This window comes from Pleurodeles waltl, chromosome 4_1 (genome assembly GCF_031143425.1).
Source record: "Pleurodeles waltl isolate 20211129_DDA chromosome 4_1, aPleWal1.hap1.20221129, whole genome shotgun sequence".
Taxonomy (NCBI): Eukaryota; Metazoa; Chordata; class Amphibia; order Caudata; family Salamandridae; genus Pleurodeles; species Pleurodeles waltl.
Genome location: NC_090442.1, coordinates 510,246,591 through 510,390,769, shown reverse-complemented (window position 1 = coordinate 510,390,769; position 144,179 = coordinate 510,246,591).

Genomic DNA, 144,179 nt, shown 5'->3' with positions numbered 1-144,179 from the left:
GCATTGTTTCTGTTCTTTAAGTTGACAAGATTAAAATCTAAGACTAAATTATTCAGTAGGTCACCCTGCATTATATGTTTAAAATCTACCTGGTCACTAAAAGTGGAATCATTTTCTGACAAGTCATACAAATAGCAATCGAAGCCAGGGTGCAAATTAAAGTCTCCCATATCAATCAGAGCTGTATGAGGAGAGGGACCGGGCATGAAGCATTCATGTAAAAACATGTTAAAATCCTTGATCACCTTATCGGCCTCCCTTCCGAAAATACCATAATAAATGTTAATAATCAGAATCCTAAACTTATTTTTAAAGGACAGAAGAACACCAAGCTAAAAAGGGGAGTTGGTTACAATTATCTCCATATTACACTTTACATGCAATTTCACCAGAGTTACAAGACCCCCTCTAGCTCTCCCTCAAGAAGAGGAGTTAGCCTTAGAGCTAAAAGAGTCAAACCCATCCACATGTGTAATTCCTTCAGTGCCCCACATCTCCTGGAGACTAATAACATCAAAACAATTTAGCAGAGCAACCTAGCCACCATCACAAATTTTCCCCTTAATCCATTAGATATTCCAGCTTAGTACCTTCAAATTTCTAGCAGGGTGAATGGCTCCTGTGGGAAACTGGCACATTGTTGCAGTACCCACCCCACACACTTTATGCCTGGTTTCTAGATGCAACTTGGACTGGAGTGCACTGGGATCCTGCTAACCAGGTTCCCAGTGTCAGTGTTCTTTTCCTAAAATTGCAAAGGTAATTGGCAACCCGTTTAGCTGCCACTATAAGTCCCTACCAACTTAGGTACCCAGGGCATGGGGTATTAACTGTAGGCCCCTGAGGGCAGCAGCACTGATTATGCCACCCTCTAGGGCCATGTAGTTCGATGTACCCAGCACTGCCATAGCAGGCTGAGTGCTGTGGTGCAATTCTAAAATGCAAACTCGACATGGTTCACAGCCTGTGTGCCCTGTCCACTATACACTGGATACCATATAGGTAAGTCACTCCTCTGGCAAGCCTTTTAGCTTTAAGGCAGGGTGCACTCTATTGTGAGGGTATAGCTGCATGAGCTATATGCCCCATTGTGTCCTTGCCAAACCTGGGACACAGTAAGTGAACAGAGCAGCCATTCTATATGTATGTGCTAGACACTGGTCAGTAAGAGTTTCACAGCTACATGAGGGCTACTCTAAAACCTAGGTTGTTTGGTATCAAAAAACTCAGAATGATAAATCCAAACTGGTACCAGTACTGGATTTATTCTAAAATGTACCCAGGGGCCACCTTAGAGGTGCCTACTGCAAAAGCTAACTACTCTGGCATGGTTGGTGGCCGGTCCCAACCAGCCTTCCACCTCCAGACACAAGTCTGAACCCCTGTGGTGAATGCTCCTGACCTCGGATTCAGAACAACGCCCTTCCTGGGTGGAGGTGACAGCACGCCCTCCCTCTGGAATGTGCACTGCCCTGCTGGTGAGCTTCAAAGGGCTCACCACCCTTGAAACTCAACTCCCAGACCTGCTGCTAGCAGCATATGGCCTCCCCTTTGCAAAGCCCCACTTTGGGAGGCAGGAAACTCCACAAAGGGTAGGAGGAGTGGCCCCACCTTGCATGCACTACCCCTACGGTGCTGCCTGCGAGGTGGGCACTCAATTTCATTTTCCTCCATCTTAGATGGAAGGAAAATAGCCAATCAGGGATTGGGAAGTGACCCTTCCCACAGGAAGTGGTCACTATAGTGGGTGTAGTCACCCAAAGGTAGGTGCCTCATTGGACCTTACCAGGTTTCCCCTAAAACACACACTAAATTCAGTATTTAGTGGGCATCCCTAGATCAGGTAATCAGATTCAATGGAAAAGAAGACCCTCACTACGAACATCCAAGTCCCGAGGACAGTGGACATGCTGCAACAAAGGAAAGGCGCCAAACCCTGCCTGCTGAACCCAGGACCCAACAATCGCCGCTGAGGAGCTGCTGGACAACTGGAAAAACTTTAAAGAACCCCAGAGGACCTCCAAGCTCTGAAAATCGCACAAGAACCTCCAGAGTGGCGGTACCACTCTACAACAAGAAGAAACCTGCAAGCAGTGATGGTCACTTCACTAACCAGCTACTAACTCCCAAACCAGAAGTCACAGCTGGACCCAACAAAACACTAACAACTGCAAGAACAAACCCTGCAAGTATGGCAAGTTTGGTGGCACTGCACCCTCCAGTAATCAAACCGTGCTCATACCCTAGGTATTGGTCAGCTAACGTCAGACACCAGGAAAAGCAGCCCACCAGGGGCTGAAAAAGGACCAGGAAGAAGCCCCAGTCAAGGGACTTCAGGAACACCCTGGACCTCCCATCAGAGTGCCCCCGTTGTCCTGTAAACAACCCTTGAACTGACTTACCTCCATCTCCAAAGGGCATTTTTGCTCACAGCTTCTGGCTCACCGAATCACTCTGCACCCGGATGCTCTGTGTCCTGCAACAAAGAACCTGCTGTGCCTTAAGGGTCCCTCACCCCTTATGACCTCAAAACTCAAAGGGGACCCTATGGAGCTACCTCTAAACTTACCTGTGCAGCCCTTTTCCAAGTGGTCCCCAGCAGGAGCCCTGCACCAGCTTCAGAGAACTTTCATCGCTGCACCTGCCAGAACTGGGAGCCGCCCAAACTTCTCCAGCTGGCATAGTGTGCCCACAGACGACTTCAACCAACCTGCAAAAGAAGAACTTAGTAAACCAACTGTGCAATTTTATATGTATTTTTAAAGGTGACTTTCCATTGATTCCTATGGTGCGTGATTACACACAAAAGACTACTTCAAAAATTCATATCTCAAAAGGTACTTAACCAATTTTGATAATCTTGCTCTTACAAATTACATAAAAATCTGAAGTATTTTTTGTAAATTGGTCTTGAGTTATTCCTTTGAGTGTGTGAGTTGCATGATTGATACTGTGAGTGCAACAAACGCTTTGCACTTCTCCAAGATTGGCCTAACTGCTTAACCAAGCTACCTTAACAATTAGAGCATTAGGTGATCTATTTGATACCCCTTTGAACCAATGTGTGGTTGCCTGGACCCCCTGCACAGTATGCCTAGCTTTGCACACTACATAGAGGGCCAGCCTCCTATGCTCCTCTATGATCTAAGCAGACAGTATCTTGTCCCTGTTTATCTAAATCATTGAGCCCACTCAGGATTTAAAAACTATTGCTCATTGTGAGATTAGAAGACAGACCACAAGAGTTTTATCCCCCTCAGATTCCAATATCTGACCTATGCTCACCCCTTCCTTAAACTGATTTGTACAGCTCTTTGGATTGAGCAAAAGTTCTATTGTAGCTATCGTCCTAAATCATCTCGTATTGTAGAGAAAATGAATGGCACCATCAGAAACAAGCTGGTTAGAGTATGAGCCTCCACTCATTCAAAATAGCCTGATGCTTTTCCTCTTGTTCACATGAGCATTAGAAGTATGTCAGACAAAAAGACTGAAACTCTCACCCCATGAATTGTTAGTGGGTAGAGACATGGGAATTGCTTATATCCCTCCAGCAACACTTGTATCAGTAACTGATGATATTGCATTAGATTACTGCAAAGGTCTGGCTGATGTTGTGAAATCTGTCTGTCTTCATGTGAATTTGGAAACAACACCAACAGAAGAAACTCGGCGCACTCCACTGCAGCAAGGAGATTGGTTGGGTCCTGGTGAAGAAACATGTCCAAAAGTGGTGCTACATTGGAAAGGAACACATCAAGTTGTGCTTGTGACACTGCTGTAGTGTACCAGAAATGCACAGTGGATCCACGAAACTCACTGTCCACGTCCGTTACTTACATGGATTACCGGGACTCTGTAGAAGCAAAGATTCTCTGCATATACCTCCTGAAGCCAGCCAGACCCCAACCTAACATCAAACAGCAGCGAGGCTTAGGAATTGCCCCAAGGGGAAGGAGGATTGGGATGAAAGAGGGAATAGAAGTCTCCAAGATTCTATCCAGGTCTTGGATCTTAAACTCAGGCTTGTATAGGGTGTGGGGTCTGGGATGGGTCTGCATATCTCCTCAACTGAGGAGTGCTTTGGCAGAGTCTTCTAACGAGATGTCAACGAAGCACAAATATAAACAGTCACTCCAAGTGTGCCAAAGCTGGGACATCCACAACTACATCACCCAATTCATCTCTTCCCAGGACGGGTTTGCGTGTGTGTTAGAACCTGTTAGAACTGTTGTTTTTTGGTTGTCAGAGTATGTCTGTACAAACAGAAACCACCCCTTCTAGTCAGGGCAAGCTAGGTGCACACTTAGAGGTAGCCTGTGCTCACCCACTGGTATCTTGGCACAGAGCAGGCAGGCTTATCTAAAAAGACAATGTGTAAATGTTTGTGCAACATACACACACAGCAACACAATGAAAACACCACAAAAAGGCTCCATACATGTTTAGAAAAATAGAGAATATGTATCTGAGTAAAATCAGACCACAATGACAAAAATACAATCAGGAGAAGTCGAGATATGAATTTTTGAAAAATAAACCAAAAATAGTGCTTTGAAGTCAATAACATTAAAAGGTTACTTGAGGTCGCGCTAGAATGGGGAAAATCCACATTTCAGGCCGACCACAATGGAGTGCAAGGAGGCTACAGGTTTCACTCAGAACCCACTGAAAGAGTAACTTGGATGGAGCAAGCATCGATGTTAAGGAGCGATGTGGAGGGGATGCGTTGGTTCAGATCATGCAATTGGATCGATGAGCTGATGTTGAGCTGTGCAGTTGGGTGCCACGTCAGTGTCGAACTCTGTTGAGATGAATGCAATGCAGTGCCGCCACACCTCGCAGTCGGGTCCCGCAATGGTTTTAGTGGCACAAAGGCTCAGATATGTCAGTTCTTGCAGAAAAAGCAACTGCAAACCGACTTCCAATGCCCAGGACTGGACTGGCACCTCAGGTAAGGATAGGCCTCACAATTGGCAGAGTCCACCAGCAAACACAGAGTTGCAGACAGTCTTTGATGTCCCTGAGATTGCAGAAGGACAGGGGGCAAGTCAAAAAGACCCTGGACTCACTCGGTCATATGAGAGGGTCCAATCCTCAGCTAGGCAATGATCAGAAGGCAGCATGACAACTCTTTAAGACAGAGAGCAGTACTTCTTGGAAAGCAGTCCAGCAGTGTGGGATCCCTTGTAGCACAGCAGTCCTTACTCCAGACAAAGGGGGTCATTCTAACCCTGGCGGTCCGAGACCGCCAGGGCTAAAATGACAGAAGCACCGCCAACAGGCTGGCAGTGCTTCCTGGGCCATTCTGACCACGGCGGTAAAGCCGCGGTCAGAAAACCGGGTCCGGTGGTTTCCAGCTGGATTTCCCCCGGTTGCCCTGATCCGCCATGGCGGCACTATGGGGATTCTGACCCCCTTCCCGCCAGCCTGTTTCTGGCGGTTTTTACCGCTAGGAACAGGCTGGCGGGAATGGGTGTCCTGGGGCCCCTGGGGGCTCCTGCACTGCCCATGCCACTGGCATGGGAAGTGCAGGGGCCCCCTAACAGGGCCCCAGTATGCTTTTCACTGTCTGCCTAGCAGACAGTGAAAAGCGCGACGGGTGCAACTGCACCCGTCGCACACCTGCAACACCGCCGGCTCCATTCGGAGCCGGCTTCAGTGTTGCAGGCCCCTTTCCTGCTGGGCCGGCGGGCGCTATATTGGCTAGCGCCCGCCGGCTCAGCGGGAAAGTCAGAATGGCCCCAGCGGTCTTTCGACCGCGGAGCGGCCATATGGCGGTGCCCGCCAATGTTAGAATGAGGGCCAAAGTTCTTCCCAAGTCCAGTAGTGTACTAATTTGGTAGGGGTCAGCAACCCAGCGCTTATGCCCAAATGTGCCTTTGAAGTGGAGGTGACTTCAAAGAAGGGTCTTTGAAGTGTACAGAGGTCCTTTCTTCTTAGCCCTGGCTCCAGACTACCAGTAGGGGGTAATCAGCCCTTTGTGTGGGGACAGGCACTTCCCTATTCAAGTGTGTCAGCTCCCTTACACACTTCCTTCCCAGGAAGGCCCATCCGAATGCAGATGAGTGCTCAGATACACCTAACCTTCCTGTGTTTGTGGCTGTCTAGAGGGAATGCAAAGAGTGCAGCTGTCACCCAACCCAAAAGTGCATTGGAGAAATGAAATGAAAAATGGAGCTTGTAGAGCATGAGCTTGTCTCCCTGGGTGGGGAGGGGGGGGTGAGGTCTCCAGGTGCTGTAATGGAGCTGCATGTGTCATCTTGCTGGCATTGGTGGCCAAAGAGCCAGGTTGAAAGGCCCCAGAAATGCCCACATTCTAAAAGTGGCATTTCTAAAATAGTAATGTTAAATGTTACTTTACCAGTTAAGAGGATTTATCATTACCATTCCAATGATATGAAACATTATGTAGATACTCCTTTCTGATAAGGAATTACAGCATACCAGTATATTAAAGAATTCCCAATGCTGTCCTATGAGAGCTGTAGGCCTTACAGTGGTGAAAATTACTTTCGGAGTTTTTCACTTTAGGACATGTAAAACTTAAAGGTACATGTCCTGCCTTTTACTTACATAGCACTCTGCCTATGCGCTACCTAGGGCCTAGCTTAGTGGTGACATAAGGGATAAAAGGGAATTTTAGGGCTTTGCAGGACATCTTAAATGGCATGTTGAAGTGGCAGTGAAACTGCACACACAGGTCCTGCAATGGCAGGCCTGAGACAAGCTAGAAAGTCTACCAGTGTGGGTAGCATAATCAGTTCTGCAGGTCCATTAGTAGCATTTAATTTACAGGCCCTGGGTATATCACTTTACTAGGGACTTACAAGTACATTAAATATGCCAATTGTGCATACATCAATGTTACTATGTTTGAAAGCACATGCACTTTGCACTGGTCAGCAGTGATAAAGTGCTCATAGTCCTAAGGCCAACAAAAAGATACAGCGAAAATGAGAGGCAAAAAGTTTAGGGGAAGAACGCCATAAGGCTGACAAGTCTAACAGTACCTTTTTTGTATATGGGGAAGCATCTTGAAGTAATATTGACAATTCTTGCACCCAACCCACTTGATGTACTTTCCTCAATTGTCTTGCCACCTATTTGCTTGGTTAATCACCATCAGTCCTAAGTAAGCTCAGTAAAATATTGCTTGTACCCCAGATTCTGATTGTTGCCGCACAAATTGTCTTTTGGGAAAAAGCCACAGTCTTATTTAAGGTTTAGTACACTAACATTTTGATTTCGTAAAAAACGCTAATGCCTTGTGAGCACTGTTGTGTTTCTTTCAGGTGCGGATCGGGTACTGAACAGGATCAAGCATATTGCAGGATTGGAAGCAAAGAGGCACCATAGAAGCAACCGGAGCTGTTGCAAAGTCATGAGCAGCAACAAGAAATTGTCTCTGATCCAAATCATGAATCGTTCCAGCTGAAAATTCGAGTCTCAAGAACCCTGAGGGGAACAGAGTAGTTCACAGTGAGTAAGGTTGCCAATGCTGGTGAAAGCACAAGTTCAACTGTAAGTCAAGAAGACTCAGCAGTGTGGAAGCAAACATGGTACCCTGAAAACTTAGAACCCCAAAATCTACTGCAGTCAGATTTCCCACATTTCACTGTATGTTAAACCTCAATTACATGAAACAATGTGTCCCCACATTAAGGCTCCTCCCACAGCATCAAAAAATCAGAAATTCAATCAATTTAATAAATGATTTGACCCATTCAATAATGGAGTTGTAAAGCAGGAAAATGAAAAAGGTTTTATTACAGAATTCAAAATTAAGAGATACAGAGTCATTGCAATATGGATATTTTAAATCCAAAGTGGGCAGCAAAATTGGGGAAGAAACAGACAGCATCCTTCGTTGAACATTAAAACCTTCCCAAAACTTTTTGATTATCTCCAAAATGCAGGTTCATTTATACATGTGTTTTCACATAATAAATTAAGAAATCTGCATAGTCACTGTGGTGTGAGCAAATTTAGCATTTTATTAGCAACCTGCGCACACGAAAAATAAACATCACATTGCCCTAACACCAAAGAACTAATCCACTACATGAATGATTAGTAAACGGTGTCTATGCTAATATCATCCGGAGATGCTAGAACATAATTAGATACATTAACAATGATGTGTTATGTGAATGAATGAACTACAATGAATCAACCTAAAATCATAGGGATGTTTCAGGTTGTAACTGAAAGTTCATCAAAAGCAGGACAGCTATAACAGTGGTAATAAACCAATAAATTTCAGCTTGACTGCATGCTGCAGAGTTTGCAAGGGGAGAAGGTGGGTGGGGAAAAGAAAGTAAGTGGCACTGGTGAGTTCCATCTTGGACAAGATGGCATTTATGCCTCATCTGAGGCCTAGTAATACATGCTAGTAAAACACATTTCTACACATCATAGAAAATTCATTTCAACATCAACAGTGCATTATAAGAATGTATACATGGAATCAAGTGTGAAAATGCATTCTGCTCATTGTTAATGATGCAGGATAATATTAATTCTTAATAATATCTCCCAAATCCCCCTCTGATTATTGTATTATCACTAAAGCACACAATTATTAAAAACTTAACTAGTCAGTAATTAGAATATAGTCTGCATCACTTTTTATTTCTTTCTGGTTTACTCCCCCATCAGCTTCCGCTGGTTGTAAACATAATCCTTGATATTCTTCCTTTTATCTTTAATGATTTTCTTTTACCCTTACACCCAAAAAAATAGATACCTACAAAATTCAAACAAAAGAAACAGGAAGAGTGTACAAATAATTATAATTATTACAGGGGGTAGGGTGAGCCCTAATATTCCCCCTTCCAGATTATCAGTCTACGCACCAAACGTGCTAAAACTCTTCCCTGTCTCACTCACTGAGAAACCTTCCATTTCCCACAAACCATGTTTTTCTATAGCTTGAATTTCACAAGAAATGTAAGTAAGATTTTGAACATCGGCATTAATAACTCTACTGATATCAGGTAGGAAGGTGAAGCAGGTTTTTACACTCATTATCTTTCAAACACCACCTTACTTCACAAGAAGGATATCCAGTGCTTAGCAGTTTTGCATAATCAATGTCTGTATTGCAGTTTGCTCAGAATTAATTTGAGTGAGGGCTTCCGAGATGGTAGAGGCAAGTCAATCCAAAATCACAGACAAACATTTAATTTCCACATCATTCCTACCTAAACCTGTAAGTGGAATAATGGTTCCTAATGTAGCTAAAACTATCCCTCCAAACCCACTTTTCACTGACTTCAAACTAACTGCATAATTCACTCTACTCACATGAAATACTTTAGGAAACACTTAAGCAAGACAAAAAGATCAAATACAATTATGCAGGATATTGAAATAACCAGTTTTCCCACAAACACAATAGCTCTCTCACTGGATTGGTTCTTCGTCAGTAAATTCTCAAGTTGTTTTTCATCCACCTGTTTCGACACTGCGAATGTGAGCTTGACTCTGTGTATCAGTGCTTGTTTTTACCACTTCTTCATCCACGCCTTAACTTTTTTCATGTGAGTGGCATGGATCCACTGTGGGATTATGGTACACTCCACAGCAGTGTTAGTAACCAATAAGATTTGATAAGGTTGACAGCACCTTTCCTTGAGACAGCTTTCATGAATGTGTCTTTTAATAACAATCCAGTCATCTAAGTTCTATTTGTGTCATAGAGTTTCTTTGTTGTTCTTGTTGCCAAATTCACTTGGTGAGAAACAGATTTTACCATGTCAGCTAGACCTTTGCAGTAATCTAGAACAATGTTCAGTCTTTTTGTCTGGAGTACATCTCATAGTCATCAAAACAAGAGAAAAAGCATCTGGCCATTTCAATCCTGCGAAAGCATATACTTCGGCCAATGTGTCCCCTTTGGTTCCATTACTACTACTACTACTAGTACTCCAGAAGATTGAGGACAATAACTATAATGGAACTTCTGATCAATTTGGAGAGCTGTACAAATTAGTTTCAAAATTTCATTTTTAAATTGTGAGCCATGATCTTTCACAGTAGAGGTAGGCAGGCCAAATCTTGGTATTAATAACCTCAATAAATGTCTGCCAACTGTCAGTTGATTTTTGGGTGGGATCAGCATTGACCCATTTACAAAACAGGCAGACAATCACAAGAGTGCATTTAAGACCATTGTACTCTGGCATTTCAACAAAATCTACATGGAGTCTTGTTAATGGACCATTTGATTTGGCATTATGACTTATTAGAACACTAGCCTTATGTCCTTGATTATTCTTTTGACATTTTAAACCACAACTATCCAAATCTTCTGCAACATTTCTAAATTTTTTATTCACCCAATACGTTGTAAAAATCCACACATGATATCTCTTCCTTCACGTGACTTACTTTGCAAATACCTGCCCATGGGATGCAACATCTTGTTGGGCAATACATATTTTACAATCAAGTCCTGATAATTTCTCTTCCACCCAAACATTTCCCATATTCTTTTCTCATATTCAGGAGTTTCTTCCCAGAGATCTCTCAATGGACTGAAATAAATTAACATGTAGAAACTCCAACTCACAACTTCTATGTTTACCATAGAATTTCCTTTAGCTACACTTTGCTCCATTCCTTGAATGACAGTCTCATTCTCAAGTTCACAAACTCTGGACACCTGATCAGCATATTTATTTCCAAGAGTGATAGTGATTTCCAGGCTTATGACCAGCACACATGACTAATACAATCTCTTTTGGTTGTGGTATTGCCTCCAATAAATCAATTATATAAGGACTGTTCCTGATGGGAGCTCCAGAAGATGTCAAGAAGTTCCTCTGTGACCATAGTTGCCCAAAACCATGGACCACTCCAAAACTATACTGACTGTCAGTATAAAGTTTCACATAAACATTTTCTGACAGACAACAAGCTCTTCTCAAGAACCAACTCTGTCACTTGTGCTTAAGTTACTTTTGGCAGTTGTGATTGTTCAAGGACTGTGGAAAAGGAACATATTGCATAAACAGCCTTCATTGCTCCTTGATCATCCCTTAAATAGAATCCATCAACAAACAAAATCAGATCAGCCATTTCAAGATGAATTTCTTTAATATCTGGTCTTGGTTTGGTGCAGAGATCTTTAAGACTGGTGACGTTGTGCTATGGTTTATTGCCATCATTGTTGTTCTCATCACTTCTGTTTTTGTCTTCACAGCTTTTGTTTGTAACCGGTAGCAATGTTGCAGGGTTTAAGAAATTACGTCTTCTAACTGTTTTGAGCTGCCAATATAACTTTTGATAACTGGTCAGTCAACTGTAGAGTTTTTGTACGAGTCAGAAAAATGTCAATAGCATCTAGAATAAATACAATTTATGTATGTCCAATCACAATTCCTTGACTTTGCTCAATTGAAATGCAAACAACTGCAACCATTTTCACACAACCAGGAAGACTTACAGTTACTGGATCCAGTACAGCCGATAGACAGGCCACCGGTTTCATGATTCCTCCATGTTTTTGGGTTAGAATAGCAAAAGCACATTCGCTTCTCTCATGACAAAAAAGATAGAATTTGAAATTTTAGTGAGGAATTTCAAAAGAGAGTGTATTACATAGACCTTTTCCTAATACCTGGAAGGCCTCTAATCTTTCTTTGTCAAATGGCACCAGATCTTTGATATCACTGTGCATCAGCCTTGCTAAAGGCTTTGCAGTTAAGGAAGTGTTTGTCCAAGTGAGTGCCAGGACCCATTTTCAGAATTGCAGAAACATGTTTAGAATTTGCTTGTTTCTTTCTCAATGTGATGACCAACATCAGCAACCTCCTTTTTTACAATATAGCATTTTGTTAAAGGGATTCTTGTGACCGTTGTCAGCTTACAAGTCTTCTTTCATCTTAACTGTGACCAGTGGTCATCAATATATTGTACCATGACTGAGTAGCAACCTTAAATTTTCTACTTCTTTTTTGGCATTTGACTAAAAATTGAAGGACTTTCAGTATACTCTTATAAAATCCTAAACCAAAGAGAACACTATTTTGAAACTGGAACACAATTAAGTATTGACTGTCTTCATGGAGAGGTTTAGAGAAGAATGCTTGGCATAAGTCAATGACTGTATACAATTCTGCATCTGATGGAATCTATAATAATAGGACTACTGCTAGATTTGGTACCACTGGACAACATGGGATCACTTTTTTATTTATTTTTCTCAAATATTGCACTATTCCCCATTTTCCACTCAGTTTTTAAATGCCCATCACAGGAGATTTGCAAGGGCTACCAAGCACTTCCTGAAGAATTCCCAGCTCAACCAATTTTTCAATGACACGCTTCATCCTTCATCTGTCTCTCTCAAAGGTTTATATTGTTTGATTCTGGGGAAAAACAGCATTAGGCTTTATACTGATCTTAATAGGTTTCGCACTTTTTTGGTTGGGGGGGTAGTACCACTAAGACAACAACCATAATCTTTGTCAAGGTGAACCACAAACATTTTGAAATTCATATGTGCTTAACCTACTAGTAGTATGACACAAAAGCAGTCAGGTTTACCTTAAAGGCAATGTACAAAGCAGACGTCTCCAACAAGTAGCTGGTGAGCTACAGGTAGCTCTCCAGCTACCTGTAAATAGCTCTCTTGTTGCAGCCCATTGAACTAAGTTAGAATATTTTGTCGATTGAATTTATATATGTATAAGAAAACTGAAAAGTGTGTATTTGGAATGCAATTGTATGTATTTTCAGAACTCATAAACTGGTGTTTGGGGAAAAATGGTTGAGTTTCAAACATATATTTGAAGCTGATATTTGAGTGACAAAAATGAAATGCTGTTGGGGAGCACGTATACCTTATCTTTTTAAATGGGTGCTAGTGACATTGCAGCAATAGCTGTTATGTGTTACCCATGTACAGGCATTACACAATAACAAAGCATATTTTTTATATTACTGCTGGCAGCCATGCTGATGCACTGAGGTGATCCCTGCTGGTAATCTTACATATGGTGGCCTCTAAAGTAAACTTGTCTGATGTGCTTACTATTACATCTCTAATAATATTAATCACTTGTGAGAATTCATTGAACATAAGTTGAACATAAGTAGCTCTTGTTACAGAAAAGGTTAGAGACCCCTGGTGTAAAGCATTTATGCAGCACAAAACCAGCAATAAAGTAAAAAAACAACACAAGAACAATCCCAAAACTATTTAGAAAAATAGAGTACATTTTAATAATGAAAGAATACCATAACAACAGAAATCCAATTAGCAGAACTGAACACATTCAATGTAATGTTTATGGTGAAAACAGCGCCTAAAAACACAAAACAGCACTTTCAGTCATCTGGTCGAGTTAGACTGGTGGAGTCACAAGTTTAGGCTGACTGCGATGGACTGCAGGTCAGATTTAGAGACCAGTTTAGTCCAGCTGAACCTCCACCTTCTAAGTGTGAGTTCTCGTTGGAGGAGGTTGTGAAGATGAGGCTGAGCATCTCACATGGTTGCTGCTGTAGCTCATACAACCAATTGGGCATCACGAACAGTCTTTGCTGTAGCTTTGTTTTGGTGGTTGTCATAGGAGGCTGAGTCACAAGGAGCCCGAACTTCAGAATTTTCACCTTTTCTTTGGGAGGAGTACACTCTGATGTCAACCAAGTGTCCGGGACCTGGGGAGACACCTCTTAGGTATCTGGAACTCACCCCAGCAGAGGTCATCAGGGCTGTGGTAGGTCCAGTGGCAGCAGTTTATCTGGGCAGTTGCAGGGAGGTCTCTGTAGCTTGATATGTCCCTATAGCTCACACAGGAGGTCAGTCAACTGACCTTTGGAACCCCTCTGGATAGCCTGGGATGAAGGGAAGTAGGTAGAACTTCCCTCTCAAACAGCAAGGCAGTCCTTCAAGCAGCAAGACAGTCTGTTTCTGTAACATCTACAGGTCCAGGAGTGTTCTGATGAGATGCTCTGGAGATCCAATATGTATACCTGTTACCATCCTTTGTGTGGGGGACTCCCTGTCCTACCCCCATATCTGGTTCTGGAAAGTTCTTCCTATGTCAAAGTTCTAAGATGTCTGGGGTTGATAAAATGCAGGGCAGGCCTGGTGTTGGGTTCCTTTTTGGGTGCAGGAGGAAAATCCCTTTGAACATTACACAAAACATGTGTATTTGTATAGCCCACGTTCACCCAGAAGGGTAGCTTGCCGCTGAATAACACATTGTTACCCAGCTCAATGGTACTCATTTTATAAACCTTAGAAGGGTGAAAGGGTGAGTAGACCTGCCAGGATTGGAACCTGTGACCAGGCGGTTGAACACAGGCCCCTACAGTGAACACATTAGTACCAGACCCATTAAGCCACCAGCCCAGTAAGTAGGGCTGGGTACAGCTCCTCCTCAGGCACCCTGTCAGGAGGGCTCATCCTGTTCTCACATAAACCCCCGTTGTGCTACTAACTGGAAGCAACACACAGACCCCAGCAGCAGAGTCATTCACAGTCATGTGACCTAGTACACTGACGAAGGCACAAAGGGTGGGGGCAAGAAAATGGCAATACTATTTCCTGCTGCATGTTTATATGGTACTACAGCAGCAGCACCAGGTCCCTGTCTCTGCACTTCAACTGTATATAGAGGAGGTCTGGAATGCAAAAGATCATTTAAAAGGTTATCCTCCTCATCTGAATCTTGATTTTGTTTTTCTCTCTCCCTCTTCAGTTTTCTTTTTGTTTGTTGTCTCCTTGGTATCTCACTCACCCCATCATATCCTTTCTCCAGCATTTTTCCTGTTGATCCCACTTGCTTTCAAGTCATTCATGTCATTTCAAGTCATTGTCTAAATGAGCCTTTCACCTGCTTCATCATTTTCTTTCTCTCCTTCTCTGTAGCCATGCGATCCTAATTGTTTAATGTCTCAAACAGAGTAGGTACCGCTTCCTGTCATTCATGGTTTGTCTCAGGAAATCCAGATTTCTAATTTACCACTACACTCTAGTTTTATCGGAAGCTATATATTGATGCTGTTCAGAAATCCAGGTGCACGTGTAAAACCAATGCCTGTCATCACCTCATATGCAGGCGTTCCCTTGCCAGGGAATTTCTGGCCGTCAGTAGAAGGTACACTAGAGCCCTTTCACTTCTTCAATACAGCACCCATTTTTTTATTTTTGCTCAAAATAATCCCAGGAAATTACCCCTAAGTAAGCTAGCAGGCAACAACCAATCGCAATGTGGCTATACCAAAGGTTAACCAATCACAGCACAGCTCTGTCAGCAACCAGCCACTGACAAAACAACTTTGTGGTTATACCTCACCAATCCCAGCGAGGCACCCCAGCTGACTAACCAATCACAGCACAACTTCTCTGTGAATAAGAAAAACAATTGCAGAACCTTTCTCATTGAATTTACACTAAATAAAGATTGTCCGCTCAACCTAAAAAGAGGGAAAATCAGCAACTTAGATTAGGGCAAACCTCACAAACATTAGAAACAAGAGCAGCCCCTTTCCAGCACTGGTTAAAACCACTTCGTACTAAGTAGACCACATTCCAGCTGCAGTCTACCCCTGGCTAATGTGCTGAATGCAACATACTTAGGAGCTAAGAGAACCAGTGTAGATTAGACACACATACCCCTAGAAAAGAAATGTAATTAATGTAGAAATCCCCATTTATGTGAATGTAGCTCCTTGCAATTCTTTATGCAGATGAGTAAACCACAATAACTTGAGATCTTAGATTTCAAAGAACCAAACCAACCAATAATAGAATGAAACCCTTTTAAAACAAGATCACAAATAAGAACAGTATATCAAAACAACAGTGATCAACCCACCAATAGAACCCAACATCAACAGTACATAATCAACAACCTCACATGCAGCATCACAATTCATCTCAGAACACAGGGCTCAACACAGTATATGCATGCCAAATGCATTCGTAAGTCACCAGAATCATTCCATCCTATGCTTTCTTACAATCCAAATCATTCAGGAACAGCACTGCAAGCTGGATCCTTGGCAAAGTCCTTCAGGGTAATCTACCTTGGAAATCCACTCTCAATGAGGACTGGGCAAAAGGCAATTTTCTAAAGCAAAAAGGGTGTGTTCTTTAAAGTACAATCATTCTCTTCTACCAAAAGAACTGTGAAAGTAAAAATGGTACCCCAAACATTTGGCGACCCCATAATTTACCTCAGTCAGAGTTTCCACATTTCACTGGATTTGTGATTCAACCTCACTTTCATGAAACAAAATATCCCCCGTATTACGACACCTGCCAATGCATCAGAAAATCAGATATGCAATCAATTTAATTAATGATTTGGAACTCTCATTAACAGAGTTCTAGATCAGTAAAAAGTCAAAGGGTTTTATTACAGAATTAAAAATAAGCAGTACAGAGTCAATGCCATGAAGGCTCTCAATGTATTATAATACAGAGAATACAAAAATCAGAAATTATTTTAAGTCGTAAGCAGGGAGCAAAATTGTGAAAGAATTGGACAGCATTCATTGTAGAACAGGAAAGTCTTCCTAAAACTTCTGCCTCACCCCCCAAATCAAGGGGTTTTTATTCATTATTTTTGCATATTAAATTAAAAAATCTGGTGACTCACTGTAAATTTAGCATTTCATTAGCAAATCAGAGCACATGAAAAATAAAAATCATATTGCTCTAACACCTAAGTACCAATCCACCACATGTTTAATTACTTAACATCGTCTATAGTGATATTATCCAGAGATGCTTGAACATAACTAGATGCTTGAATAGTAATGTGTTATGTGAATAAATAGATTTTAGTGAACCATCAAAAAAACCTATGGATGTTTCAAGTTGTGACTGAAAGTTTATCGAAAGCAGAATGATATCAGTGAAAATAAACTAATACATTTCAGCTTGACTTCATGTGCAAAGTTTGTGAGGAGAGAACTGGGCTGGGGGAAGAAACATAAGTGACAGGGATGACTTCCATCTGGGCTAACATGCCACTTATGTCTAATCTGAGGCCTACTTAACACATGTTATTAAAACACATTCCTGCACATCATTGAAAATGTGTTTAAAAAGCAACAGCATTATATAAGGATGCACATATGAAATTGACTGTGAAAATGTATTCTGCTCATTGTTAATGATGCACAAAAATATGAATTCATAAAAGACTCTCACAAAAGTAGTCACAAGTGAAGATAAGGTTGTGAAGAGAACTTGCAAAAGAAGATACAGGGAAAATGAGAGAATGGAACATAAAATTATTGAAACAGATTCAGAGAACAGTGATAGTGAATTGCCTGCTGCTAAAAGACCACAAGAAAGAGAATCCCAAACTAAAAGTATTTTTCACTTGAATAAGAGTTTCTGTCATCTCTGTCTGAAGAAGAAGGAGAGACCGATGTGGAAGATTACAACTCAATAAACTGTTACCAATACATCTTCAATTCCAAATCTTGATGGTCATACCTTTTTTAATCTAAAGTTGTGAACTTCACAAGAAAGAATCCAGATGAAGGTAATTTCGTCTTGAGTTTAAGAACTGATCAAATGAACTCAATTTTTTAATAAAAATGTGACTTTGAGGTTTTAGCTTGATTTATGATTATTATCTAAAAAAGAATAAGGAAAGATTTATCATTGCTTTGAAAAAAGATCAATTTTTGAGTCCTGAATTCCTTTAATTTTTGTTTTTGGTCTCAATAAAAATGACATACCAGTGATGCTGTACAACATGATTTCACTAATAGTGATACTAATACTCCTAACTGGCCTATTTATGTGCCTTATTTCTCCAGCTGGATGTTTCCTCACAGGTTGAACTGGCCACAGTACCTAAATAAATTGAACATAACACCTTAATACATTGGGAAAGTTTCGTTAGAAGTTTTTGGGACAACATCTATGCAAATTTGTTCAACCAATATTTTGATATTATGGAGATCAAGGACTGCATGGTTTATACTTTTTCCTTTCTTCTGCAGGCAAGATGCCTATTTCATATATCCCTTTTTATAGTGTTTTTGTTAGTATATTTAATAATAAGCAAGAGTTGCCATACTTGTCAGATTTCATTGCTTTGCTAAAAGACCTTCCTGTTTCTGAAGATACTAGGAATTAGGTAACCTATAGTAAAAATTTGACTACAGTTGCACAAATTAACCCTGATACTAAACAAACTATAAAGGGGTTTGTGTGTAGTTTAAGTAAAGAAGAGTGTGACTTAGTTAAATAATATAATGAGAGGAGCGTAAAGATGTTGAGGGACTGGAAGAATGAAAGGGAAAGTAGATAACAGATTAAAGCTAAAGAGGAATTTAGGTCTTTGAATTTACAAACAAGGTAGAGAATAGAACGTGAGGGAAAGAACGAATTGTTAATGGTACTTCATGAATCTGCAGGAGTCAGATTAAATAGACTTTGTGGGAAAGAGTGAGTGTGAAAGGAGTTATGTTAATAGTGGTGATTTTTTGTTTGGCGATGGATAAATACTTCAATGAATTTATTAAGTTTGTGGTAAGACTGCCTATTTCAACCCACCTCATGATTGAGTGAGTTCTTGCTATCTGGCTTTGTATTTCCTACACTCTATCATAGGAATGAGATGAATTATGATGTTGAGAGCAAAACAATATTTTGGACAGATTGTGCTAGATGTACTGCAACCTATAATTCCAACATATTGTTATTGCCAGGAATATACTCAATTTTATAGTTATACTCCAACATCTTCCTTATCCAGAGCACTATTCTGGAAGTTGCACTTCCTGCTCCTTTACTAGAAATGACATCAACCAACAGGTGATGATCAGTACGAATTTCAAACTCAGTACACAACACATATTTCCCGAAGTTACTGACCATCAACTAGCACACCAATACCTGTCTTGCAATACACAGGCATTTTCCTGAGTCCTGGATGCATAGGCAATTGTGACATCCTTTCCATTCCTATTCTGCAACAATACTGACCTAACCCCATGGACCTGACATCAGTGTTGATAATGGTCTTATTGTTTGTGTCAAATGGTTTAAGTGTAGATGCTGACACAATGTGTTTCTTCAATTCGTTGAACTCCTTCTCACAGTCAACACACCATTCAACACTTTCATTCTTGTATGAGTTACCTCATGCATCTGGTCTTGTCAGCAAACATCAGAATAGACCTTGAATACTATTCTGCAAGTCCCAAAAAGTGACCTGAGCGGATCTTTTTTGCCAAGGAGAGAGCTTTCTCTATCACAGAAATCAGTTTAATTTTGGGATAAATTCCTTCTTCATCAGTCCAATGCCCCAAGTACTTCACTCCACTCATCCCAATCTTGCACGTCTCTTTCTTAATGGTTAAGCCACTTTTATGCAAAATTCCTAGCACCGTTCTCAATGCTTGGTCATGTCCCATCTGATTCCCACAAACATTAGCATATCATTCTAAAAGTAGCTGACTTGGGGTATGCCTACAAGCAAATGATGTATAGCTGTTTGGAGTACTGGGGATTCAGGTGCCAGTCCAAATGGCATCTGCTTGTATCTATAACCTCCTTCTGGCATCACACAAGACGCTAGTGGTAGAGAATACATATGTAACACTATCTGGTAGTATGACAAAGATAAATCTTGTGTGGAAAATGCCCTCCCCCTACAATGTATTTAGCATTTCACAATTTCACCTATGTCTACCCAGATAGCAGCATTCAGGTCATGCAAATCCATACAGAGGTTAACTTCACCATTACACTTCATTGTTCATACTACTGGGGCTAACCACTTCAATGCTTTTATTTCTTCCATTACACCCTCATTACACAATCTCTGCAATTCCTGATGCAATAGTTCTATCATAACAAAGGAGATACCATCCGGTTGAACAGCTTTGGGAACTGTCCCCTCCTTTGATACAACTCTGTACATGAATCCTTTTAGAACTTCCAACTCATTCTTGCAATTGAGCTTCAATAAACCCTAACAAGTCAATAAGTTTATTCCTATATGCCACCAATCGAACATAGGACAGTTTCAGGGTATAAGTGGGAAATGTACAGAAATATTACTCTCCAATAAATGTATACAGGGCACCTGAATTTGCCATCATTCTCACACTTTTCCCATCAATTGTAGTGGTGCAAAAAGGACTGCCCTCAATGTCCCATGTGCTGTATTTGCAAAAATCACTTCATGACTCTATCCTTCACCCTCACACTATTCCTCATAATTAACAGAACTCTTGGTTCTCCTCATTCCTCTCATCCTTCCCCAACACACTTTGGCAAATTGCCCCTTAAGTTTGCACTTCCTGCAAGATTGGCCTACAGCAGGACATGGATTGCCTTTTGCCACATGACCCTTCAACCCACACTTACAGCAAGTCAAATGACTTCTGCCCCTCATTTTAGTAAATCCACCGTCAGCCTCAACTCCTTTTAACTTTAGGATGTCTTATTGAACCGATCCCACCTTCTCACTTGATGATAACTCTTTCAAACCTTCATCAGTTATTTCCACCCTTTTCATCATGTTAATAGCCACTTGTAAGGTTAACCTTTCTGTGTTCAATAGTTTTTCTTGCACTGTCTTGTTATTCACCTTCAGAACCAACTGCTCTCTTAAAAGTTAATCTAAAACATTCTTGTAATTACAAGTGTCTGCAAGCGATCTCAGCACTGCAACATAGATCTCTACAGATTCTCTGGGAAGTGGGCGCCTTTTTAAAAATTTGAACCTTTCCACAACTTCATTTTTCTTTTTTACCAAAATTCTAATTTAGTTATCGCAATGCTGTCTCATACTCATCTGTGTCATCATCCGCTACCTCCTCATCTACAAGAGAGGAAAGATATTTCAATATACGTTGTACCTTGGCTCTGAAGTAATGCTAAGACATGGGCAGTCTCCTAGCTGCAGTGAAAATATCACCACCCATCGCTTGAACATATGCTTCAAATCCATCTCTCCAGTCCTCCCAGTGTACAATAGCCTCACCTGGGTCATGTAAAAAAAAAATTTAGGTGCCAAGAAACTTTCAAGGAACATCAAATAAATATCCACAACTGGTTGGTTTCCTCAACAAAGATTAAAATTACCACATTGTTGAAGTTTGAACTGCCAACAATAATCAAAATACATTTAAAGGTCAGGTATTTAAATGTCATTTTACAAGCAGTACGTGTTTAAGAATCAGGTACTTAAATATTGCCTTACAGAAGTGCGTGTTTAATACTACTCCTGTAATAATCTCTGCCATAACAATTCATTTCCAGGCAGGATGAAAGCAGCTCATGGTTTACCAGGCAACATAAACACCCGCGCCTTGAGGGTGTCACCTCCTGTAGGAGGCTGGACTGGCTTGTAGTGAGTACCAAGGGGTACTTGCACCTTGCACCTGGCCCAGTTATCCCTTATTAGTGTATAGGGTGTCTAGGCTGATAGATTATTGTAGCTTAGCAGAGCAGCTTAGGCTGAACTAGGAGACGTGTGAAGCTACTACAGTACCACTTAGTATCATATGCACAATATCATAAGAAAACACAATACACAGTTATACTAAAAATAAAGGTACTTTATTTTTATGACAATATGCCAAAGTATCTTAGAGTGTACCCTCAGTGAGAGGATAGGAAATATACACAAGATATATGTACACAATACCAAAAATATGCAGTATAGTCTTAGAAAACAGTGCAAACAATGTATAGTTACAATAGGATGCAATGGGGACACATAGGGATAGGGGCAACACAAACCATATACTCCAAAAGTGGAATGCGAACCACGAATGGACCCCAAACCTATGTGAACTTGTAGAGGGTCGCTGGGACTATTAGAAAATAGTGAGAGTTAGAAAATTAGCCCTCCCCAAGACCCTGAAAAGTGAGTGCAAAGTGCACTAAAGTTCCCCAAAAGACAAAGAAGTCATGATAGAGGAATAATGCAGGAAAGACACAAACCAACAATGCAACAACGGTGGATTATCAATCTGGGGTACCTGTGGAACAAGGGGACCAAGTCCAAAAGTCACAAGCAAGTCGGAGATGGGCAGATGCCCAGGAAATGCCAGCTGTGGGTGCAAAGAAGCTTCTACTGGACAGAAGAAGCTGAGGTTTCTGCAGGAACGAAAAGGGCTAGAGACTTCCCCTTTGGTGGACGGATCTCACTCGCCGTGGAAAGTTGTGCAGAAGTGTTTTCCCGCCAAAAGAACGCCAACAAGCCTTGCTAGCTGCAAATCGTGCGGTTAGCGTTTTTGGATACTGCTGTGGCCCAGGAGGGACCAGGAGGTCGCAAATTGGACCAGGAGGTAGAGGGGACGTCGAGCAAGACAAGGACTCCTCTTAGCAGCAGGTAGCACCTGGAGAAGTGCCAGAAACAGGCACTACAAGGATGCATGAAATGGTGCTCACCCGAAGTCGCACAAAGAAGTCCCACGTCGCCGGAGAACAATTTAGGAGGTCGTGCAATGCAGGTTAGAGGGCCGTGGACCCAGGCTGGACTGTGCACAAAGGATTTCCGCCGGAAGTCCACGGAGGCCGGAGTAGCTGCAAAAGTCGCGGTTCCCAGCAATGCAGTCTAGCGAGGTGAGGCAAGGACTTACCTCCACCAAACTTGGACTGAAGAGTCACTGGACTGTGGGAGTCACTTGGACAGAGTTGCTGGATTCAAGGGACCTCGCTCGTCGTGCTGAGAGGAGACCCAAGGGACCGGTAATGCAGCTTTTTGGTGCCTGCGGTTGCAGGGGGAAGATTCCGTCGACCCACGGGAGATTTCTTCGGAGCTTCTAGTGCAGAGAGGAGGCAGACTACCCCACAGCATGCACCACCAGGAAAACAGTTGAGAAGGCGGCAGGATCAGCGTTACAGAGTTGCAGTAGTCGTCTTTGCTACTATGTTGCAGTTTTGCAGGCTTCCAGCGCGGTCAGCAGTTGATTCCTTGGCAGAAGGTGAAGAGAGAGATGCAGAGGAACTCGGATGAGCTCTTGCACTCGTTATCTAAAGTTTCCCCAGAGGCAGAGATTCTAAATAGCCAGAAAAGAGGGTTTGGCTACCTAGGAGAGAGGATAGGCTAGCAACACCTGAAGGAGCCTATCAGAAGGAGTCTCTGACGTCACCTGGTGGCACTGGCCACTCAGAGCAGTCCAGTGTGCCAGCAGCACCTCTGTTTCCAAGATGGCAGAGGTCTGGAGCACACTGGAGGAGCTCTGGACACCTCCCAGGGGAGGTGCAGGTCAGGGGAGTGGTCACTCCCCTTTCCTTTGTCCAGAGCAGGGCTAAGGGGTCCCCTGAACCGGTGTAGACTGGCTTATGCAGAATTGGGCACATCTGTGCCCAAGAAAGCATTTCCAGAGGCTGGGGGAGGCTACTCCTCCCCTGCCTTCACACCATTTTCCAAAGGGAGAGGGTGTAACACCCTCTCTCAGAGGAAGTTCTTTGTTCTGCCATCCTGGGCCAGGCCTGGCTGGACCCCAGGAGGGCAGATGCCTGTCTGAGGGGTTGGCAGCAGCAGCAGCTGCAGTGAAACCCCAGGAAAGGCAGTTTGGCAGTACCAGGGTCTGTGCTACAGACCACTGGGATCATGGGATTGTGCCAACTATGCCAGGATGGTATAGAGGGGGCAATTCCATGATCATAGACATGTTACATGGCCATATTCGGAGTTACCACTGTGAAGCTACATATAGGTAGTGACCTATATGTAGTGCACGCGTGTAATGGTGTCCCCGCACTCACAAAGTCCGGGGAATTGGCCCTGAACAATGTGGGGGCACCTTGGCTAGTGCCAGGGTGCCCTCACACTAAGTAACTTTGCACCTAACCTTTACCAGGTAAAGGTTAGACATATAGGTGACTTATAAGTTACTTAAGTGCAGTGTAAAATGGCTGTGAAATAACGTGGACGTTATTTCACTCAGGCTGCAGTGGCAGGCCTGTGTAAGAATTGTCAGAGCTCCCTATGGGTGGCAAAAGAAATGCTGCAGCCCATAGGGATCTCCTGGAACCCCAATACCCTGGGTACCTCAGTACCATATACTAGGGAATTATAAGGGTGTTCCAGTAAGCCAATGTAAAATGGTAAAATTGGTCACTAGCCTGTTAGTGACAATTTGAAAGAAATGAGAGAGCATAACCACTGAGGTTCTGATTAGCAGAGCCTCAGTGAAACAGTTAGTCACTACACAGGTAACACATTCAGGCACACTTATGAGCACTGGGGTCCTGGGATACCAGGGTCCCAGTGACACATACAACTAAAACAACATATATACAGTGAAAAATGGGGGTAACATGCCAGGCAAGATGGTACTTTCCTACACCTCCTGTATCTAAGCAACCAGATAAAATGTCAGATCACGTGCCCAGAGTGTTATGCTCAGTGTAGGAAACACTCAAGTGATAGTTCTCAAGGTAGAGCGTTGGTGTAGGTGCTGATATATTTCGTGAATGCTGGTGCTTGAGGAGAGCTCACTCACAGAGATAACGCATGGGAGGACAGCACATAAACCACCTTCCCAAACCTCTCAATACCACCAAACTCCTCAATTTTTCCTCTGAGACACTGACTCTTAGTATCCACATAGCCTGGGATTATGTCAGCGGTGTTGGGAACTCTGAACTTCTGGTCCAAATCCACATGAACAAAGCACCTGGTACAGGACCTTTCAGCGCCTCTTTTTCTGGTCGCAGTTGGTTGAACATCCTCATTAACAGTGAAAAATATTCAGTACACTGTATGAGAGCTGAAGGTAAGAGCTTTAATAAGCTCTGATTGATTGATTGATTGAAAGCAGCGAGTGACTGGGAGGGAGTCTTCCTGCAACTGCCACACTAACGTTCCACTTCAGAGTCTTTACCCTCATCCTTCCACTGTGTGAGAATGACGACATGGGAGGAATGTTAGAATCCCTTTTAGTAGATGCACACCCATATTTTCACTCTATTGTGTGATAAGGAGAGAGCAGAAAATATCATATATACTATGATATGGCACAGCCCCTTCTTCCTCCCTACCGCTAGTGCAAAATCTTGCTGCTTAGCGCCACACACACATTTGCACACTAGTGCAAGAGTATCAGCGCCATGTCTAGCATAGGTTTTGTATTGGAAGGACAGGGTACCCTTCAAGTACGAAGTACTATGGCTAGACAAACATTAAAATGTTCCCATTTTGGATGTGTGTTGTGCTATACAATGCAGCACACGTGCAAAGTCATAAAACTTTGGAGAAATACAAACATTTCTCCTTTTTACGCCTGTCTCAAAGAGGTGTTTTTTTTTAAAAAGTAAACCCCTAACTACTATTGTGAGCAGGTAGGGCTATGTGTCAAACACCATGCAGGGCTGCATGGTGGGAAAGCCTGTTTCGCACTCATGGAATGCCCCCTAGATGCAAAGTAACAAAGTTATGCAAAGCAGCGCAAAACGCTACTTTGTGCTACTTTCAAGATTCCAGGTCAAAACATGCTTTGTGCTGGACAATAAACTCAAAATAAACATTTTGCATTGGTTTGTGTCACTTCTATGATGCAAACCCAGTGCAATACGTTAGTGAAGCTGTCCTTAGATTGTGGCATTTGGTGTTGGAGACGAGGTTTGGTTGGGCCTGTGTCCACAGTAGCAGGAAAGAGACAAATTTTTCAGGCCAAAATGAAGTGAAGCTGGTAGGCTTCACATGGCCAAGAAGAAGAATTTCATTTCATTGTCATTGAAAAAATTAGTTATTCTGCATCTAGTGATGGGCCCATTTGTGTACAGATTCATCATCAAGATGGAGGTTGATCTCTCTGCCGTACACATGCATTTAATATCCTATCTTGTAGCAGCCCAAGGTTCTAATATGATGGTTCCTATAAACATTGATGAAAACCTGTAAATGGCTCTTTCACTTTCTATGACTGAGCAGCCCATGCTAAGCTGCCTCTGACTAAAATTGAAAACTGTGGCATACAGTTTTCGCTCAACACCAAACCATCTTTTAATGATGACATCACATGCTTTTAGTACCTCTGTGTGGTGCTAGAATGATCCCTGGGTTAAGGTATACATGGAATTTAGAAGAACAGACTCCTGATTAACAGTTAGAACTCTCAATCAAATTAATACTCAGGGACTGATTTAGAACTCAGTGGATGGGTTACTCAATCACAACAATGACCAATATCCCAGCAGCTGAAATCCAAATTCCAATATCATATGTGATTTAGATTTCGGAGGACAGGATACCTGTCACCATTGGAAGAGAGTAACCCGTGAGCCGAATTCTAACTCAGTCCCTTGGTCTTAAAGCAAAAATAAAGTGCAGGCCAAAAGCAGCATATTTCCACTTCTGCTAAGCAGTTTTCAGTTTCAAAATACCTGACTTTCACTTGTTCAGAAAAGAGGAACCCCAATAACCCTAACTTGACCTGGGTTAAGTAACAAAGTAACAACAAGAGCAATGGTCTAAAGGTAGGGATAGATTACATCAATATTTTTGAAACACAGTGCTCAATACTGTCTTTATGGATTAATTATTTTCCAAAATGTATTGCAACTAATTATATGCAAAGCAGACAATAACTCATTGGTGGATATATACAGAATACAAAATATTTACAACACAAGACATTACACATATAAAATTAAATTAAACACAAAGAATGTAATACACATTTTCATCTTGATTCAACTATGGCCAACATCTAACTTCTCAAAGTCTTGTAGCTGACCATACTGTCAGTAGAGGGTTGTGCCCAACAACCTTTCTTTGTAAAATACTGGTGGTCACAATTTAAAAATTCCGATTGTAATCCACTCTGTTGCGATGATTGGAAGTTCACACACAAGCCACTGGCAAATACCTATAAAAATTTTTAAGGTATTTTGCAGTGCGTGTCAAGTGATTTTTTTGTAAAGCTGACTCCAATTAAAGAACACAATCTCGGCAATATGTATGTCAACGCATTTCGGCCTTTTCAATCAGGGCCTCATCAGGACTATCAAGGGGCAGCGTCACCTCTGTAAACAGCAGTGTCCTTGTTCTGCGTTAGGGAACACCGTGTACTATCAAATGCAGGTGTGTATCATTAGACGTTCAGGAATCACTCCGTGATTATTTACCTGGACCAGGCACGCATACACAGCACTTGTAGCCAGGGAGGGTTGATACGCATGGCGTATCCAGTTAACGGAAGGATTTTGAATGGGTACTTCACATCTGACACAGCGGCAGATATTCTGCCCTGGTAAACTGCTCGCCCGTATTTAGCCGCGTCTCAACCGCGACGGCATGCCTCTTCTAACTGCAGGCCCTGATTGAAAAGGCCGAAATGCGTTGACATACATATTGGCGAGATTGTGTTCTTTAATTGGAGTCAGCTTTACAAAAAAGTCACTTAATACGCACTGCAAAATACCTTAAAAAATGTTATAGGTATTTGCCAGTGGCTTGTGTGTGAACTTCCAATCATCGCAAGAGAGTGGATTACAATCGCAATTTTGAAATTGTGACCACCAGTATTTTACAAAGAAAGGTTGTTGGGCACAACCCTCTACTGACGTTATGGTCAGCTACAAGACTTTGAGAAGTTAGATGTTGGCCATAGTTGAATCAAGACGAAAATGTGAATTCAATTCTATGTGTTTAATTTAATTTTATGTGTGTAATGTCTTGTGTTGTAAATATTTTGTATTCTGTATATATTCACCAATGAGTTATTGTCTGCCTTGCATATAATTAGTTGCAATACATTTTGGAAAATAATTAATCCATAAAGACAGTATTGAGCACGGTGTTTTAAAAATATTGATGTAATCTATCCCTACCTTTAGACCATTGCTCTTGTTGTTACTTTGTTACTTAACCCAGGTCAGATTAGGGTTATTGGGGTTCCTCTTTTCTGAACAAGTGAAAGTCAGGTATTTTGAAACTGAAAACTGCTTAGCAGAAGTGGAAATATCCTGCTGTTGGCCTGCACATTATTTTTGCTTTAAGACTAAGGGACTGAGTTAGAATTCGGTGGACGGGTTACTCTGTCACAATGGTGACAGGTATCCTGTCCTCCGAAATCTAAATCGCATATGATATTGGAATTTGGATTTCAGCTGCTGGGATATTGGTCATTGTTGTGATTGAGTAACCCATCCACTGAGTTCTAAATCAGTCCCTAAGTATCTATTTGATTGAGAGTTCTAACTGTTAATCAGGAGTCTGTTCTTCTAAATTCCATGTATGCCTTAACCGAGGGATACACCACCAACACACATATCCGCACACATACCAACAAACATGCCTACAGACAAACACACAGTCATACACGCACACCCACATGCAGACATACACGCACACATCCATACAGACAGACATACAGGCAGACATGCACACATTTCCGAACACACTACACCCCCCTCATGCATTCACGCACTCACACCCCCCTTTACATACTCACACTCACACGTCCATGCAGGCACACAACGCCCCCCCACCCCCTCCCCTAACGGACGATCAACTTACCTGGTCCGTTGATCTTCCGGGAGGGGACGGGATCCATGGGGGCTGCTCCGCCAACAGCACCCCGTCACCAGAACACCGCCATGCCGAATCACGTTTCGGTGGGCGGTGTTCTGATGACATGGTGGTGGAGGTGGAGCAACCTCCACTTCCCCACCGACCGCCAGTATGGCTTCTGGCGGCTTTCCATCCGAAAAAGGACGGAGGGATGCCAGCAGTCATAATTCGCAGAGTGGAAAACCACCTGCACTGGCGCTCTTCAGCACGGCAGTCCCTCGGCGGTCTTTCAAAAAGACCGCCGAGATTGTAATGACCACCACAGTGTTTTCTGTTATCTACATGTCATAGGAACAATCTGATCAATGGTGATACAATGATATGTTATCTGATATAGTGGTCTCCTCTATCAACACAGAGGAGGGCAGACCTTTAGCTTGGCAGAAAGGGTACTCTGTCACTGTTGCAATGGAGTAACCTTTCTGCCATACTCTGAATTGGGCCAATAGTGGCACTTACAATGCACTGACGGGGAGCAGACAAATAAAGGCTACATTTCACTCACATGAGGTTGGGGCTGCTCAGAGATAACAAACCTGGATACCGTATTGTTAGACTTTTCATCCTTGGTGAGGTCTCCCTTAACTTTTTGCCTCTGTTTCCCAGGTTGTTGATGTGTGCTGGACTCTGATTTTGCTGTTTTAGTTACTCTGGGCACTTTACCACTGCTAACCAGTGCTAAAGTGCAAGTGCTCCTCTACAAAATGTGTATGTAATTGGCTTATCCATGATTGGAATATTTGATTTATTAGTAAGTCCCTAGTACAGTGCAGTAGAGGTGCCCAGGGCCTGTAAATCAAATGCTACTAGTGGGCCTGCAGTACTGGTTGTGCCACCCACATATGTAGCTCTGTAATCATGTCTCAGACCTGCCATTGCAGTGTCTGTGTGTGCAGTGCTTACCGTCAATTCGACTTGACAAGTGTACCCACTTGCCAGGCCTAAACCTTCCCTTTTCTTACATGTAAGACACCCCTACGGTGGGCCCTAGGTAGCCCCAAGGGCAGGGTGCAGTGTATGGTTAAGGTAGGACATATAGGCCCTCATTACAACCCTGGCAGTAGATCCCGCTTTCCGCCATGCAGAAGACCGCCAACATACCGTTGCGGCAGCGGAATTCTGCTACAGGTGTTACAACCCACGGCTCGGAATCCGCCACAATACAGACACCCACACAAGTCCGCCACACCAAAGGTCAGTGATAATCTGGCGATACCAAAACCTACACCATCACGCCAACAGGAATATGCCCACAGTATCATGACCCATGAATCTACGCAGCGGTCTTTCAACTGCGGTAAACCATTGGTGGTACACGCTGCAGCGCTCAAAATACACACACACTAACAAAACACAACCACATTGGACAATTAAAAATACACACACCTGATACACAGACACACACCACACCCACACACCCAATCGAATATAAAGCACACACCCACATCACCCACAAACCCTTACAACAAACATTTTGAAAGAAGGCCAAAGAGAGAGACTACCTAACACAACACCAGCATCCACAGACACACAACACCATCACTCAATCAACATCCACTCACCTCAAACAACACATACCAACACATCCCCTCACACATCACAACAGACAGCACCTCACACATCACCCACACCACATCATGGCACCTCAAAGACACCCCAAGTTCTCTGAGGAGGAGCTCAGGGTCATGGTGGAGGAAATTGTCCTTGTAGAGTCACAGCTATTCGGATCACAGGTGCAGCAGACATCCATTGCAAGGAAGATGGAGCTATGGCGCAGAATTGTCGACAGGGTTAACGCAGTAGGACAGCATCCAAGAACACGGGATGACATCAGGAAGAGGTGGAACGACCTACGGGGGAAGGTACGTTCCGTGGTATCCAGACACCAGATTGCTGTACAGAGGACTGGCGGTGGACCCCCACCTCCTCCCCCACAACTAACAACATGGGAGGAGCAAGTCTTGGCGATCATGCATCCTGAGGGCCTTGCAGGAGTAGCAGGAGGACTGGACTCTGGTATGGCAAATCTTTACTACTTTATCCCCCACCCCAACTGCATGCCATCACATACTCCCACCCTCACCCTCACACCCATCACCCCAACAACCCACAGATACCCCACTAACACAAACCACACATCTCAAAACCTAGCCCTGCATGTAACACCAATGCATGGACACCCATCACCAAAGCATGTCCAGTAGAGAGACTCACTCATGCCCCAAAATCACCAATCACACAAGGACCAAGCCAATAATGAAAGCACAGGAGTAGAGGGTAACTCACCCATTGCACAAGATGGCACACACAGATAAATTAACTATGCATTTACACCCCAACAGGACCCCTACCCAACGTCACCAGACAGGAGGTGCCAGACATATCCCGTCCCCCCACAGAAGAGGCCCACAGTGACGACAGCAGCTCTGCACACCTGGATCAAGATGACCAGATCTGCCCATCAGGGACCTCGGGACAGTCGGTTCCCTTGACACAGTCACAAACCACCACTGAGCCTCCCCTCTCGGGAAACACCACCACAGCACCCACCCAGCGGGCCCATCCCTCTGTCCCCAGGACATGTCAATCAACAGTGTGTCCATCACTACAGGGAACCCAGGCAACCCCACTAACCCAGGATGATCAGGGACCTGAGGGCAGTGGCAGTGGGCACACGGTTCAGGGGACAGAGGCACAGGATAACAGGGAAGCTGGGAGGACTGCTGTGCGTCAGAGGGAGGACAGGCCCAGGGAACCAACACTCCATGAGGCACTCTCCAACATCATGGGAGCTTACCACCATTCCCAGGACACCATGGGCACGGTACTGGCCAAGTTTCAGGAGACCCAGCGACTGCAGGAGGAACACTACCTGGGGATCAGGGAGGACTTTAAGTCCATCAACACCACCCTGGTCACCATTGCAGGGGTGCTGGCAGACCTTCTCAACACCAGGAGGGACACAGTGGCACACCAACAGGCCCCTGACACTAGCCTGGACGATGAACAGCCCTCCACCTCCGCCGGCGCTAGTGGACAGGAGGCACTGCCACAGGAACAACATGCCACCAGCACCCACCCCCTGCAGATGGAGAACCACCCCGCAAAACGGTCCCTGAGATTCAGGAAAAAGACAGAGAACATTGCCACCCCTCCTCCCCCAGGAAGTAAAATCCCCCTGAATGTCACCCTTCTGTCCAACTTTAACACCCTGTCCACCTTAAACTGCCATTGCTCCACTTCCTATGCCCCATTGGGCAATGCACCTGTGAAACAAATAGACTGGACTCTGCCGTGGACATTCCTCCTCCATCACCCCAGCCGTTTTTACATCCCCACCCAATTATTTGCGCAGAAAAAAACACACTTGAATCACAAAACAACCTGCAGTCAGTCTGTGCTTTCACAAATGTGTAATTGCAAAATCTCTGGAATCTCGCAATGTCAATGTACTTGTTCACATACCAATGTAACACAGCTGTAGGCCAGCAGTAAACATAGCAGAGGGCACAAAGTGGGACCCAGATCTGTGAAATGGAAAGCCAAAGTAACAAGTCAGGGACCATTCACTGAGTGAATATGACAGACTTATGCTAGATCCAACAATAGTATGAGATGTGGGAAGCAGTTACATCTTCTTACCTGTGTCTCACTGGAAGTATTGCATGATGATGTTGTTTCGGTTATCGACATCTTCTTCTTCTGCCTCCTCTTCTTCACTGTCCACAGGCTCCACAGCTGCCACAAGACCACCATCTGGCCCATCCTCCTGCAGAAAAGGCACCTGGCGTCGCAAACCCAGGTTGTGCAGCATACAGCAGGCCACGATTATCTGGCACACCTTCTTTGGTGAGTAGTATAGGGAGCCACCTGTCAGATGGAGGCACCGGAATCTGGCCTTCAGGAGGCCGAAGGTGCGTTCTATAATCCTCCTAGTTCGCCCATGTGCCTCATTGTAGCGTGCCTCTGCCCTTGTCCTGGGATTCCTCACTGGGGTCAGTAGCCAGGACAGGTTGGGGTAACCAGAGTCACCTGCAAATGTTGAGGGACAACTGTTACACAGACACTAACCCTTAGGGACAACCCCATACCCACACACCCATGTCAACTGTGTTGGGACCTTGGCCTCACCTATTAGCCACACACAGTGCCTCAGGAGTTGCCCCATCACATAAGGGATGCTGCTATTCCTCAAAATGTAAGTGTCATGCACTGAGCCGGGATACTTGGCATTCACATGGGAGATGCACTGGTATGCCAAACACACCATCTGCATATTCATCGAATGGTAGCTTTTCCGGTTTCTGTACACCTGTTCATTCCTATGGGGGGTACAAATGCCACATGTGTATCATCAATGGCACCAACGATGTTGGGGATATGTCCCAGGGCATAGAAGTCACCTTTCACTGTGGGCAAATCTCCCACCTGAGGGAAAACAATGTAGCTGCGAATGTGTTTCAGCAGGGCATATAACACTCTGGACAACACGTTAGAGAACCTTGGCTGGGACATCCCTGATGCCATGGCCACTGTTTGAAAAGACCCACTGGCCAGGAAATGGAGTACAGACAGAACCTGCACTTGAGGGGGGATTCCTGTGGGATGGTGGATAGCTGAAATCAGGTCTGGCTCAAACTGGGCACACAGTTCCAGGATTGTTGCACAATCAAGTCTGTATGTGATTATGATGTGTCTCTCTTCCATTGTCGACAGGTCCAACAGGGGTCTGTACACCAGAGAATGCAGCCATCTCATCACCTGCCCCAGCAGACGTGCCCTATAGAAGAGAACAGCGAGCAGAGGGTCATCCAACACTGAGGTATCACAATGCGTTATTTGCTGAAACGTTGGTAATTCTCAATGTGCCGGTATCTGTCTGTATTCCTGGCCTAGATAGGTGTGACGCAGTTTTTATCCATCCCATGTGGATGACTGACCTGTAAGGTGGGACAAGGGGAAATGAGGTAACTGCGCTGGTGTTGAACACCGTCGCGGTGGGCAGTCGAAGACCGCAGCACAATTCAGCATTGGTTAACATTGGGCCCTATGGGTCCCAGGAGTCAATGAGGTTGTACGCCAGCGGTGACGGTACGCACCGCCGCGGACGTGACTGCCATTTTCTATCTGTTCACTCACTTGATAGCTGACCTTCAACAGGAGAGGACCTACACTGCAAGTGCTGCTGTGACCTGTGTCTGGAAGCGACGATGGTTACAGTGTCTGGGGAAAGGGCCCCTGCCTTCACTATGGAGGGGTTGGAGAAACTAGTGGATGGGGTCCTCCCCCAGTATACGCAACTGTACGGTCCTCCAGACAAACAGGTGAGTACACTGTGACCATGCTGCGTGGGCAATGCCTGTTTTGAGTAGTGTGGATGGAAGATACATGGGGGGGCTGAGTCCTGCATGTGCGGACGGTGAGTGTATCTGCCTATGTTTCCCAGGTTGTTGATGAGTGCTGGACTCTGATTTTGCTGTTTTTGTTACTCTGGGCACTTTACCACTGCTAACCAGTGCTAAAGTGCAAGTGTTCCTCTACAAAATGTGTATGTAATTGGCTTATCCACGATTGGCATATTTGATTTATTAGTAAGTCCCTAGTACAGTGCAGTAGAGGTGGCCAGGGCCTGTAAATCAAATGCTACAAGTGAGCCTGCAGCACTGGTTGTGCCACCCTCATATATAGCTCTGTAATCATGTCTCAGACCTGCCATTGCAGTGTCTGTGTGTGCAGTTTTAACTGTAAATTCGACTTGGCAAGTGTACCCACTTGCCAGGCCTAAACCTCCCCTTTTCTTACATGTAAGACACCCCTAAGGTAGGCCCTAGGTAGCCCCAAGGGCAGGGTGCAGTGTATGGTTAAGGTAGGACATATAGGCCCTCATTACAACCCTGGCGGTCCATGATAAAGCGGCGGTAATACCGCCAACAGGCCGGCGGTAAAAAAAATGGAATCACGACCATGGCGGAAACCGCCAACACAGACAGCCACTTTAACATTCCGACCGACACGGCGGTAGCAACAAACACCGCGGCGGTAACCGACAACAGACAGGCGGAAGACAATGAACCGCCCACAGTATTACAAGGCACCAATCCGTCAGCTATTCTGGGGCGATACCAACGCCAACAAAGGCACGGCAGAAACAGGACTTGGAACGGAACCACTCACCTCTCGACACCCAACGAGGAACCAAGACGCCATGGAGCCCGAGTTACAGGTGTTACCAATGTTGGTTTACCTCCTCTTCTACCAGGAACATCAAAGACGGTGGTGGTGGTGGTGGTACTGCACCTAGCACACAGGGGAGGGGGTGGGAAAACGAGAGTTACACACACACGAAACACGCAACACCCCCACACCTCACCCACAACAACAGACACATAAACACATGCAGCAACATTACATTTACTCCCCGTAACCCCCGGGAAGAACGCAAGGACCAAATTAAATGATTGTAACAAGTGTAATAATCGAAAATCCAGATAGGTCAACATAAATTTAAAAGATCAGTATATACAAATATTTACAGCAAGTACACAAGTCCGGATACTGTTCCATTACATGTCCGTGGACCAGTAGTCCCAAAAAGCATGGCGAAGCCCACACATGACACCTGCCTCAAAACGGAGAGAACACTGCTGAGGCATCAGGTTGAAAAAAAACAGGCACCTGAGGGGCAAGGGAAGGGGGGGCACCTCAGCCGGATGATGGGACGATGCCACTGCTCCACGAGGGGGCTCCATGCCCACTGCTTGCTCCTGGGGTGTGCAAAGCCACAGTCTCTCAAGTCTCTCAAGTGGGTGCACTGCCCACTGCTTTATCCTGGGGAGTGCAAAGCCACAGTCTCTCAAGTCTCTCAAGTGGGTGGTTTGCCCACTGTTTGGTCCTGGGGAGTGCAAAGCCACAGTCTCTCAAGTGGGAGCACTGCACACTGCTTTATCCTGGGGAGTGCAAAGCCACAGTCTCTCAAGTCTCTCAAGTGGGTGGTTTGCCCACTGTTTGGTCATGGGGAGTGCAAAGCCACAGTCTCTCAAGTCTCTCAAGTGGGTGCAGTGCCAACTGCTTTATCCTGGGGAGTGCAAAGTTCTGTTTCCACTGGTTGCTGTTCTCCACTGGTTCTGGAGGGGGCCTGGTGCCCAGAGTGCTTCATCCTGCCAAGGACTGGGGTAGTGGATGTTGTTCTCCACTGGTTCTGGAGAGGGCCTGGTGCGCACCTGGGGTGTGGCAGTTCTCATTCCCTCACCTGGGTGTCTGACCCACGAGATTTTCTGGGAACAGGTTGCATGATACTCTATGGCGGCAGAGACACACTCCTCCCTGCGGCGACTTAGCCTGCCAACTGCTGGTACTGCCAGTGTTAGTTGTGGTGCCTCATGTAGTGTGTGCAGGGTCCAGGACATCTCCTGCAGCCTCGGACGGCTGCCCACTAGGGATGCTGCTGATGTCAGGTGTGGTGGCACTGGCTGGGCACGTCGTGGGGCAGGTGGCTGTGGCTGCGGCAGTGGCTGCGGCGGAGATGCTACCGGTGGTGCAGGTGTCAGCACCTGGGGAGGGAGACAGCCGGACGTCTCCTGCAGCCTCGGACGGCTGCCCACTGGGGATGATGCTGGGGACTGTAGCAGAGGCAGCAGACGTGAAGGTGGCGGTGCAGGTGGCAGGGGCCACCGCCGTACAGGTTGCTGTTCTGTCTTGCCGAATGGGTGACACCAGTCCCTTACTCGGATGCTCCAGGCCATGAGTTGACATTCCTTTGGCCTTGTGTCCCTTCCCCACCTTGGAAGTCGCTGCTGGGACCTTTGCACTGTCCTGTTTTGTCTTGGAGGAGGCCTTGCTGGGTGGTTGGTGCGGCTTTTCCCTATGACATGTGGGCCTCTTCTTCACCTTGGCAGGTGCGGAATAGGGTGATCCTTGGCCTCACTAGGTGGCACACTGGCAGCCCTGATGGGTGCCACCCATGATGTTACTGGACTTTCAGGGACCACAGTGCTCGAGGGTTTTGTAGCTGAGGTGCTGGGCCTGGGATCTGGACATCCTGGCCCTAGCGGAAGGACGGGGGGAGGTGTAGGGAAGAGGTCAATGTTAGCCAAGAAAAGTTTCTTTGACACACTGGGACGGGAAGATGGAAGGGGTTTGGGAGTGGAGGAAGAGGTAGTGGTTGTAGGAGGTGTACGTCTGCTGAGTTTAGGTGAGGGTGTATGGGCTGGAGGCGGTTGTGAGGTGGATGGCTGTAGAGTGGGTGTCTGCCTGCGTTTGTGTACTTTGGGAGGAGGGCTCACAGACACACTGGGAGAGGACACTTGGGACGTGTGCATGGAAGTGGGGTGGTGATTGCACGTGAACGGTGTGTGGTGATGGGCATATTGGTGATGGAGGTAGTGGCTGAGGATGTAGTGCATGAAGGTGTGAGTGGAGATGAGACTGGGAGGGAGGTGGAGGACGTGGAGGAGGGGGACACAGTGGAGGCAGTGGATGTTGCTGTATCTGCATGGGTATGGTGCTTGTGTGAGTGCCTGTGGGATGTGTGGTGCTTATGTTATGTTAATGAGTGTGCATGCTGATCTGATGGTGTGCTTGGGATAGGCTTAGGTAGAGGGGATTGGGTCTAGGTAGTCGAAGTTGGAGGGGGGAGTCTGCACACAGGGACAATGGCTGCCATCAGTGCTGAGGCCAAAGCCTGAAATGCTCTCTGTTGGGCTGCCACACCTGAATGAATGCCCTCCGGTATGCATTTGTTTGCTGCAAATGCCTCTCGACACCCTGGATGGCATTCAAATGGTTGACTGCCCAACAGTGAGGGATCTCAGGAGGTCAATAGCCTCCTCACTGAGGGCAGCAGGGCTGACTGGGGCAGGGTCTGAGGTGCCTGGGGCAAAGGAGATGCCCACCCTCCTTGGTGAGCGGGCACGGGAAACATGCTGAGGGGCTGCTGGGAGGGCGGTGCTGGTAGGGGGGTGGCGGCTGTACCTGTTGTTGCGGTGGGCACAGAGGTGCCTGCCACCGCAAGGGAGCTCCCATCAGAGGAGGAGTCGCTGTTGCTGGTGTCTCCTCCTGTCCCCGTTCTGGAGCTCTCCTCGCCCTCCGTCCCACTGGTGCCTTCAGACACCGTACATTCACCCTCCTAGGCCATGTGGGTTGCAGCTCCCTCCTGCTCCCGTTCCTCCGTCAGATGATGCTAATCCACACAAGGACAGGGTGACAAAACAAAAAGGGGGGGAAAAACAGAGGAGACACATGGTCAATGCCAGCAACACCACCACTGTTGGTGGACACAACACACACGGAGCAGCCCTATGCACTAGGCCAGGCACTAACTGCACTTGGGAAAAACACCTGCCCATGGGGGACTGTGCCTAAGCCCATTTGATGCACACCTGGAATCCACAGGAGCCTGATTGTTTGTAGATGGCCACTACCACTTTTGGGCGGGAGTGCCACAGAGCCTGCCTAACAATGGGCCTACCCTAGCAAGTTTGGCCTGGCCTAGGGGAACCCACAGCCCACTTCCCCCACCCAGACACCTCATACAGTGTGCAGAGTCAGATGAATGTGACTTTACTCACCCCCTTGTGGCTGCTGTGATGCCCTCAAGTGCCCATCCAACTCAGGATGTGCCACCGCCAGGATCCGGCACATTGGGGGGGTCATGGTGAGACGGGCACCCCTTCCACATTGGGAGGCCATCCCCAGCTGGGCCTCCGCTGTCTTCTTGCTCCAGCGGCGCAGGTCCTCCCATCTTTTCTGGCAGTGGGTGCTCCGTCTATTGTAGACCCACAGGGTCCGCACTTCCGTGGCGATGGCACACCAAATACCCTTCTTCTGGTGGGCGCTGACCTAGAGGAAAAGTGAAGTAAGAATGGATTTTACTCCCCTGTCTGGTTCTTCTTACGCATTGGCCACAACTTCCCACCCTGGCCCAGAAACACATACACTGACCATCCTCACATGCTGGCCTCAGCCCACCCCTCTTACCTTCCATCCACCCCACCCAATACATTCATGTCTCATCCATCATTTGTATGGAGGACCGGAGAGTAGCGTGTACTGGGGGAGGACCCCAGCCACCAAGTTGTCCAACTCCTCCGCGGTGAAGGCCGGGGCCGTTTCCCCAGACACTGTAGCCATTGTCGCTTCCAGACTCAGGTCACAGCAGCACTTGCAGTGTAGGTCCTCTCCTGTTGAAGGTCAGCTATCAAGTGAGTGAACAGATAGAAAATGGCGGTTACATCCGCGGCGGTCCGTACCGTCACCGCTGGCGTACATTGTCATTGGCTCCTGAAAACCATAGGGCCCAGTGATAACCAATGCTAAATTGCCCCGCAGTATTCGTCCACCTACCGCGAAGCTGCACATCGCCAGCACAGTTACCTCATTTCCCCTTCTCCCTCCTTATAGGTCAGGCAGGGGGTCACATGGCAGGGCAACTAACTGCGTCACAGCACTTTTGGGCAGGAATACGGACAGACAGCGCCACACACCAATTACATCACAATTGTTCAAAACACCCTTGTGCAAGCTATGTGGTGTATGACCCTCTGCTCACCCTTCTCCTCCATAGGGCACATCCGCTGGGGCAGATGATAAGATGGCGTCATCCTCCGGTATACAGACCCCTGGTGGACCTGTCGACAATGGAAGACAGACACATCATCTACAGACTTGATCGTGTCACAATCCATGAACTGTGTGCCCAATTAGAGCCAGACCTAATGTCAGCTATCCGCCATCCCACAGGAATCCCCCCTCTAGTGCAAGTCCTGTCAGTACTCCATTTCCTGGCCAGAGGTCCTTTCAAACAACAATGCCCACGGCACCAGGGATGTCACAGCCAATGTTCTTTAACGTGTTGTCCAGAGTGTTGTCTGCCCTGCTGAAACACATGCGCAGCTACATCGTTTTCCCTCAGGTGGAGGATCTGCCCACAGTGAAAGGTGACTTCTATGCCCTGGGACATATCCCCAACATCATTGGTGCCATTGATGGGACACATGTGGCATTTGTCCCACCCTGCAGGAATGAACAGGTGTGCAGAAATCGCAAAAGCTACCATTCCATGAATGTGCAGACTGTGTGTTTAGCAGACCAGTACATCTCCCATGTGAATGCCAAGTATCCTGGCTCAGTGCATGACGCTTACATTTTGGGGAATAGCAGCACCCCTTATGTGATGGGGCAACTCCAGAGGCACCGTGTGTGGCTAATAGGTGAGTCCAAGGTCCCAACACAGTTTGAATAGGTGTCTGGGTATGGGAGAGTCCCTAAGGGTTGGTGTGTGACTAACAGTTGTCCCTCGATATTTGCAGGTGACTCTGGTTACTCCAACCTGTCATGGCTACTGACCCCAGTGAGGAATCCCAGGACAAGGGCAGAGGAACGCTACAATGAAGCACATGGGCGAACTAGGGGGATAATAGAGCAGACTTTCGGCCTCCTGAAGCCAGGTTCCGGTGCCTCCATCTGACAGGTGGCTCCCTATACTACTCACCGAAGAAGTGTGCCAGATAATCGTGGCATGCTGTATGTTGCAAAACCTGGCTTTGTGATGCCAGGTGCCTTTTCTGCAGGAGGATGGGCCTGATGTTGAGCCTGTGGACAGTGAGGAAGAAGAGGCAGAAGAAGAAGATGTTGACAACCGAAACAACATCATCATGCAATACTTCCAGTGAGACACAGGTAAGAGACTGGCACTGCTCCTCTCATATCATACTACAGTAGGACATTGCATGATTCTGCCTTTTTACCTCTGTGTATGGACCCTGACAGTTCACTTTGGCTTTCCATTTCTCAGACCCGGGTAGCACTGTTTGCCTTCTGCTATGTTCACTGCTGCCCAACAACTGTTGAACATTGGTATGTGAAAATGAACATTGACATTGCTATTTGTCAGAGAGGTTGTAATAACGCACTTGTAAAAGTACAGACTGACTCCAGATCATTTTGTGATTCAAGGGTGTTTATTTAAGTGCTATTCAGTGGAGGGGTATGTGCAATGGGCTGGGGTGATGGTAGAGGAATGTCCATGGGGGAGTCCAGTCTATTGGTATCACAGGTGCATTGTCCAAGGGGGCATAGGAGGTGGAGTAATGGCAGTTCAAGGTTTTCAGGGTGACATAGTGGGACAGAAGGGTGACAATCAGGACAATTATTTCCTGGCAGGGGTCTTGGCAATTTTCTCTGTCTTGTGCCTGGATCTCAGGGACCATTTGGGGGTGGTTCTCCCTCTGCAGAGGGTGGGGTACTGGTGGCCTGTAGGTCCTGTGGCGTGATCTCCTGTCCACTAGCTCTGGCGGATGTGGAGGGCTGTTCATCGTTCAGGCTAGTGTCAGGGGCCCGTTGGTGTGCCACTGTCTCCCTCATGGTGTTGGCCATGTCTGCCAGAACCCCTGCAAAGGGGACCAGGGTGGTGTTAATGGACTTCAGGTCCTCCCAGATCCCCATGTACTGTTCCTCCTGCAGCCGCTGGGTCTCCTGAAACTTGGCCAGTACCGTGCCCCTGGTCTCCTGGGAATGATGGTATGCTTCCATGATGTTGGAGAGTGCCTCGTGGAGAGTGGGTTTCCTGGGCCTGTCCTCCCCCTGTTGCACAGCAGTCCTCCCATCTTCCCTGTTATCCTGTGCCTCTGTCCCCTGAACTGTGTGCCCACTGACCCCAGGTCCCTGATTGTCTTGGGTTAGTGGGGTTGCTTGGGGTCCCTGTAGTGGTGGACACACTGCTGATTGACATGTCCTGGAGACAGTGGCATGGGCCCGCTGGGTGGGTGCTGTGGTGGTGTTTCCTGAGAGGGGAAGTTCAGTGGTGGTTTGGGACTGTGGCAGGGGAACCGACTGTCCTGAGGTCCCTGAAAGGCCTGGCTGGTCATCTTGATCCAGGCATGCAGAGCTCCTGTCCGGTGACGTTGGGTAGGGGTCCTGTTGGGGTGTAAATGCATAGTTATTGTAACCTGTGTGTGCCATCTTGTGCAATGGGTGTGTTTCCCTCTACTCGATTGCTTGCTTTATTGCCTTGGCCCTTTTGTGACTGGTGAGTTTGTGGCCTGGGTGAGTCTCTATACTGGACATGCTTTGGTGATGGGTGTCCATTCATTGGTGTTACATACAGGGCTTGGTATTGGGATGTGTGGGTTGAGATAGTGGGGTATCTGTGGGGTGTTGGGGTTATGGGTGTGAGGGTAGGGGTAGGGGTAGGGGTTTTTGATAGCATGCAGGTAGGGTGGGGGGGATAAAGTAGTAAAGAAATGACTTACCAGAGTCCAGTCCTCCTGCTACTCCTGCGAGGCCCTCAGGATGCATGATCGCCATGATGCAGGATGCTCCTCCCATGTTGTTAGTTGTGAGGGAGGAGGTGGGGGTCCACCGCCAGTCCTCTGTACAGCTACCTGGTGTCTGGATACTACGGAACACACCTTCCGCCGTAGGTCGTTCCACCTCTTCCTGATGTCATCCCGTGTTCTTGGATGCTGTCCCACTGCGTTGACCCTGTCGACAATTCTCCGCCATAGCTCCATCTTCCTTGTAATGGACGTCTGCTGCACCTGTGATCCGAATAGCTGTGGCTCTTGCCGGATGATTTCCTCCACCATGACCCGGAGCTCCTCCTCAGAAACCCTGGGGTGTCTTTGAGGTGTCATAATGTTGTGTGGGTGATGTGTGAGGTGATGTTTGTTGTGCTGTGTGATGTGTTGTGTTGGTGTGTGTTCTTTGAGGTGCGTGGATGTTGTATAAGTGATGGTGCTGTGTGCCTGTGGATGCTGGTGTTGTGTTTGCTATCCTCTGTCTCTGTGCTTCTTTAAAAAAATGTAGTTGTAAGGGGTTGTGGGTAATGTGGGTGGGTGTTTTATAGTGGTGTGAGTGTGTGGGTGTGGTGTGTGTATATAAATCGGGTGTGTGTATTTTGATTTGTCCAATGTGGTTGTGTTTTGTAAATGTGTGTGTATTTTGAGCGTGGCGGTATATACCGCCAATGGTTTACCGCGGTTGAATGACCGCTGCGTTGATTTATGGGTTGTGATAGTGTGGGCGTATTCTTGTTGGTGTGACGGTGTGGGTTTTGCTATCAATAGTTTATCACTGACCTTTTGTGTGGCGGACTTTTGTGGGTGTCTGTATTGTGGGGGATTACGAGATGTGGGTCGTAATACCGGTAGCGGATTTCTGCCACAGCCACGATATCTTGACGGCCGTCAGCACGGTGGTAAGCGGGATTTACCACCAGGGTTGTAATGAGGGCCATAGTAATGTATTGTATATGTCCTGACAGTGAAATATTGCTAAATTCGTTTTTCACTGTTGCAAGGCTTGTCCCTCTCATAGGTTAACATGGGGGCTCCCTTTAAATAGGATTAAAGTGTAGATTCCCTTTGGGAGCGGATGGACATGTGGAGTTTGGGGTCTCTGAGCTCACAATTTAAAAAAACATCTTTTAGTAAAGTTGATTTTGAGATTGTTTGTTTGGAAATGCCACTTTTAGAAAGTGAGCATTTTCTTGCCTATACCATTTCTGTGACTCTGCCTGTTTGTGGATTCCCTGTCTGGGTCAGTTTGACAGTTGTGCTGGTTGCACCTCACACTAGACAGTGACGCAAAGGGAGCTGGGGGGTAGTCTGCATTTCCTGATGAGCAATCTGTGCTAGGAGGGAGGGGAGGATTGGTCACTCACACCTGAAAGGGCTGTGCCTGCCCTCACACAATGCAGTCTCCAACCCCCTGGTGAGTGTCTGGGGCCTGGCTTGGGCAAGAAAGGATTTCACATTCAAGAGAGACTTTGCTTTGAAGTAGGCCTACTTCAAATGATAAATTAGGTATAAGAAGGGGACCCAAAACCACAGACTTTAGAACACCTCTGGAAACCAAGAGGAACCTCTGCCTGGAGAAGAGCTGAAGAGCTGAGGAAGAAGAGCTGCCCTGCCTGTGACTGCTTTGTGGAGCTATCCTGCAGTTCCTACTTCTGCCAGAGTAAGAGAGCAAAGACAGGACTTTGTGTGCCTTCCATCTTGGGAAGAACTCTCCAAGGGCTTGATTTAGAGCTTGCCTCCTGTTGTTTGAAGTCTCAGGGACAGCAAAGACTTCTCTCTGCCAACACCTGGAGTCTCTGGAGAGACTCCTACTCTACCCTGTGGTGCCCATCCAGTTTCTGGGACCCTGAAAGGAGAAGCGGGCAGCCTAAGAGGAAGAAATCCACACCCGGAGCGCCGTGCGGGGAAAAGATCGACACAACTCCGATCTGCGGCTGAAGAAACACCACGCACCCAGCTCCACAACTGGAAATCGACGCTCGCCGGAAACACGACCGAAGAATCGACACACAGAGCTGGAGAAAAGACGCCCAGCATCACTGTCAGAGGCTGGGAGATCGCAACCCGCACTGCGTGGTTTTCGGATCATCGTGCGGCAGGATTTCCGATGCAAACACCGCTGAGTGTGTAAAAACAACGAAAGGCCAGCCCGGACCCGAGATTGCTGACCGGATCGATGCATCACTCTCCTGCGGAGAGAAGAAATGACACACCCCAACCCGACGAAAGGAGAAACAACACAATGTCTCACTCGTGAGTGAAATCAACGCATCGCAAGCCCTTTTTGATGCACACTCGCCCGTGCAGGGTTATTTTTGATGCAACCAAGGTACATTTTCATGTTAACAGTGTTAGTGTGTGTTTTAAACTAGATGAAGACTCGTTTTGCTTCTTAATTGATAACTTGACTTGTGTATTGTGGATTTTTGTCATTTTGGTCTTGTTTTGTTTAGATAAATATTCTCTATTCTTCTAAACCTGTGTGGTGTCATTTTGTAGTGTTTTCATTAAGTTACTCTGTGTGTTGGTACAAATACTTTACACCTAGCACTCTGAAGTTAAGCCTACTGCTCTGCCAAGCTACCAAGTGGGTAAGCAGGGGTTAGCTGAGGGTGATTCTCTTTTACCTTGACTAGAGTGAGGGTCCTTGCTTGAACAGGGGGTAACCTGACTGTCAACCAAAGACCCCATTTCTAACATGTATACATTTGAAAAATATGTTAGGGTGCAAAAAATAGGATGGACACAGCAAAATTACAGTAGAGGGTTCTCAGGCTCACTGTCTTCATCAGGCCTCACTGCAGAGATAGGAACCCGGTGACTTAGACTGGCTTCTGAGGTGTGTGAGGAGGAAGGTGGGTTCATTTCATAACAGTTGCAATACCAAGGAAGATTTTCCATTTTACACTTGTAGGTTACTTTTCAATCAACTGACTTTTATGTTTTATCAACGAACTACGAACAACTGATGTTATATGGAATGAGGCAAAGAAGCAGTTAAACCTTCTTCCATAACAAAGGAGCCATTGAAAAGGTGCAACAAGGGAGCATAGAAACATCTGAGCAGACATCTCATATAAGGCCAACAACAGCCTCATTCGGTGTATCCCACTGTTGTAACTTTTTTGTTGCAAAGTTATACTTGGAGCGTTGATTGCATAAATGGATAGAAAACACAAAAGTCCTAACTTTCATTGCCACTGCAGGAACTCTTTTCTATTTATGTACTGAAGGCCACGGCAAAATTATTTCTCGTCGCGCTGAAACAAAGTCGCCTATCTGCAGCATCTTTTAGGCCCTTCAGGAAGTTTTTCATACTAACAATTAATGTCATACAATAAGGCTAGCTCAGTGAGCCGGCGGGGGCGTCCACTTTTCTGTTCTCACGCAGGCAGTTAGACATCTACCATTTTGAAATCGGTTTCCACGCCATGAAAACATCCTGCAAATTGTAAATCGACAAAACAAGACGTCCTTTGCTGACCACCACTGAAAGGAATTTGAGACGGGGAAACTTTCCTGTGATTATGCCTGCAAAAATGCTTTAGTTGTTAAAAGTCTTTCTAAACAGATTTCACGTTGTTCTGAGTCAGAATTTTAACGCTGGGCTCTGTTGAGTGGTACAAATTAATACTTTGATAAATCTGCAAGTTTATATCCAATGGCAGACAAAATAGATGCGCTGCAATTTTCAAAAGCAATTTATTACGTTCAACGCAAAAGTAAAACATCGTTCCAAGCCTATTAGAAAAAAAATCATTCTTTTGTAATGCTAGAGAAAACGAGAGTCACAGAAATTCTGATAAAAAGTATATTTTCACATTTAAGGAAGAATCATATTTTGCCTGTGAGTTCTTCAAATCGTTCAAAATGTAAAATGTGGAATGGACAGACTGCAGATGATGTGTATATTATATTGCTATATGCTAAATTAGTGTTGAAAGAAGACATTTCATATGATGAATTATGACTGTCAATTAGGGATCACCTGGGGTATCAGTTATTAACCCTTATTGTCCTCTTACACCACTAGTTCGACCCCTGCTTCTTGATGGCCACCAAGGCAGCAACATGAACAAAACTTAAGCAGGGCTGTTTATTGTTTACACTTCTAGACCTTTAGCAGTAAAAAGGTGTTGAGGAGATAAATGGGGTAATGAGGCAACCTTGAGGTTGCACCAGAGGTCAAAGTTCCTTGGATGTTTGGTGAATCAAGTCCATTGTATTGGTGTAAGAAAGAGCAGCGCTCTATAGGGGATATAGGTGCTCCACATGTGACGGATGTACACACATCTCTAACTGATCTTTCCACAGAGACATCAACTCACCAAAATGCCAGGGGAAGCCGAAGTGAAATCACACACCCTTTGACCTTGATGACATCACACAAAGTGATGTCACATGACCTTAACGCTGAAGACATCACAGCCACCGAAATTGCTGAAGTTCCATATTAACCCCAAGATTAACATAACACAACACAGACAAATGTCAATTTTAGATAGCACCTATATTAGGGTGCCAACATGAGCTTTGACATAATACTAGGCTGAATTGTAGCAAGAAAATGAGCCAGACCGCTTCTAGGAGTCCTTGGGGGATACAGGCTCTCCCTTAGAGACATATTTGAAAAAAATGAGTCAAGTAGTGCATTTAAAAGCACAATGTTTACTTTAATTTACTTAAAAGCCTTTAGCTCTGAAAGGTCCTTACATTAAACATTTAGGCCCGTATTTATACTTTTTTTAGCGCCGCATTTGCGCCGCTTTTTGGCGCAAAACGGCACAAACCTACAAAATACAATGGTATTTTGCAAGTTTGCGCCGTTTTTGTGTCCAAAAACGATGCAAATGCGGCGCAAAAAAAGTATAAATACGGGCCTTAGGGCCTCATTACGAGGCTGACAGTCTTGAGACTGCCAGCCTTGTGGGGTGGTCAGGACCGACGCTGCTGTGGCGGTACGACCCCCACATTAAGACCCTGAGGGGCAGACCTCCAGGGTTCCGCTGTCTCCAGGGGCATCGGTGATCCCAACGAGTTGACGGTGGGTGGAGGTCGCAATCAGCCAGTCCCTGATGATAACAACCTCGTTCTCTGCCAGTCGTTTCATGGCGGTTTTACCACCATGAAAAGACTGGTGGAGAACAGATGCAGGGGTCACAGGGGGCCCCCTGCACTGCCCATGCACCCATGCACTTGGCATGGGCAGCGCAGGGGTCCTCCTGCCCAGCGCCCTCACAATGTTCACTGTCTGCTATGCAGTGACCATTGCGAGGGTGCTGGTGCACCCTGCAGGCAACAGCATTGCCGCCGGCTCGGTTTCAAGCCGGAAACAATGCTGCCCCGGTTTCCTACTAGGATGACGTTTCCGCCCATCAGCACACCCGGAAGCTCATAATAGGTCCAGCGGGGTGGTCACCACTACCGCAGCAGCCACCCGTCGGGAGTTTGGCAGATGAATGTTCCCGTCCGCCAAACTCATAATTAGGCCCTTAGTTTCCTTCATGGTGTACCAAGCAAATGAAACGTGTTGCTCCCCAGGAGTTGACCCCATTGTTTTCAAAATGTGCTATTGGTGCCCCAATGTATCACAGATTATCTCCATTATGCCATGGCCACCATTTTGTCCTGGATGCACCTTATGCCAAAAATCACATGCAAAATACAAGCATTAGAATTTTGCCATGACTGCCATCCGCTTACGATGGATGACCCATTTATCAAAATTACCTCTACCATGCTAGTATTTTGTCAAGGTTGCCCCTTCTTCGCAATGCTACAGTGTTCCTCCCATATGTCAAGAATTACTTCCAGTGAGCTAGCACCTGCATTTTGCCACAGGTATGCTAGTGGCAACATTTTTCAACAGATGTTCATATGCCAAGCACTACCTGCAGAATGCCAATATTATTACTTTAGCATAGGTGCCTATTATGCCGAGAACTACCTTCAGCAGGCTAATGCCACAAGTACTTTTCATGCTAAACATTACCTACTGTGTGCCAGCTGCAGTATTTTGCCAAGCATTCCTCTTCAAGCCAAGAATTACCTCCAGTATGCCAAGGCGTATGACAGACTTGCAAGAATAACACCACATTCTCATTCATGCTCACATTCTGTAACCCACACATTCTCATTCACCCACACTCATTCATTCTCACTCACTTGCAGTGACTTTTACTTTCATTCATTACCTCTTACTCTGACTCATTCAAACTCATGTACTGGCACTAAAGTGGTCATTTTGATATTGGCGGTAAGAACGGCCTACCACTGCGGTGACGGCCGCCAAAATACCGCCACCGCAGCTACCATCCATCCGCCATATTATGAGCACTGCTGGACTTCCGCCACAAGAAGGGCAGAAATCCGGCAGTGTTCATGGTGGGAGATGGTGGTAAGGTGGCGCTGCTACAACCAGCACCGCCACGCCAGTAGAACGCTGCCAGCCATATTATGACAATTCAAAAGGCTTGGCGGTGTTCTGCTGGTGGGGTGCTGCTGGTGGTAGCAGCGCCCCTTTCCGTCCCCTGCCAGAAGAACTCCTCTATCAAGGTAAGTTGGGCTTCCGACAGGGAGGTGGATGGGAGGGTGGGGGGTGTTGTGTGTGTGTGTCTGAGTGTCTGCGTGCGTGTGTGAATGCGTCTGTGTGTGTTGTGTTGTTTGTGTGGTTGTATGCGTGTGAGTGAAGGCGTGTAAGAATGGTGATTTGAGTGTGTGTCTGCATGTCAGTGTGACTGTGTGTAAGAATGTGTGTGAGCATGTCTGGAAGTAGGCATATATGCCATTGTGAGTGATTGGGTGTATGCGTGGTGCGTGTCTGCGGGTGTGTGGGTGTATGGGGGATGGGGCGAGTGAGAGGATCGGAGGGAGTGGAGGTATGTGTGTTTGGATCAAGGAGTGGGGGGCTGTTTGGATTCGGGTGGGGTGTGTGTGTTTGCATAGGGGTGTATTTGAATGTCGGGGGTTTATGTGTGTGTATGGGGGTGGGGCGGCTTTGGATGGAGGGGGTGGGGGCTTCTGGTGTGTATTGGGGGATGGGGGAGCCGCCTACCGGTGACAGGGAAGGAATTGCCTGTCATCGGTAGGGCCTACCACCATGGTTTTCATGGCATTGATAACACCACGAAAACCACGGTGGTAGGCAGGGTCATAATGCCACCAGCGGTACTGTGCTCGCCGCTGGGCTGGAGATTGACATCTCCGGCCCGGCGGCTGATACCACCATGGAGGTATGAGTGGAGAAGTGGCTGCAGCCAACCTGCCATTCTCATAATGTGGCGGTATGTACCACCAGCCTGTTGGCGCTACTACCACCACACTAACACTCACCACCGGGGTCATAATCCCTTAGTCTCTCCCAATCTCAGTCACTACCTGTCACTGACTCTCACTCACTTTCACTCAAACACACATGCTCATACTTACAGACACACGCTCATAAATACATAAGCTCTCACATGCAGAGTCTCTAACCTGCCTGCACAAAACATACATTTAAAAAAACATTTTACGTACATCATCTGCCACTACTGGTCTCATCCCAGCTCCTGGTTCTCCTTTTTGTATTATACTAATAGTGAATAAAATACTATTATTCACTCTTTTTGTAATAAAACAGGAAAGACAACAAGGAGGTCCATTGAGGCGAGCTATCTACATCTTCTTGGCACTGTTTTTACTACCTCGATGGAAAGGTTTGCAAAGGCAGTGCCTGGAGTGGCAAGGGGCAAGTGAGGGGTCTCAGCTGCAACCCCCAGTGAGCCCTAAATGACGTCCATGATGTTGAAGGGTAAATGTGAGTTTTTGGAAGTGACTTGGTTTGCATGTAAAATGATGCATAATGAGAAGTACATTAAAGACAACGTAATTGAAGGTTACCATGGAGTCTTTCCAGTGGGAACCTACTGAGCAAAAAACATAGAGGGCCCATATAAAAAGGTGTGATTTGCAAATGGGATCTGCCCACTGGCATAAGACACCATTTGGCAACAACTACTTGCAAATAAGGTCAATAGTCTGACGCTGACAGGATTATCAATTTCATATTACAAACCCCTCGAGGAAGGGAATATACCACCGATAATGACAACAGAATATTGCTCATCTAATCTGTATTAAATGTATGAATTACGTAATAATGTTCTGCAATAGTGGGTCTCACCCAAACATGACATGGCAGTGTGTGGCAGATCCTGCTACCTCTCTATGGCCTCATTATTCCTTGACAGCATACTAGATTGGTAGATGGAAATGGTATGGTGGGTTGAATAATGGGCTGCTTGTCCAGTTTTCCAACCTACCTGAATGGAGGTGCAATATTTTATGTAATCCCTGTTTGTTCATGCATGTATTTGTATTAGTAGATTTATTCATTTTCACTTGATATTCATATCTCTGATGCAATCACAAATTCTTCATCCTCTAAACTGAGAACACTAGAAGACAGACATTACTTTACAAGCCACATCCCACCACTGGCAACCAAGGTGAGTAGAAGTCACATGTGAACTTTAAGGTATGGCTGCATCCACACAAATAAAACTTATGAAAAATGTGCCTTACATTGACAATGATTACCACAGCATAGTGATGCTTTGGTTCAATCTTTTTCTCGACTATGGTAACTCTAGTTATCTGGGCTTATTTAAATGTCAAGGCTTCAATTGGTGCAGAATGACACAGCAGGGCTCATCAACCTATTGTTCGTGATCATGTCTCTCACAACCTGATACAGGCTGCAGATCAGAAAAAGAGACCCTTTCAAGGCATTGATAAAAGTCCAATGTGTTATTCACAACTACACGCCCTCTTTTTTGGCTACCAAATTTCAGCTTCATCACCCTTTACCTACTTTGTTGGACATTCCAAAGGTCAGAAGGGTCACCACCAGCAACAACACCTTTTTGGTGGCTGCAGCAACATTAAACTTTCCCTTCTTTCCAATTTGTGTGTTTTTCCTCTCTTGCTCTTGATACATATATGATGGGAAGAAATAAGTGCTGCTTCTCCACAATAAATGCTGGTGGCCTCCACTGGCAACCGCAGACTCAAATTAAGCAGTGCCAGATGCATAATGCTCCAACATGGCACTAAAGTGTTTCTCAATTGAACAGATTTTGTTAGGATGAACCTCTGCCAAGGTGCTGCTCCACTGAATTTCCAAGAGGTGTTATTTAGTAATAAGAGACCACAGATTTAATGTGATAGGAGAATGAGCTCAGTAGGAAGACTTCCCTGCCAATACAGTAACAACAAAGCATTGGCAAAGTCAATAGTTCTTGTCTATGAGACCTACTGGGTTTGGCAATGATTTTCTGCCAAGCTGTACAGCAGCAAAGCTCCTGTTCAGCTTGGCCAAGAATAATGTAACAGAAAGCATTATGATGTGGCTGTGGCATCATTGTGTAGGCCATCACAGATACGGTTGCCTACAAAATGAGGTAAGCATTTATTTTCTTTTTACTTACCAAACAGAGATGGTTTAGTAAACAAAAGTTGTACAAAGAAAAAAGAAATGGGGGAGTGTGTTGGGCTGAAGAGGTGGCAGGGGACAAGGCAACATAGAGGAAGAGAGAGAGATAAGGATGGAGGCAGGGGGTAAGAAAGACAAAAATGGGGAAGCACAAGGACAACAGAGAATGGCAGATGGGGAAGCACATGGACAATGGAGAGAGGGTGGGAATAGAGGAGCACCGGGACAATAGAGGGGGAGGTGGAACAAGAACAAACACAGAAAGTGGGTGAGCAATTGAGGGAAGGATGATGAGGGGATGAACACATGAGTGAGAAAGAGGAACACCATGTACTCAAGGAAGATACTGGAAAACACATGCAGTCTCATAGAATGCTTAACAGAAAAGAAAATAGTAGCACCTGAAAAGGGAGTAGTAGAAGGGCACAAGTTCATGCTCCAGGGGAGGGACAAACACCAGAAAAGGAAGGAAAGCCCAAGGAAGCAGACAAATAAGAAGCAATAAACGAGAGTAACAATAAAGACAACCAATGGCAAGCAGTAGGCAGGCTATAAGTCCACTGTAAGGTAACAGTAGGTCTCGTAACAGACATCACTTGCACCGTCTTTAGCAAGACCTAATTAGCACCTACAATACAAGTTCCTTTATAATCATGTGTGGAACAAGCGGCTAGACATATTCAACTCATGCTTCTACTGTTTGAAATGTTATAGAGGCCATGTCTTCTAAAGTTGTGTTAATCACTTCTGGCTCGCCCAGTACATTAGGCAACCTCCCAGAAAATGAATCTGCAAATTTCAGGTTACCTGCATGTCATCCAAGGAAACACAAATAACTAAGACAAGGTACAGGGCTAACCAACTTATGCTGGGAAAAGCCTTTGGCTACAGAACCTGCCAACCAGCATTCCCATCTCACAATAAGCATAGTGGAACCCTAGGCAAATACTTTCCAACAATATAATCCTGCCAAATGGCTCAAAACTGATTCGGCTGGGAGTGGAACATTAAAAAATCTGGAGTATCAATTCACTCTCAGCTGATCAACATATTCTGAGAATCAAGTTCATAGCTTTGGGACAGTTCACAAGTTTTAGGTGTGGCTGAGACATGGATCTCGGATAATGTAACTACTTTGCTTGAGAATTCTCCCCTGACTACATAAATGTTGAAAAGAATAGAGTAGCAGGAAGTGATGGAGCAACATAATGTTTTCATCTACAAATTCATATCTTGCACAGCTAAATTTCTGCCCTACCTGGGAACAGATAATAAATGACCCTGACACTAGGCATCAATTTCACCCAGCACACATAAAATAACCTCAACTTCTGGAGTTCCAACCATCTACAGCATAAATTTACCAAACCAGGTCTGTGTAGCTTGCAGTCCGCTTCATTCATGTCACCCTTTCGAGTCCATCCCAGAAACAATCCTTAAGATTCAATATTTCTAAAACCCTTGATGTATGAGTGCAAGCCAAATGGATAAAACCAAAATCAATCAATGAATCCGCAAACAAAATGTTCAGTGTGGAGCTAGCAAATATGATACAATTGATGCTAGATGGAAACTTTGTCAAATTACAATAAAACTTAAGGTAAGGTTTTTGTGCAAGGACACCACAAGGTGGGCCAGGACAAAGATGGCCCACTTTGGCAAGTGAAGTACACAATCAGCAAAATGTTCATCAGAGAGGTGAATGGATGGAAAAAAACCATCAACTCTCCTCAGGCCACCCATAAACAGTGTGCAAAATCCTCTCACCCTCCTCTCTAACAAGGCTGAAAAGCCAAAAGAGAACCCAAGACAAACTGCAAAGCCTCCTACTTCCATCCCATCTTTCACCAAAATACCAAGCAAACTACTCATGGTTCTCCCAAAGGATCATGGCACAATATCTCAAAGGTGCAAGAAATGAGTCTCAAATCACCCAATATAACAAATCCATCACTCACCATCACATCCTCCATCCATATCACTGACCAATACATTCCTCCAACATAGTATGGTCATAAACAAACTGAAGCAAGCAATCATTATGTGACACTTGAAAAAAACAACTGCTGATCTTTTGAACTATTGCCCACGTGCAGTCTTCCTTTACCAAGTAGGGTCTTGGTAAGTGAACAAATAGTCAATGCAGAGTCCACAAAGGCAAAATCCAAATGTTACTTAACCATCAATAAGGCTCTGGCCAGTGGAAGGAATCAAATATTTAGCTAATATCAGGGAGGACCCACACATTGCAAATCTCTCAACAGCAAAAGGTCACTGGAGTGCATGTTAAATGCAGAAATCACACGGACAGTAAAATAGTGGAGCAACTCATTTCTTACCTAGCAAAAAAAAACATAGTTTGAATTCTCATCTTAATTACCACAGATAAGGAAGCATACAGTGCAGCCAAAACCTTCTCATTACCACTTTTCTGTAACAATCAGTAGCAAACCAAGTACAGGTAGTTAAACAAAACAATCTGCAATTCCAAATGTTTTTAAAAGACACCCTAATTGAGACATATTTGTCATTGGAAAAATATAACACACCTGCACCTGAATGTTAAGAAACAGAGGTCATATAACTGTCATCCCCATGCAAAGTGTTCCATGTTTCTAGTGGTCGCAGGAAGAAGAAACAACCAATTCCTAAGAGAGGAATATAGAACCCCAGTAGATTGGTTCAGTTCTGAGGTTTCTTAAAACCACAATTTTCTATTCATAATACGAAAATGGGTTACTTACTTATTTATTTTATTTATTTTGAGAGATTTTTAAAGTGCAAACATGACCCAATGGTATCAGATAGATGTACGGAGGAACCAACTCATCCCAATACATAACAAATAGTATTCCATAAGCATACATCATAAGGCAAACAAGCAAGATGTTTGTAATTAAAGCTTGCCCTGCTTCGAGCGTGCCACTATGCCTAAAGATACCTGCACCTAGGTGAGAAAATGTTCTTGATGTAGGGCTCATCAAGATGTGCTAGGATTGAACATTATGTTAAGATTCTGCTTGTTAAGGTCTTCGTAATCTTTTTCTTAAAAATGATGGTCGATGGGTGAGCCCGCATCTCAGCAAGGAGGGAATCCCATATTCTCAGGGCAGATCATGGAAGGTGCAAGAGTAGTACTTCTTTTTATTGAATCAAAATGGTTCAAGTAGGAGGGAGTTGGTGTTTTGCATGGAAAAGCCGCCCTTTAGATCTTTTGCTTTTCAGAAAAGTACCTAGATGCATCATGGTGCAGGACTTTATGCATGCAATATTTAGGGGATCAAAGCTTCAACTGGTTGATAGTTTTAAGACTTTAGAGTGGGTGTTATGTCGTTGAAGCATCTACGTTCGGTTATTAGTCTTGCTGCAGCATTCATGGCTCACTATGAGTGGGGCCTCACTTAAATTTAGTAAAACTGTTATGGTCTCACCCCCATATTGTAGTCTGGATACGATTAGAGGTTGGACTGTGATTTCAAAGTCTGGTGGTGGAATAAAGTGTTTCACCTCTTGAGGAGCTTAAGTTGGAGAACAGAACTGCGTGTGAATACACTGATGTATGTTTCTATGTTAAGATTTTTTATCCAAGGTTATTCCAAGGGATTTTGTTGATTTATGGTGACCAGTGTACATTTGAGGGTGTCAAATTATTTCACCCATTCTTGTATCAGGAGGCAACTATCTATTGGGGCGAAGAGTAGGAATTCAGTTTTTGTGGCCTTTAGATTGAGTTGATTTGTACCAGTCAAGTTGGGGATTTCATTTGAGTGTCATTGCATCAGTGCTGAGTTTTCTTTAACTCATCACATCTCAGCTTCAAAAGAGGAAATCCTCAATGAAAGATTTGCTTGTTTGAGGATCTTTGTCAGCAGTTCCAAATCAAAGTTGAAAAGTGTGAGGTAAATGGTGGATACTTGAGGAACTCCTCTATTGACTTGGGGAGGCCTTGGATAGTGATCCTTCTAGTGATGTAAAGCCCCAAAGTCTGACTCTGACCCCATTTTGGACAATAGATATTAACATTTTAGACAAACGCTGTAGCATTTTGGACAATCGAATTGGTCATTTTAGACAACAGAAGTCACCATCTTTCTCACTTTATGCAGATTCATTGTCATGTCTTTGATTTGACACAGAAGTCGTCCGACCTTATCCTTCTAAGAACTATGACAATGTTAGGTTGTTCGACTAATGGCATAGATATAACACCTTATGCAATATCAGTCTGGGACGTGTCTACTTTTCACCATGTCAAAGTAAAATATTAACAAGTACAGACACAAGTCTGAACTGACGCCCTCTTGTGTCAGAAATTCCAATCTCTATTAAGATTTAGGGCCTCATTTACAAGGACCATGTTGCAGGGCGGCGCAGCTGCGCTGGCCTACACTACCGGGAAAGAACAGAAATGCACTCTATCTACAAGATACAACACATTTCTGTCCTTTCCCACTGCACTAGCGCACACATTGCTGCCTAATGCCAATGCAGTCACCCTTGCAAAATGGTGCAAGGATGCATGCATTGTGGGGATGATTGTTCTTGTGCAGGAAGGGGCATCTTCCTGCACAAAAACAATCGCAAGAGGTGTTTTCCTCTTTCTATGTGTCCTGCAGAATGTCAGAAGATTACCCATTAAATCAAACTTCCACAGGAGCAGATACCTTTACCCAACTCCAACAGATGCATGCTCAGACTTTAACTAATTATCTGAACCCTGCATCAGCTAGCTGGAAAGGAGAATGGGAATAGAAAAAGAGAGACCGCCTCCAGATCGAGTTCCAGCCTGTGTTTCCCACTTGAAGATAGGATATTTAGTGTGTGTCTCTGAAAACCTGCACCTTTCTTCTTATTGGGATTTCTTTAATGGAAGGACCTGCAGTCGGGTTATAAGGACATAGATAAGTACATTCCTACTGCGCATTCAACTGTTCAGCCATTCACATTCACCCACTTTTATTGTTCTCCTAATTTGGATCTTTTGAGAGACTAGCCTCTCTCTAAGAGAACAATGTTAACTTAATATATTCTTTTCTCCAGGAGTCAGAGGTTTCCAAGGTTCTCTGGAAAACAGTTTAAAAGTTCACAAATATACAAACTACTAATGTCTTCTACAGGAAACGAAAGTTCCTTCTCAACGTTCAGTTTTCTCAATCACAGTCTCTAGGAATTAGTCTGAGCACTGAGGTTTGTCTCTAAGACTGACAACTCTGCAAAGCAAAGAGTTCTTGAATACATATGCACATAAATATATTTGCAAGTGTGGAAATCATAGAAAAGGATTCCTTACTGCAGTTACTTGAAGTTCAGTTAAGCCAAAACAAATTCTCCTCAGAAAGCCAATAGCCAGTTGTTGGAGGAAGGAAACAATTCAGCTTCTTCAAAAGGGAAAAAGTAGCTAGTGTGCACACCGTAACAAGAAAAATAATTAATTACTCAAAACAGGAAGAATTCTCTATGAAACGAAGTGCCTCAGGAACACTGCTCATTCTCCTCAGGATGATAGTTAAAGTGCACGGCTCCCAGAGAGACAGAGCTGGAGGGAAACTTCAGCATGAGACTAAGGTAGAAACACTAGAGTGCTGACCTCATTAGGACTTGCGGCCACCATCTTGAGTGGCAGTTAAACTTGAAGAAGCTAGTTCTAACAACAGCCTCCGCAAGAGCCACCGGGAGTGAGGACGCCGCTGCAACCAACGTGTGTACAAGGAAAAGGGGAATCATTTTTGCTGAGGGAAGAACTCAACAACGCTGGAAATAGTTTTCCTGGCAGTACCCCTTCCAAAGATCTTCCTTCCACAGAAGGTGTGTTGGGGAAAGTGTCATGAAATTGCTTTATCAACCTTGGAGCATGCACATTTTGGAAGACTTCCCAGGACCTTTCTTCTGGGCCAAAACCTTTCCAATCAAAGTGGTAATATAATGTTCCTTTTTTAAACTTTGAATCTAAAATTCTATTCACTTCATATTCTAAATGTGAATATACTAGGATAGGATCTGGAGGGGTGGTTGTCCTAACATTGGGAGAGCTTCTTTTTAGTAGCGAGACATGGAATACTGAATGAACCTTAATCTGAAGGGGCAAGGCGAGTTTGACTGAATTTTTTGTTGCTTCTTAAATGTAAATGTCGAGTGGATAGCCAGACCTTCTCACCCTCACAATAACCAGGGTTGCCTCTCTTCTTTTTGTCCGCATGTTTCTTGTAAGAGACCTTCGCCATGGTCAAGTGTTCTCTAGCGGATTGGTAGGTCTTTTGAATTTTCTTACTGAATTCATTTACAGCTGTGACCAAGCCTTCCGACCTTCCTAAGATAATGCTTGGGTGCCTACCAGAGTTCAAATAGAAAGGAGAATAACCAGTGGAGGCATGAATATCATTGTTGTACGTAAATTCTGCTGTCCAAATGAAATCTGGCCAATCATTGTCTTGGTCCAGGAGATATAAGCATAGGTACTGCTCTATCTCCTGGTTAACATTTTCTGTCTGTCCATCCGTTTCCGGATGATAACTGGTAGAATAACTTGAGTCTATTCCAAGTTGTTTCATAAAGGCCCTCCAGAATTGGAAAACAAATTGGGGTCACGATATGAGATTACAACCACAGAAATGCTATGAGCTCTCACTATGTGCTGTGAAAATAAGTGTGCTAACTGAGAGGCTCGAGGATCCTTCTTCAGAGGGATGAAATGACTCATTTTAGAAAAGGTGTCTACAAAAACTAGGATTGTGTCAAAACCCTGACTGGAAGGTAAATCTACAATCAAATCCATAGTAATGGTGTGCCAGGGATATGGTGCAATGGGAAGAGGCTGAAGCTCACCTTCAGGAGCTAATCATGTTGTCTTTCCCCAAATGCATTTATCACAGGATTGAACGTATTGTCTTATTTAAGGGATCATGGCAGGCCACTAGAAATACCTCTTAATTAATTCGGTAGTCTTCAAAATTCCTTTATGGCCAGCTAAAGGATCATCGTGACACGCTTGTAGCGCTAGTTCTTGCAAATCACGAGAGTTTTTAAAACCCTTCCTCCTTCTTTTTTGTTGGCCCAATCTGAGATTTCTTGGTCAGACATGGATTCTTGAACCTTTCTTTTTATTTCAGAAAATTGTAAGGTACAAACAAACTTGTCTGCTGTAATAATTGGAATCTTTTCAGCTTCTCTGGCTCCTGGTATATTATTCATTTTTGATAATGCATCTGCCTTACCATTGGCAGAACCAGATCGATAGGTAATGGTTAAATTAAAATCTGCAAAGTACAAGGACCATTTCAATTGCTTTGGAGTTAATGTCTTAGCAGACTTTAAAATCTGAAGATTTTTATGATATGTGAACACAGTGACTACATGATGAGCCCCTAATAAAATAATGGCGCCATTCTCGAAAGGCATCCTTTACTGCCAATAGCTCTTTGTCAGCAATTGGATCATTTCTTTCAGGAGGAGTTAATTTCCTGGATCGAAATGCCACTGGGTGAAGTTGACCTGTTACCTTGTGCCTCCGAGACAATACACCTCGCTTGGTCGGAGGCGTCAGCTTCCACAAATAAATGACTCCTCAGGGTTAGGATGGAGAAGGATCGGGGCTGTCGTAAAGGCTCTTTTCAGGAACTCAAAAGACTCTTCAGCATCAGTTGACCAATGGAATGGTACTCCTTTTCTCAAATGTTTTGTAATGGGGACCACCTTTTTAGAAAACTCTTTTATAAATCGGCAGTAGAAATTGACAAAGCCACTAAAACTTGGCACCTCCTTCACCTTCACCATTTTAGGAAAAGGCCAATCCAGGATTGTTTTAATTTTAGCAGAATCCATAGAAACTCAATTTTTCGATACGACGAATCCCAAGAATTCTGCTTCCTTCGCACGAAAGGCACACTTTTCCAATTTCACTAATAGGCAATTTTCCAACAATATCTTTAGAACTGCTCTCATGTGATCTACATGGTCTTGCAAATTCTGGGAGAAGATTAAAATATCATCAATGTAGACTACTACAAATTGATCTAAAAACTCTCTCAGAACATTGCTCACAAAGTGCTGGAAAGCGGCTGGCGCGTTACATAGCCCATAAGGCATAACTAGGTACTTGTATAGACCAAACCGGGTGCGGATGACCGTTTTCTATATGTCTACCTTAGCAACTCAAATTAAATGGTATGCCACGCAAAGATCTAGTTTGGTGTAGATTTTTGTGTCTTTTACCTGATCCAGCAGTATTGAAATCAAGGGCAGGGGATATCGATTCTTCTCCATAACTTGATTTAACGCTCTATAATTGATACAAGTTCTTAACTCTTCATTCTTTTTCTTTGGGATGAAAAAAAGGGGGTAAGAGACTGGGGATTGAGAGGGACGAATAAAACTGTTTGCCAAATATTTTTTCAAATATTCTTTTAGAAGCTTGTTCTCCTTTTCAGTAAGGGCATAGATTCTACTGCAAAGTCTCTGTGGGGAGATAGCTTCTCTGCCTCTGCTTGGTCAAACCCTGCAGACAATTCTTTATTTTCTGGGGGAATGACAATATTTTCCAGAGCACAGACCACACTGGATTTGGTAGCTAAAACTTGAGCGGGAGATGGTGCACTACTTATCTCTTGAGGATCATAAGAATGCTTCCGACAGTAACATCATCACTGAAACCTCCTGCAGCTTCTTTTCTCTGAAGATGAGATCAAAAGAGATGGTAAAATGAGGGGAAGCAGACTGTAAGGTGTTTGCCACTAATTGGGATTCAGGGGCTGGTTGGCGCTGTAAGTCAACCAGGGCTACTCAGAGCGCAGCACACAGAGAAAGCAGAGAAAACGGGAGAAATAAAGATATTTTTCCCTGTTGCGTCATTCTTAGGCCACCCCTGAGGTAGCATAGGAATCTGCCAAATTCTCAAATTTGTAAATCTGGGAATGCATCAGATTCCTTCTGGTTCCATGGGTGTTGCGTGAGAACACTCTAAGCAACACCCAAGGAACGCCCCTTTCAGGCAGTGTTATGATTGGAAGGGGTCCATATTTACAAGGACATGAAAAGCCGTGCAAGTTGGCTTTGCATGGCTTTGTAAATATGGGCTGCCACACTGCACCACTGGAGCCTCAAAAATGACACTCCAGTGGCGCTCTATGCCGCAAGGGCCTCGTTAATGAGGCCCTTAGTATATAAGAACTGCAATTTGGCAACTTGTCAGGGGAGGCCCTTTACCCACATTATACAAATGATTCTGCCAGAAGATGGTCTCACCTACTTCTGTCACAATTAAAAGATGCTACATCTCTTTCAGTGCTGATTAAGCTGAGTCCCGTAGGAAGGCTGGTACCACAGTGTGTGTTTAGCCTTTACTAGAAACACTGCCTTGACACCTACACTGATAACAACAGCCCTTGCTTTCATCAAAGTATTTGGTAAGTCTATTCTCCCTAGGAAACTCTAGACTGCAAGTTGCTCTGCTTGCCATGATTTTTCTAAGTGTAGGGCATAGAAGTATGTTTTAGATGACGTGTTAAACATGTCACAAATGTTCCTTTTATTCTTGCTGCTTACAACATGCCTTCTTGCTGTTTTATTGATAACTTGTGTAGTTGTTTTAGACATCCTTGGATTTCTGTTGTAAAAATGCTTTTATTTAAAACTGTCTATTCTTCTTAGTGCAGTGTGTGTGAGATTGTGAACAAGAAAATAGGTTTGCTTCTGTTACCACGGTGTCCCTAATCCCTTTACAGGGATTGTCAGTAACTCAAAAGCAATAACTCTATTTCAATAATGTATTGGATTTGCTGGGCTACGAATAACCTATATATCACATTCAGCACTGGTGCATTGAACGAAGTTCACTTGTGGCACCCGTGGGTGGGAAAGTAAACCTTATAGAACCAAGCCAAAGTTGTAGTTAACGCAACACTAGTTTGATTCATTGTTGGTGCTTTTGAAGAAAAGATGTGAACCATGTCAGTGTGTTTCCAGAGAGCCCCATTCTGCTTTCTAGTAACTCTAGGAGACAGTTGTAAATGACCTTGTCAAGCACTAAAGACAATTCAAGTGGGATGAGGAGGCAGGAGTTGTTTGGCCCAGGATATTAAAAGATTCATCCCTGATGTGTATGGTGGCTGATTCAATACTATGTCCTTTTCTAAAATCAGATTGGAACTTGTCCAGGAAGTCAAACTGTTCAATGTGGTTGACATAATTGAATGTGTACACATTTCTGCAACGGTTTTACAAGGAATGGGATGTTCAACACCAGACAGAAATTGTTTAGATCTGTTATATTGGCTCCTGTGTTTTTCCAGGCAAGATTTCACTTGCCTTATCTTCAAATAGTCTGGGATGGTTCCTTGAGTAAATTATGCATTTATGATTTTCATCCAGAGTGGGTAGACAAGTTGGTTGATGTCCTTTATGGTTGTCCAAGGGGCTAGATCATTAAAATGCATTGTTGGCTTCATAAACACTATGATCTTGCAGGAGATCTCATCCTCATTGAGGGTTTTGAACTTGCTCCATATGACTTCTTGGCCTCAGGGGACTGGGTGTAGATTTGTGCTCTTCCAAGATTGTGGTTTACCGATGAGCATGGATTAAGTTGATGGTTGATTTCCAAGTCATTTTGTTGTCAGAAACCATTGCTTTTTCAATTTTTGATATTTTCTCCTCAACAAAGGTCACAGAATCTTCATAGTTCAGCAGGAACGTGATCATGATCATTGTGAGATTTCTGGACCCTTTCTGTTGTTTGAGAACTTAGAAAAATTTAACTGGCTGATTTGGCTCTATTTAGTTGTCAGCTGAAGAAACATGCTTTACCATTCTATATGGCCATTGTGTAGATGCTTCTAAGTTCCTGTAGCTGTTGTGGTTGCCTTGAAAACAGTTCTTGTCTCCATAGTCTTTCTGTGACTCTGATGCTCCTCCTTTCAGGTTCAGGTTTAGGGTTTACTTGAACCAGGGATGGGAACATTTGTTTTGTGTCTTTTGAGGCAGAGTGGGGCTACGGCCTCTATTATATCTGTAATTCTTTGGTTGTCATGCTCAGTAGTATCTTGTTCGCTCCTCAATTTACTTGATGGTAGAAGGTTCATGGAAGGTTCGCTGGCATAAGCACCGGAAGTCATCCTGTTCATGTTAATTCTATCTCTCCTCCACTGTTTGGGTTTGACCTCTTGCTTTCTGCGTGCATGTGGTGATGTGGAACATGATTTCTCCTCATTTAGAACACTGTACCAAAGTAACAAATGCATTGGTTGCACCTCAGCTGGATTACTTCAAAGTAGTCTACACATGGACACTAAGAAAATAAATCCAGAAGATCACTTCTCAGGGCCTGATTACTAGAGGGTCAGTTAATTCTGTTTACGTGGGGGTCAGAATTTTATCAGATGCATTAAATGCCTCAACCTTCATTAAATTTCATCAGGTCAAACCTGCTGAAATTTAACAGAGGACAAGCTTACGGGATTTACCATATCATGAAGATTTTGGTGTATTGAACACCAAAATCTGCATGTCATTCCCTACAAACGTGTATTAGGTGTTACTTATTGCACCCCTTAAATAAAGCATCCCGCAGTATCATTATTTATCAGGTGTGTTAAATAACAAGTAAACTGGTAATCAAGCCCATACTGTCATTCAAAGAACTCCACTGGCTCCTTGTGCATCAAAAGATTAAAGTCACTTTGTTATGTAACATCTACAAAGGCTTTCATGGAAAAGGCTCAGCATACCTGCAAAAACTAGTGCATGGCTACACTCCCATTTACATTCTTAGATTTGGAAATCTAAAATTGCCTAACCAATCCAGACTGAACTGAAAGACAGGTAATCATATTAATGGAAGGGTACACTGACATCCCCTAACATCACACCTGAAAAAACAACACCTATTTGCTTTCAAGAAAGTACTTGATGAATTACTCTTCAAGGAGACATTTGCTAGTAGCAAAGTTAACTTTGAGGCAATGTGCAAAGTATTTATGCAGTACACAAACAGTAACAAAGTCCATGTGCAAAATAATAAAAATCCCAACCCAAATTAGAAAAATAGAGTCACATTTAATAAACAAATTACACCAAGATGAGAATGTCAAATCATGGGACCTAGAGATATGAATTTTTAAAATGTGAAGTGGAAATAGCACCAAGAAGCACAAAGAGCCAATGCACGTGTTGCATATGCCAACCAGGTTTGTCCTGGTCAAAGATTTTACCTTCTGACTTTGTCCTTTTAAGTCACCTTTATACCTGGAGCCAGCTGGGGGAGGGATAACTCCTTGGCATGCCACACTAATGGGTTAAGTGCTCCCAGAGCTAACCATATCCACATTTTCAATAGATCTTGTTTGTCTTACTGACTGCAAACAGGCCCAAAATGACATGTTTCAGGGCATTTTGAATATGGTGAAAGTTTTTTGTTATTCTAACTTGGGCTGTGAGGATGTTGGTGTATATAGTGAGTGTACTTGGAAATTCTAGTCTCTTCCCATGTCTAACACTAAAATCCAGTTTGAGGCAAGCAACGTACCCTCAACAAACACAGAGACAGACATCTGGTAGTACAAAAGCAGGGTCCTCAAACAACCAGACAGTGGATACACAAGTACAGTCTTGGTATCCTTGGTATCCTGTTATGTCCCTTTCAAGTGTGCCCAAAGTGTTACATGTGGCTCAACAGTTCTGGCAACAGGATTTGACACTGTAGTGTCAGAAAGGATGCCCATAGCCTCTACCCTGCAGATTCTCAGGTGTTCAACGGGGGTCATCTGTGCCCATTCAGGTCAGTCTATTGTTTACACCAAGATGGTATTTTGCACCTTTTTCACATCTGACCACAGCCAGAAAGTAGGCAGGGACTTACGCTAATTAGCCTTCTGACAGTTCAGGCAGGTAAAGAACAGCTTTCCAGATGTTACTTGTCCTTAATCCAACTTCACCTTTCAATTGGATTTTTAATATCCATTAGAAATAGTGGTTTTGTTATTTTTCTACCTTGTCCCATTCCTCAGATACTGTATTAGTATTTTAATCTGTACTCTGGTTTTCTACACAGGATAGCCAGGACAGCCTAGCTTTTTGGGCCTGATCACTGCAGGAAAATAGTAATATTCATTTTCTACATGACCTACTTTTAAATACCATGCACCCTATCTTGTGGGCTGCAAGGCATGCATATAGGTGACTTACTAATATTTACAAGGGAGGTTTTTACCTGGTGAAAAGTGTTTGTTTTGAAAGGTTGAGTAAATGTTTTGCACTGTTACAGTCAGGCTACAATGGTAGGCCTGAATCCATGTTTGCATTACCGCTATGGTGTATAGTCTAATAGATGCTTCAGTCTGCTAGTGGCATTTAACTTTGATGTCCTTGGGTACAAATTGTACTGTATATTAGGGATTTATACACAAGTTAAATACACTAATTTAGAGTGTGTCAATTTAATTGTGTTTAAGTTTTGATACTGGTTAGCAGGGGCAAAGTGCACAGAGCAATAATATAGGGTGCAGCAAATGACAAAAGGAATCTGGGGTGGTAATGCAGAAATGGATGATTTCCTACACCTATCATAAAATAAAAGGAAGAACATATTCTCCCTTCTATAAATTAAGAGCACAATAACATGTGGCCACGTTGACTGCAACAGTGAGCTTTGTTATTCACAGATAGAGAGTGCTGACTGAAATTTAAGTGTCTTATATACATATTAACCCAATATGTTCAAATTATTATATCATTTTTCATCATCGTCTGAACAATAAGTAGGTTGTCAGGTGGCTATTTGAATGTGCTTCTGTGAGTAAGCAAATAAGTAGTTAAATAAATAGAAACTGTGCAACACACTATAGTTCCAATTCTTAGGTAAAGAAATAAACCCCATAATGCTTTTGGTTATTTGAGGTGACCTAGATCTCTAAAGGAACTTGATAGTCAGTTAGAAAACAAATGTCATATGAATCATTTGAAAGTTTTAAAAATTTGGTATACACTGCAACTGGTACAGAAGATGATTCTTTAGGCCAAGTGAAATACTTTTTCAAAAGAAATTCCTGCCATCTTTATCAAGGGATCAGTAAGGATCAGTAAGGATTATCCAAGAAATCCTTTTAACTCATTTAACTATTCTGTCCTTTTAACCACTAGACATGTGGAAATCAGAAATAGGAAAAAAGAATTCAAGACTCTTGTTTAGGAAGTGATATATGATTCAGACGGTCATAGGACTGCTGTCAAGGAGATTGTCATTCCTATTTCCCCCTCACCTGGACCTCTGTCTCCACCTGTAGACAGAGTACCTTATGGGATATCAACAAACCAAAGTTGGGCTTTAGTTATTTGATGTGGTCTACCAACCAAGTAACTAAATATGATGCATATAGTTCACAACAAAAGCATGCATTTGATTCAGGTTTTTAATCAAATGGAAGGTCTTTAGATTTCAAAAGTCTGGTAATTTATTTTTTTGGCCGAAGTAAAATGCATTTATGATATTTAAAAGGAATTTCCTGGACTACCTCATTATCTGGTGAAAGCAGTAACTGTGAAACTAAAACAGGAATCTAACCAATGATTATTTAGGAAACTGCTTAAAAAAATTATTTGCTGTTTATTTCATATTAACTTAAGAATTTTAAGTTTTCTACCTGGCAGGTAGATTTTCTCTCAAAGAGACTCCAGCTTTAATGGTGACAGTCATTTTGTGTGAAAAAAAATTCTGCATGTCTGCTTTTCAGTTTCTTCCGAAATACAAATACAGAGATGTCAGCTCTGATGTGGTAGGGGAGTTCGTTCAAGGATGTGGGGTAAAGAAAGAAGAATTCTCATCCTTTGGTTCTAGTCTGGGGAGTAAGCGAGATGTGGGTTAGGAAGAGGCTGGCCGAGTTGAGGAAAAGGACGCTGCTGCTGAGGTATGGTGGCCTTGATTATGTAGTGCTTTTTAGACATGTGAGGAGTTTGAAAAGGGTGCGCTTGTGGCTTGGGAGCCAGTGGAGGTCTTTGGGATGTTGGATAAGTGGATGTGTGTGTAGTGTGAGAATTTAAGCATGAGCCTTACTGCTGTGTTCTGTATAACTTGGAGCCTGTTGGTGAATTGGCCAGTGATGGATTAGTAAAGCCGGCGGTGACGAGGGCATGCATGACAGATCTTTGGATTTCCAAAAAGAGCCATTTGAAGATTTTCCTGGGCAGTTTGAGAGCGTCAAAGCAGTAGGATGCTACAGTGTTGATTTGATTTGTCATGGAGATTCAGTTGTCAATCATGATACAGAGGTGGCTACATTGGATGGGCATTTAGTTAGTCCTATCTCGGTGGGCCGCCACCTGTGGAACTAAAGTCAGGTGTCTTTGCCGACAAAGATCACTTCGGTTTTGTTGCTGTTGAGCTTGAGACAATTACTTTTCATCCAGTCTGTTACCAAGGACGTGTATCTGATGAAACTGATTTTTGTGGTAGAGGTATCTTCTAACAGGGAGAGGATGAGCGTAGTGTTGTCAGAGTAGGAAATTATGCTGAATTTATGGGACAAAATGATACCAGAGAAGGGGGACATGTAGATGTTGAAAAGTGTGGGCCTCAGGGGGGAACCTTGTGGGATGCCGTAGATCAGGTTGGGCCTTCAGTTGGCCAAGGTCATGGGGTCTGCTGAAGGTCTCTTGCGGAGGTGTAGGATGGTGGTGTGTTTCCAGGAGTCAGGGCTAGTAGCAGTAGAGAGAAATGCATTGCCAATCAGTGTATGGCTTTTGCAGTTTTGATTGAGCCCTTTAGCGAAGATGTAGTGCGGACACAAATCTAATGGTGTTTGTGATTTTTGTTGTAGTGATGACTGGCCAACAGGTCCACATGATTTCTGGGGTGTTTCTCTCATTTGGATAAAGGACTTCAAGGGAGGAGAGGTCCAGTTGAGGGGAAAGGTTGTTGTAGATTATGCTGATTTTGTTTGTGAAGTAGTGGGAGAGTTGTAGGCAGAGTTTGAGGGATGGAGTGATGGTTGTGGAACTGGTGGGCGGGGATATGATTTCCTTCATGATGTAGAAGATTTTGTTGCTGGTGCTAGAGCTATTTTTGATACTTTCCATGAGGGCTGGGTGCTTAGTTGGTTTGAGGCACTGGTGGTACATCCAGAGGGCTGATTTGTAGGAGTCTCTGTCAGTGTTTTGTGGGAGTGGTGGCTCTGTGGTTCTAGCTGCTTCCAGCGATGCGTTGTGAGCCAGAAATTCTTAATGTACCAGCTTGCTTGTGGCTTTGATCCAAGTGTGGTTCTCAGAGGAGTCAGGGAATTCACACATGTTGAAGTTCATGATGAAGCACGCTAGATCATCATGCATCATGGTGGGGAGAGTGTCAGAACCAGAGTTCAGATAGCCAGATGTCCTCAGGGATGTGTTCCATTGTCATTCGGTGGTCTGTGTGTGGGTGGATGGATGGGGGTAGGCCCAAATGCACGAGGATGTGGTCTATCCAAGTGAGCGGCAAGGGTTTGTCAACCACAATGTGAGGAAATTGGTGAAGACGTGGTCAAGAAAGTGTCCCGACATGTGGGCGGGGTTGTTCGTTCATTTGGTTGGTCCTAAGATATTGAGATCTTCTAGGAGAGTGGTGGAACTGGGGGTCAGTCTGATCCTCTAGGTGGAAGTTGAGGTTGCCAAGTACAATGAATCAATGATTGAGTTGAATGCAAGGAGCAGAAGGGTAATAAAGTCATCAAGGGTGACAATGAAATTAGATGTAGGTCCAGGGAGGTTGTAGAATAGTGCTCCTCCCAGGGATGTGGTCCTCGATGTACTGATTTTGAAGATCATGTGTTCTAGACAGTCACTAGTGTGAGTCATGGTGAGGAGCAGTTGAGATCTGTCTTGTCTTGTGACCTTGATTCCATGGGAGTGTCCATTGCTATTGCCAAAGTAGATGCTGGCGTATGCCAGGTTTCAGTGAGAAACAGTAGGTCCAGGGAGAAGTTGTGCGGTAGATCCCAAACTTCTATAGCATGTTTGGCGTGTGACAGGCATTGTGGCGGAGAAAGGTGGCAGAGGGCTTGGTGTGCAATGTATAAAGGTGGGAAATGGTGATGGGTAGGGGTCAGGTGTGGGGCAGGAGAAGTAGCAGGTGAAGCAGGAGAATGTACTTTTTTGTGATGGGGGCATGGGCACAGTCCATAGATGTGCATCTGGAGTTTAGGGCGCAAAGGATTTCAGCAGAGTAACATCTCAAGTTGTAGTAGGTGGTCGGGTAATCAGGGATCCCGGGCCAGACACAAACAGGGTACAGACGGGCACACTTGGGCCTTACTTTGGCACACCTGCACTAATTCTGCCATTAAGAAGGCTTGTGGGATAGGAGGAGGAGAGGGCAGAGGGTGGGGCTATGACCGCTGGCAATGCTGGAGTGGAGAAGCCAGGACAGAAAGGTCAAGAAGGCAAAGCAGGGTGCAGATGAGGTAAAGGGACTAGGAAACAAGGAGGACCAGAAAGAAGAGAACAAAAAAGATTAAGAGAGGTCAAGTGGCACAAAAAGAGAGTTGGCAAAAGGCAGAAACAAACGGTAAAGTAGGCAAACAGAAATGCAGAGAGAGAGACAGTATGTGTAAAAATGCAGCAGACAATGAAGGGCAGTAGAGGAAGAAGGTCACAGAGGCCCAAGAAAAAAGTTATTGAGAGGTGAGACAAGAGAGAAGCAGTAAGAAAAGAAAATGGGGCACAATGAAAGAGAAAAGAGAGAGGCAGTAAAGGTGAAAACAAGGCACAAAAAGAGGGACAGTAAATTAAAAAGAGACAGCAGGAGTCCAAGTGAGGCACATTAAGGAGGCAACAGGTGGGGGCAGAAACATTGCAGATTTGAAAGGGCCAGGAGAATTGCTCAGAGGACTGAGACAGAGGCTAGGGGGTGCTGGAGCTTCATCCAAGGAGAAGGATCAGGCAGTCAGGCAGGTGCCAGCAAACCTCGTTCCTATCATAAAAACATATGAGTTCCACCATATATTTTTCAGATAATGTCTACATGAGGTACCACATTTCTAACGATCCATTTCATTCCATACCTTAAACCTGGTGTATAGAAAACCAGCATTTAACACAAATAAAATTAAGATTGCCCACGTATCCTCCCATTGGATATTTTGAGGCAATGTCATGAATGAAAACAATCACTAGCAACCCCTCTGGGAGAGCTATTGGCTTTGTCAATTTCTTTTAGCCATGTTGTAAAGCAGCACAGCTGCAGTGCAGCATGATTGTATGTTAGGGAAAAAAATGGTTATGTTGTAGCCATGGCTGACAACGAGGGGCAGTGATCCGATTTCTTACAATAGAATTAGTCTCTGTCGTCACAAAGAAAAAGTTTAATTATCTTATGTTCAAGCTGAAGTTCACAGTTTTGGGCCCGTACAAATACAGCACCAAAAAGGCTATGCAGAGCAGGGAGCACAGTGCCAGTGCATCCTTGTGGCATCCTGCCCTTCACTGGCATGACTTTTTGGTGCTTTTTTATGGTGGACAGGAGGGGGCAAGCAAACATGAGGAAGGAGGTGAGGGCTGGAATGGGGTAAGCAACAATGGGGCAGGGGGTTGACCAGACAAGCAACAACACAGAAGGAGGGTGCAGGCAGGGCAAGCAACAATACAAGAGGAGGGAGGGGAATGGTGCAAGTAAAAGAAAAAAAGTACCTCTGAATGTGGCAAGCGGTGGAAGCACTCTCGACAAGGGACGCAGTACTTGACCTATGCCTCAGAGTAGGGAGAAGCACACGCAGAGGAAGTGGACCCAGCACTTGCTGATGAAAAAAGAAGCATAGCAATGAGAGTGACAAGGAACCCAACCAGTGGTATGCAATGGGTGGGCTCTAAGCCCCCTAAGTAAACAAAACTCATCTGCTGTCTCAGGTAAAACCGAAAGTATATGAGGTGGGGTAAATGGGGAGAGAGAGGGCAAACATGGCAACCAAACAATGCATTTCAAAATTAAAGAAAGGGAAAAGACCTGAATTTGTGTGGTTTGGTATGGTATGTTGTGGTATGGTATGGTATTTTTTGGACTGTTATTGTATAATATGGTATGTTGTGATCTGTTATTGTATATTATAGCATAGAATGGTGTGGTCATGGCCTGTTATTGTATAGTATATCATGGTATGGGTATGGTATGGATGTAATGGAGGCATACAACCTACGAATTGCTAACAGCATGCTTACATGTGCATTTAGGCAAGAGTGGATATCACCGGTTGGTACAATTTAAAAATATGTAACTTACGTTGGCTCTACCAAATTGGGTAGGAAGACAGCATTTCACAGAATGTGACCAAAACAAGGATGCGCCACCCATAGTAAATGCATGCATCTTTACTAAAAATGAGTTTACTGCTGTTGTTATGCAGTTTGGAAAACACTAGCTGGAGAAAAACTACTTAATAGAAGGGGAAGTTTTGAAAACTCTGAAAAGCAAACAAGGAGTGAGGGGGAGCAATGAGTCCAAGCCAAAAAGCAAAAGCTAAACGGCATGAAACCAGTTCTAAATGAGAGAGAGTGAAAGAAGAGCATGTAAAAAGAGCACACAACAAGCAATGCACACTCACAAAAAATAATAATTAATGGACAGACTAAAAGCACCTTTTTAGAGTTTTTTAGGGTCGAGCCTGCGTTGCATGCACTCGCGCATGCGTATCGCAGCAAGACGCTTTAGTTATTAGAGAAGGGCTCGGAGCCCTGTCAACTTCACGTCAGTGTGTTTGATTGGTTCGTGGGCTTGCCTACTAAAATCTCCTTGCTTTCATTAGTGGAAGGCATGCACACGTCATGCCTTTTCCAGTGGTTAGCCCTCCTCGAGCGCAGTGACCAAGTACAGAAAACATGCGAGGCTCGCTGTTTTCTGTCGGATCACGGACTACTTTTCCCCTATTTTCCTAGCGCGATTTCGCTTGACAGAAGTCGAGCGCTTACACATTTCACATTTTTACGTACATAAAAGCACTTTTGCCGATAGATGAAAAGTCGGGTTAGGAGTTTACAACGCGATCAGCTCTAACATGAGCAAACGCGAGACCCGTTGCATTGCAAATGCTTGTTTTATTTTCTTTTAGAAACAATAGTCGCAAGCAACTGCATGTGGGTGCTGCCTCTGACAAGATCTAAAGAATGAGGGCTAAATGGAAATATAATGATGAGTTAGGTTGAAAATCAACATCAAAGTGATTCGGTCAATTATTAACCTTACAAAATCCAGTTTTACTTTCTGTTTAGATATATTTCTTGGTTCTTCTGAAGCGCTGACACAATATTTCTATTTAATTGTAATTTGTTTGGAATTAACAACACTAAAATAAGATTATTAAAATGTAAACCCGTTTATTCATTCAAATTGCCAGATATTCTGCACAGATAGTGAGTGCACTGTAAAGAAATTAAGCTGAATTGTACAGTCTCTGGTCATACTCATTAATGGTGGCCTCGAGAACTGTACCGATGAGAAGAGGTACCCCCAATCTGTTGCTTAGAAAATCGAAATGTTTTGGTCAGTATCATTAAGAAAACAAAGCCATCAACGAAACGAGAGAAATTGACATACACGAATTCTATTATTTGAAAATTGCTATGAAAAATGATACAGAATGAGCTGTGTCATGGCGAATAAAAAGGATTCAGGGTATTCTAAGTACTACGCCTAATTAAAGTCGTCGATAATTCTGATCAACTTCATAGCCCTATTTTTGTCCAACAATAAAGATGAGGATGGCTGCATCCTGCAATGTGATTATGAAATAAAAAGTGTACATTTATTCTATAGCAAGACATTGTCAGTAAAACCTATAGTTTGTATGTACACCTTCCTAGTGCAGGTTTTGTCCATGTTGTATATTCACCACTAGGGAACTATGCAAGTCCCAGAAGGAACAACATTGTCTCCGTTTTTTTTCGAAGGTAACGTCCTTGTTTAACATCTTTGAAAGTTATCATATGCCGTCATCGAGAACACAGACACTGATCAGCATACCCATTGAACCTGGCAAACATCTCGCTGTGAACCACCACACTCTGGTCAATAGCTGGTTGAGTCAGAACTGGACTGGTTGTATTTGAAAGCTTCCAAGTCAGTGTTTCTTCTACCCAATGGTAACCCAGCTTTCCTCTCTTTAGATTGGCTACTTGCCTTCCAGCAGATCTTTCCAAAAAGGTGTGAAACTTGGCAATCACTTTCAACCTGTCTCTGATATAAATAGCGTACACCATTAATAAAAATGTCTTCGACAACCAATGTGACAAAATGCCATTCTATGTGACAAAATGATTGTCAACTTAAATGCACGTAGTGCCATGCCGCTCATCTCAGTGTTGGCATAAAGAAAAATCTTATGTTCTAATGTCACCCTCACCCCGCTGCCTTAAAGCCAAAGAATAATTGCATTTCTAACTTAGGGCCTGCTTTAGAGTTTGGCAGATGGGTTACTCGTCATAAACGGCGTATGTCCCGTCTGCCGTATTGCGATCTCCGTAGGCTATAATGGTATCGTGATACGGCAGATAGGATGTTGATCAGGTTTATGACGGAGTAACTCCCTCCGCCAAACTCTAAATTAGGCCCATAGGGCCAGATGTAGAAAAGTTTTGCGAGTCGCAAATGGCCCGATTCGCTATTTGCGACAATGCAAAATCAGAAATGGGATTCAAAAACCCCATTTCCGACTTGCAAAAAGCGATGCGAGCCGTTTGCGACTCGCAAAATTTGCGACCCCATTTTGCGACCCGCAAATAGCAAGTCGCAATTTGCGAGTCGCAAAGCTTATGCAATTGCAACTCGCAAATTGCGAGTCGCAAACATTTTTTTTCCTACATCTGTCCCTTAATGTCTTATTGACAGAACTCTTTAGGAACATGCACTTTCTCACCTTTCCAACCTGACTACCTACCAACCACCCAGACACAAAGGTACATTGGCATTTTCCACAATTGTTTATTAAACAATACTAATGTATTGGCTGGTGAGGACTTTACATGAGCTAAGGCAAAATATACGTCAGCTAAACGGGGGAATATCTGTAGAAAGTACTCTTTATTTAAAAATGTCTCCTGCAAGAAAAATAGATTATAAATATAGAATGTTCCTGAAAGTTGCCTGAGACAATTAAACCTGCAAAAAAATGCAATCAGACACGGTATCGATTATTTTTGTATTTAAAATGTTTTGTGTACTCCCTGCAAAACTAGAGTGAAAGGAAGTGGGCTTTGTTTTTATCAAAAGTGAGATATTGGTGGATTCCATATTATTATTTTTGTATTTTTATTTTTTGCAAAATCCCTTGTTTGCAAAGTGGTTATAGGCTGGCTTTTTGAGACAAATAGTGGGTAATTTTTTTTTTTTAGATTTTACATTTTAGGTGAAATTCACTGTGGGACGTCTGAAACGTCCCTGGAAGATATAATTGACATGAAAGCACAGCAAGACATCCTGTTGACAACTCTGCAGAGGGAAAACAGAAAGTATTTCCTGTCAATAAACCACCAGCATGAGGCTGTTAAAACTTGTAACGCTAATTAAAATGTTTACCAAAACCAGATGCCAATGTCTGTCAAGCATTCTCAAATCACAGGCTGGACGGTCTCTGTGGGCTTAAGAAAGTGATCAACAAAGAATGAACTCAATGCCTCCAGGAGGCATGAAACGCTGTGTGCAACCCTGACGCATCTGATTATAAAATGCAGTGCTGCACAACACTTTTCATAGCTGTGTGCTTAACTCTCAGCCACCACAGTATAGTGTCTTATGAGCCCGATCGTATCATTAACAATAAAATGTAGACCGATTTAGTGTTTGGTGCCTTTTACATGAGCTGGCTTTTTGTCCAGTATCATCTTCGATTCTTGAACATGAGGTTTTTTGTTTCCCATTGGTGGAAATGGCATTTTCTGCAGAGTTAACCCCAAACATTTTGCCTTTCTCCTTCTATTTTTCTGATCCTTTTTGTTGTCTTTAGGACGCCGGATACTTTACCACTGCTAATCAGTGCTAAAGTGCATGTGCTCTCTACCCTAAACTTTGTATGAATGGCGTACACCAGATTGGCATATTTAATTTACCTGTAAGTCCCTTGTAGAGTGGTATACTGTATGCCCAGGGCCTGTAAATTAAATGGTAATAGTAGGCATACAGCACTGATTCCGCACCCACATAAGTAGCCTTTCAAACTTGTCTCAGGCCTGCCACTTCAGTGCGTGCATGCAAAGTTTACTGCCACATTGACATGGCAAGTCAAACTACTTGCCAAAGCCTAAACTCTCTTTTTACTAAGCCTCAGTCACCCCTAAGGTAGGCCCTAGGACCCCCAATAGGCAGGGTGCTGTGCATGTAAAAGGTAGTACTTGCACTTATATGTTTTACATGTCCCAGTAGTGAGAAACAGCCCATTTCATTTTCCACTACTGTGAGGCCTTCTCCTCTCTTCTCCTCAGGTTAGCATTGGGAATTCCCTTATATATGTCTAAGTTGTCATTTGTAATCTTTGAGGAGTAGGGTGGCCATGTTTAGTAGGTTTGGAATGGTAGTGAGACATCCTGCTTACTGGTGTAGTTGGATTTTACATTACTATTTTAGAAATGCCACATTTAGAAAGTGGGCATTTTGTCTATGCTTATAATTCTAAGTGCTTTGCAGCCTAACTCTAATCCACGTCTAGGGCATACTTTCCGGACAGCCACAACACAGGAGGAGCTGGGTGTGACAGAAGAGGCATCTGCATACTGATAGACATCCTGGGCTGAGGAGAGGGAGGGTTGTTCACACCTTACATGTCAGTATGCTATGTCCTGCCCTCACACTATGGGCCGATTACTCCCTACTTGTTTGGAAGGGGTTGTGTTTCACTTGAAAAGGTTCCTTTGAAGACACCCTCTGAAAAAATACATTTTGGAGTATAAGTTTTAGGGGCTCTAACCCCATTATTTTTAGAGCACTTTTGGAACTGGACTGAACCTCTGTCAGAAGGACTTCTAAGTTGCACAAAAGAACTCATCTGGATTGCTCTTCTGTTGTTGCCCTGATGCCTGCTATCTGCTGGCTGGCATAAAGGACTCACTGGATTGCTTTCTGCTTGTTGCCCTGCTGCCAGCTGCTCCTTAACTCTGGGTCAATGGGCACCATTGGACTGCTAGGAGGAACCACCATTGTTTGTCCTGGTGTGCTGGCATGCCTTCCCCTTGGTGCCCCAAGTGTTCTCCTGGGACTGGGCTGCCCCAGAATTGGCTGTGGGATGCTGAGTCTGACCCTTGCAGTCCCCATAACCAGTGCATGAGGAGCACTTTTTGCATTGCTACTTTGTTGGGGTCCTTGAGTTGCTGACAACCAGCATGTGGTGAGTGCTGCATTTTGGTCTACTTTCACTCCACAAATAGTATATGATGATTTTATATTTGTTGCCTTAACCGTACCATGAGTGCATGGATATCGCTTCATGACTTTATTTCATTCTTGGCATAGCCCGAGAAAAAATGCTTTGCTGTCCGTCAGTGCGTGCAGAGCACTCAATTCATTAGCAGTTCAGCATGTGCTGATGCGCTTTTCCACGTCCCCATAAGCGGCGTATTGCCGTAGCACCAAGGTTAGCCCTGTGTTAGTGACTGCCCCTCCCCCTGTTGCAAGAAGAAGCACCAACGCACCAGGGTGGAAGTTCTGGCCTCTCTGGGTCGGTTGCCCAGAAACATGGGATTCTGCTGGCATCTGCTGAGGGTTTTGCTCGCTTTTCCAGAGCCTATAAGAAAACAACATAAGGGAACCACTCACCTAATCTGCATACCTCTCTTCTTCAACTTTCTTGGGGGAAACCCTAACGTATTTAAAAGGACTCTTGCCCACTTGAATTTCCAGGGGCATGCTCCATTACTGAGTTCTCGTCCAGATGCCTAGTATATCTGGGCAGGCATGACCTGGGGCAAACCAAGGGAGCTGTTTGACTGTTAAAGGGCTCCTCAAATTAAAGTTGTCTAAGGTGGCCCGAGGATTTTTATTGTTAGAGGCACATTTACAATATTCAAAAATAGGTGGGGCACGCAATGCGGAGCCAACTACTCTCCATATCTATTGGTCAACATGTTTCATCCATCACATCAATGCCTCACTGGGCTACTTGGCTTACTTAAGAACCTCACAAGGATCCCACTCAAGTGCTCACTAATATTTGTACACAGTAAAGCGTGAAAAACTCATTCACCAGGATAATGCACTTTATACATACAGACTTATTTGGTCCAAAATCTTTTTTCCTTTTCTATTAAAATTCTCCTTTCATTGCTCCATGGGGATAGAGAGGTGGATGGATCTTGTGGTCACACATTTGTCAAAGGTACTCATCCCAGCTCAGAAACCTATTTGGTTCCTCTCCTCATGGCAGGTGAAGAAGATAGATAGACAGAGTAGATGCGTGGTCCCTCGTGTTGTTGTCTGATAAAAAAAGAAATGGTAGAATGATGCGGCCCCCACTGGTGCTGGATCATTTCAATAGCATGTGCATTCATAAAGATGTATGTGCATGCATGTGTGTTAATATATGCATGTGCATGCATTATCACACAAGCCTGTGTTACCACGCATGTGCCCACTTATGTAAGAATGGAGGTGTTTTTTAAATGTACTGGTCCAAGGTTGATCAGTATATAAAAATATTATATTGGAGAAACATGAAATAGCTTTTTGTAAGTCAGAAGGGCCTGCCACACCACTAAAAAAATAATTTAAATTAAAAAAGGACCACATAGGAAGGGAGGAGTGGGTAGGTGGAGAGAGCAGGGTAAACCAACAGGGACCTGGCAGGCGGGAATTAAAAAAATAAAGCTGGATGGTTGGAGATGGAGAAAAGCAGCACACAAAGTAGAGACAGCACAAGGGAGAAAGCAACATGGGGGCATAGGCAGAAGCGCGCAAGAAAAGAGAGAGTATAAGGAACACTCGATTGAAAAAGCAACATGGCGCATGCGGGCCACATATTTGGCAGTGGGGGAGAAGCCTACAAGGGAGAGAGCTGGAGTAATTATCTAAAATTAAAAAGTAGTTCCCTAAACGTGAGCAGTGGAAGGATATGAGAGACTGTGTTACAGGGGCTGGACAAACAAAAAAAGAGAAACCTATAGTTTGTATGTACACCTTCCTAGTGCAGGTTTTGTTCATGTTGTATATTCACCACTAGGGAACTATGCAAGTCCCAGAAGGAACAACATTGTCTCCGTTTTTTTTCGATGGTAACGTCCTTGTTTAACATCTTTGAAAGTTATCATATGCCGTCATCGAGAACACAGACACTGATCAGCATACCCATTGAACCTGGCAAACATCTCGCTGTGAACCACCACACTCTGGTCAATAGCTGGTTGAGTCAGAACTGGACTGGTTGTATTTGAAAGCTTCCAAGTCAGTGTTTCTTCTACCCAATGGTAACCCAGCTTTCCTCTCTTTAGATTGGCTACTTGCCTTCCAGCAGATCTTTCCAAAAAGGTGTGAAACTTGGCAATCACTTTCAACCTGTCTCTGATATAAATAGCGTACACCATTAATAAAAATGTCTTCGACAACCAATGTGACAAAATGCCATTCTATGTGACAAAATGATTGTCAACTTAAATGCACGTAGTGCCATGCCGCTCATCTCAGTGTTGGCATAAAGAAAAATCTTATGTTCTAATGTCACCCTCACCCCGCTGCCTTAAAGCCAAAGAATAATTGCATTTCTAACTTAGGGCCTGCTTTAGAGTTTGGCAGATGGGTTACTCGTCATAAACGGCGTATGTCCCGTCTGCCGTATTGCGATCTCCGTAGGCTATAATGGTATCGTGATACGGCAGATAGGATGTTGATCAGGTTTATGACGGAGTAACTCCCTCCGCCAAACTCTAAATTAGGCCCATAGGGCCAGATGTAGCAAAGTTTTGCGAGTCGCAAATGGCCCGATTCGCTATTTGCGACAATGCAAAATCAGAAATGGGATTCAAAAACCGTGAAGAAGATAGATAGACAGAGTAGATGCGTGGTCCCTCGTGTTGTTGTCTGATAAAAAAAGAAATGGTAGAATGATGCGGCCCCCACTGGTGCTGGATCATTTCAATAGCATGTGCATTCATAAAGATGTATGTGCATGCATGTGTGTTAATATATGCATGTGCATGCATTATCACACAAGCCTGTGTTACCACGCATGTGCCCACTTATGTAAGAATGGAGGTGTTTTTTAAATGTACTGGTCCAAGGTTGATCAGTATATAAAAATATTATATTGGAGAAACATGAAATAGCTTTTTGTAAGTCAGAAGGGCCTGCCACACCACTAAAAAAATAATTTAAATTAAAAAAGGACCACATAGGAAGGGAGGAGTGGGTAGGTGGAGAGAGCAGGGTAAACCAACAGGAGATGGAGAAAAGCAGCACACAAAGTAGAGACAGCACAAGGGAGAAAGCAACATGGGGGCATAGGGAGAAGCGCGCAAGAAAAGAGAGAGTATAAGGAACACTCGATTGAAAAAGCAACATGGCGCATGCGGGCCACATATTTGGCAGTGGGGGAGAAGCCTACAAGGGAGAGAGCTGGAGTAATTATCTAAAATTAAAAAGTAGTTCCCTAAACGTGAGCAGTGGAAGGATATGAGAGACTGTGTTACAGGGGCTGGACAAACAAAAAAAGAGAAAGGCAAGCCATAAAACAAGAAGCATGCAAATGAGAATTACAAGAAAGCCAACCAATGGCAAGCAATGGAAGGGCAATAAGCCCACTCTACATGTTTGGGAAACCCACATAAGCTATTTAGCAACCAGACAGTTTGCATAGTTTGGTATGCAAGCCCTAAAAAGTCACATAACATTCCAGTAGTACATTTGGAAATTTGCAATTGGCACAGCCTTAAAGGTATTCTCCTGCCATTTTTTAAAACTTCTAAATAGTAGTAAATCTGCACCCATTTCAAAGTTCATTGCTATAGGTGCAGATGTACTACTTTTTTGTTTAATGTGGCTCACTGTCTATATGATTAATGTTAGATGGAAACACAAGCATTTTCATGCATGGCTATTTCCTCTTTTATCATGGCTTTTTATTAAAATGTTCAAGGCAATCATGCAATCTTTACCTGTGCAAACTTTGTCCCAAGCCCACAATTGTCAGAAAGGTTTACAGCAGGTGAAACATCAGGGCAAAACTGCAAGATTCTGTTATGTCACAATGTAAATTTGCTTTAACCATTCCCCTCCACCTTCTTCCAATCCTCCCCAATAATTCTTCCCTACAACAATTTGATGATACTGATACCCATAATTAATGTCCAGGTTTCCCACTTTACATTGAGGATTCTTGGAACGTGGATGTATCAGATCCAAATGAGAGGACACGTTCCTGAATCTGTCTTGGACCAATGCTTGTCAATAATCTATTCCTATCAATTTTCAAACAGTGTTTTATCTCCAGAGAAACACTTCCAAAACTGTTTCAGAATTACTCAGTTTAAAAATGAGAATTTGTAGAGCACACAATAACCTAATTGTATTGCGAGGCCCTGCACCAAGGATTGTTGCGCAGCTGAGGCAATGCGCCGGTTCTAAGGAATTGCCAGGCTGCAATGCAAAGTCTCACATCATTGTCAAGGATTCCATCAACAAGGGCTTGCAATGTGAGGTCTGGCATCAAGGATGTGTCACACATTAGAGGTGATGCGTCGGTCCAGAAGAGCCGCGAGGCTGCGATGCAAAAACCTGCATCATCATCAAGGCTGCCATCAATGAGAGATTGGAAAAGTGAGGGCCTGCAATGATGAAGCTTCGCACAGCAGTGGTTCCGATGTGGCTGCGAGATCAATGAGGAGTTCTTGGCCTAAGGGAAACCTTGCATCAGATTTGATATGTCAGTTCTGCCAGAGGTTGCGCCGCTCAGCAGAGGAGATGTGTTGGTTCTGCTGGATCCACAGATGGGCTGGCAGAGCAACTTCAGGCCGACTTCCAAGGGTCCTGGACTGGAGTGGCACCACTTGGCAGGGTACGACTCACAGATAGCAACGTCCAGGTGCTGGGTGCAAGGTTGTTAGAGCTTTCTGTCCCTGAGGCTCTAATCAGTAAGCCAGCCAACTAGCCCTTGTAGTCACCTTGGGGTCCTGGGTTCAACAGATGTAGGTCCAGTCCTTCTCACCCAGGCAGGAGGGCAGGGCAACATGCAGAAGGTCAGCACAGCAAGGCAGAACTTCTTCAGAGCAGCAGTCCAGCAGAGTGCCAGTCATTTTGGCAGCATAGTAATCCTTTTTCCTGGCAAGGTATCCACAAGTCCAAAAGGGTACTGAAGAGTTGGTGTCTGAGGTCAAATGTTTACACCAAGTTCTGCCTTTGACCTGGGAGAACCTTTTAGAGGTTCCTCCTTGACGTCCGAAGGCATCCTGTCTCCCCTGCCCTGGTTCCACACTAACTACATGGGGTATGCAGCCCTTTGTGTGGAGGCAGGACACAGCATCTTCAAGTGCACGTAGGGCTATGCCTAGCTCCGCCCTTTCATCCTGCCAGTGATAGCCCACCCCTGCACAACTAAGCTCTCTATTGTGTGTGACTGTCTAGGAAGAATACACAAAGCCCAACTGTCAGCTACAGCCTGTCATGTGACACAGGGACAAGCTACAGGCACTTAATGGCTAAGGCAGGAAAATGGCAAGTTTTTAAAAGTGTCATTTTCAAAATTATAATTTATATTCCGACTTTGCCGTAAGAGAGGATTTTTCATTACAATTCGAAAGGCACCAAACATGCTCCCATTTGGAAATTACAGTCTATTTAATGTAATAAGATAATTTGAATGTTTAGAGGTAGGCCTTGCAGTAGTGTAAAATGAATTTGCAAGTTTTTCACTGCCAGGACATGTAAGACATAAAATTATTTGCCCTACTTTTTTTACCATCTTACGTTTGTGTGACTAACTCCAAATACAGCCCCAGTGTCCCTGTACTTTGTCAGGGTCTAAACATTTTCGGCACCACTCCAGGATGGCCAACATTAGTGTTCTGGCCCAACCTGCTTTCTATTCCCTTGACAATTCTCTTTGTTGGGCCCAGTAAGGCTCCAGTCTGAGAAGTCCCATGAGTCACTTTCCTTTTAGGATGATGGACTGGCGGCCCGTGTTTTTACACTTAATGAGTGGGTGGCCATTTACAAGGGATATGCACCTGGCTGACATCTGTCAATGCTCTCTGTGTGATGCAGGGCTGTCAGGTCTCAGTTCTCAGTTATCTCATCCCCTGTGCATGTCAAGACAGTGTCTAGAATTGCTTTCTGAAACTTTTCTCTGACAAGGCCGAGCAGAGGCAAAGTTGTTTTCTTGAGTACTCTGAAGTTGTTGTGACCTGATGCTATCATAGGTGGACTTTACTTTTGTGATGAAATATGAAGCCAAGGGCTTGCAGAATTGTGATGTGTCACTGTTCAGACACTGCAGTTTCATGAAGAAAGAAATGACACAAAAATGTATCAAGCTTAGCTAAGGGTTTTACAATATATGTTTACTAAAATGTCAGCTGTGTCTTGTGTGCTGATGGCTTTATGTAGCATTCATTGGAGAGGGCACATTGATTTATCAGTGCTGGAGTACAATCTCCTCCATTTGGCCCTCAGCTTGTCTGGCCTTTAACCTATGTTCTGGCAGTGATACCAAAAACTAAGAATTGTAATCCAAGATGGCGTTCACCTGTCCCCTCTTCTCAGAGTTTTGGACTATTGGCATAGGTTTTAATAGCAACATCACGTTTTAGGGGAGGCCCAAAACAAAAAGGGGAGAACAGCTAGCATGAGAGGATCCTGCTGGGCCTTGTCTGCGGGTATGACAAATGGAATAAGAAAGTGCTCGGCTCTGTCTAATGACACTTGTAATTCTTGGGTTAGAAAGGAAGACCACATTAAGGGGGTCATTCTGACCCCGGCGGTCAGGGTCGGCGGGAGCACCGCCAACAGGCTGGCGGTGCCCCGCAGGGCATTCTGACCGCGGCGGTTTGGCCGCGGTCAGAACCGGAAAACCGGCGGTCTCCCGCCGGTTTTCCGCTGCCCTGCTGAATCCTCCATGGCGGCGCAGCTTGCTGCGCCGCCATGGGGATTCAGATACCCCATACCGCCATCCTGTTCCTGGCGGTTCGCCCGCCAGGAACAGGATGGTGGTATGGGGTGTCGTGGGGCCCCTGGGGGCCCCTGCAGTGCCCATGCCAACGGCATGGGCACTGCAGGGGCCCCCGTAAGAGAGCCCCACAAAGAATTTCAGTGTCTGCTCAGCAGACACTGAAATTCGCGACGGGTGCAACTGCACCCGTCGCACCTTCCCACTCCGCCGGCTCCATTCGGAGCCGGCTTCCTCGTGGGAAGGGGGTTTCCCGCTGCGCTGGCGGGCGGCCTTCTGGCGGTCGTCCGCCAGCCCAGCGGGAAACACAGAATAACCACAGCGGTCTTCTGACCGCGTTGCGGTATTCTGGAGGGGGGAACTCTGGCGCCCGCCAGAGTTAGAATGACCCCCTAAATCAAGAGTATTGCCCAAAGAGTAAGTAGCCTGTGTGACAAATTGAAAGAGAACAAAAGATTCCAAAAACTGTTTAAAGTCATCCTCTGGTGAACCCAAAATTAAATTTATAGTCCAAAGACTCAAAATTAGTGCTGAAGTTCAAGCACTTTTCATTGCATAGTGTGATACTGACAGAGAAGGAGTCTGTGCCGCATATGGGCGACCATAGATAAGTAGTAATAATGTTGATTTTGCTTTTATGTCTAGATAATACATAAAAGGTTGCACTTTCCTGTATGGGTACAACTTGAATTGGTCTATAAATGTATTTAAATTTGTATTTAATGGATTTGTAGAGCAAAATATTCACCCTGACAGGAGTACCTTTGCGCTAATGTCCAGGTCTGTAGTGAACACACATAACAATTAATTTGCGATCAACTTATTGTGATTGGGGTACCGTAAGGAGTGATAACAAATCTTTGACTGACAAGCGGTGGAGGGAGTAGGATGTATATTAAGGGTGAGGTCTCATGGGGTTTTTGTTAGTGAAGTAGTTGTCAAGCGTTCCCCATAAAGGTCTAGATTGTGATTTCCAAGGGATGTGTTGTGAGGCAATGTTGTCAGCTCCTCTTATATCTGTAATCCAGTTCAGCCAGGACTTGAAGGGGGTGGACGCAGTATTTTTCCATTTGTAAGGATGGACCTACAAGCTGTTTTTAGTAGAATGCCTATAAGTAGTGCATCATTAGGGAAGCTTACGGGAGGGCATAGAATCCCTCCTAATAATAGTTTGAAACTTGTTTAATCTGAAAGGCAAACAATAATGAGGGAAATCCCAATACTCTGTCCCAAAACCATACTGTTTCTGCAGGAGAAGATCAAGTGGGGTAAATCACCCTTTTTTTATTACAGTTCCAACAAGTTGGGTAATCTTTAAGTCTTTAAGTTAAGACCCCAAAGAAGGGGTCCAAAAAATTGTAAACTTGTGTTTTGCCAGACTGTTCATACAAATTAGGCTTCCTTCATATATTCTTTGTCTTATCCTTTGTCTTTGTTTGGTTTATGTTTGGTTCATGCAAATATTTCAATACATATTCTTCAACCCCTTTAGCGCCATGGACGTAATGGTTACATCCATGGCTGCGTCTGTGTGGCGCCATGGAAGTAACCATTACGTCCATTGCACAGCCCTCGTGAGAAGCGCTAGTGCACCCCCCCGAGGGCCACCCCCCACCTCCCCAGGCCAGGGCTGGAAGGGGAATCCCTTCGCCTTCCACTCCCCACCCCCCATGATGTCAGTGCGTGATCGCGCGCTGACATCATTAAAGGGAGGAAAGACGCGTGGAAGCCATTTGGCTTCCAGAGCGTCTAGAGGAAGGAGGTATGTTTTACCTCCGGGGGTGGGGGAATGCCTGTAAAAGAGGCATCAAGGGAAAGGAAAGGGTTCTCCCTTCCCTCAATGTCTCTTTGAGCATTCCTGCTGCCCGATCGTGATGCGATCGGGCAACAGGAATGCCCACTAGACACCAGGGAATTAGTGTGTGTGTGCGTGTGTATGTTTACTGTTATGGAGAGCACCCCCTTGGGCAAGGGTCGCTCCCCTTTGGGGGGGCAATACCTTTTTTGACATTTCTGCCCCACTTGGGGCAGATTGGCCTTATTTCACACCAGGGATTGTTTTTTGTTGTTTGTTTTTTTGTGTTGGGGGGTGGCCCTCGGCAAGGGTTGCCCCCAAGGGGAAAAAGTACTATTAGGCAGTTCTGCCTATATTTTGTAGGCCTTTCTGTCCCCAAGGGGCAGAATCTCCATAGCGCCAGGGATCATGTGTGTGTGTGTGTATGTGTGTGTGTGGGGGGGTGGACCCTTGGGCAAGGGTCGCCCCCCAAAGGGGGCAATGTAATGTGGGCCACATTGTGTTTTGTGGCATTTCCTTTCGCGGGCGCTAGGCCTACCCACACAAGTGAGGTACCATTTTTATCGGGAGACTTGGGGGAACGCTGGGTGGAAGGAAATTTGTAGGTCCTTTCAGATTCCAGAACTTTCTGTCACCGTTGGCCAAATTTTGAGGTTTGCAAAGGATTCTGGGTAACAGAACCTGGTCAAAGCCCCACAAGTCACCCCATTTTGAATTCCCCTAGGTGTCTAGTTTTCAAAAATGCGCAGGTTTGCTAGGTTTCCCCAGGTGCCGGCTGAGCTAGCGGCCAAAATCCACAGCTAGGCACTTTGTAAAAAAACAGCTCTGTTTTCTTTGTGAAAATGTGATGTGTCCACATTGTGATTTGGGGTATTTCCTTTCGCGGGGCGCTAGGCCTACCCACACAAGTGAGGTACCATTTTTATCGGGAGACTTGGGGGAACACTGGGTGGAAGGAAATTTGTGGGTCCTCTCAGATTCCAGAACTTTCTGTCACCGAAATGAGAGAAAAAAGCATTTTCTTTGCCATATTTTGAGGTTTACAAAGAATTTTGGGTAACGGAACCTGATCACAGCCCCACAAGTCACCCCATCTTGGATTCCCCTAGGTGTCTAAATGCACTGGTTTGCTAGGTTTCCCCAGAAGCCGGCTGAGCTAGAGGCTAAAATCTACAGCTAGGCACTTTGTAAAAAACAGCTCCGTTTTCTTTGTGAAAATGTGATGTGTCCATGTACTGTTTTGTGGCGTTCCCTTTCGCGGGCGCTAGGCCTACCCACACAAGTGAGGTACCATTTTTATCGGGAGACTTGGGGGAACGCTGGGTAGAAGGAAATTTGTGGCTCCTCTCAGAGTCCAGAACTTTCTGTCACTGAAATGAAAGGAAAAAGTGGGGGTTCTTTGCCATATTTTGAGGTTTGCAAAGGATTCTGGGCAACAGAACCTGATCAGAGCCCCACAAGTCACCCCATCTTGGATCCCCCTAGATGTCTAGTTTTCAAAAATGCGCTGGTTTGCTAGGTTTCCCCAGGTGCGGGCTGAGCTAGAGGCCAAAATCCACAGCTAGACACTTTGCAAAAAACAGCTCTGTTTTCTTTGTGAAAATGTGATGTGTCCACGTTGTGATTTGGGGCATTTCCTTTTGCGGGGCGCTAGGCCTACCCACACAAGTGAGGTACCATTTTTATCGGGATACTTGGAGGAACGCTGGGTGGAAGGAAATTTGTGGCTCCTCTCTGATTCCGGAACTTTCTGTCACCGAAATGAGAGGAAAATGTGTTTTTTTGGCCACATTTTGAGGTTTGCAAAGGATTCTGGGTAACAGAACCTGGTCAGAGCCCCACAAGTCACCCCATCTTGGATTCCCCTAGGTGTCTAGTTTTCAGAAATGCACTGGTTTGCTATGTTTCCCCAGGTGCCGGCTGAGCTAGAGGCCAAAATCCACAGCTAGGCACTTCGTAAAAAACTGCTCTGTTTTCTTTGTGAAAATGTGATGTGTCCATGTTGTGTTTTGTGGCATTTCCTTTCGCGGGCGCTAGGCCTACCCACACAAGTGAGGTACCATTTTTATTGGGAACCTTGGGGGAACAGTGGGTGGAAGGGAATGTGTGGGTCCTTTCTGATTCCAGAACTTTCTGTCACCAAAATGAGAGGAAAATGTGTTTTTTTGCCATATTTTGAGGTTTGCAAAGAATTCTGGGTAACGGAACCTGAGCACAGCCCCACAAGTCACCCCATCTTGGATTCCCCTAGGTGTCTAGTTTAAAAAAATATCCACTTGTTTGCTAGGTTTCCCCAGATGCCGGCTGAGCTAGAAGCTAAAATCCACAGCTAGGCACTTTGTAAAAAAACAGCTCTGTTTTCTTTGTGAAAATGTGATGTGTCCACGTTGTGTTTTGTGGTAATCCCTCTCGCGGCCGCTAGGCCTACCCACACAAGTGAGGTACCATTTTTATCGGGAGACTTGGGGGAATGCTGGGTGGAAGGAAATTTGTGGCTTCTCTCAGATTCCAGAGCTTTCTGTCACCGAAATGTCAGGAAAAAGTGTTTTTTTTGCCAAATTTTGAGGTCTGCAAAGGATTCTGGGTAACAGAACCTGGTCAGAGCCCAACAAGTCACTCCATCTTGGATTCCCCTAGGTGTCTAGTTTTCAAAAATGGGCAGGTTTGCTAGGTTTCCCCAGGTGCCGGCTGAGCTAGAGGCCAAAATCCACAGCTAGGCTCTTTGTAAAAAACAGCTCTGTTTTCTTTATGAAAATGTGATGTGTCCACGTTGTGTTTTGTGGTATTTCTCTCGCGGCCGCTAGGCCTACCCACACAAGTTAGGTACAATTTTTATCGGGAGACTTGGGGGAACGCTGGGTGGAAGGAAATTTGTGGCTTCTCTCAGATTCCAGAGCTTTCTGTCACCGAAATTTCAGGAAAAAAATTTTTTTTGCCAAATTTTGAGGTCTGCAAAGGATTCTGGGTAACAGAACCTGGTCAGAGCCCCACAAGTCACTCCATCTTGGATTCCCCTAGGTGTCCAGTTTTAAAAAATGCGCAGGTTTGCTAGGTTTCCACAGGTGCCGGCTGAGCTAGAGGCCAAAATCCACAGCTAGGCACTTTGTAAAAAACAACTCTGTTTTCTTTATGAAAATGTGATGTGTCCACGTTGTGTTTTGTGGTATGCCCTCTCGCGGCCGCTAGGCCTACCCACACAAGTGAGGTACCATTTTTATCGGGAGACTTGGGGCAACGCTGGATGGAAGGAAATTTGTGGCTCCTCTCAGATTCCAGAGCTTTCTGTCACCGAAATGTGAGGAAAAAGTGTTTTTTTTGCCAAATTTTGAGGTCTGCAAAGGATTCTGGGTAACAGAACCTGATCACACCCCCACAATTCACCCCATCTTGGATTCCCCTAGGTGTCTAGTTTTTAAAAATGCACTGGTTTGCTAGGTTTCCCCAGATGCCGGCTGAGCTAGAAGCTAAAATCCACAGCTAGGCACTTTGTAAAAAAACAGCTCAGTTTTCTTTGTGAAAATGTGATGTGTCCATGTTGTGTTTTGTGGCATTTCCTTTCGCGGGCGCTAGGCCTACCCACACAAGTGAGGTACAATTTTTATTGGGAGACTTGGGGGAACGCTGGGTAGAAGGAAATTTGTGGCTCCTCTCAGATTCCAGAGCTTTCTGTCACCGAAATGTGAGGAAAAAGTGTTTTTTTTTGCCAAATTTTGAGGTCTGCAAAGGATTCTGGGTAACAGAACCTGGTCAGAGCCCCACAAGTCACTCCATCTTGGATTCCCCTAGGTGTCTAGTTTTCAAAAATGCGCTGGTTTTCTTGGTTTCCCCAGGTGCCGGCTGAGCTAGCGGCCAAAATCCACAGCTAGGCACTTTGTAAAAAACTGCTCTGTTTTCTTTGTGAAAATGTGATGTGTCCACATTGTGATTTGGGGCATTTCCTTTAGTGGGACGCTAGGCCTACCCACACAAGTGAGGTACCATTTTTATCGGGATACTTCAGGGAACGCTGGATGGAAGGAAAATTGTGGCTCCTCTATGATTCCAGAACTTTCTGTCACCGAAATGAGAGGAAAATGTGTTTTTTTGGCCACATATTGAGGTTTGCAAAGGATTCTGGGTAACAGAACCTGGTCAGAGCCCCACAAGTCACCCCATCTTGGATTCCCCTAGGTGTCTAGTTTTCAGAAATGCACTGGTTTGCTATGTTTCCCCAGGTGCCGGCTGAGCTAGAGGCCAAAATCCACAGCTAGGCACTTCGTAAAAAACTGCTCTGTTTTCTTTGTGAAAATGTGATGTGTCCATGTTGTGTTTTGTGGCATTTCCTTTCGCGGGCGCTAGGCCTACCCACACAAGTGAGGTACCATTTTTATTGGGAGACTTGGGGGAACAGTGGGTGGAAGGGAATGTGTGGGTCCTTTCTGATTCCAGAACTTTCTGTCACCGAAATGAGAGGAAAATGTGTTTTTTTGCCATATTTTGAGGTTTGCAAAGAATTCTGGGTAACGGAACCTGATCTCAGCCCCACAAGTCACCCCATCTTGGATTCCCCTAGGTGTCTAGTTTAAAAAAAAATGCACTGGTTTGCTAGGTTTCCCCAGATGCCGGCTGAGCTAGAAGCTAAAATCCACAGCTAGGCGCTTTGTAAAAAAACAGCTCTGTTTTCTTTGTGAAAATGTGATGTGTCCACGTTGTGTTTTGTGGTATTTCCTCTCGCGGCCGCTAGGCCTACCCACACAAGTGAGGTACCATTTTTATCGGGAGACTTGGGGGAACGCTGGGTGGAAGGAAATTTGTGGCTTCTCTCAGATTCCAGAGCTTTCTGTCATCGAAATGTCAGGAAAAAGTGTTTTTTGTGCCAAATTTTGAGGTCTGCAAAGGATTCTGGGTAACAGAACCTGGTCAGAGCCCAACAAGTCACTCCATCTTGGATTCCCCTAGGTGTCTAGTTTTCAAAAATAGGCAGGTTTGCTAGGTTTCCCCAGGTGCCGGCTGACCTAGAGGCCAAAATCCACAGCTAGGCACTTTGTAAAAAACAGCTCTGTTTTCTTTATGAAAATGTGATGTGTCCACGTTGTGTTTTGTGGTACTCCTCTCGCGGCCGCTAGGCCTACCCACACAAGTTAGGTACCATTGTTATCGGGAGACTTGGGGGAACGCTGGGTGGAAGGAAATGTGTGGCTTCTCTCAGATTCCAGAGCTTTCTGTCACCGAAAGGTCAGGAAAAAGTGTTTTTTTTGCCAAATTTTGAGGTCTGCAAAGGATTCTGGGTAACAGAACCTGGTCAGAGCCCAACAAGTCACTCCATCTTGGATTCCCCTAGGTGTCTAGTTTTCAAAAATGCGCAGGTTTGCTAGGTTTCCTCAGGTGCCGGCTGAGCTAGAGGCCAAAATCCACAGCTAGGCACTTTGTAAAAAACAACTCTGTTTTCTTTATGAAAATGTGATGTGTCCACGTTGTGTTTTGTGGTATTCCCTCTCGCGGCCGCTAGGCCTACCCACACAAGTGAGGTACCATTTGTATCGGGAGACTTGGGGCAACGCTGGAGGGAAGGAAATTTGTGGCTCCTCTCAGATTCCAGAGCTTTCTGTCACCGAAATGTGAGGAAAAAGTTTTTTTTTTGCCAAATTTTGAGGTCTGCAAAGGATTCTGGGTAACAGAACCTGATCACACCCCCACAATTCACCCCATCTTGGATTCCCCTAGGTGTCTAGTTTTTAAAAATGCACTGGTTTGCTAGGTTTCCCCAGATGCCGGCTGAGCTAGAAGCTAAAATCCACAGCTAGGCACTTTGTAAAAAAACAGCTCAGTTTTCTTTGTGAAAATGTGATGTGTCCATGTTGTGTTTTGTGGCATTTCCTTTTGGGGGCGCTAGGCCTACCCACACAAGTGAGGTACAATTTTTATTGGGAGACTTGGGGGAACGCTGGGTAGAAGGAAATTTGAGTCTCCTCTCAGATTCCAGAGCTTTCTGTCACCGAAATGTGAGGAAAAAGTGTTTTTTTTTGCCAAATTTTGAGGTCTGCAAAGGATTCTGGGTAACAGAACCTGGTCAGAGCCCCACAAGTCACTCCATCTTGGATTCCCCTAGGTATCTAATTTTCAAAAATGCGCTGGTTTTCTTGGTTTCCCCAGGTGCCGGCTGAGCTAGCGGCCAAAATCCACAGCTAGGCACTTTGTAAAAAACTGCTTTGTTTTCTTTGTGAAAATGTGATGTTTCCACATTGTGATTTGGGGCATTTCCTTTCGTGGGACGCTAGGCCTACCCACACAAGTGAGGTACCGTTTTTATCGGGATACTTGAGGGAACACTGGGTGGAAGGAAATTTGTGGCTCCTCTATGATTCCAGAACTTTCTGTCACCGAAATGAGAGGAAAACTTGCTTTTTTGGCCAAATTTTGAGGTTTGCAAAGGATTCTGGTAACAGAACCTGGTCAGACCCCCACAAGTCACCCCATCTTGACTTCCCCTAGGTGTCTAGTTTTCAAAAATGCGCAGGTTTGCTAGGTTTCCCCAGGTGCCGACTGAGCGAGAGGCGAAAATCCACAGCTGGGCACTTTGTAAAAAAACAGCTCTGTTTGCTTTCAAAAAATTTGATGTGTCCACATTGCGTTTTGGGGTATTTCCTGTCGCGGGCGCTAGGCCTACCCACACAAGTGAGATATCATTTTTATCGGGAGACTTGGGGGAACTCTGGGTGGAAGGAAATTTGTGGCTCCTCTCTGATTCCAGAACTTTCTGTCACCAAAATGTGAGGAAAATGTGTTTTTTTAGCCAAATGTTGAGGTTTGCAAAGGATTCTGGGTAACAGAACCTGGTCAGAGCCCCACAAGTCACTCCATCTTGGATTCCCCTAGATCTCTAGTTTTCAAAAATGCACAGGTTTGGTAGGTTTCCCTAGGTGCCGGCTGAGCTAGAGGCCAAAATCTACAGGTAGGCATTTCGCAAAAAACACCTCTGTTTTCTTTCAAAAAATGTGATGTGTCCACGTTGCGTTTTGGGGCATTTCTTGTCCCGGGCGCTAGGCCTACCCACACAAGTGAGGTATCATTTTTATCAGGAGACTTGGAGGAACGCTGGGTGGAAGGAAATGTGTGGCTCCTCTCTGATTCCAGAACTTTCTGTCACCAAAATTTGAGGAAAATGTGTTTTTTTAGCCAGATTTTGAGGTTTGCAAAGGATTCTGGGTAACAGAACCTGGTCAGAGCCCCACAAGTCACCCCATCTTGGATTCCCCCAGGTCTCTAGTTTTCAAAAATGCACAGGTTTGGTAGGTTTCCCTAGGTGCCGGCTGAGCTAGAGGCCAAAATCTACAGGTAGGCACTTTGCAAAAAACACCTCTGTTTTCTTTCAAAAAATGTGGTGTGTCCACGTTGCGTTTTGGGGAGTTTCCTGTCGCGGGCGCTAGGCCTACCCACACAAGGGAGGTATCATTTTTATCGGGAGACTTGGGGGAACATAGATTAGCAAAACAAGTGTTATTGCCCCTTGACTTTCTCTACATTTTTTCTTTCCAAATATAAGAGAGTGTGTAAAAAAGACATCTATTTGAGAAATGCCCTGTAATTCACATGTTAGTATGGTCACCCCGGAATTCAGAGATGTGCAAATAACCACTTCTCCTCAACACCTTATCTTGTGCCCATTTTGGAAATACAAACGTTTTCTTGATAGCTATTTTTCACTCTTCATATTTCAGTAAATGAATTGCTGTATACCCGGTATAGAATGAAAATGCACTGCAGGGTGCAGCTCATTTATTGGCTCTGGGAACCTAGGGTTCTTGATGAACCTACAAGCCCTATACATCCCCGCAACCAGAGGAGTCCAGCAGACATAACTGTATATTGCTTTCGAAAATCTGACATTGCAGTAAAAAGTTACAGAGTAAAACGTAGAGAAAAATTGCTGTTTTTTTCACCTCAATTTCAATATTTTTCTTTTTCAGTTGTTATTTTCTGTAGGAAACCCTTTAAGGATCTACACAAATGACCCCTTACTGAATTCAGAATTTTGTCTACTTTTCAGAAATGTTTAGGTTTCTGGGATCCAGCATTGGCTTCATGCCCATTTCTGTCACTGACTAGAAGGAGGCTGAAAGCACAAAAAATTGTAAAAATGGAGTATGTCCCAGTAAAATGCCAAATTTGTGTTGAAAAATTGAGTTTTCTGATTCAAGTCTGCCTGTTCCTAAAAGCTGGGAAGCTGGTGATTTTAGCACCGCAAACCCTTTGTTGATGCCATTTTCAGGGAAAAAACCACAAGCCTTCTTCTGCAGCCACTGTTTCCCATTTTTTTTTAAAAAACGAAATTTTCACTGTATTTTGGCTAATTTCTTGGCCTCCTTCAGGGGAACCCACAAAGTCTGGGTACCTCTAGAATCCCTAGGATGTTGGGGAAAAAAGGACGCAAATTTGGCTTGGCTAGTTTATGTGGACAAAAAGTTATGAGGGCCTAAGCGTGAACTGCCCCAAATAGCCAAAAAAGGCCTGGCACAGGAGGGGGAAAAGGCCTGGCAGCAAAGGGGTTAACTCTTTTGTTCTATCAATTAACAGTTTGGAAATCACGTATACGCACAATTTATATACCAACAGAACGTGTGCTCAAAAGTGAAATGTCAGTTTTTGATTTATGTTCCTTCACACTCACAATGTGCTTCCACTGATGCAGTGAGATAGTTAACCTTGGTTGTCTGTTGAACAGCAGTCAGTGCAAAGCCGAGCTGCTGGGACCGGTGCGTGTTGTATTGTGGTAAACCTTGAGAAATAGCACGAGCTGTGTACTGTTCGGCAGGTACAAAGGTTGGCACCGACAACTGTCAGCAATGAAAGCACGGCAGAGAGCACGAACACATGAAAGCATTGTTACTGGTAGAACAGATGTGGACTGCGGATAATGAGGCATAGGCGTAGAAGGAACGGTGGGCTAATCAGCACGAGCTGACTTTACTTTGAAGCACATGTGGACCTAATTAGAAACGTCTGAGGAACGGAATCCAAAATTGTTGGAAGAACTGCCAAACCTGCATAAGAATGCTTGTGAACTTTTGTAGTAATCTCTGCAATATAATGGTGTGACAATCCAATGAGAAACAAGAACTGTGGAAATACACTTTCAAGCTCTAAATATGCACATAAAATCTTTTGGTCACACATTCCAGGACTGTGCCATGTACCTGCTACGTTTTTGTGATGGGTTTAGAACAGAGACCCGCACAAAATAGGCCCAAACATTTGATAATTGTGTTGTTTAACTCGGCACCACAATTACAGTCTACTTACATAATTTTACAGCTTTATTTCAGTAAGAGTTACATACAACTCTTTCAAGGGGTGCTCAATTACTTAATTGGTAAATTATACACAACGATGCATTAACGAGCAAATAGGTCGGTCGTTGGCTGTAAACCTTTTAGCTTTTTGGTGAATGCTTATTTTGTTTGTATATGGTTTTGTAAAAACGTAATTACAAAACCATTCAAAGATGGCTGCGTATGTAAACCCATGCATCTAAGGCTCCAGCGCTTTGTGTTAAATCTTGAAATGGGCCAAAACAGAACTCAAAATTCATCTGGGAAGGTCGGAGGATCTCTTCTACACAGGACTTCAACAAAGAAACTGCATAGAAAGAGGTGGCTTTACTTCAACTTCATCTAGAGTTATTTTAAAAGACTATTCACTTTCGACTCTTAAGACGCATAATCCCTCACAAGGGAAAACTCACACACTTGAGCTTCAGAATGAAGTAAGCTTTTATGATTATATTTATATTCTTTCTCGTCGGTGCTATCATATTGTAAGCCCTTTTCATCTCATGACTTCCACTGTGAGATTCTCTGCTTCAAGTGGTCTTTAAAAGGCAGCATACCTACCTCATAGTGATTTGTTAATGTTGCAAGTGGCTATTAAGGAGAAGCATACCGTGTTCTGCGTCATGCTGTACCAATAAAGTTTTTAAAAACCCTCAAAGTCCAGCATCCATTACATTGCTCACAGGCTAAGCAAATTAAGGTCTACTCGGGATGCTCGCAGCAGACTCGAGATTTATTGGGTAACCTACCTCTTATCTCTCTGTCCATACTCCCAATCATGACATCAATTCTAGTCATACTGCCTTCTTTTCAGTTGCTTGCCCTAAAGTGCTTTTTTTATGTGCGAGATGGATGTCACCATCACCAGGAGCAGCTTTGCAGGTTACCTTTCACAGTAATTTTTAAAGAAACCTAGATATTTATGCTAAACAGGCTGTCCTTCTTCCAAGCATAAACATGAAATAGCCACTTTTTATTTGTAATGGAGGCAGCCTTCCCGGTTGATGGACCAATATTTATAGGAAATGCTTTGCATTGTTTCTAGCTGCTCTTATTACAGTTTTACATGTATTTTAATGGTTGGCTGATTGGCCACTTGGATGAGTACAAAGTTTGAGCATCAAAATGTACCTCCTGCTGATTACGTCATGCTTCTTTCACGCACCTACTTGGCCAGCTAGATTCAATTTTTTTGCTTACTGCAAGTTGGTGGAAGCTAGTTAGCTATGTAGTGTACCATTGTAACAGGACACTGGCAAGATAGTCCAGGGAGACCTTTATTGGCTGATAGAAGTTAAAATAATAACCCTAAAAGCTCTCTGTTAGTGGTAGTGTGGACAACTAGTTAGGCTTATCAGAGGAAAGTGTTAAGCATTTATTGCACATACAGAACCAATAAGTGAGACACACACTCAATAAAGAAATCTGACACCAATTTATAAAAATAGCAGATTTTTATATAAATTTAGACAGCTAGATCATCGTAATTGGGTAAGTATTTTTCAAGATACCAATTTTTAAAGTCACAATAATATACACTTGTATTGACTCTGATGCAGTAATGTTAGTCAATGGGAAAAGGAACATACACTGCATACGGGTGCTTAGCAGTGACTTACAGTACAAATCTTCTTGAGTTAAGGTAAGTATGAGGCAAGGTCCAAGGCAGCACCAACAGGTCACTTTGGGAGGCACTCGGGCATCTGGGTGCAGAGATGCTCTACAGCGTTGGGTGTCTCATTCACTTTAATGGGAAACAGTCTTAGGGGAAAGAGGCTGCACGCAGGACTGGATGACCAGTCCTGCTGAACCCAAAGAGAGGCTCAAGACTTGAGGGTCTTCGGCATGTTGACACACCAATGGTTCATAGCAACTCAGGCTGGCGGGCTCATGTGCAGTGGGTCTTTGTCCAGCAGGGTCGCATTTTGAAGGCTCCTCGTGGTTTTTGGTTCCTGCACAGAAGAGGCTGCAGTCGGTGACTGGGGGACCAGTCTGCCAAGCCTAAGGTGCGGTTCAGCCCTGGAGGATCTCAGGACCTCATTGGCACCATTGGCCCACTTCGACTCGGGCTGGGGGCTCGGGTGCAGTTGTGCTTTTAACTGTCAGGTTTTTGCAGTTCAGGGCTCTCACGGTTCTTCTTGGGTGCCTGCAGGGTGCAGGGGAGTATCTCCACTACTCCATGGGAGATGCTAGTTGTTCCTGGAAGTGAGGGCAGTCCTCCCAGGATTTTGGAGGTAGAGCAGCTGCAGGATGACATGACTTTAGCACAATTGTCAAGGACAGCAGGCAGGCCGGGAGGGTTGAGGGTAAGTCAGGTGCTGCTCCTCAGTTCTTGTTTTTCACAGCTCTTCGGTGTCCTTCTTCCTTGGTCCAATGAACCTGAGCTCCTGGCATCAGGAGTGCCCCCTAAATACTGTAGTTAGGGGTGTTACAGGGAGTGACAGGTGGTAGCCAATGGGCTACCTACCTTTAGGGTGACTATATCCTCTATTTGACCGCTTCCTTTGGGAAGTGAGCATAACTCTGACCCAGAGGACCTAATTCCATCTAAAACAAAGATGGTGGAATTTTCCTAGTTGTATGCACTTCAGGTAGCCCACCTTAGGGGTGGTACTAGCCTGAGGGTGAACACACCTCCTGAATAGCAATTCTCTCGCCTGGTTCCAAATGGGCCCCGGCAGGGGGTGGCATTTCCCCTGTCTAGGTGAAGTCAGGGTCTTTGAAGCCCCTTGCCTTGATATGCTGTTTACCAGTTATCCTGCTTGGAGGAGGTGACAACACCCTGCTAGAGCATGCATTATTTCCAAACTCAGAGAGCATAGGCTCTCGCCTCCAGGGGGTTAGAAACTTGTCTGTGGTGACAGGCTGACCAGGACCAGCCAGCTAGCACCCTAGTAGTTGGTAGGTTTTCAGGGAGCACTTGTAAGATACCCTCTGGCTTCATGTATTAATACATCCATCACTAGAATCAGTGTGGGTTTGCTAATATGAGGTGCTTAATACCAAACATCATAGGTTTCAGTGAAGACATCATGTAGCTGGGAAACTAGTTTTGTCCTGTGCCCAGTACATACCTTAAAATGTCTTTCCAGTTCACTTGCACTGTCAGTAATTGAACTGGCCAGCACAGGGGCACATCTGCTCATGCAGATTGGTCCTCACATGTAATATAATGCCCCCTGCCTCAGCTGTAAGGCCTGCTGTAGGGGTGACTTATAAATATTCCATGCAGTGTTAGGGGACAGGGCACACATGGTCTGTGCCATATCGTATTTTCACTTTTTAGAGCACCTTGCCACGCAGCCTGCAATGGGTTTGGTGTAGGGCCCCTTACAGTGGCACAAGATATGCTGCATCTCTTAGAGATGCTTTTTAGTGCTATGTCCAAGGTACCAGAGGTACCATTTACTAGTGTCTTTGAGAGGTGCTAAAGGCCTTGCCAATTGGGAATCAATTGACCAGTGACCTTCTTTTGCGGAAAGAACACTGGCATTGGGGACCTGGTTAGCAGGAGCCCAGTGCACTCCAGTAAAAGTTGCATCAAATACCAGGCAAAAAATGTGGGGAAACTACTGCAACAAAAATCCCAGTTTCCTATTCATGTTACAATAAACATTTGCTGCTATATTTAAAATGTGAGTTTTGTGTGACCTGGGGGAATGGGAGAACCTTAGAGAGGTGACTGTTTTTCACAGTTTTAACTGTTTGTCCTTGGACCTCTGAGGTTTGAATTGGGGGTTGGGATGATGGCAGATTACAGTCTGGGACAGTTATTTATATTAATTATGTTAGTATGAAAAATCATTAGTTTCCATGATCGTTGTTCTCTCTCTTTTATGTGGAATTCTCCCCTAATGTTCCTGTACCTTCTGACACTTCCATGTTTCGCTTTCTTCTTACTACTCTCTGCTAGCATCAGTACAAGAACCCTCAGTCAGCACCAAACCGCCTACTCAGCAATACTGACATCTCTACAGGGTCATGTGGAGTTTGACTAGATACATAGCTCTGTAGAACAACACTTTGTAACTCACTAGTTGCTACATTCATCAGACTACGAATAAACCCTAGCTACTCTCCCATGACATTAAAGAGTTGAACCACCCTGCCAAGAGACATAAAATTATTGACTTTTACATTAGACTAAATTAAAAGCTTTTTCTGCTGCACAGCACCTGGCTCCTTAGTAGAGGTTCCAAAATCTAAAAAACTGTACCAGTAAATGAAGTCACCTTTTCAGAAACACCCAGAAAGGGTTATGGTATAATATGCCTAAGTGTCAAAAAGTGAAACTAAATTCAGTCAGTTCACAGAGGGACTACAAATTTAGATGAATTTTAGGTCACTTTAAATACGGTAAATAGAATGTCTGTTTTAGGACCGTTCGTGCTCTACTACTGATTGTCATTCCTTTTGGAAGAATTTGGAGATGAAGCTCCTTACAATTCAAGACCACACTAAACTTGTAGGTGGGTATTCCAACTTGGCTCTAGAACCAGTGGTCTTCAAACTTTTTAATGCTGCGCCCCCCCAGTTGAAAAATAAAAATCTTTGCCCCCCCCCGTCAGAATTGTTCACAATTATTTTAGGAAGATGGCAATGTTTAAATATGTCTAAACCTATTTAAACATTGCAGTTAAGTACTGTTACCTTTTTAAAACTGCAATAACATGATTCTGCTTAAAACAAAGGCATGTTATCTGTATAATATTTCTTCTGGCCAGAGTCTGGCGCCCACCCTAGGATCACTTGAGGCCCCCCAAGGGGGGCCCGCCCCCCAGTTTGAAGACCTCTGCTCTAGACTATACTTGATCATCATTCTCAAAACAAAACAAAAAATCCCTAAATCACTAAAAGTGCTATACTCTCCATAAAAACACTTTACCCCTTAAAGATCTATGGAGACGTCTGCATCCTACAGGATACAAATTTACGTTCTACTTTCCTTGTAATTCATTCTCCCATATAGACTTCCTTCTTTTCAGTGATGATCAATTGAAAATATTGTCCTTGAGAGAGCGTAGTTTATATAATCTATATTAACACAAAAATGTTTATGAACTAATGTGTGATAATGCCGCATAGAAACTATATTAATATGTTTTGCTTCAATGTGCACTTGAAATTTTGTCCACAGGAGTGGCCGCCAATGTATACGGGGATTAATGAAAATGACTAATGCTTATGAATACTGGTATTAAAGTATGATTTTGTACTAATTATTAATGATTATGTTATTAAAGTTATGCTAAATGAATCTTGTAGGCCTTAAGTTAGCATGAGTCGAAGCTTAGCTGCCTGGCTCTCACATTAAATGTGTTTTTTTTCTAAACGTGCAGTGTGCTGACTCGCAAAAGGACATGACCTCTTATTTTCCTTCAAACTAGAAGCTGAATGTAACTATAGTGGATCCGTTCTCATGAAATTCATCTTGCTTGTAGAAATGTTTAGTTAAAATGCAACAGTGTAGATTAATATAATGTACAAGGTCGTTTAAACCGGACAATGGAGCTACTGACCAAAAGATGTGCAAAGAATTACAGAAGGATGAAATCATACCGGACGCGCTACCTCTGAAGACGTCAATCATATGGACCAATAAAATGTCTGTAAATTAATATGGGGTGAAAGATTAATGACATAATCTGTTTTCTAATAGGGTAGAGATAGTGGGGTATAACATTCAACCAATTAAGTTTTAGGGGAATGTACAACGAAAAAGGGATAAAAGCCCATGACACGAGAAGCCAGAGAGATTGGTTAGGGAAATGCTGTTGATTTGATCCAGAGACTTTGTCACTTTGCCTAGTGACTTTGCTGATTTTTACTTAGAACCATCCTCTTCCTTAGATTACCCATTTTACACTTTACCTCCTTATGAGGGAAGTGCCCATTTTGCCCCGGAGCTGAGTTTTAACTGATGGCGAGTCAACTGATGTCCTGAAGACGAAGACTGATCCTGAGTGCTGACCTAAACCTTGGAGGGTAACTATGACAATGAAATTGTGATTTGTCTGTTTGCTTTTCCTTTCTAGGTACCAACTGCTTATTTTGACAGAGACCATAGCTAGATGTTTTCCAAATTTGTGTTCTAAATTGTTTGCATGAAGCCCAACATGCCAATGCTAATCAGTGGTTAGGACAGGGGCTCACTAAACTGACGCAAATAGACAAACGACTGAATCTATGCATTGTTGAACTGACGGGTTAATGATACTCTGCTAGAATTGATCTATGTTCACGCCATGTTATGTTCTGATGTTTGTGATTTTTGCTTTAATGAAATCTTATCAGAGTTGCCATATCGTGACTATGCTATTGTGTTTCTTGGTTTTGAGATTAACGCACCTGCTTTTAGAATTGTAACTAATAGGGAATAAAACTCATCTAGTACTCTCTTTACTTATGAAACAGCCTGGTCCAAACGGAGAGTGGTAGAGAGTGATTACTGATTTCCTAATGGATTGGGAAAATGTAGAAAATTACAAAACTGACCTCAAACATTATTTTGAAGTGAACATAATGACACCAAACCTAACGAGATGTGATGTAATGATATCCACTATTTGCAGTATTATTACCGGCATCAACTTGAGGGTTCAAAAGTTTATAAAAATCCCAGAAAATAATTCCCTTTTCGGTGTTTTATTGACGTATGGGGTTGATGCCCCAATGGTGTTTGATCTCACCCCTTGCCATCTTTATATATGATCTAAATATCTTTCCATTATAATAGTGCTTTGTCGGGTATACTCAGTGCCCTTACATTCTTAAATTCTTTTCTGGGATTTTTATAAACTTTTGAACCCTCAAGTTGGAGCATTTTGGTTTTTTTCAATTACATTTAATTTGTTTACAATTTCTAGCCCTGAAGAAGTCGTTTGGGATGGGAGAAAACAATGTCCCGTGACGAAACACGTGTTGGCTTGAATTGTAAAATCATGGACGGGCTACAAGCTTAAATTATAAAATGATGGACGGGCTACAATGAATGTTTGGATTGGTTGTAACAAATTGAAACTATACCAAAAACGGTTTGAATTAGAATACCACTAATGAACGATAATAAATGTTTGGATTTGATTGGATGAATTGAAATTATACCAATATTGATTTTTCTGTTTGAAGTGTATGTGCTATTATTAAATCCTAACACTATTTGAGAGGTACTGCACATTGTTGTGATTAGGTTTGAGGTTCATTTGAACCTTTTTGAGGGTTGGGTGATTACCTTCATGCAGGCACCCCTTTTTTATTGAGATCTCTAGCCTCTTTGAATCCTGAGCGCCTTGTGAACCCTAGCATTTCACCCCATTAGTAAATTCATTTGAATATAGGGGGCTGCTCGGAGTTGGGCTAAAACACATAGTCACTTCATTATGGATAGAACTAGAATAGCTGAGGAACTATTTGACAGTCTAGCTAGAGGAGATACATTCCATGGAACATCTCGTAATAATCCACATGCATGGAATGAAGGCTTAAAAAGCAAATTTATAAGATTGGAAAAATTAAGAAAAAGTGAACTATCTAAATGGTGGGATGGGGCCACACTCAAACAATACAAAAAACTAAATCGCATTCCCCGTGGGTTAAGATCACAGATTTTTCCTACATATGACGACTTAGATTCTGACTTGCTAGCTCTGTGGTATGAAGAACTTACGATGAGTTCAATGAAACTCATGGATATTTTAATCACAAATGCAGAAAGGAAGGTTATTCAGTTACAAGCTGAGATCAAGGATTTAGAAAAAGAGATTGAAGACTTGAACTTAAAAGATGCGACTGATAAAAACTACAAAATTCTAGAAGAGATATTACTTAAATTCCAAGAAGACATTACACAGAGGAAAGCGCGTAAGCTCAAATGAGATGAAAAGGATTATTTGACAGGAAGAATTTTCACTTTCTCCAGCAAATAGGACCATTTGATACATACTAATTTAACACCCAGGAGGTCGAGTATGTCTAATGCTTCTGATTCGACATCCATTAGTACTTAAATAACAAGTGACAGTGAAGCAGAAGGGGCCGCTAGCACGTTAACTCAGGGACGTGATGTTATGGGTGGGAGCACTTTTTTACAAGAACTCATGAGGATGAAACGGGGCAAATTTATACAAAACAGAGAGATAAGAAAACAAGGAGAGGCAGCAGAGGAACAGGGAGCAAAGACAAAAGAAGTAGACAGAGTCCAAACGAGATCAAGAGACAAGAAAACCTAGACTGTGAAACATCATCTTCTATAAGTGTCATTAATCTTTCTAAAATGGAGTTAACCTCAGGAGCCTAAAGTCTTCTGACTAGGGGACTCAATTTTTGCCCCAGGAATTTTGGTGATCCTTGTAGATCAAAGATAGATCTATTTAAATTTGTTCGAAAACTTAAATTAAAGAGACAATTTCAATTGCATCCAGTGGAGAGCCCTTCACTTGACACGACTACTTCCTCATTGAGTACTCTATCGATCGAAGAAGTGCGTGACACTGCACTTATTTTATCTATAGCTGAAAGAGACCAAGACCCAGGTATTCTTCCAAAAATCCTACAGGAGTTAGAGATAGATCCGAGTAAAAGTGTTTCGAGTGGATTGAAAAATAAATCCTGTTGGACTCCAAGATCTTGGGGCCTGAACCCCTTTGACAAATTCTTTGGCTTGGTTTGCCATGATTATGACAAATATTTGATGAAAAATAAGTACAGACAATCTAGTAAACAAAACCTGAATTCTGAGGAAGTAGCAGCACTTAACATACTTAAACAAAACAGGGATATTATTATTAGACAGGCTGATAAGGGAGGAAATGTTGTTCTTATGGACAAGATAGATTACGACAATGAGATTCTGTCACAACTAAATGACACTACGTGTTATGAGAAGATCACTGGGAATCCTATTCCGAGTTTAGTGTACACGATCAACAAGAAGTTATCTATATGGAGAGATGAAGGGTTACTCAGTAAAGATGAATATCTCTACCTAAAGGTTGACCATCCTAGATACCCATGTCTCTACACACTACCCAAGGTGCACAAGGGTCTACCTTTTCCTCCGGGTAGACCTATTGTGTCAGGTATATCAGGCCCTACTGAGAGGCTCTCTGAATTTGTTGACTGTTTCCTAAAACCAATGGTGTGCAATCTTCCATCTTTTATCAAAGACACTACACACATTTTGAGTATTTAAAATGATTTGGAGTGGGACAGTAATATGCTACTAGTCACACTGGACGTAGTGGCCTTATACACTTGTATCAACCATGAACTAGGACAGGAAGCCGTTCAGTTCTTCCTTAGTAAAAGATCTGCGAGTTTATGGGAACACACGAAGATGGTAATGGATATGATTAATGTGATCCTAACAAACAATGTTTTTGTGTTTAATAAAGATTGGTATCGACAAAAACAGGGTGTGGCAATGGGCTCCAAATTCTCCCCCTCATACGCAAATCTTTTTATGGAGTGGTTTGAGCATAAATGGATTTGGGGCCCTTTGTCTACTCAATGGCAAACATATATATTGTTCTGGGGACGATATAGTGATGATTGTTTTCTAATTTGGACCGGTGGAGAACAAAAATTGATTGAATTTTGTACTTTTTTAAACTCGAATGCTATGAATGTACAATTTACATATCGTTTCAGTGCAGAGAGTATTGAGTTTTTGGACGTAGAGGTTTACATTGCAAATGGTAAAATCCAGAGTAGACTCTTTCGTAAAGTCACTTCCTGTAACTCTGTTCTTCATGCGGAGAGTGCTCACCCCAGACATCAAATAGTGTTGATCCCTTATGCAGAACTAGTAAGGGCCCGACGCAACTGTAGTTTGAATGAGGAATTCCTAAACCAGGTAGGAGACATGAGTATGAGGTTTTTAGCACGAGGGTATTCTAGGAAGGTGGTAAGGAAAGCACAGATTAGAGCTAAACAACTAGACAGAAAGGATACTTTGAAAAATAGGAGCCATAACAAAATGGTGGAACAGGGTAACAAAGTTCGATTTATTACAGACTATAATGATGCCTCTCTGATGTTGATAAAATTCATGACCAAACATTGGGGGATTTTGTCACACGATACCTCATTAAAGGACTTGATACCTGAAAGAGTCCTAACGACATATGGGAAAGGTAGGAACTTAAAGAACCTTTTGAGTCCTAGTTTCACCACCAGTTGTGTGGACAAGACGTGGTTATCTACTAAAACAGTAGGTTTTTATAAATGCGGTGATTGTGGGGTGTGCCGGTGGGCATGCCATAACATCAAAGAGTTTGCAAAAGATGATAGACAGTACACAATTAGGTCAATGATAAACTGCAATACTACCTTTGTTGTATATATAATACGTTGCAAATGTTCCAAAATGTATGTGGGTAGTACAATACGTGCACTCAAAGTGAGAATTGGGGAACATGTCCGGGCTCTAAAGAATTTTGATACTAGATACCCAATTGTATCACATATTATGGAGTGTGACTCACAGACAGTCCATAAATGTTTTGAATTTTTTGGACTCAAACACGTTTCTAGAGACCCAAGGGGTGGTAACAGAGAACTAGCCCTTCGAAAAAAAGAAGCATTATGGATTATGAGACTTAGAACCGTTGAGTGTGGTCTTAATTCTGATAGGGAACTGGAATTTTTCTTGGGGAAATGAAGCAATAATTAAAATGATTTTTCATGTGAATGATGCTACATTGTTTATTTTGACGACTGTAATAAGATATAGTGTAAATAACCAAAATTCTCCAACATTTCACAATTGGCTACTAGTGCTGAAACACATTTTCAGTACTTGCTATATAGACTTAATCAATATTGACCACTCAAACCAATTATATTACGGATTGGTGTATGATTTCTGTCACATCTGATATTCTGATGCTTTAGGCACAGCTTACAATGTTACCACGGTATGTTGAATAATTAGCGAGGAGGAATGGTGTTATATGTTTCTGGGCTTTATTCATGCCTGAATTGATGGGACTGAAGTGAATAATTAAGAGATACAATAGTGATGACCAGTACTTGCATGTAAGTTACATCGTAATTTTCTCTTGTTGTCCTAAAAAAAAGAATTTTGCTATTTTGATTTTGGCTCTTATTTGCGGGCTTGTTCACTTCACAAAGTATTGCTCGGTGTTGCGTAACAAAAGGGGACGCTAGTCCATTTTTTGTTTCTACGATAATAGGCTCGAATTGACCTCGGAAGCGTATTTAACTTCCGGGTTGAGCGACGCGTTGTGCGTACTCGCAACACGGCGTCTCTCAGCATTGCATGCCGTTTCGGAATACTGCCCGTTATACTCAGGTAATCAATCTAGATAGGGTAGCGTTACTAAGAGGATATATTTGGTTTGGAAGGTCACTAATGGCAAAATATTTTACATATAGATCCGCATCGGGGGTTCTCTGAGCGACGCGCTGTGCGTACTCGCTACACGGCGTCTCTCATTTCCGAATGTTGATTTGGATAACCGCCCGTTTTATTCAGGTGAGCAATCAAGTTAGGGCAGCTTTATTAAGAGGTTATATCTATTTTGGAAGGCAACTAACGGTATATTACTTTACATATAGATCCGCATCGGTGTTTTCTGTATCATAATATATGAATGAAGTCCATGGGAATCTCATCTTCAAGACTAATACTGGAAGATATAATTGAGGTATCTTATGTGAGACTACTTATATTCGATAAAAACATGATTTTGGTCGCTATATGAGGTTATCTCATTTAGATTTGATGTTGTCTTTAATACTAGAGACGGACAACTGGAGTCAAGTGGTGAGTATTTAAGTAACCGAGACAGGCTCGGCTAATTAGTACCGTAACTCTTGTACTCTAATCTAAGGCACTAGCAATAAGTATGAGATTGCATCGGACACTGGTTGGTAGTTTACTTTATGATTTGTCACTTCAATGCATTATAATTTGCAGGGGGCATGCAACACGTTGGTGTGTAGGGTAATGACACGGAAGGGAGCTGTTTATTATTTGTAGGTGTGTATTTGGTGGTGTCTCTCACTTGGATAAATTAACATAAGTTGGAAGTTGGATATTACACAAATTCCCTTTTCGGTGTATTATTGACATATGGGGTTGATGCCCCAATGGTGTTTGATCTCACCCCTTGCCATCTTTATATATGATCTAAATATCTTTCCATTATAATAGTGCTTTGTCGGGTATACTCAGTGCCCTTACATTCTTAAATTCTTTTCTGGGATTTTTATAAACTTTTGAACCCTCAAGTTGGAGCATTTTGGGTTTTTTCAATTACATTTAATTTGTTTACAATTTCTAGCCCTGAAGAAGTTGTTTGGGATGGGAGAAAACAATGTCCCGTGACGAAACACGTGTTGGCTTGAATTGTAAAATCATGGAGGGGCTACAAGCTTAAATTATAACATGATGGACGGGCTACAATGAATGTTTGGATTGGTTCTAACAAATTGAAACTATACCAAAAACGGTTTGAATTAGAATACCACTAATGAACGATAATAAACGTTTGGATTTGATTGGATAAATTGAAATTATACCAATATTGATTTTTCTGTTTGAAGTGTATGTGCTATTATTAAATCCTAACACTATTTGAGAGGTACCGCACATTGTTGTGATTAGGTTTGAGGTTCATTTGAACCTTTTTGAGGGTTGAGTGATTACCTTCGTGCAGGCACCCCTTTTTTATTGAGATCTCTAGCCTATTTGAACCCTGAGCGCCTTGTGAACCCTAGCATTTCACCCCATTAGTAAATCCAAACTCGTTTGTAATTTATGTATGTACATTGTGCAACAGTAGCCAGATGTATTAATGTTATCTTGTTGTTTTGTTGTTGTAATAAATACAGCTGTTTCTAGAACGCAAATCTGATTGTCTCAGGCAATTACTTTGCCATCCACTGTAAAGGATGGCCAGAAACTGGGCCTGTGCATTTTTTTCTTAGGTTTCAGGCATTACTATGGACATCGGTGCTGTCCATTACTTGTGTCTAGAAATCAGTCTGCAGGAGTTTCAGGAGTCACCCTATGAGGGTTAGTTTTAGGGCGATACTGGAGCCAAAACTGCAAACGGTAGTCTTCTTAGCAAAAATATCTCTAGTGTACATTTAAAAATTGGATCTAACAAATAACTTCCTGTGATTTTCAATTATGTTCAATTATTCAGCAATATGTGTGTTATACGCAACATTCAATTATAATGAAATATCTCTATTTTAAAATATTTGTGCACATTTCTCAAATGGAAATAACATGTATTTCATGTAAGAATAAATGTTATGCTCGTACTGTAAAGTGGACAGAAGTTTATTTCTAACATCCCTAGCAATGTTCCTATTTTCACGCAAACATATAATTAACTGAAAAAATATGACATGATTATAATTATTCACTCTTGAAGCACATGTTTTATCGTGTATTCTGACAAGTGATTACTCTCTTGGAGTCTGTTACAGTATTTGTTGCATTACAGCAGTCTGCAAGAAAAATACCTAGGACACACACACCGAAGACCAACCACTAAAACACAAAGGAAGAACTCAGTGTTCTGTGCATTCTCATTAATGTTAATTTGCAAAGATGATCACCCTCACTATTAGGCAAAAATCTCCAAGGTAGGGCATATACTGTGCCTTAACTTGGCAAATCATTAATCGCTACATGTTTCGGCATGGAAGGAGATCCCAACTGTCATGCGTGAGGGGGATGAGTTTCACAGCTCATGTAAGACTCATATCTACCAAAAATACTGATCTGAAACTTTCCTTACCGCAAAGTGCTACTTCTACTTACTCGTTCTCAGAATTAGGTACTAAGAGTTTTTGGAAGACATCCTATGTTAATACCATACCTAGAATTTACAATCCTACAAGGCAAGTGAATTAAAAGGCGCACTATTGCTGCAACATTACAAGTTACTGGCTCAATCGGTATTTACCCAAACTTGTAATGAGCACCTTATTGTTAAATATTATATTGTAAAATATCTAGATAAAAGTGAACTAGAAATATAGTCCAAAATGAGTGCACATGCCCTGTTTGTTCAATCTTGATAGAAACCCGTTTTCGCAGCTGTTTTAGGTTATGTTGCTTAATCGTGTCTAAAATGTTCTCTCTGCATGCATTCTCTTTGTCTCCACTATTAGTCAGAGGATCCCTAGCGCTTTGGCCTGGTGGCTTCCTACACTGATATGACTTCAACTTTCCCAGAATGACTCATTCTTAGCATTTCTCACAGATCAGCAATTGTAAACTTCTACTGAACCAGAACCCAGAGATTCCAAAACACATTTCCTTTTAATTCCTTTTTGGCAGACAGACCTCCGGAGCAGCCAGCTATTTCCTTGATGTCAACGGCATGTTGTGTGAAGTGGAGAAGAGGGAGTTGTTGCAGTAGAAAGAATGCCAGCAATGCATGTTAAACATCGTGCTTCCCTAACAAGGCCGTTTACTACAGGATTTCAGTGAACCCATACATTCAGTTTAGAAAGAGGAACAGTTCCAAAAGTCCTCAGAAATGCCTATTGGAAGGTGAACACTTTGCTGTGACCTAGAATAAATACTTTGGGAAACTTTATTAAACTATAGGAAATTTAAAAAAAGGAAAAATATATATTTCTTACATAACAATACAATTATTAATAATATTTTGTACACCTAGGGCAAACTCATCTTTGCCATTTTCTGTCGTAGAACTCATTCCTTAATACATTGGAAATTGACGATACAGATGGTAACAATTAGGACTTCTTCGGTGTTACTTCCATTAAAAAGGTTTTTAGTACACAAAAGGTCCAATTAGGTCACCTGCACTGTAAAGTATCTTGTTTCGAGGATGAAAGAATATTTTTAAATAGTACCAACCATAAACAGGTTCCCTCTGTTACCTAATGAGAAGTAATCATGATCTGAACACTCCTCAAAGTATCAGCCAATCAGAATTTGTGGGGGCATGTCAAACTAGATTGATGTTCCTCCAAACCACCCCTTATGACAATGGATTGGCAGTGAATAAATCAACAATTCAAGGCATTATCCAAACCCCTAAACCATACAAGTAAAAAAAAAGAACTCGACCATATTTGTAAGGAAAAATCCCTTGCTTTAAGAAGCAAAACATATTACATGATAATAATGCTGCTCTCAGGATTCTCCAGCAGAAAATGCCTAAATTGCACTCCTGCCTACATTAGCATGATTGTTCAGCAAACAAAAGGTACAGCCAGTGAAATGCTACTCTCTTGTGTGTGAAGCATACAGGCAAGGTGACAATCATAGGTCTCTGTTTGGGTGGGTGAAATCTGAAAGGAACTGCCACATAATATTTGGTAACTAGGTAGGTACTGAAAGTGAGACCTTTAGTAGCACCAGTTGAATTCGATGACTGCTCAATGGAGAGCCAAATTCTCTGAACGAGGATATCCCTCTCCCCACAGAATCTTTAACTCTGTAGAGAATGGGAGGCTGGTGTCCCCCCAACACTACGTAATTCTGGGCTCCACAGATAAATTAATGATTTAATTAGTGAGTGGCAGGGCCTGCAGGTGACTGTAAATATTTTGAAAAGTGGATAGAAGTCCTGGAAGTGCATGCTTCATTTGCAATGCTCAGAGAACATGCTGACACCGGGACAGATAGGCTGTATCTCATCCATGAACACTGGCCACAGAGCCATCGCTTGTTCAGCAGATGTATTTCTTGCTCGGTGTAAGCAACAGCACTACCACTCACTGGCTGCATACAGCAGAACTACCTTACACTTGCCACTGGCGGGACAGCTATTCCTCACTTGTCAGAGATAGCGAAGCTATGCCTCACATTTGGAAAATTCATTTCTTGCTGAACTGACTGATCATAGGCTTAGCTATCTCACAACTGTTACAGATAGCAGAGAAACTCCCCACCTAACACAGACAGCAGAGCTCTCCCCTATTCTTGCAGACATCAGAGCTATGCCTTGCTCTGCAATCTATCCATCGGCAGATACTTATGTTCTATGTCTGAATATCTGTCTGTTTGCATTTCTGTTGTGTCTATCTACTTCTATCAATCCTTGCCTGGGAGCACTGGGAGAAAGAGCCACGATGCCTCTCGAGGGACTGGGAGCAAGAGAATACAGGCCACTGAAAAAAAACAAGCATTTGCAATATAATGGGTCTCGCGTTTGCTCGAGTTAGAGCTATTAGCGTTGAAAGTTCTTAGCTGGACTTTTCTTGGTACTTAAATTGAAAATGAAAAGTAAAACAGGTTGACTAAGCAAGACGATTTAAAGCTCCATGGCTGCCATGAGCATTAGCGCGAAGGAGGAACACAAAACAAAAAAGAAGTTAGCTCGCAGTCAAACGTATCCCCAATCATGCAATAATCCATGTAACTGGGGCAGTCTGCAAGGTGGTAACAAAACGCTCAAGGAGAGACAAACGTAAAGCATTTACCAATGATAACAAAGGATTTTTAAAGGTAAGCCCAGGAATGAGTGAAAGTGAGGGGCGTAAGGTGGGCGTGGTTAAAAGCCCACAATACTTACAACAGTTCAAAGTGCTTGCACGCTCGACCTAAAAAGACTCAGAGACTACTCTTCTGGAGCACTGAGAAGGGTGTCCAGGAAATATAGGTAAAATAGGCACAGGGACAGAGGAACTCTCACATTGAGACACAATGGACCTGGTAAATATGACAAACAATAGAAGAATGTTGAAGAACAAAAACTATGCAAAATAAGCGACAACACTGTTTCAATTACAATTATACACATAAGCAAAACCCATCTCTGCATGTTTCCCTTAGAAACAAGATCAAGAACAATACACCACAGATGAGAAACAGAAGATTGCAAACACTGTACTGGAAAGACTCTGACATAAAATTACTGCAATAGCTGTCATGGGTTAGGAGGGCCATAAGACCCGACTGCCCTGCAATGCTTTCAGCAGGGATATGCCAGGATAAATCTGGCACATTCTGGTTTGATTGGAATGTTGCGTATCTGCCTCCCTGCGACACACCATTGTAGAGAAAGCCCTCATCTTACAACAAAGCTATTAACTCTTTCTCAGGCTGGAGGAAGCTTGATTCCTGACAACTGCCTCCTCTCCCCACCCCCCCCAGACACTCCATCAGGTAAACCCACAAAAACAGACGCACGCCTTAGAGAATGTAAATCATCATGGAGTCAAGAAATTTTGCTGTGTTATACAAATAAACCATAGTATAACAGATATACATGCTGGGTTGTATGTGGACCTGCTGCATAGAGGACCACCCAAATGATTTACCTCTACCTCAGGACCTCTATATAGGCCAGGTAGCTATGTAATGAATTTAGCCAAGCACCATAACTTCATTGACATATATTATTCAACCTTTATCTTAACAGTCACACTAAACCTAACTCACCCTCTCCACCATGGCTCTAAACCTAATGTTACATGTTACCCTAACACCCTAATACTAGCCATAAACCTAACATTAATCCTTACCTTAAGTTTTGATCTTGTACTGAACCTTTCAATAACCCTATCATAAGACTTCCCTAAACCTACCCCGAACCTTAACTCACCTTTGACCTAGAAGTGGGTGAAATAGTGACATTTTCAATTTGCGTTAAATGCATCATTTTCTGAAAATTATACATATTGCAAAATTGCATTTCACTTGTAAGTTACATGACTTTTTTTGTCTATGCAGTTATACTTTACGCATAAAGTATAAGTGTTGCGTGAGAAAAAAGTTTAGAGATGGCACTGCACATTTCCTGCAAGACATTTTCTTGTGAAACCAGTCTCCAGCATCTGAAAATGATATGAAATAGCGCAACTAGGGATCAATACAAAAATTACAAGTAATGCTTACAATGGAACACACACAAGATTAAGCTAAAAGTAAGGTAGTGAAAATTTGGCGGGGACATATTTTGAATTTTATTTGTTCAATGTAATTGCATTCTCATTACCTTTGTGAATTGAGGCCCTGCATGCTATCTAAGGGCCATATTTACAAGAAAGGACACATTGCTGCGTTGCGGCAGCCATGCGCCAAAATCATTTACGATGTGCAGGAATCCATAAAGACGCCATGGATGCGCCATATTTACAATATGGGGAACCGTTCAGCAAGGACCTAAAGTGTGTCAGAAATTCTGATGCATCTGTTGGAACTTTGGCGTAATGGTTCCACCCAAAAAGTGGTGCATCGCTGAAGTTGGCCTTAGAACTGAAGCAACTTCAGCGAGGCAGCAAAATGTAAAGGTGCTGCATCAGTTTGAAATGATGCAATTAGCCTAATGTCTCTTGTAAAGTGGTATACCATATACCCAGGGTCTGTAAATTAAATTCCTCTAGTGGGCCTGCAGTACTGATTGCACAACCCACAGAAGTAGCTTTTCAAACTTGTGTCAGGCCTGCCACTGCAGTGCCTGCATGCCCAGTTTACTGCCACATTGACTTGGCAAGTCAAACTACTTGCTAAGGCCTAAACTCCCTTTTTTACTAGACCTACGTCACCTAGGTAGCTCTATGGGCAGGGTGCTGTGTGTATAAAAGGTAGGACATATATTTTTATGTGTTACTTGTCCTGGTAGTGACAAACAGCCTATTTCCTTTTTCATTACTGTGAGTGCTGCTCCTCTCATATGTTTCCATTGCAAATTCCTTTATATATGTCTAAGTGGTAATTATTGATCCATGAGTAGTAACGTGGGCATGTTTGGTATGTTTGGAATGGTAGTGGGAAATCCTGCTTACTGGTATAGTTGGATTTTAGAAATGCCACTTTTAGAAAGTGGGCATTTCTCTGTGCTTAGAACTCTAGTGCTTTGTAGTCTGACTCCAATCCATGTCTGGGAAAGAGTGACAGCTCCATTTGGTTCATACCTTCCAGACAGCCATCACACGGGAAGGGTTGGTGTGACAGAAAAGGCATCTGCATATTGTTAGTCTTCCTGGGCTAGGGAGAGGGAGGGTCGTTCAAACCTTACATGTGAATAGGCTGTATCCTGCCCCCACACAATGGACTGATTACCCCCTACTGATGTTTGGAGACAGGATTGGGGTGAAAGGGGTTGTGCTTCACTTGGAAGGGCTCTTTTGAAGTTGCCTCCTGAACAAAGGCATTTTTTAGGTATAAGTACGGGGCTCTGGCTGTTGGAAAGTGGAATATTGGTAAGGGCAGGCAAATACCTGCTCTTAGCAATAGGCCACTAACCCCCAGTAGGTACAGTCAGGTCTCAATAAATTAATCCCTGCTCAACCCTTGGTAGTTTGGCAATGAGCAACAAGGCTTAATTTAGGAGACAAGTGAGTAAAGCATTTAAAAATCACAAACCAGTAAATAAGTACATTACAAAACACAATACAATTATAACACCAATTTATACAAATAGATTATATTTTTATCTTTAAAATGACACCAAAACGATTAAAATCGGATAAGGGGAACCGGAGTTATGAATTTTTAAAGAATTAATATTGTCTAGCGCATAGAAACTAAAAGGGCCAATCTGGTCATCTGGTCGCACTACACAAGGGCAAAGTCACATTTGAGGCCGACCGTGAATGAGCCCTGTTTGGCTACAGCAAGTGGGAGGCCTCGGTCAGACGTTTACCTTCGACTTAGTCTTTTTCTTGAAGATTTTCTTCAGCGGGATGAAGTCACTAATCCGATCCAACCTCCTTGGAGCCCTCTTTGGATACCCATCGCAGGAGACCTCGGTGAAGAATTCTACATTCCGACTTAGACAATCTTTCAGGACGAAACTCTTCATCTGGGACAAAGCTGAATCTTGATCCGACGTCCCTGGAGCCCTCCTCAGATACCTTCAGACTTTGTCACTTTTTTGGAGCTTTTTCTCTCCGACTTCAGATGACCGTCCACAGCAAGCCGATTTTGAGTCAACGTCGTTGGATGCTTTTCCAGGAGCCCCTGGTGAAATCCTGGAAGTCTGGGGCTCTAGAGCTTTTCAGCAAGACAAACCTGCAAGTCAAGGCAGGGTTGCGGTCCACGTAAGAGGTCTTGACTCTCCACGATAGTTCGGTCCCTTTATGGAGCGTTTTACCAAAAGTTCTCCAATCTTCTCCAAATTTCAGGATCTTCTTTGGAGATCCTTTAGGAGTCCACAGCGCACCTCAAGGTTTCAGAAGCTCCGAGTTGCTCCTTGAAGGCTAGGACTCCAACTCCCAGAATGCACCTGGTTCAAATCCAAATGTGGGCACTAGCCACTGGTCAGCAAGTCAGTTCCTTCAGGTTTTGATGCAGGAGACTCTGGCTACCTATTTTTCACCTGTAGCCAGCAGGGAGTCCATTCTTGAACCAGTTGAATACAATCAAAGTCCTTTTAGTAGTGAAGCCCAAGTGTGCAGCTAGGGTGGCCCTACAGAGTGCAGTGTCCAGGTGCAGTCATGGGTCCAACTGGGCGTCCTTCTTCTTCTGATGTTGTTCCTTGTAGTGATCTAAAGTGTGGGTGCAGCCCTGCAAAATATATCCTTGCTCCTGGGGTGAAAAGCAAGAAGGCCAACTGTCCAATCACAGGCAGGCCACTACCCCCTTATTTGACCACTAACTGCGAAGTGTTGAAAAAATCATTCCAAGGGAGCAACACTCCTTAAAAATCCAAAATGGCAGAAACTGAATTTTGGAGGTTAGGTCTGGGTCAGCCTAGCCACTGGTGTGGCTTAAAATCCTTAACACACCCCTCTCTGGCCCTCTCCTGATCTAATCAAGAGGGCACCTAGTTGTCTGGGTTTGCAGGAAATGGGGGCGGTCCTGAGCTGCTCCAAATGTCCTTCACTCCTTTGAAGACCAGTTTGGCTGCTTCCCCCATCCTGCTTCGTCGTCTGCCGAGGTAGATCTCCTCCCCCAGGCACTTCCTTTGTATCCTTTGTGTTCAGCCCAGGCCACTTCACACTACATCAAGGCTGCCTAGCCAGGCTGCCAGAGGTTGGCCAATCAGAGAAGGGCACCACAGAGCTGAAAGTGGTGACTTTTAAGAAGAGTTCTAAAACTCTTTCCCTGAACTAGTTATATTAAATCCAACAATGGCAAGTTGTTGCATTTATTACAACAATCAGTTTGAGACCAAACTTCCCATATCTTGCTCCTTTGGAGACTTTATTAATTAAAATAAAGTCTCCCCATTTTAGCATATGGAGCCTATTCACTACAATGAGGGAAACATGAATTTGGCTATTTTTCCTCACCAGGGCTTTAAAAACATATTTTATAAGGTATTTACTTATAGTTACACTGCACCCAACCTGGAGGGGCACCCAGGGCACACCTTGGGGGTGACTTATATGTACAAATAAGGTAGTTTAAGACTTTGGAAGTACTTTTAATTCCAAAGTCGAATTTGCATGTAACTTAAATTTAAAAGCAGCCAGCAAGGCAGGCCTACCTTTAAAATGACCCTGGGCACCTCAGAAGTGCACTACCTATGCTGGGGTCCCTAAACCTACATGCCCTACCATATACTAGGGACTTATAGGTAGGTTGACATAGCCAATTATAATTAGCCTAATTTGCATACTCATTTTACACAGAATACAGACTCTGGGACTGGTTGACAGTACCCAGGGCACCATCAGAGTCAGGAAAACACCAGCAAAAATTGAAAAATGGGGGCAAAAAGTAAGGGGGCCTTTGCAATCAGTCCTGTTTTTTCACACTGGCACTATGATTTTAAGAGCACTTTTGGGAACTGGGACTGGACCTCTGACTGCTGAGCTGCAAAAGGGCTCATCTGGACTGCTCTTCTGTTGTTACCCTGCTACCTGCTACTGCTGTGTGGCATACAGGACTCATGGGACTGATTTTCTGTTTGTTGCCCTGCTGCCAGCTGCTCTCTGACTCAGGGCCTTGTTACGACCTTGGCGGTCATCAGATTGCCAGGGCCGTGGCGTTCGGATCGCTGCCAAAGCAGCGGTACAGCCTCCTTATTACGACCGTGGCGGAGCCACCACAGTCGGTCTGCCGACACCGCCTGGTTGCCGCCAGCCGACAGCTTGGTGGTCTCAGTGGTCACAATCGGCCAGGGCAGTGCTGCCTTGGAGATTACGAGTCCCCTTTCTGCCAGCCTTTGCATGGCGGTACCCCGGCCATGCAAAGGCTGGTGGAAAGGGGGTGCAGGGGCCCCCATGGACAGCCCTGTTTCGCTTTCCACTGCCCGACTCATGGGCAGTGGAAAGCGCGACGGGTGCTGCTGCACCCCCAGCCCTGCCGTCGGCTCGATTACTAACCAGCGTCAATGTTAAGGCCTTGTTTATTGCAGGGCCGGCGGACGGAAACAGCGTAATAGGGCTGGCAGTGTTCTGGATGCACTGGTGGTCAGGTGGCAGTATGAGTTTGGCAGTGTTGCCAAAGGACTGCTTTTTTGCCAGGAGGAACGGCTCCAGGGGTCTGTTAGCTGCACCCTGCTCCCTCACGGTCCCCCTCAGCAGTGGGATCCTCACTGGGCCCTGAGATTGACAAAGCCAGCCATCCGGGAAGCAGTGCGTGGGTAGCACTCTACATGCTTTTAGTACCCCACACTTTTTCTGCCCAGAGCATATTGAGCGCTTATTTCAGGAGGAATGCACTTTTATGCTCTTCAGTGTGTGTTGTGTGCTCTGGGCTACCAGTGCACAGGAGGTGTCTGTTCTAGTAGCACCAGTCTAGTGCTGCACCACCAGGGATCCCCAAACACCGGGGGAGGCACAGGGCAGTCCAACCTCCGGCACAGCCCTGACCTCACGAAGCTCACAAAACTACCAGGCCACACTCCCCAGGATGCAGCACCTAGCACAGCCGGGGATGCTGGCAGACATCCCTGCCATGCCACCCGGCCTCACTGAACGAGGTTGGTTAGCGCAACTTGGTCCCGGTGAGAGGAAGCCCATACAACGGCCTTGTGTACCATGGGTGGCCCAGAGAGACTAAGGGGAGTTTCCCACACCATCAGGATGACCACAACCCCAGGGACGACAGCAGCTGCCCTGTATGCTCCCGGGCATCTGCACTTTGCAAATTTCATCCTCGGGGGACCTAGTGCAGTCTCCCCACAGATCTGACAGTGCATGTGGAGCCCTCCCCTTTTTTGTGTTGGAGCATACCTTGCGGGGTAGATCTTTTACAAAGGCACTGTGCTCTAAGTGTATCGCTCCCCACCAGATTCTCCCAGGATTACCGTAGTCCCACGCATGGGGGAGCAGGAGATCCTGTTTATATGTGGACACACTATTACTGATTTACGGGTGAGGATGCCTGGGGATTTGGGTACTTGTGATTGCCATAGATAATTTATATGTTTATGTTCCAATCTACTGATGCATTTCATGACCTGAGCAAATAATATATGATGTTTTGCCTAGCATTGTCAGGATAACAAGTACTATTCCAGGAATGATATTTTTGCACAGATTTAGGCCATATTGGTCTAGGATTTATGTATAGTATACTTTATATTTTTTATAATATTGTGTGGAGTCTATTTTGTGGTGTTCCTATTGTGTCACTGGTGTGAATGTGTTGCGCCAAAATTTTACACATGACCTCTGGGGAGAAGCATGTCTGCTCTGCACCAAGCTACCATTGGGTGAGCACAGGTTATCTTTAGTGTGTAACTACTCGCCCTGACTAGAGTGGTGGGTTCCACCTGGCTGAGGTGCATAACCTAGCCAACAAGAAACCCCATTTCTAACATTACCTGTTGTTCTGCCGGAGTACGCAGACCTGGACTTGAGGACCCCTTCCTCCATGGATAAGTGACAATCCTGGCCTGTCCCTTGCAAACAATACACAATGCCACATACCCTTGCTGCAGAGGATCAGGGAATCATAGGTGGCATGGTCGCAGCTTGGTCAAGGGGGTCCTACACCATGATTGGCATTGTGCATCCGCTACTAGTAGAGGGGAAGTGAAATACAGACATATTAATGACTTCAGCTGGTCAGATCACTATTGAAAAGCCACTGTGTTATTTGGCACCTTGGTTAAGCAGGCTTGGGGATTTTGATGAATTTTGGACATTTGCCACTGATGGGTCTCTTTCCTAAAAACGTGTGAATATGGATGCATCAGTTCAGTGTGGGATTTTAAGAGGGGACGCCTACCATGCATATGACTAGCGTAACCTGACACAGCCAGTTGTAGCGCAGGTTAAAAATGATGAAAAAATTATGCATTTTGCCTAATGCGTCACTTTGTAAAAATAGAGCACTGAATGAGCTGCCGCTGCATCAAAAGAAATGACACAGCGATGGCACAAGCTCCTTGTAAATATGGCCCTAAGTGTTTATCTATGTAGTGAAATTTTAGAAGCGGTGTGCCCTACTATTCGTTCAACATACTTTCACACACAATATTAATATAGGTAAATATGATTTTCTGTTTTTCTACTAGTCTATTCCCAATGCCAAATGCCTCTGGGAAAAGAAAAATAGCTGAGTGGATTTCCATGGCTGCTCCTGAAAACCAAAGCCTCTGCCCTGCAGGCCCTGTGGAAATGGACACATTTACAAAACCTTAAAATTGTTCAATGAATCAACTATTTGGCAGCTAGCACTCCAAGTTATTTACCCCCTTTTTAAGCAGGTGCATTACTTATAGTATACAATGGGTCACTCAAAGTATGCAGTAGTGGAGGACCAAACTAACCAGCAGGTTTGGCTAAATTATGTGATGAGGTAAGGCAATATGCCGCAGATCCTGTGTCTGTAATATCTCACTATCTTCTCACATTGAATCAAGAAGGATTCCATCATTATGCAAAGGTTTTCTAAGAAAGACAATTATTCTCATGCAAAAGATCCTACTGAAAATGTTATTCACTGACAAATCTTGTGTTCCCTTGCATAGCAATTATACAGGAATGTTTTTGAAGAGCATCCATTCTTACTCATGAAGTGTTATTCACACCATCCATGCTTACTCCCAGTGCACAATATTTTGCATAAAATTTATGATTCACTCCACAGAACACAAGCATACAAAGACAAACATCTTGTAATAAGAGGTGTTCCTCTTTTATTCTGCTTACCTTAGTTGAGTTTTAGAACCTATCCATGGAAAGGGGACGTCACTGATTTTTCGAGCCTGTGTCTCCATGCCCAGCATGCTAGACATGAGGAAGGAAAAAGTAGCATGACCTCTAGCACAGAGAGGAACTTGCTGTGTGTCAGGACCATTTGTTTTTTTGGATAGAGGAAAAAACAGTTCGAAAATATATTTCTCTAAAGAGAAATGTTTGCTGAGCAGGTGCTTTAAACATGGCGTCTGCTCAGACTCACTTCCTTCACAGAACAGTGACCTCACCAAGCTGGTGGGAATCTCTAAATAAGATAGGTGGTAATCTCCTAGGTCGCCAAGGCCATGGCCTCTGCCCCACCTGGTGGTATAACTGACCATCTGCCAGGGATTAAAGGTCCCCCAGCTAGTTTGCAAATTCAGAGGTAACAGAACAGAAGGTTTCTTTTGAATCCTACAAAACCGTATGCAAGTCTGTTCTTTCCTAACTTTAGACAGAAGATTTGTTCCAGAGAATAGGACTTTATACTCTACAACTTAATTTCAACATTGACCAACTTAAATTGTGGTACAATACTGCAAGCTTAAACCCCTCAATGACATTTCCATGTGGGATATATCAGGAGGTACTGTTTAGCAAATATGTACAGCTGATACCAAGTAAGCTCTTAAACTGGAGACAGGTGGTTTTAAACTTGGTCCTGTCCAAGACTCCAAATTAATTCTATAGATTCCACAGTTTGGATGCATAATCAGAGTTTCTTATGCCGTTTCCGGAGGCCAAACCCCTGAAGCCACTCTTAAACCGCACATAACCCCCATATTGAGTTCATCCAGGAGGAATAGATGCCCAAATTGCTGTAAGTATTATTCAGGTAATTATATGGAGTTCACCCTGGTGCATAGAGGCCCAGTCCCAGTGAGGCATTTCTAAACCAACCGTAAAATACTATGGCCCACTTCTGAGTTACATGATAAAGAGGTTTCAAAACTGAAGGGGATGGAATCGCCAATTCCAGATGGTATTTCCACCCATGCACGGTGCAATCACAAGTTGATAGGCCCACAATGGGGAATAACACGTGCGTCCCAGAATTACTTGGCTTTTTCATGTTACCCCAGTGCCAGCCCTGTTTCTGTACACAGATTCCTCCTGTGTGCATGGAAACACCAGGGAAATCACTGAATGGGAGTCTGCACCTAGGGACCCCAGATTCAGAAAGAGTAGTTTTTCCCAGGGAGTCTTCCTGAGCAGTGCTTAATTTGTGCTTGTTGTTTCCGGTGCTGAGCACCGGCACTTATTTCTGAGAGCCGGGGCTTATTCTTCTGCCTCAAGCATTTGCTGCGAGCAAAAGACACATATGGGAAAGACAGAGGAAGGGAAAAACGAAAAAGGGTCACAAAGGGAGAAAGAAGAAAGCTGCTAGAGTGAGCTGAATGGAGAGGGAGTGGCTTTAAGTGGATTGAAGAGGCCCGAGGTGGCTTCAGGATTACGCCACCTCAGTATTCCGTGCTTGTACATTTAATTGCACCAGCCGCGTATTTAAGAGCGAGGGCTTTGGGCACCGGCAACTTTTTTATTTACAAATTAAGCACTGTTCATAAGTACTATTCTACAATAGCTAAATATAGATTTGCTTATTTGCAAGAATGTCATATTTGTTGTTCAACTGAGAAACCCTGTAGGAGGAAGCTACTAGTTCAGGAAAGAAATGAGAAGGGATAAAAAAAAAGCCAAAGGCAGAGGTCTGTGTGAAAGGGCAGGTTTCTGAGACATGGCACTTCCAAGGCCCTAACAGGTCCAAATATAGATATCACTCTTGATCTCTTTGCCATTTACCTGGGCTTGACACCGTGGGATAACAAGTCAGGTAGTTAGGTTTGCCAACCATCCTGTTTCATGCAGGCTTGTCCTACATTTGGGATTCATCGCCCTGTTGCGAGCACTCAGCTGGTCCGGGCCAGCAAATTAACCACTTTTTGGTACTCGGATGACAAGAGAAACGCCCACAAGGAAAATCAGAGTTACCTGACAGGACAACATGAGTAACCTTAACAGGGTGTCCACTTCTCACTCTTCCAGTCCTACATAAGCTGTGAAAGAGGTGCCTGGGTATGGATGTGCCTGTTTGCGGCTATGCCTGTGTGTGAATATGAGGGAGGAGCTGCAGGACCGGAGGGGTCCTACAAAATGAAGCTTCAGGAGTACATTTGCCTTTAGATATACTAAGAAGAAATGTGGAGACATGCAGCTAAACAACACTGAATGTGTGCATGAAATCTATTCTGTAGGCCTCTTTAAGGAATAGCTCATGAGAGTAGGCACTGACTACCTACCCTTACGATGAGATAGTATTCAGCGATTTTATTTTCATCACAAACTTACTAACAGCTTTCAAATTGATTATATATACTCTCAATCTTGAGCATAAATTAGAAGGCGAGGAATATGTTCAAAATGTGATAGCCCAAGAACATACAATTTTGGCCATATTAGGTCAAAATTAAAAACCATGGCGGTCATTACAACCCTGGCGGTCGGTGTTAAAGTGACGGTAAGACCACCAACAGGCCGGCGGTAAAAAATGTGCAATTACGACCGTGGCGGAAATCGCCAACAAAGACAGACACTTTAACACTCCGACCGCCACGGCGGTACAAACAAACAGCATGGTGGTCACCACCAACAGACAGAAGGGAGACAATGTACCGCCCACAGTATCACAACAGGCCAATCCGCCACCTTTTCCGGGGCGGATTCATTGCGGATAAAAAAACGTCGGAAACAGGAATTCTGAAGGGAAAACGCTCACCTCCACAAACCCCACGAGTAACGAGGACACCATGGTCCCAGAACACCAAATTCTACCTGCGATAGTCTTCCTGCTCCTCTACCAGGAGCATGAACACCGGCGGCGAAGACCACAGTGAGTACTGCACCTACGACACGGGGGGAGGGGGGAAACAGGGACATACACACGCAACATGCAACACCCCCACCCCCTCCCACTACAACACACACACTAATGCATATTAATACATCACAGTTACACCCTCCAACCCCCCCGGAAGAATGCAAAGACAATAGAAAATGAGTGTAACCATTGTAATATATTAAAATCAAGTAGGCAAAAATATATATATATACACCATTTACAAAATATATACCAAGCATAGTAGTCCAGGTAGTGCTCCAATTAAGTCAGTGGAACACTGGGCCCACACGGTATGGGCGAGGCCCACACAAGATCCCTGACCATGACGGAGAGAACACTGCAGGGGCATCAGACAGCAACTAAACAGGCACCTCAGGTGGAGTGAAGGGGGGGCACCTCAGCCGGTTGAGTGCACGACGCCAAATCCACGAGGGGGCCACATGCCCACTGTTCCATCCTGGGGAGTCCAAAGCCACAGTCTCTCAAGTCTCTCCAGTGGGTGGGTAGCCCACTGTTCCATCATGGGGAGTGCAAAGCCACAGTCTCTCAAGTCTCTACAGTGGGTGGCTTGCCCACTGTTCCATCCTGGGGAGTTGCAAATCCACAGTCTCTCAAGTCTCTCCAGTGGGTGGGTTGCCCACTGTTCCATCCTGGGGAGTGCAAAGCCACAGTCTCTCAAGTCTCTACAGTGGGTGGCTCGCCCATTGTTCCATCATGGGGAGTGCAAAGCCACAGTCTCTCAAGTGGATAACAGTCTCCACTGGTTCTGGAGGGGGTCTTGTGCCCAGAGTGCTTCATCCTGCTAAGGACTGAGGTAGTGGATGGATCTCTCCACTGGTTCTGGAGGGGGCATGGTGCCCAGAGTGCTTCATCCTGCTAAGGACAGAGGTGGTGGATGTATCTCTCCACTGGTTCTGGAGGGGGCATGGTGCCCAGAGTGCTTCATCCTGCTAACGACAGAGGTAGTGGATGGACCTCTCCACTGGTTCTGGAGGGGGCATGGTGCTCAGAGTGCTTCATCCTGCCCGTGACGGACTCAGTAGCGTCAGTGCCCTTGGCGCTCATGGGCCAGTGGTGCTTGAGGCGGCGGTGCCCTGTTCAGCGGTGCTTGAGACGGCGGTGCCCTGTTCAGCGGTGCTTGAGGCGGCGCTGCCCTGTTCAGCGGTGCTTGAGACGGCGGTGCCCTGTTCAGCGGTGCTTGAGGCGGCGGTGCCCTGTTCAGCAGTGCTTGAGATGGCAGTGCCCTGTTCAGCAGTGCTTGAGACGGCGGTGCCCTGGTCAGCGGTGCTTGAGACGGCGGTCTTCATTGCAGGGACTCAGCAGCTGATGGTCCTTCATGGCCCAGTGGGGCTTTTGCTGGCGGTCCTTCATGGCCTAGCGGGGCTTGTGTTGGCGGTGGCCTCCTGGGCAGCTGGGCTTGTGCTGGCGGTGGGCTCCTGGGCAGCTGGGCTTGTGCTGGCGGTGGCCTCCTGGGCAGCTGGGCTTGTGCTGGCGGTGGGCTCCTGGGCAGCTGGGCTTGTGCTGGCGGTGGCCTCCTGGGCAGCTGGGCTTGTGCTGGCAGTGGCCTCCTGGGCAGCTGGGCTGGTGCTGGCGGTGGCCTCCTGGGCAGCTGGGCTGGTGCTGACGGTGGCCTCCTGGGCAGCTATGCTTGTGCTGGCGGTGGCCTCCTGGGCAGCTGTGCTTGTGCTGGCGGTGGCCTCCTGGGCAGCGGGGATGATGGCGGTCTTCTCCGCCGTGCTTCTCTTCCCAGACTGGCCGGGTTTCTTGTAGCCCTTCCCCACCTTGGAAGGTGTCACAGCTGACTCCACAATCCCACCGGGACCCCTGGGCGCGGCTTTGGTGGCTGGAGTCTTTCCCCTCTCCGGCTGGGCACTGGCCAACTTCTGATGCTTCATAGGTGGGGGACTGTTTGTGCTGTGGCTCCGTGCCACACTGGCTGCCCTGGTGGCCGGTGCACTCCAGATTCCGGTGACTACATGCACCACTGGTTCCGGAGATGTTGTGGCTGAGGTGCTAGTTCGGGACCTATGAGACGGACGGGGTGGGGGAGGTGTGGGAAAGAGGTCAAGGTTGGACAGGAAAAGTTTTTTTGACACACTGGGACGGGTAGCTGGAGGCGGTTTGGGAGTGGAGGAAGAGTTGTGGTTGTAGGAGGTGTTCGGTTGCTGACTTTGAGTGAAGGTGCATGCGCTTGAGGCTGTCGTGAGGTGGATGGCTGTTGGGTGGGTGTGTGCCTGCGTTTGTGTATCTTCAGAGGGGGTGTCACAGACACACTGGGAGAGGACACAGAGGACGTGTGAATGGTAGTGGGGGTGGTGACTGCACGTGAGCGAGGTGTGGTAGTGGGTGTGCTGGAGAGGGACGTAGTGGCTGTAGAGGTACTGCATGCAGGTGTGAGTGTAGACCAGACAGGGAGGGAGGAGGGAGACGAGGAGGAGGGGGACACAGTGGAGGCAGTGGATGTTGGTGTGTCTGCATGTGTGTGTGATGCTTGCGTGAGTGCCTGTGGGATGTGTGGTGCTTATGTTTGCCTGAGCTTCCCTTGTGTGTTGACGTGTGTGCATGCTGGTCTGTAGGTGTGCTTGGGATAGGTTGGGGTAAAAGGGTTTAGGTCGGGGTGGAGGAAGTTGGAGGGGGAGGCTAGACACAGGGACAATAGCTGCCATCAGTGCTGAGGCCAGAGTCTCAAAAGCTCGCTGAAGGGCCGCCTGACCAGAATGAATGCCCTCCAGGAATGCATTTGTTTGTTGCAACTGCCTTTCTACACCCTGGATGGCATTCAAAATGGTAGACTGCCCAACAGTGAGGGACCTGAGGAGGTCAATGGCCTCCTCACTGTGGGCAGCAGGGGTGACTGGGGCAGGGCCTGAGGTGCCTGGGGCGAAGGTGATGCCCACCCTCTCGGGTGAGCGGCCACGGGGTGAAGGCTGAGGGGCTGCTGGGAGGGTGGTGCTGGAAGGGGGGTGGTGGCTGTACCTGTAGATGGGGGGGGCACAGATGTTGCCGCCACCACAAGGGAGTTCCCATAAGAGGACGAGTCCGTGTCACTGGTCTCAGCTCCTGTCCCTGCCGTGGAGCTCCCCTCGCCCTCCCTCCCACTGGTGAACTCCGAGTCCGTAGTGTGGCCCTCCATGGCCATGTGGGATGCAGCTCCCTCCTGCTCTGGTGCCACTGCTCCTCCGCCTGGTGATGCTAATGCACACAAGAACAGGGGGACCACAAAAAGGGGGGGGATGACAGAAGAAAGACATGTTGAGTGCATGCATTACCGCTACCATTGGCGGACATGACAGACACAGAAGCCCCCCTGCACTACGCCGCGCTCTTGGGCTCCACTGTTCAATTCCTGGGAAATGGCCCACAAGGCTATGGACGACATCTGCACACATAGATGACACAGGGGCGTGACTAGGTGTAGTTGGCACTCTGCAGAGGTGGGGTGGGGTGCCACAGGGCCTGCCTTACGGAGGGACTTTGCCTACGGAATTCGCCCTGGCCTAGGGGAAACCCACAGCCCACCTCCCCACACCCAGACCCCTCCACTGCGCACAAAGTCAGCAGAATGCGAGTGTACTCACCCCCTTGTGGCTGCTGTGATGCCCTCAAGCGCCCATCCAACTCCGGGTACGCCACCGCAAGGATCCTGAACATCAGGGGGGTCATGGTGCGACGGGCACCCCTCTTACTTTGGGAGGCCATCCCCAGCTGAGCCTCCGCCGTCTTCTTGCTCCAGCAGCGAATGTCCTCCCATCGTTTCCGGCAGTGGGTGCTCCGTCTGTGGTAGACCTCCAGGGTCCGGACGTCCTTGGTGATGGCACGCCAAATATGTTTTCCTGGTGGCCGCTGACCTACATGATTTGTACAGGGGGAAGAGAAAGTTATTACCAACTGCACCGTCAAAGTGATTGGCCCCCATCCCTACCTTTGCCATGTGGCACATGCACCCACCGTCGTTTCATACACGCCGCACTCTCCCCCCTTCCTTCTTACATCCACCCCTCTCCACATAGGCATAGCCGATACATCATGCTCCAAGTGTACTTACCTGTTTGTCTGGAGGACCGTAGAGTAGCGTGTACTGGGGGAGGACCCCATCCACGAGTTTCTCCACTCCTCCGATGTGAAGGCAGGGGCCCTTTCCCCAGACACTCGAGCCATTGTCTCTTCCAGACCGAGGTCACAGCAGCACTTGCAGTGTAGGTCCTCTCCTGTCGAAGATCAGGTATCGAGTGATTGAACAGATAGAAAATGACGGTCACGTCCGCAGTGGTGCGTACCGTCACCACCGGCGTACATCGTCATTGGCTCCTTGGACCTATAGGGTCCAATGTTAACCAATGCAGCATTGCGCCGCGGTCTTCGACCGCCTACCGCGATGGTGTACAATGCCAGCGCAGTTACCTCACATCCCATTGTCCCACTTTAGAGGTCAGGCAGCCGCCATTTCAGGGGCCCACATGGCTTTATTTTCAACTGCATCACACATACCTAGGCCTAGACTCAACACACATACAGGCCACTTTTTGAGTATGAATAGTGTTCTGTGTAAGCTGTGGGTACGTACCTCTGAGTTGTTTGACTCTGTGCTCGCTGTTGTCCTTCATAGGCACCGTCCGCTGGGACATGTGAGGAGATAGCGGCATCCTCTGGTGTACCGACCGTTGGTGGACCTGTCGACAATCGAGGAAAGACATGTGATAATCACATACCGGCTTGACCGTGCCACAATCCAGGAACTGTGTACCCAGCTGGAGCCAGACCTGATGTCAGCTATCTGACATCCCACAGGAATACCCCCTCAAGTGCAGGTGCTGTCAGTGCTCCATTTCCTTGCAAGTGGGTCATTTCAAACAGCAGTGGCCATAGCATCAGGGATGTCCCAGCCTATGTTTTCCAACGTGTTGTCCAGAGTGTTGTCTGCCCTGCTGAAACACATGTGGAGCTACATCGTTTTCCCTCAGGTGGAGGATTTGCCTACAGTGAAAGGTGATTTCTATGCCCTGGGACATATCCCCAACATCATAGGTGCCATTGATGGGACACATGTGGCTTTGCCCCCCCCCCCCACAGGAGTGAACAGGTGTACAGAAACCGTAAGAGTTATCATTCAATGAATGTTTGGCAGACCAGTACATCTCCCATGTGCATGCCATGTTCCCTGGCTCAGTGCATGACGCTTACATCCTGCGGAATAGCAGCATCCCTTATGTGATGAGGCAACTCCAGAGGCACCGTGTGTGGCTATTAGGTGAGCACCTGGAAGCTAGTCAGTGGAAATGATTGTCTGGGTCTCAGGATATCCCTCCAGGTTAGTGTGTGTCTAACAGTTGTCCCTCGCCATTTGCAGGTAAATCTGATTACCCCAACCTGTCATGGCTACTGACCCCAGTGAGGAATCCCAGGACAATGGCAGAAGAACGCTACAATGAGGCACATGGGCGAACTAGGAGGGTGATCGAACGCACCTTCGGCCTCCTGAAGGCGAGGTTCAGGTGCTTCCATATGACAGGTGGATCCCTATTCTACTCACCAAAGAAGGTGTGCCAGATCATCGTGGCCTGCCGTATGCTTCACAACTTGGCTTTGCGACGACAGGTGCCCTTTCTGCAGGAGGATGGTCCAGATGGCGGTGTTGTTGCAGCTGTGGAGCCTGTGGACAGTGAAGACGAGGAAGCAGAGGAAGAAGGCATGGACAACAGGGACTCAGTGATCCAGCAATATTTCCAGTGAAACACAGGTAAGAATACAAACCTGCCTACTACATGTACTTATACACTACTACCTCTCTACTGTCTGTCTTTTTCACCCAGTGTATGGTCACTGATTTGTCACTTTCCCTTCCGATTTCACAGATCTGGGTCCCACAGTGTGACATCTGCTTTGATTCCTCATGGACTAGAGCTGTGTGACATAGGTATGTTGACATTACAAATGAAAGAGCTTTTTGCCACAGTTATTGCTAATACAGTATTCCGAAATCACAGACAGACTCCAGATTGTTTTTTGCTTTCAAGCTGTTTATTTTAGTGCTCAAAATTGGAGGGGGCGGCAAAATGGTGAGGGGTGTTGGCAGAGGTATGTCCATGGCAGAGTCCAGTCTATTAGTCTCACAGGTGAATTGCCCAAATGGGCATAGGAAGTGGAGCTGGGGCAGTTTAAGGTTGGACAGGCTGACAAAATGGGACAGTAGGATGACTGGTGGTCTCATTTCTTGGCGGGGGTCTTGACATTGTTCTCTGTCTTGTTCCTGGATCTCAGGGACCGTTTGCGAGGTGGTTCTCCCTGTGCAGGAGGTGGGGTGCTGGTGTGGTGGTCCTGTGGCGGTGCCTCCTGTCCACTAGCGCCAACGGAGGTGGTGGGCAGTTCATCGTCCAGGCTAGTGTCAGGGGCCCCTTGTAGTGCCACAGTGTCCCTCCTGGTGTTGAGTACTTCCTTCAGCACCCCTACGATGGTGCCCAGGGTGGAATTGATGGTTCTGAGTTCCTTCCTGAAGCCCATATACTGTTCCTCCTACAGGCGCTGGGTCTCCTGAAACTTGGCCAGTACCATTGCCATTGTCTCCTGGGAGTGGTGGTAGGCTCCCATGATGGAGGAGAGGGCCTCGTGGAGAGTGGGTTCCCTGGGCCTGTCTGACCCCTGTCGCACAGCAGCCCTCCCAGTTCCACTGTGTTCCAGGGCCTCCGTCCCTTGGACCGTGTGCCCACTACCACTGCCTCCAGGTCCCTGTTGTTGTTGGGGTGGTGGGTTAGCCTGGGTTCCCTGTAGTGGCGGACACACTGCTGATTGACGTGTCCTGGGGACAGAGGTATGGGCCCGCTGTGTGGGTGCTGTGCTGGTGTTTTCAGAGGGGGGAAGGTCTGTAGTGGCCTGTGACTGGGTGTGGGGAACCAACTGTCCCGAGGTCTCCGATGGGCCGGGCTGGTCATCTAGATCCAGTTGGACAGAGGTGCTGTCATCACTGTGGGCCTCTTCTGTTGGTGGTGTGGACATGTGTGGACCCTCCTGTCCGGTGACATTGGATAGGGGTCCTGCAGGGGTATAAAGGCATGATTATTGCATCTGTGTGTGTCAAGGTGTGCAATGGGTGGGTGACCGTGTACCCCAGTGCTAGCATTCCTGTGTGGGACCTTGTGTGATGATGGTTTAGGGGGGTGCATGGGTATGTGCAGTGGGCATGCTTTAGTGATGGGTGTCCATGCTTTGGTGTTGCATGCAGGGCTTGGTGTTGGGATGTGTGGTTTGTGATAGTGGGACATTTGTGAGGAGTAGGAGTGATGGGGGTGAGTGTGAGGGTGGGGGTATGTGCTGGCATGCAGGTAGACTGGGGGATGTAATAGTAAAGCTTTGACTTACCAGAGTCCATTCCTCGACCTACTCCTGCGAGGCCCTCAGGATGCAGAATCGCTAAGACCTGCTCCTCCCATGTTGTTAGTTGTGGGGGAGGAGGTGGGGTTCCGCCGCCAGCCGCTGAACCGCCAGGTGGTGTCTGGAGACCACGGAATTCACCTTCCCCCGTAGGTCGTTCCACCTCTTCCTGATGTCCTCCCGATTTCTTGGGTGCTGTCCCACTGCGTTGACCCTGTCCACTATTTTTCGCCATAGCTCCATCTTCCTTGTAATGGAGGTGTGCTGCACCTGTGATCCGAATAGCTATGGTTCTACCCGGACGATTTCCTCCACCATGAACCTGAGCTCCTCCTCCGAGAACCTGGGGTGTCTTTGCCGTGTCATGGGGTGGTGTAGGTGATGTGTGGGGTGATATGTGTGCTGATATGTAGTGGGGTGTTGTGTGAGGTGCGTGGAAGTTATGTGGGTGATGGTGTTGTGTGCCTGTGGATGCTAGTGTTGTTGATGGTGGTGTCTCTCTCTGGCTTTCGTTCGTGATTTGTGGTCGTAAGGGTTTGTGGGTGATGTAGGGGTGTGTTTTATAGTGTGTTGAGTGTGTGGGAGTGGTGTGTGCATTTGTATCAGGTGTGTGTATTTGGAATTGTCCAATGTGGCTGTGTTTTGTAAGAGTGTGTGTATTTTGAGCGTGGGCGGTGTGTAACGCCAATGGAATACCATGGTTGAAAGACCGCCGCGTGGATTCGTGTGTCGTGATAGTGTGGGCGTATTTCTGTTGGCGTGACGGTGGAGGTTTTGTTATCGCCAGTTTATCACTGACCTTTGGTGCGGCGGACTTGTGTAGGTGTCTGAATTTTGGCGGATTCCGAACTGTGTGTCATAATAGCTGTGGCGGAATTCCGCGGCCGCGGCAGTGTGTTGGCGGTCTTCTGCACGGCGGTAAGCGGCTTTTACCGCCAATGTTGTAATGAGGGCCCATGTCTCCTAGTTTCTCAGTTTCTAACTAGCTCACTACTCCATAAGTGTTTAAATAGCCAAGCGATTACTCATCCAAGACAATTGTCACTGTATTATTATGGGCATTGTGCAGATTTACAAAACAGTGATAATTTCCATTGTATTTAGGTAAAGTGGTAAAGTCATGATTATATGTTAAGTCTACTGTTGGTGTCTACCCCATTTTACCCATTGAATTGTTTCCATTTTGGGGGTCCTGTCAAGGTTTTTTCGCTTACAAGATTCACTGCCTTTGCTCTGTCTATTATTAAGTCCCCCACCCATTACTTTCAAACTGCATGCAATTAATCAGTATAGCAAGTCTAATGCCTAGTATATAACTAGCTCAACGCTTACAACTAGCACTGGAAACTAACTGTGGGCTCCATGGAGCAGTTTTCTACCCACCCTCAAAGCACTTCAATGCCTCGACAAGGGTAGCAATTGCTATATCAATCTACAAAAACAATCTACAATACAATAAAAGCTGGAGTAGATTGTGACACCTTTTCTTCAGGTCATGGGGCAGTGGGTGGTTACGGGAAAACATCATTGGTGGACATTCTTGTTGCTCAACATTAGTGGTTCAGGTTATAAGCTTATTTGATTCCATTTGGATGACTGTTATTCATTTTGTATACTTGTACCAAAGGTGGTGAGAGAGAGAGGGTGTACATGACTCCATGAATGCAAAGTGTCTTGTGAAGTGGTACTGGAAAGTCGAGTACCCTATAGGGGGGTAGAAGGTGAATGAGCTCAGGGAGGGAGCTCGAGAGGCAGAGACAAGTGAGGAACAATACATAGATTACTTACTGGAAATGTCATTACTGTGAGTCCAGACTTCCCTGTTCCGATCATTACATCCCTCCCTCCCACCTCAGGTACTTAATTCAAATGATTATGAAGGTTGTGAAATTACAGACTGTTTCCAGGTAAGCCAAAGCTATGTGGACCAAGAAGGAGAGGTGGGGTTTGTGTTAAGTATATTTTTTACAGGAATTTGGGCTTAAGAACGTGTATGTGGAGGAATGAATGCCTCATTTCATAATGAGAGGAACAGAGAAGGGGACGAAGGGGTAATGGCAAGGTCATGGTCACATGGATGGAGTGGTTTAAACATTCACCAGTGGAAGAAACTTGCACTACAGCCACTGTAAACCATGCAGTACATGTTGCAATACATTGATGTAGATAATAAAATATGTCCAGCGTCAATAGTAAATCACAACCCGTGAGGGCGGCCGCTGTGAAACCTCATGGAGTTTGTACTATATGACAATAAAATATAGCACAAAATGGCCTTGCCACACAAACTTTTTGGTGACCACTGCACCCTTCGTGGCTCTTTTCTCTCGGTAATCACATGTGGACGTGAGAAGTTTTGCCAAAGGTCTATAGACAAGTATGTTCTTTTGTTGCCATTTTATTCTTTTCCACAAAGAAGGCCAGTAAACCTGCTACATAAAGCACTTTCAAAACTACGTGGAGACACCTATATCTAAACAACAAATATCAAAGCTCGTTGTTTTTCGGGATTTGGGGCCAGATGTAGCAAAAATAAAAATTGCGACTCGCATTTTGCGAGTTGATGCGACTCGCAAAATGCGAGTCGCAATATGTAATGCCATAAAAAAAATTGATCCGATTTTGCGACTCGCAGCCGGACTCGCAACGCAGTGTGCGAGTCCGCAGATTGCGAGGTCGCTTTTTGCGAGTGTGCAAAAAACGAACTCGCAATTAGCGAGTAGGTGTCGCAAATTGCGATTTCCTTGAAAATTGCTTGCAGGTGCAGCAGAACACTCCAGAAACCACACCAGAACACTCTGGAAACACTTCTTGGCACATGATGATGACATCACAGCCAGGAAGTTTACAAATACACCTGGGAGGAGGGAGGACCACACCCTTTTATAACTGCCAGTCTTCACACAGAACAAACAGCAGCTGCCATGGAGGGAACCCCAAGAAAGAGGAAGCTAAAATTTTCTGAGAGGGAGCTGGAGGTGCTGACAGAGGAATGCTGTCAGCACCATGATGAGCTTTTTGGGAGAGCAGCCCTCAATGTCCCTGAGGCCACAAAAAAACTACTCTGGCAGGACATTCAGGATAAAATCAATTCCCTGGGTGTGAGCCACAGGACAATCGAGGACATTAAGAAGAGGTGGTATGACCTCCGCTCCCGGGCCAAGGAGAGGGTGGCAGAAAGGCTCCGGGAGATGAGAGGCACAGGAGGGGGACCATCATCTGTGCCACCACCCACACCCCTGAAAGAAAGGGTGGAAGGAACATTGGACCAGGAGGCAGTGTGTGGATTTGGGGAGCTGGACACCTCAGAGCCCGGCACATCAACCGGTGAGTACCATGTGATAAGCCTGTACCCCTATCAATGCCATACCCCCACCCACCATGTACACAGGTGCATGCACAACCAAAATAGCTCCATTTCAGGGTAGAAATTGCCAGAATGATGCATTATGGGAAATGTAGTCAAATAGGCAGTTCATAGGCAAATGTTTATTAGGATGTGTGCAATAGATAGTAGACACTGACAGTCTGTTCCCCATGTCCCACAGGTCTCCAGCAAGACACCCCCAACACCCCAAGCACCCAGGCCCAGGATGACACCCCAGGACCCGCCAGCACCCCCACCTGCACGGTCAGCAGCATCCCTGCAGTAGCAACACCTGCTGCAACAATCACGCCAGAAGCTGCCCCAGCAACAGGCAGGGAGGACACAGGTGGGAGCACAGGGCAGCCACCGCTGCGCAGGCGTCGCAGGACAAGACCATCTGGGCTGCAGTCTGCATCCGGGATACTTCCTCCAACCACCAGTGAGGCACATCTGCTGCGTGGTCAGCGCCTGCAGAACAGAATTTTGGGCAGGATCAGTGGTGTGCTGCACCGCTTTGTGCGAAACAACCATGCAAGCATGCAGCACCTCAACAGACGCATGGACATGATGTGCCAGAACACTGGGGACCTTGCCATTGGGAACTGGCGGGAGGACTGCTGGCCCAGGCAGAGGCTGGGCGGCGCAGAGATCGGCCGATAATGCACCGACTGGACAGGATGGCCACATCCATCGGCAGGCTCGCCATTAATACAACAGGCCTGTCGAGGAGGACAGTTGGGCTGCAAGTAGAGATGGGCCATTTTGCTGGGGATGTTGCCAGGGGCCTGGGACGTCTCACCCACATAATCGAACTTATGGAGACACGGGAAATGTCGAGGGCCACAGGGGAAACACCCCAAGACAGTGAGGAGGGCTCAACAGTGAGCAGTGTCTCTGCCACTGACAGCAGGGTGCTCAGGAGTGGTAGGCAGAGCACCACGGACGCAGCAGGGACCAGCCAGGCTGGCAGGAGGGGCAGGAGATCATAGATAACACCCAGGACCATTAAATGTGGCACATGGCGTTAATGTGCCACATGACTGGTTGGCATTTTCCTGCCCATGGACAATTTCGACTTGTATATAGTTTCTTAATTACAGTAATAAAACTGTTATTTTTGTTCCACTTAACAAATGGAGTTTTTGGTCAATAGGTGAGTATGGTGGGAGTTGACATGTACCGTCCAAAATATTGTGTTGCAATGTGTTCCCTTCTCAGTCTGCCTTGATTAGCTATACTCCTATCCCCATGATGGCGATGTGGTTGTTCTTGCTCTTCATCATCCGGATCTGGGTCTGCAGGGGTGAGAGGTAGCCCACGTCAGGTGGCTATGTTGTGGAGGATGGCGCATGCGACCACAATTTTGAAAGCGGTAATGGGGGTGTATTGGAGGGCGCCTCCACTGCGGTGGAGGCATCTGAATCTTGCCTTCAGGAGTCCGAAGGTGCGCTCTATCAGGTTCCTGGTCCTCTTATGCGCACTGTTGTATTGCCTCTCTGATTCAGTGCTGGGTGTTAAAAACGGAGTCATGATCCAAGGCCTGAGAGCATAGGCACTGTCACCTGTTGGGCACAAAAGTACACTGTTAGGAAGTCCAGATAGTCGTGCACAGTGACCTGTGTGTATGTCTGCAAGTGTCTATGGCTCTACCTAGGAGGTAACCGTCTCCGAATTCCCCACGTTCCAGGCGTTGATGTATCCCACTATGCCTAAAAATGTATGAGTCATGGGTACTGCCTGGAAACTTAGCTACGATGTCCGTGATGACATAATGGGCATCACAAACAACCTGTATGTTGAGTGAGTGGGTACACTTTCTGTTGCGGAAAATGTGTTCCAGATTTGCAGGGGGGCATATTTGAATGTGTGTCCCATCTACACACCCTATGACATTGGGAAAGTGGGCAATCCTGTAAAAGTCCAGCTTGGTGCTGTTCATTTCTGCCTCATTCCTTGGTAAGTATATGAAGTGAGACATGTGCGTGACTAAGGCATCTAGGAAGGCCCTGAGGAACCTTGACACTGCACTTTGGGATACCCACCTGCCACAGCAATGACCCCCTGATAGCTCCCTGAGGCCAAGAGGTGCAGTGAGCATAGTACTTGCACATGCGTAGGAATGGCGCAGCCACGCAGAGTCTGGTGTTCTAGCTGTGGTTTGAGTAAATCTATTAATTCTAGAATGGCTGCGCTGCTAAGGCGGTATTTGTCATAGATCTCCTCTTCAGTTTGCTGAAAAAGAGTCTGCCTGGTTCTATATATCTTCTCCTGTCTGTGGCCCCTCCTCCTCCTCTGCTGGGCTGCGTAGACTCTCCTCCTCACTGCTATCAGGTATATCTCCGCCATCTTGAGTAACCCAGATGGCTTCTGGGTCCCCTTTTATACTTTGGTAATGGTTACCACCTGCTCTGAGTTAGTGGTAAATGGGACATGCAAACTGGCCTTTTTGCGACTAGTCGCAATTTGCGAGTTGCAATTGCATAAGGTTTGCGACTCGCAAATTGCGACTTGCTATTTGCGGGTCGCAAAATGGGGTCGCAACGGATGCGACTCGCAAACGGGTCCCATCGCTTTTTGCGAGTCGGAAATGGGCTTTTTGCATCCCATTTCCGATTTTGCACTGTCGCAAATTGCGATTCTGCCCGTTTGCGAGTCGCAAACCTTTGCTACATCTGGCCCTTGGTCTAGATTGAAGTATAGCACACGACTTGAATAACGTTTGCATCTTTTATGAGCATTACGTTAGTCCACGGTTGTTTCTACTTGTAGTATGCGTATTGTGGCGTTAAAAATTGTCGCTCAAATGCGAGAGTGTGGGAATAACACAACTCGCGAGTATGTTTATCGTCAAGCGTGGCCTACCAAAGCATTTACTTCAAAGACACGGAAAAAAGAAACTCTCCCAAGCTCGCATTCCTTGCTCGAACCTCGTGACCTCTGGGTGACACTTCATTCCAAGAGGTGAGGGGGTGACTGGACACTTCACAGTTTATCAAAAGAACCCCTGACCTTCTTTAACAACCTCTTAATGGTGGACATAAGCTTCCTGCTCACAAATTCCCAATCTCACTGCATGGAACTGCAGCGCTGCGACGGCTGATTTCAAGCCACTGAATACAAAGTGAGAAAGAACATGTGAAAAGTGCAGTGTTCCAGAAAGCTGTCAGGATAACCCTTGCAGACCATGAATATGCTAAATGAGTTCCCTTTTGCAGGCATTTGTTAAATTCCTTGGGAGGCCATATGCACAGAATACGGTGTCGAACACATCTTTCATTGCCCAAAGGGTGAAATCAAATGAGCCGTCTGTTAGCAGGTCAGATGCTAACAGACCCCGCCCCCGCCCCCACCCGTCTTTTAAACTAATGACCGATGGTCTGTTGTCAATTCCTTTTACTGGGCCCCTCTGAAATGCGGGCTGTTTGCATTCAGTCAACACTTACTTTTATAGGGCTGCGGAGCCAGGCGCTCCTAGACTTTTGAACCCCCAGGCTGCCTCTGTCTGGCTACACCCTTCATTTCTGGAGCCAACTTTTTTTGTTACCACCACCACAATGCGAGGTAATTAGGGTAAATCTGTTAATCCTCCTCTTTTAGTCACAGAGGTAATTACGGATTCAAAGCCAATTGGGATGAAGGCTAAATTGCGAGTATCAAAGCGTAAACGTTACCATGCAAAACAGTTGAATGGCGGGTCAAGGAAATGTTAGTTGAACAAAGAAAGATCATGGGAGCTCTCTCCAAACTGAAATTGCCCCCCGTTCAACCAATCTAAATTAGACTGCCTTTCCTCTGAAATAAAGTATGAAAGCATACAGAATGTCACATTGTTTCAAAATTAGAAAGCGCGCAGGTCCATTTCCCGCATTAGAATACTCCGCAACAAATAATATAGTTGATGCTGTCTTGTATCTCACCGAGGGAAGGCTTTCACATGCACGTGTCACGCGGGGCAATTTAACGGGGCCACGTACGTGCCAGACTGCCTACGAAGATGCAATGTAAAGAATTTTTTTTAAAAACGGCGCAACCAATAATTCAGAGGTGCCAGTACTTTTCAAAGCAGGAAAAGGGACATGATATATCTGAGCCATGCGCTCTAAAGTCGGCGCTCTAAAGACGTGTCTCATATCGCCATGTTGCGTTTTGTTTGGCGTGTTTTAATAAGAGATGCGTGGCTGTGAGAACATTTGCGAATAAAAGACACACTTGGGGTTGCAATTGTGCTTGCTACCAGTTCCATCAAAAATGTACCAGCGAACATACGTGTTTAAAGGGACAGACAGTTTAAATGCCTATTTGTTTTCGAAAATATGGGGTTTTCTGTCTGAAGACTATTATTTTGAAAGAATGTACATCTTAGCAGTGGAAAGAATAAGGATTTATTAGAATCAAACTGAGACGTCAAATTTGCGGGCACCGTTTATTCAAAGCATAAAACGGGATTTACATGTGGCCATTCTTTATGCGAAATATTCTTACGAATTACACATTTACACATTTACAATCAACAATCTACAACCAACACCGTGACCCTAAATAACACTGTCAAAACAATTTAGTTTCAAATGGCCTGGAATGTATATTTTAATATAGACCAGTCGGCAGACTAAAAGACTGTGGCTACATTGACCAGCATCAATGGTATCGCAGAGGCCCGTCGCACAGACCCCACCATTCAATACAAGAGCCCCACACCCCAATTCATACCCAACATGGCATTACTTCACCTTGGACAACAAGTCTTTGTTTTTGGGAGTCGTGAACTCCCGACTTTATTTTATTTCCAACGAAACCTAATCAAGATTTAATCAACAAAACAGTTACACAGTAACCCCCATAGTATTTACAATTTTCAGATGCCCAGCCTTAACAGAGTGCACTAATACATCCAGTTTCCTATCACTAACTAAATGAGTTCCTGTTTATCCAAATATCAGTGACCGCTGCGGATCACAGCTCACTGCTAAATCACCAGGTCCCTGCCCTCTCCTCCCAGCTATAAGGCCCTGGGGTAGAATCTCCATGTGGGATTGTTAGACCTGCGAGCTTTTTGGCATGTCTCCGCTGTCATTCTGCCTTCTGACCTCCTGGTTTTGGAATCTGTTTTTGCTGCTTTATTGTCTATGCACACTTTACTACTGCTAATCTGTGCTAAAATACAAGTGCTCCTCAAATTATTTGTACTGTGGATTGGTTTATCCATGATTGGCATATCTGATTTACTAATAAATCCCAGGTAAAGTGCACTAGAGATCCTCAGGGCCTGCAAATCAAATGCTACTAGTGCGCCTGCAGCACTGGTTGTGCCACCCACATTAGTAGCCCTGTAAACATGGCTCAGACCTTCCACCTCATGTCGGTGTGTGCAGTATTAAACTGCCAATTCGACTTGGCAAGTGTACCCACTTGCCAGGCCTAAACCTTCCCTTCACTACATGTAAGGCACATCTAAGGTAGGCCCTAGGTAGCCCCATGGGTAGGGTGCAGTGTATGTTTAAGGTAGGACATATACTAGTATGTTTTATATTTCATAACAGTGAAATACTGCCAAATTCGGTTTTCACTATGCAAGGCCTATCTCTCTCATAGGTTAATATGGGGGCTGCCTTTAAATATTCTTAAAGCGCAGATTCCCTTTGAGAGCCGAGAAAAATGTGGAGTTTAGGGTCTCTGAACTTACAATTTAAAAATACATCTTTTAGTGAAGTTGGTTTTTAAATTGTCTGTCTGAAAATGACACTTTTAAAAAGTAGGCATTTTCTTGCTTAAACCATTCTGTGACTCTGCCGGTTTGTGGATTGTCTGTCTGGGTCAGTTTGACAGTTGGGCTGTTTTGCACCTATCTTTAGACAGTGACACAAAGGGGTCTGGGATTGTAGCCTGCATATCCTGATGAGCCATCTGCGCTAGAGGGGAAGGAGGAGTAGTTGTTCACACCTGAAACGACTGTGCCTGCCAGTGCTTAATTTGTGCTTGTTGTTTCCAGTGCTGAGCACCAGCACTTATTTTTGAGGGCCGGGGCTTACTCTTCTGCCTCAAGCATTTGCTGTGAGCAAAAGACACGTATGGGGAAGACGGAGGATCAGAAAAATGAAAAAACGTCACAAAGGAAGAAAGTAGAAAGCTGCAAGAGTGAGCTGAAGGGGCAGGGAGTGGCTTTATATGGATTGAAGAGGCCCGGGGTGGCTTCAGGATTACAGCAGCTCAGTATTCCGTGTTCACACATTTAAGTGAAGCAGCTGCATGTTTAAGAGGAGGGCTTTGGGCACCAGGACCTTTTTATTTACAAATTAAGCACTGGTGCCAGCCCTCTCTCAATGCAGTCTCCAACCCCCTGGTGCGTGTCTGGGGCCTCGCCTGGACAAGGAAGGATTTCACAAATACTTGAGACTTTGCTTCGAAGTTTGCCAACTTCAAATGCAGAAAGGCGTATAAGAAGAAGACCCAAAACCTCAGTCTTTTAGAATCTTTCTGGAATCAAGAGGAACCTCTGCAAGGAGAAGAGCTGGAGGAGGAGTACTGTCCCTTTGCTGTGTTGCTTTTCTCTACTGGCCTGCAATTGCTGCTTCTGCCTGAAAAAAGTGCAAAGGGTAAACTTTACTGTGTATCCTGCTTGAGAGAGTTCTCCAAGGGCTTGGAGTAGAGCTTGCCTCTTGTTGGAAGTCTTGGGGACACCAAAGACTTGAGTTTCCTCAACCTGCAGCACTGGGAACTGTGTGTTCTGTGCTGTACAAGAAGAAAAACCACTGCGACGATGCCCACCAAGCTGCTGGCCTGCACTGTGACCTGCCAACGCCACACGAAGCATCACTGCCCTGTTTCACACAGTGACCCTGGTCTCACCAATGCCGTCATCAGACGACTTCACCAAGCCACAGCTTGCGACCTGTGGGCCCCGCACTCCAGCATTACCTGCTCAGACCGCAGCCTGGGCCTCCCCGAGACCGCCGTTCCTGCTGACACCGGTGCCAATGCTTGCAACGTGGCCTCTGGACACCGCTCGTGAGGAGCACAAAGCACAGTCTTGCACCGCAGCCCTGGTCCACCGACGCCAGCACCATCGATTTCAGTGTCGTCACCAGGCATCCCTGCCTGCACCGTGGCCTGTGGATACCACTCGTGAGGAGCACCGTCCCGTCCTGCACCACAGCCCTTGTCCACCGACGCCAGCACCATCGACTCCAGTGCTTTCACCAGGCATCCCTGCCTGCACCGTGACCTGTGGACACCGCTCGTGAGGGTCACGAAGCTCCGTCCCATCCCGCACTGCTGGCTTGGGTCTACCGACGACAGCACTTCCGCAACGACGATGCCGCTGCATGCACCATGACCTGTGGACACCGCATGTTGCACCGCTCCGCTTCACAGCACAGCCCTGGTCTCACAGACGCCTCTGGATGCGTCACCGAGACGCTGCCTGCACTGTGACCTGTGGGCATGGCACGTCGCATTGTCCAGCTTCACACCGCAGCCCCGACGCCATCGACGCTGGCGCACCTGACTTCATCAGCCCGGAGTTCGCTCCGCAACACGTGTGAACTTCAAGGGCCTGATGACTCCTGCACCTACTCCGGAACCGACACCAGCGACGCCGCACTCCGGAGCTCCCCGCGAGGATCGCGATGCCCTGCAAATCCAAGGTACTGTTTGCGGGTCTTCCCGAGACCGTAGCTGGCCTGTGACACCGCGGCTGGCCTGAAATGTTGTTTTTGTTGATCACAACGCCGTGATAGCCCCAGGTGGAGCTATCGACGTCAAGGAACTGTATTTTTTTAGTAAATCTTGCTGAATTCATTTTTTTATTACTGTATGTTGGATCTTCATCGTTTTTGGTCTTGTTTTATATAGATACATATTGGCTACTTTTCTAAAAATGGTGTTGGTCCTTTTGTCGTGTTTTCACTTACTACTTTGTGTTATGTGCAAATGCTTTACACCTTGCTTCTGAGATAAGCCTGACTGCTCATACCAATCTACCAGGGGGGTGAGCAGGGGTTACCTGAGCGGATATCCCCCTTATCCTGATAGAATAATGGTCCCTACTTGGACAGGGTGCAAACCGACTGCCAACTAGAGTCCCCCATTTCTAACAGGGATCATTCCATTCCCTCTCCAAAAAATACCAGTTGTGTGTAGAACATGTGGAGGGTGCCCACCTGCCTGCCGGGATACCCCTTCCACCCACAGACTTTCAGACTCTACACCCCCCCCAAGGGCCAGCCTTAGCTCCAAAGTCTTTGCGCAAGCGCAGGAGGTTGGCCCTAAGGACCAGATGCCAGAGACTACTCGCAACCCCCGCATCTCTGGATGTCATCCTCACTTCCCACCCAGCACACCTTGGAGGGTCCAATTACCTTACCATCCCACTGAGGTAAGGAAAGGGCACCTAATTGTACCCCCTGTAATGATCTCAACCCGCCACAGGCCAGCATAGCAGGCCTACTATCTGGCCTCCCGCAGTTATTCCCCTACTGGGGACAGTGGACCAACTGCTCCCAAAAAATTTCCAAGAACAGGTCATAACCCTCCTAAGAAAGATGCACCCCATCCTGGAGGAAGAAACATTCCTCCTGAATGCAGCCGTGCAGGATGACAGCTAACCTCAGTGATCGAAACAACTTGGCAAGCTTGTTATTAATTCAGTCAGACTCATTGAGAGCCTTGACTAACAAGCCGCCTGTTCACTCCAATCGGGGGATGATGTTCGAGCAGGCAAGCACTGCCTGTGGAAATGTCTTGGCAAGTCAACCAAATTCAGAGACCACAAGCTCAAATAGTTGTCACTGACCTAGGGTAACCAGGTCATTAGCCCCTAGATGCATTATCATGATGTCTAGTTGAGGGAACCCTTATGGAAGCAGTGAGTCCAAGACCAGTCTCAGATGAGTGAGGCACCACCCCTCCTCAACCAAAGAAAGACAAGCGGAATCCAGCCCATGCTGCGCATGAGGCAACACTACTCTTTACTTAAAAATCAGCTGCCCGTCGAACATAAAAGTGGCCTATTACCCACACCTCCGTGAACCTTGTAGCTCCTGCATGAACCGGAACCCTTGGGTCCTCCAAACGAGCACCTCGGCCACCTAGAGAAATGGCAGGACAGAAGGGAGGTGTAAAAAGCAGGAATTCACAGTTTATGGAGTCTCACATATCTCTTATAGCAGTTAGAGGATCATCTGCCAATTGTTTGAACTGCAGCACCTAACAAACCCATTGCCACTGCTGCTGTTGCCTCCCCGATCCTAACGAAATGAGTGCCAAACTCAACGGCGTCAAAACACGCTGCACACAGAGCATGCTTGAGTACTTGTGAAAACTGGTATCTGGATAGTGGTGAGCCATCAACATGCATCAAGACCACACTCAGCAACCTCTGAGTGCGCAGAGCTAGGAAGACCTGATAATTATAAGCTGGACAGCACACATTGCCGGGGGTCCTTCGTATCAATACATGGTCACCCTTCCCCTCCTGGTCCATTTTAGAACAAGGGATATTGATCATCAAGGACCTTGCCCCTGTCTCCCAATGGATGTCACTTAACAGTAACCCCGGTTATATCTTCCTTGCTGCTGGCCACCAATTCGCCCATTCTGAAGGCCCCATAAAAGGCTAACGTAAAGGTTGCATTAAACAGGGTGACCTTCCAAGGGGATGTACAGATATGACCCAGGACCCCCAAAAGAGAGCCCAACTTACCTACGTCAGTGGGGTGCCTAGAATCCGTCTTTGTCCCTTGCAGCTGTTGCCAACCCTTGATGGCCCTCCTTACTAGGAAAGATTTTGTTCTGTCATGCACCCCCTGTAATTGGGCAAAGAAGGAAATGCAGCCATGTGGTGCCTAGTACATGCAACCGACCTCCCACTGTCCCTCAGGACTTCCAGAAAAGCCAAAACCAGTGATGTGTCCACCCAAGCGGACCGCCCTGCATGACCAAGGAAATTAACATAGGTCGTGAAAGCCCCTTCATAAGCCTGCTTCATCTTTGGTGCTCAACTGGCTGCCATGAGGCCTGATAGTCTTGGGCACCAATTCGCCACAGATGTTACAGGAAAGGCTTTGGAAACTCCTCCACTTGTGGATTGTGGGACCTGAAAACCTGAATGTTAAGATGGTCTATGTGTCAGCTGCGTTAATCAAGACACCCAGCACATGTTTTGCTCTAAAAATCACATTTAACCTGAGACACAGTAAGAATTACTTCCAAGACACTTAGAATCATTTGTCACTTGGCAGTCTGCTAATTTATGCACTCAACCACTGATATATTGTCAGACCAGAAAATCTCAGATTGGTTGCAGAATCTATCAGGCCAGATTGACAATAACACCAGAATTGGAAATAGCTCCAGGAAACCAATGTTAGTCTCTAGCCCAGATTGAACCCATTCTGTGGGCCACCTCTGTACACACCATGCCATATCAAATATGGCACCAAAACCTTTTCTGCCTCCTGTGTCCGTAAAGAGACCTAGCTCCTCACTGGACCTGGATGGACTCGGCCACACGACCATCCATTGAAGTCATGCAGGAAATATTCCCAAATTTTCATATGTTCTTTCATCTCGCTTGAGAGCCTAGTCTGGTGGTGTTTGACCTTCAACCCAGACATGGCTTGAGCAATGGACCAAGAGAAAGGGCACCCCATAGAGACGATCTGTAGTGTGAAACTGAGCTGCCCAACCAGGCATTGCAACTGATGGAGAGTGACTTACTTCGCCCTCAGGCATGCCTGGATTGCTTGGGAGAAGGCAAGTCCTTTGTCTCTCAGAAGCCTGGAGACCCTTGCCACAGAATCTCATTCAAACCCCAAAAAATCCTGTCATGGTGTAGGGACCCACATTTTTGATGTGCGCAAGAGGAACCCCGGGCTCGCCCATAAGACTCTAAAAAACTTCCAATGCATCCGCACACTGATCCGAACCAGGGGAGCCAAGAATGAGCAAATCATCCAGGTAATGCAGGTGCTGTGCCTTGCGCCCGAAAACCTACTCTAAGAATGTGCAAATGTTTTCAAAATGGGAACAAGACACAGCGCAGTTCATTGGCATACACCTATCAAAGTATTACTTCCCCCTCAAACTGGAAACCCAAGAGATGGAAATCATCTGGATGGACTGGTAGCAGCCTAAAGGCAGATTCAATGTCCGATTTTGCCATAAGAGCCCTAGAACCCAGCTCCCACAGCATCTGAATTTCCCGATCCAGCGAAGCATACTTGATCTAACACAGAGCCCCATCAATAGTGTTGTTCACTGATTGGCCTTGGGTGCCGACAGGCTATGTATTAGGCTGAACTACCCCGTTTCTTCCTTAGGGACCACCTCCACGGGGGAACAAAGTCCTGCATGGGGACTCCATCAAAGGGACCTGTTACCCGCCCCAAGCTTCGCTCCTTGAGAATCTTAGCTCTAGACTCCTTGGGGTTGGACTTCCAGTGACAGCTGATTCCTACAATGAGGTGAGGCTGCATAGCTGTGCGCAGGCATCCTGAAACAATACCTAGTCTTCGTACAAGATGTGCATGGCTGCATGGTTAGTGTATGAGTTAAGCCAAAGGACAATAGCCAAAATATTAACAGGAGAGCAGACCTTGCTGAAAACTGAGTCAGAATTCACAGTTCTTACCAAATCATCACTCTTGTTTCTTGCCACCCGTAGCTCATAATTTCTTGAAGCACTTAAATTCATAGTGGGATGCCTCACCGCAGAAAGCACAGCAATGTTGAAAATGGCTGGTTCCTGGGGGACGGGTGCACGTGCATCTGTTGAAATTCCAGCAGGCTCCTTTCCTCACCATACTCTCCCTGGATGGCCCTGAGGTAGTCCCTGAGCCTGCTCAAAAGGGCTGTCCTCCATTCCCCTGTGGCCGGTTCGTGTATTGCAACCACGTGATTACATCAATTTGGTCCCAACCCAGGGTAGGTTTATTAGTCTTGATCCTTCTATGCTCCCTGTCGTATTCCTTCCAAGCAGTACCACCATACTCATTGTGCACATCCACAACTGTATTCGTATAGTAGGCTAG